This window comes from Triticum aestivum, chromosome 5A (assembly GCF_018294505.1).
Source record: "Triticum aestivum cultivar Chinese Spring chromosome 5A, IWGSC CS RefSeq v2.1, whole genome shotgun sequence".
Taxonomy (NCBI): domain Eukaryota; kingdom Viridiplantae; phylum Streptophyta; class Magnoliopsida; order Poales; family Poaceae; genus Triticum; species Triticum aestivum.
In genome coordinates, this window is record NC_057806.1 from 532,798,495 (window position 1) to 532,942,673 (window position 144,179).

General features: G+C 48.4%; 1 protein-coding gene across 1 annotated transcript; it reads left to right on the forward strand.

Moving 5' to 3' along the window:
* The first annotated feature begins 68,598 nt into the window (after window positions 1-68,598).
* LOC123107505 (glycine-rich cell wall structural protein 1-like) lies at window positions 68,599-70,716 on the forward strand. Its single transcript, XM_044529491.1, has 8 exons — window positions 68,599-68,766; window positions 68,857-68,964; window positions 69,116-69,175; window positions 69,279-69,344; window positions 69,452-69,523; window positions 69,662-69,803; window positions 69,916-70,085; window positions 70,372-70,716. The coding sequence occupies exons 1-6, from the start codon at window positions 68,702-68,704 to the stop codon at window positions 69,789-69,791; spliced, it is 501 nt and encodes a 166-aa protein (XP_044385426.1). The 5' UTR covers window positions 68,599-68,701; the 3' UTR covers window positions 69,792-69,803; window positions 69,916-70,085; window positions 70,372-70,716.
* The last annotated feature ends 73,463 nt before the right edge of the window (window positions 70,717-144,179 follow it).

Below are 144,179 nucleotides of genomic sequence, written 5' to 3' on the forward strand. Positions count from 1 at the left end.
TACACTCCTTTCTCTATAATTCCCTTCAATAAGCTATTTTCTTGCTCAAGTGTAACTTGGCTAAGAGAATCATTAGTGGAATCAAGAGAACTACTAGAAGCAACAATATTGGATTTAGCATGATCATAGTTACTACTAGAGGAAGAATCTTTCTTGTTCTTGTTACTAGGCTTGACTTGAGGCATGTAAGTTGATAAGAGTAAACGCTTGGCAATGTAATAAGAACTTTTCTTGCGGAGATCATCATTGATTGCTTTTAAAAACTCATGCTCTTGCTCAAGATTGAGCTTTTCAAAGCGTAACTTCTCATGAGCTCTTAAAAGTTCTCGATGATCTTCGAAGATAGTTTCATGAGCTAACTTAAGAGTGTTTATTTCTTTAGTTAGAGCCTCAATCTTCTCGTTATCATTGTCATTTGTTTTATCTTGATTAGCATGATTAATTAACGTTTCATCATAGTATTCATCACTAGAGTTGTCAACAAGCAAACCATCATCACCTAACAAGTCATCTTCATCACTATTAAAATCAACATACTCGGGGTGTGTTACCTTAGGACCTTTGGCCATGAAGCATCTTCCAATTCCTTCATTTGGTGAGTCAAATATGTCGTAGGAGTTGGTTGACACAAGTGCTAGACCGGCAACACCTTCATCTTGAGTATATTTGGAATCGGAGTGATAACTTCTCTCGGAGTGGCTGTCGGAGTTGGAGCCGGATACCCATTCACCAACATGAGCTTGATGTCTTCATTTTGTGTAGCTCCTTGCTTTCTGAATCCTTGCTTCTCCATGAGTATCTTCATTCATAACGATCATCTCTACTCCTTCTCTCTCTTGGTGGTGATTCTTTGCTTCTTCTTTTTGGAGAGTCTTCTCTTCTCTTGTGGGGAGCCATACACTCATTGGAATAGTGTCCGGGTCTTCCACAATTGTAGCAGTTTCGCTCTCGACTAGAAGATCTTTTGTCATTGTAGGACCTTGACTTGAAGCTTCTATCTTTGCTTCTACTCTTGCAGAACTTGTTGAAGTTCTTCACCATTAAGCTCAATTCTTCATTGAAGTTTTGTTTCTCACTTGATGATGTAGGGGCTTCACATGAGGCTTTGTAGGCACCACTTGATTTGTTGTGAAGTTCCTCTTTATCCTTAAGTGACATCTCATGAGCAACAATTCTTCCAATTATCTCCGTTGGCTTGAGATCTTTGTAATTGGGCATCATTTGGATCAATGTGCACACGGTATCATATTTTCCATCCAAGGCTCTTAGAATCTTCTTGATGATGAATCTATCGGTCATCTCTTTACTTCCTAAGCCGGCAATCTCATTTGTGATGAGAGCTAGCGTAGAGTACATTTCAGCGACACCTTCACCATCCTTCATTTTGAACTTGTCAAGTTGACTTTGAAGCACATCCAACTTGGATTCCTTGACGGAGTCGGTACCTTCGTGCATATCAATCAAAGTGTCCCAAATTCCCTTTGCATTCTCAAGACGGCTGATTTTGTTGAATTCTTCGGGGCACAATCCGTTGAAGAGAATATCACAAGCTTGAGCATTGTATTGCAACATCTTCAACTCATCCACGGTAGCTTCACGGTTTGGTTCTCTCCCATCAAAGAAGTCACCTTGCAAACCAACACACACAATAGCCCAAACGGCGGAGTTATGTCCAAGAATATGCATTTTCATTTTATGCTTCCAACTAGCAAAGTTAGTACCATCAAAGTAAGGACCTCTACGGTGATAATTTCCCTCGCTAGACGCCATACTCTCCTAGGTTGTGAAACCAAGGCTATGACCACCAAAAGCTATGGAGATCAAAGCAAATGGAGACCAAAGCTCTGATAACACTTGTAGGATCGGAAGTATGTCTAGTGGGGGGGTGATTAGACTACTTGACCAAATAAAAACTTAACCTTTTCCCAATTTTAGTTCTTGGCAGATTTTAGCTATTTTAGGACAAGTCAAGCAATCATCACACAATTCAAGCAAGCATGCAAAGAGTATATTAGCAGCGGAAAGTAAAGCATGCAACTTGCAAGAATGTAAAGGGAAGGGTTTGGAGAATTCAAACACAATTGGAGACACGGATGTTTTTCCCGTGGTTCGGATAGGTAGTGCTATCCTACATCCACGTTGATGGACACTTCAACCCACGAAGGGTAACGGTTGCGCGAGTCCACGGACGGCTCCACCCACGAAGGGTCCACGAAGTAGCAACCTTGTCTATCCCACCATGGCCATCGCCCACGAAGGACTTGCCTCACTAGCGGTAGATCTTCACGAAGTAGGCGATCTCCTTGCCCTTACAAACTCCTTGGTTCAACTCCACAATCTTGTCGGAGGCTCCCAAGTGACACCTAGCCAATCTAGGAGACACCACTCTCCAAGAAGTAACAAATGGTGTGTTGATGATGAACTCCTTGCTCTTGTGATTCAAATGATAGTCTCCCCAACACTCAACTCTCTCTCATAGGATTTGGATCTGGTGGAAAGAAGGTTTGAGTGGAAAGCAACTTGGGGAAGGCTAGAGATCAAGATTCATATGGTAGGAATGGAATATCTTGGTCTCAACACATGAGTAGGTGGTTCTCTCTCAGAACATATGAGTTGGAAGTGTAGATGTGTTCTGATGGCTCTCTCCATGAATGAAGAGGAGGTGGAGGGGTATATATAGCCTCCACACAAAATCCAACCGTTACATACAATTTACCAATCTCGGTGGGACCGAATCAACAAACTCGGTCGGACCGTAAAGGTAAACCTAGTGACCGTTAGAGATTTTCGATGGGACTGACATGCAACTCGGTAGGACCAATATGGTTAGGGTTTGGGCATAACGTAATTTCGGTGAGACCGATTACACAAACTCGGTGAGACCGATTTTGGTAATTAGCTAACCAGAGAGTTGGTCAGGCAAACTTGGTGGAACCGATTTGCTCTTTCGGTGAGACCGAAAAGTTACAAAAAGGAAATAGAGAGTTTACATTGCAATCTCGGTGGGACCGGTCCACTCTTTCGGTGAGACCGAGAAGTTACGAAAGGGAAACAGAGAGTTTGCAATCCAATCTCGGTGAGACCGAGATCCTTATCGGTAGAACCGAATTGCTAGGGTTTGGCAGTGGCTTATGACATGTGAAACTCGGTGGCGCCGGATAGAGAGAATCGGTAGGACCGAGTTTGGCTTAGGGTTTAGGTCATTTGTGGATATGGGAAAGTAGTTGAGGGTTTTGGAGCATATCACTAAGCACATGAAGCAAGAGGCTCATTAAGCAACACCTCATCCCTCCTTGATAGTATTGGCTTTTCCTAAAGACTCAATGTGATCTTGGATCACTAAAATATAAAATGAAGAGTCTTGAGCTTTTGAGCTTGAGCCAATCCTTTGTCCTTAGCATTTTGAGGGTTCTACTTTCACATCCATGCCATGCAAATCATTGAGCTTTCCTGAAATAATCATCTTGGAATAGCATTAGCTCAATGAGCTATATGTTGTTATGAATTACCAAAACCACCTAGGGATAGTTGCACTTTCAATCTCCCCCTTTTTGGTAATTGATGACAACATATAGATCAAAGCTTCGACAAATGATAATAAGCATGAAATATATCGTCGCTTTGAGAATTATGTGATAAGTAAGAGCTCCCCCTAAATTTGTGCATATTTATTATTTGCTTTGGACTGCAAATGCACAAAGAGTTAGATTCATGGGTTACTCTTCCATGTCACATACATCTTGGTGGAGCGCTTAAAATGATAAGAATGAAATACATGCACTCATCACCAAGAATAGTGAATGATCACATAAGATAGATAGGACAATAATATTAAGCAAGCATTAAGTGTAGCTTATGATCAAACACATGATCATCAATGTCTCACAGATAATGACATAGTATCTCACACAAAAGCAAACAAAGTTCGAAAAACACCAAATAAAACAAGAGAGAAAAGCAACACTCTCTCTCAAAGCCTATGATCTATACATTTTCTCCCCCTTTGGCAACAAGTTACCAAAAAGTTCCTAGAAAATGCATAGTGCTAAATCGACAATCAGGCTTGATCTTCAGGTGGTGGTGGAGTCTGGATCACTCCAAGGACGAAGGCTTCCGTAGACGCTGAAGTAGACGCTGGAGTTGGAGCTGAAGTAGACGCTGGAGCTGGTGGAACTGAGGCTGTAGCTGGTGCAGAAGTGGTGGCTCTGGTGTCAGCAACTGGCACTGCAGACGACCTCGGACCTCGTGGCACTCTGGAAAAGCCATCAGTTGTAGTCTTTCCTCTCCTCTCCTGCGTGTCATCTTGGAGCTGCTCCACTGCAGTCTGAATCTCTGTCACCTTGATATCTAAGTCATAGAACTTTTGTTCTACCATTCTCTCTAGGCTTGCCTGGTTCTGAGTTAGGGTGGCTAATCCTTTCTCAATCCGCAGGGTGGATGCAATCAGGTAACCAAGCTGCTCTTGTTTGGTCTTCAAGAAGTACGCAGATGCCTCCTCTTGAGTTAGCATCTTGGCAGCTTTCTCCTTCCTTGCCTTCTCCTTCTTGGCTTGTGCTTGTGCAGACGATGGTTCATTCTCAGTCATAACAACTTGATTATCTTCAAAGTCTGGACGGATGGGCAGGTGTTCCTTGTCCAACAAGTATATGCCTGTGCCCATCTTGGAGTTAATAAGCTCCTGAATTTGTGGGGCATACCCACAGCTCCTCTTCTGGTCTGCTGCAGTCCTCTTGATGGTCTCTACCATGAGGCTCATCACCTTGAACTTCTGTGGCACATCAAAGATATGTAGCAAATTGATCGCGTGGCCTCTGATCATCTTGTGATCTCCAGACTTGGGCAATAAGGTGTGCCTAAGAATCCAGTTGAAAGTTGGCAGCCCTGACAGAAGATAATGTACTGAGCCAAACTTGAACGTATCAAGTGCTTCATTTGGAATCTCCTTGTACATGTTTGACATTGAGTTGTGGTCCATCTTCTTCTTGGCATAAATGTCCAAGTCATCCTCATGCTCTTCTGGGGCGTTGATCAGCTGAGCCCATTCAGCAACTGTAGATTGGTACCTCGTACCTTCTGACATCCAAATTATCCTACCATCTGGATAAAAATGTGTTGTGGAGTAGAACTGCATGATAAGCTCCTCGTTCCACTTTGTCAGCTTCTGCCCAACAAAGTCCTCTACTCCACATGCCTTGAAGCTGTCCTGCACTCCAGGGTAGTACTCTTCGTTGTCCTTGATGTATTCCCAGTCGACCCATCTCATATCACAGACAATGGGCTTCTTATCAAGCAGCACTATCTCATAGAAGTCCTGCTGTTCCTTAGTGTGGAACCTGTAGTCAACAGCAGTCCTTCTTCTTGAAGCATACGGGTCTACTTCTCTCCACTTCCTGAGCCCTGAATCTCTCCTAAGCTTCATGTCCTCAGCCACAGGATGAGCATCATTGTGGTCTGGAATCTTGGGCTTGAGCTTTCTAAGAACTTGCTCTTCATCATCTTCTGCAGTGTCAGGCACTGGGGCCTTGTTCTTCTCAGCAGCTGGGATTCTTCTTGTATTTCTCTTTGGCTTTGGCTTTGGAGCTGGCTTGGCCTTGGAAGCAGCTGCTCCTGACCTTATAGCATCACCCATCAGCTTGGGTGCCTTAGGTGCTGGTGCAGCAACCTCTTCTTCTTCATCCTCATCTTCCATGATGGAAGCCTTTCCAAGCACTCTGGCTACGGTCTTCTTGACCCTTTCCTTTCTTTTCTTGCCTTCAGCAGCAACTGGCTCTATGGGAGTGGGCTTCTCAGTTGAAGCTCTGGCGTTTGACATAGGCTGCCTGCGTGCTAGTCTTTTGATCTTCATCCCTGGCTTTATGCTCTGTGCTGGCTCAACTCTCTTGGAAGTTGCTTCCTCTTCTGCCACATAATCCTCATCCTCTGATTCTGAGGTTCTCTTCTTTCTCTGTCTGGTGGCAGCTTTAGGCAGATTGCTAGGAGTACTTCTGCTGCCATCATCTGAAGAACTTGAGGGACTAGTGCCCTCACTCATCTGCACTTGCTGTTCTGACATGTTCTGGCTATCACTTTGATCAGACATGTTGCAAACTCTGACTGCTGACCCTGTGAATAGGTTATAGATGAGATAGAGTGGATGAGCATCACAAAATGCAGAGATTTTTGCAAAAGAATGATTCCAAAACTTAGTTTTAGTTTCCCACTGAAATCATCTCGGATCTACCGATTTTTAAACTCGGTGATACCGAAGCAGTTTTGGAACCTAAACTAGTGAACTCGGTCAGACCGAGTCACAGTTCGGTGGCACCGAGACTGCTAGGGTTTCACAGAGTTCCAAAATCGGTCACACTGATTAGTAATACTCGGTCAGACCGAGTCTCACTTGTGCAATGGCATCAGCCAAATCGGTGGGACCGAGTTTTTCAACTCGGTGGGTCCGAGATGGTTTCGGCGGAAACCTAACCCTAAAATTTTCGAATCAAACCTAATCTATGAGTTCATTGACTGGATAGAAGTGTTTCAAACGTGGCAAGAATCATTATGATCACAATGTGCTAAGAATCGGATTGGGGAATAGCACAAAGATCGAGTCCATACCCTAGTTCGACAGAGACTCGCTACGGCGGCAACGGCGGGGTAGAATTCCCGTTGACGGTGAGACCAGTGACTAGAGGCGGCTGGCAGCGAGGAGACGATTCGGAGACCACGTTGGCAGAGCAGGCTATCGCGCGGGCGAAGGGGTTCGGAGAAATTTCCAAATTTTTGCCCGTGACTATATATAGCCCGACCCTATCGGTGTGACCGAGTGGAACAACTTGGTGGCACCGAGATGCAAAACAGTATATAGTTGTTGCAACTCGGTGTGACCGAATGGTTCAAATCGGTTGCACCGAGATCGAAAACCTAGATCAACTTAATGATCTCGGTAGGACCGAAAGTAGGGTATCGGTCAGACCGAGAATCACATAGAGGTTTTGGAAGTTTAAGTCTATGACCAATCGGGGACTCCGAGCGCTCCTCACACAGAGTGGTTCGAATCTGACTTGATCAAATTTTTTGATGTAGCATGAATAGAGTTTGAGACGAGAAAAGCATAGATAGCTAGAGGAGGTTCTTAGGCATTCTTGTCCATCCACTTGGCAAAAGGAAATAAAACCAAACAATCAAAACAACAAGTGGATGTCCTCGAATGAGTAAAATATGCAACCAACATGCTCACACCATAAGATGGCAAATGAAATATGTGACAAAGCATGCACAACCAATTCTAGCATCTATCAAGCAATTTGCGATGACTAGGTCATCTATATATTAGTATATTGACTTAGGAGTCAAGTGAGAACACTTGATCATAGGTCATACTCATCGTTTAAGCTCAAGTGGGGTTACCACTTTTACATAAAGCATTGTTGTGTTCACATCTTTAGAGTTGCTTTAGCTCAAGTCTTAGAGTAAAGCTCCCCCTAGATGTGATATCCCCCTTAAGAGGGATGAACTAACCTTGGGTTTTGTCGATGATGACTTCATGTAGATGTTGAAGATGTGGATGCTCAATGTTGATGTAGATCACTTGGAGCTATCCATTTGAGTGAATTGCACTTTCAATACCTACATGGGTTAGTCCCACAAGGAACAAACAAGGATATCCATAGACATAGAGTGATGCACACACAAGATGATGTCCATGAAAACTTTTAGGTTACCTTGTCCCTTGTCTTACCAACAAGAGGGTTTGTGACTCCTTGAACTAGTGCGAGATGTGGAAGTTGATTGCACTTGTTCTTGCCAAAATGATAAGAGTGAAGTATGTTGGCGGAGTCACCCTCAAGAACTCTCTAGTTCTTCTTCTTTTGGATCCACATCATTTTGATGGGAATCCTTTGAGTTGTAGTCGTACTTGATGAAGTGGAACTTGAAGTGGTCTTGGGAATCCACTTGACTAAGGTCTTAGCAGCTTCTTCAAATGCATCAATTTCCTCTTGAAGCTTGTCCTTGCCTTTTTGCTTGTAGTCTTGTGGTGGAAGATCATCTTGAGCTTGTGTCCCCTTGAAGGAAGTATCATACTTCTCTTGTTGAGGAACAAACTTTGTCTTGGGGTATTGATCTTCTTCCCACTCAACTCCATTGGCATTGAACTTTCGTTCAAAACCAACACCTTGATTCTTCCGGTGCATTCCTTGCTTGCGCACAATTTCCTCGAATTGCTTACTCCCGGCAAGGCTTTCGTACACTCCTTTCTCTATAATTCCCTTCAATAAGCTATTTTCTTGCTCAAGTGTAACTTGGCTAAGAGAATCATTAGTGGAATCAAGAGAACTACTAGAAGCAACAATATTGGATTTAGCATGATCATAGTTACTACTAGAGGAAGAATCTTTCTTGTTCTTGTTACTAGGCTTGACTTGAGGCATGTAAGTTGATAAGAGTAAACGCTTGGCAATGTAATAAGAACTTTTCTTGCTGAGATCATCATTGATTGCTTTTAAAAACTCATGCTCTTGCTCAAGATTGAGCTTTTCAAAGCGTAACTTCTCATGATCTCTTAAAAGTTCTCGATGATCTTCGAAGATAGTTTCATGAGCTAATTTAAGAGTGTTTAGTTCTTTAGTTAGAGCCTCAATCTTCTCCTTATCATTGTCATTCGTTTTATCTTGATTAGCATGATTAATTAACGTATCATCATAGTATTCATCACTAGAGTTGTCAACAAGCAAATCATCATCACCTAACAAGTCATCTTCATCACTATTAAAATCAACATACTCGGGGTGTGTTACCTTAGGACCTTTGGCCATGAAGCATCTTCCAATTCCTTCATTTGGTGAGTCAAATATGTCGTAGGAGTTGGTTGACACAAGTGCTAGACCGGCAACACCTTCATCTTGAGTATATTCGGAATCGGAGTGATAACTTCTCTCGGAGTGGCTGTCGGAGTCGGAGCCGGATACCCATTCACCAACATGAGCTTGATGTCTTCGTTTTGTGTAGCTCCTTGATGATTTTTCCTTCCTTTCTGAATCCTTGCTTCTCCGTGAGTATCTTTGTTCATAACGATCATCTCTACTCCTTCTCTCTCTTGGGGGTGATTCTTTGCTTCTTCTTTTTGGTGAGTCTTCTCTTCTCTTGTGGGGAGCCGTACACTCATTGGAAAAGTGTCCGGGTCTTCCACAATTGTAGCAGTTTCGCTCTCGACTAGAAGATCTTTTGTCATTGTAGGACCTTGACTTGAAGCTTCTATCTTTGCTTCTACTCTTGCAGAACTTGTTGAAGTTCTTCACCATTAAGCTCAATTCTTCATTGAAGTTTTGTTTCTCACTTGATGATGTAGGGGCTTCACATGAGGCTTTGTAGGCACCACTTGATTTGTTGTGAAGTTCCTCTTTATCCTTAAGTGACATCTCATGAGCAACAATTCTTCCAATTATCTCCGTTGGCTTGAGATCTTTGTAATTGGGCATCATTTGGATCAATGTGCACATGGTATCATATTTTCCATCCAAGGCTCTTAGAATCTTCTTGATGATAAATCTATCGGTCATCTCTTCACTTCCTAAGCCGGCAATCTCATTTGTGATGAGAGCAAGCCTAGAGTACATTTCAGCGACACCTTCACCATCCTTCATTTTGAACTTGTCAAGTTGACTTTGAAGCACATCCAACTTGGATTCCTTGACGGAGTCGGTACCTTCGTGCATATCAATCAAAGTGTCCCAAATTTCCTTTGCATTCTCAAGATGGCTAATTTTGTTGAATTCTTCGGGGCACAATCCGATGAAGAGAATATCACAAGCTTGAGCATTGTATTGCAACATCTTCAACTCATCCGCGGTAGCTTCACGGTTTGGTTCTCTCCCATCAAAGAAGTCACCTTCAAAACCAACACACACAATAGCCCAAACGGCGGGGTTATGTCCAAGAATATGCATTTTCATTTTATGCTTCCAACTAGCAAAGTTAGTACCATCAAAGTAAGGACCTCTACGGTGATAATTTCCCTTGCTAGACGCCATACTCTCCTAGGTTGTGAAACCAAGGCTATGACCACCAAAAGCTATGGAGATCAAAGCAAATGGAGACCAAAGCTCTGATAACACTTGTAGGATCGGAAGTATGTCTAGAGGGGGGGGTGATTAGACTACTTGACCAAATAAAAACTTAACCTTTCCCAATTTTAGTTCTTGGCAGATTTTAGCTATTTTAGGACAAGTCAAGCAATCATCACACAATTCAAGCAAGCATGCAAAGAGTATATTAGCAGCGGAAAGTAAAGCATGCAACTTGCAAGAATGTAAAGGGAAGGGTTTGGAGAATTCAAACGCAATTGGAGACACAGATGTTTTTCCCGTGGTTCGATAGGTGGTGCTATCCTACATCCACGTTGATGGAGACTTCAACCCACGAAGGGTAACGGTTGCGCGAGTCCACGGAGGGCTCCACCCATGAAGGGTCCACGAAGTAGCAACCTTGTCTATCCCACCATGGCCATCACCCACGAAGGACTTGCCTCAGTAGCGGTAGGTCTTCACGAAGTAGGCGATCTGCTTGCCCTTACAAACTCCTTGGTTCAACTCCACAATCTTGTCGGAGGCTCCCAAGTGACACCTAGCCAATCTAGGAGACACCACTCTCCAAGAAGTAACAAATGGTGTGTTGATGATGAACTCCTTGCTCTTGTGCTTCAAATGATAGTCTCCCCAACACTCAACTCTCTCTCTCATAGGATTTGGATCTGGTGGAAAGAAGGTTTGAGTGGAAAGCAACTTGGGGAAGGCTAGAGATCAAGATTCATATGGTAGGAATGGAATATCTTGGTCTCAACACATGAGTAGGTGGTTCTCTCTCAGAACATATGAGTTGGAAGTGTAGATGTGTTCTGATGGCTCTATCCACGAATGAAGAGGAGGTGGAGGGGTATATATAGCCTCCACACAAAATCCAACCATTACATACAATTTACCAATCTCGGTGGGACCGAATCAACAAACTCGGTCGGACCGAAAAGGTAAACCTAGTGACCATTAGAGATTTTCGGTGGGACTGACATGCAACTCGGTAGGACCGATATGGTTAGGGTTTGGGCATAATGTAATCTCGATGAGACCGATTACACAAACTCGGTGAGACCGATTTTGTAATTAGCTAACCAGAGAGTTGGTCAGGCAAACTCGGTGGAACCGATTTGCTCTTTCGGTGAGACCGAAAAGTTACAAAAAGGAAACAGAGAGTTTACATTGCAATCTCGGTGGGACTGATGCGCTCTTTCGGTGAGACCGAGAAGTTACGAAAGGGAAACAGAGAGTTTGCAATCCCATCTCGGTGAGACCGAGATACTTATTGGTAGAACCGAATTGTTAGGTTTGGCAGTGGCTTATGACATGTGAAACTCGGTGGCGCCGGATAGAGAGAATCGGTAGGACCGAGTTTGGCTTAGGTTTTAGGACATTTGTGGATATGGGAAAGTATATGAGGGTTTTGGAGCATATCACTAAGCACATGAAGCAAGAGGCTCATTAAGCAACACCTCATCCCTCCTTGATAGTATTGGCTTTTCCTAAAGACTCAATGTGATCTTGGATCACTAAAATATATAATGAAGAGTCTTGAGCTTTTGAGCTTGAGCCAATCCTTTGTCCTTAGCATTTTGAGGGTTCCACTTTCACATCCATGCCATGCCAATCATTGAGCTTTCCTGAAATAATCATCTTGGAATAGCATTAGCTCAATGAGCTATATGTTGTTATGAATTACCAAAACCACCTAGGGATAGTTGCACTTTCAGCTTGCCCCTCTTAATAGGGGGCCGCCTGACAGAGCCCAGGACCACTGGTGGTTCCGGTGCGGTGTTCGGCTAAGGGCCGAACTTGGAGCCCGTGGGAGTCTTTCTCCCTCTGCGCCCAGGGTCCGGAAGATCGCCTTGAGGCGCCTCCAGGACTACCTCCCCTCGGCTTGGTGCCCTTTGAGACAATACCTTGACGTTGTCCATAGGGCGAGGGGAGGAGGCGGTCGGAAGTGAATCACTATTCATATCTGACGGGTCCAAAGAACCGTCCGATGAAGATACGTCGATATGGGCTCGGAACGGACTGCATAATCATGTTCGATGTAAGGAGAAGCAATGCGATAAAAGCATACCATGAATTACTCTGGTATCCGAATACTTATGACTTCGCCAGGGGCTTGTCCCTGGGCAACCACTCGTCTTCGCTATGAGCGGCAGTCGTGGAACAGTCCGGAAGAAGAGTCCTTCCCTTCTTGGACCCTTCGGTCTCCCCGGTTGGGGCGGCCCTCCTTTTCCTGTCTCCCCCGGGTGGAGGGGGAGAACCTTCATCTTCCTCCTCCTCGTCTTCACAGGAGGAGTGCGTCTCGGAGTTATCGGACGATGAGTCCGATATCACCTAATGCCGGGAACTCTTTCAGGTCCTCGTGGCCTTCTTCTTGGTATTCTTCTCCGGCACCTCATAAGGTGCTAGAGTCAGCATCTTCGTCAGGAGAGCACTGGCTGGATCTTCAGGCAGGGGGGCCCGGGCAGTCGATCTGCTCCAATGTCTCCACCCAGTCCTGTTAAGGGCATGAGAGATCAGATCCCGCACTTGATTAAACCGGGGAAGGTAAATACCCTACAAGGTGTATAGAACTTACCAGATTCCCAGGGCGCTTCACGCTAAGTCCGCGGTCCTCGATAAGGGAGGGGGGACCTCGGCGCCCTTGAACAGCACCCTCCAGACGTCTTTGTGCGTCGCGTCAAAGAGCTCGCGTAGAGTCTGGTGCTGGGCTGGGTCGAACTCCCATAAATTAAACGCCCGTTGTTGACACGGGAGGATCCGGCGGAAGATCATGTACCGGATACACTTCTGGAGTCCGGCCAGCTCCATTGATGAACCCCAGGACAAGCCCTTCTCTTTCTAGGAGGTAAGCCGCATGGGGATTCCTGATCGAAACTCGGGGGCCGCCACCCAGTCGGTGTCGCGCGGCTCGGTTATGTAGAACCACCCCAACTGCCACCCCTTTATGGTCTCCACGTAGCAGCCCTCGAGCCATGTGACATTGGGCATTTTGCCCACCATGGCGCCTCCGCATTCCGCTTGCTGGCCACCTACAACCTTCGGCTTGACATTGAAGGTCTTCAGCCACAGGCCGAAGTGGGGCTGGACGCGGAGGAAGGCCTCGCACACGATGATAAACGCCGAGATGTTGAGGATAAAGTTCGGGGCTAGATCATGGAAGTCCAGACCGTATTAGAACATGAGGCCGCGGACGAACAGGTGAAGGGGAAACCCCATTCCGCGGACGAAGTGGGTGAGGAAAACTACCCTCTCGTAAGGTTTCGGGGTAGGGACGATCTGCCCCTCGTCGGGCAGCTGGTGCGCGATAACCGCGACCAACTATCCGGCTCCCCACAGCTTTTTGATGTCCTCCTCTGTGACGGAGGATTTCATCCACTTGCCTCCCGCTCCGGACATGGTTGGGGCGGTGTGAGGAGAAAGGTGCGAACTTGGGTGTTGGAGCTCGAGTGCGCGAGAATGGATGAGCAAGGAGGAAGAAGGCGTGGGTGAAAAAAGGTGAACCCTTATCCCTTTATAAAGGTGGACGAAACTATACGCCCCAGTAGCCTGGTAAACTCGCTTATTCCCCAAGCGCCATAATTGATGGCGCAGTTGGGTTACCCACGTCCGTATTGATGAGAATCCCGTGATAAGGGGCACGATCTCTGCTTCGACAAGACGTGCCAAGGAAACCGCCTCGCGATATGCGCCAAGGCTGGTTGAGAATAACGGTTCGAATAAGGACCGGACCATGGTATGTGTCATGATATCGAGTGTGTCAGCAGATTAGATTTATGAAAATATTATTCTCTCTACGGTGGTATGTGGAACTTGTTTTGCAGTGCCGGACACTATCCTTGTGTTCAAGATCTTCTATGGAGTACTCGGAGGAGGAACCCACCTTGCAATGCCGAAGACAATCTGCGCGCCGGACTCATCGTCATTGAAGCCTGGTTCAGGGGCTACTGAGGGAGTCCAGGATTAGGGGGTATCCGGACAGCCGGACTATATCCTTTGGCCAAACTGTTGGACTATGAAGATACAATATTGAAGACTTCATCTCGTGTCCGGATGGGACTCTCCTTGGCGTGGAAGGCAAGCTTGGCGATACGGATATAAAGATCTCCTCCCTTGTAACTGACTCTGTGTAACTCTAGCCCCCTAGGACAACAACAATCATACCCTAGGCTAGCTTCTAGGGTTTAGCCTCTACGATCTCGTGGTAGATCAACTCTTGTACTACTCATATCATCAAGATAAATCAAGCAGGAAGTAAGGTATTACCTCCATCGAGAGGGCCTGAACCTGGGTAAACATCGTGTCCCCTGCCTCCTGTTACCATCCTCCTTTGACGCACAGTTCGGGATCCCCTACCCGAGATCCGCCAGTTTTGACACCGACATCAAGTCTTTTATATAAAGAGAAAGGCATAACACTAACACCAGCTCCTAAATCACACAAAGCAGTTTTCACATAATTCTTTTTGATAGAGCAAGGTATAGTTGGTATTCCCGGATCTCCATGTTTTTTAGGTACTCCATCTTTAAAAGTATAATTAGCAAGCATAGTGGAGATTTCAGCTTCTGGTATTTTTCTTTTATTAGTGATGATGTCTTTCATATACTTTGCATAAGGAGGCATTTTCAAGATATCAGTCAAGCGAGTACGTAAAAAAGACTAGCCTCAGCATTTCAGCAAAGCGTTCAAATTCTTCATCATCTTTATTTTTACTTGACTTGGGTGGAAAAGGCATAGGTTTTTGAACCCACGGTTCTCTTTCTTTACCGTGTCTTCTAGCAATGAAGTCTCTTTTGTCATACCTTTTATTCTTAGGTTGTGGGTTATCAAGATCAACTAGTGGTTCTATCTCAACATCATTATCTGGTTCTTTTTCATTTGGTTGAGAGTCTTCATGGACCTCATCATTATCTTTTCATTATCACTTACCAGATTGAGTTTCAACATCAGAGATAGAAGTTTAATTATCATTATCAGGAGTTTTTTCTATTTCAGGTTCACTAGAAGTATGCAAAGTCCTATCATTTTTCTTCTTCTTTTTCTTTCTAGAAGGACTAGGTGCATCTGTGTTAACTCTTTGTGAATCTTGTTCAATTATTTTTGGGCGTCCCTCAGGATAAAGTGGTCCTGAGTCATTTTACCTCCTCTAGTTGCAAATCTAATAGCAAAGTCATGCATATTATTATTCAATTCATCAAGCAATTCTCTTTGAGATTTAGTAACTTGTTTTAACTGAGTTTGAACCATAGAAGCATGCTTTCCAACACCTCTAACATCATTTGAGATTCTAAATAACAAGTCACTCATGCGAGTAATCATATCAGAATTATATTTCAATTGTTTCATAACATTTGCATTGAAGTGATCTTTTTTTCTAATATAGTTTTCAAACTCATAAAGGCATTGACTAGGATGCATATTGTGAGGATTGTCATTATCATTGAACTTCATTAGAGAACTTACCTCTACCACCTTAGCCAGTGGTGGTGTATTAAGCCCATGTATTTCTTCAATAGGAGGTACAATTTTAACATCCTCAGCTTTAATACCTTTTTCCTTCATAGATTTCTTCACCTCTTGCATATCTTTAGGACTGAGATATAATATACCCCTCTTCTTCGGAGTGGGTTTAGGCGGTGGTTCAGGAATAGTCCAATCATCATAATTTTTCAATATGTTATTCAATAATTCTTCAGCTTGTCCAATAGTTCGTTCCGTGAAAACACAACCAGCACAACTATCTAGGAAGTCCCTAGAGGCATCGGTTAGTCCACTATAGAAGATATCAAGTATTTCATTTTTCTTAAGAGGATGATCAGGCAAAGCATTAAGTAATTGGCAAATGCCCCCCCCCCCAAGCTTGTGGGAGACTCTCTTCCTTAGTTTGAACAAAGTTAAATATTTCCTATAAGGCAGCTTGTTTCTTATGAGCAGGAAAATATTATTAAGAGAAGTAATAAATCATATCCTGGGGACTACGCACACAACTAGGAGCAAGAGTATTGTACCAAGCTTTAGCATCACCCTTTAATGAGAATGGAAATAATACGAGAATAAAGTAATAGCGGGTTTTCTCATCATGAGTAAAAAGGGTGGCTATGTTATTCACTTAGTAAGAAGTGCCACAACAGTTTTAGTTTCATAACCAAGGAAAGGATCAGATTCAACCAAAGTAATTAACTCTGGGTCGATAGAGAATTCATAATCCTTATCATCAATAAAGATAGGTCAAGTAGCAAACTTAGGATCACATTTCATTCTAGCATTTAGAGTTTTTTCTTTATACTTGCATAATAATTTCTCTAGATCATCCCTATGCTTACAAGAAAGAATATCTCTAGTTGCTTCTTCACTCATAACATAACCTTCCGGTACCTTAGGCAATTCATATCTAGGAAGGCTAGTTCTAGCAGGTGTTTCAGGAGTTTCAGTTTCAAGCTCATCATGAGATTCAGCAACATCATGTTGTATTACTCTAGCAATTTGTTCATCAAGAAATTCACCAAGTGGCACATCATCATTATCAAGCAAGGTACTAGCATCATCATAAACATTATCCGTAGCAGAAGTAGCACCATCAATAACTTGCGACATATCAGAATTGATAGCATGTGGTGGTGTTGCAAGTTTACTCATAACAGAAGGTGACTCTAAAGTAGAACTGGATGGCAGTTCCTTACCTACCCTCGTCCTTGAGGGAAATATCTTAGTCTTAGGATCCTTCAGATTCTTCATAGTGATAATTTGATAATAATCCCAAGTGACTCAACAAATATAGCTATGCTCCCTGGCAACGGCGCCAGAAAAAGCTCTTGATAACCCACAAGTATAGGGGATCGCAACGGTTTTCGAGGGTAGAGTATTCAACCCAAATTTATAGATTCGACACAAGGGGAGCCAAAGAATATTTAAGGTATTAGCAGCTGAGTTGTAAATTCAACCACACATGGAGATTAATTATCTGCAGCAAAGTGATCAGTAGCATAGTAATATGATAGTTTTGATAGTAGTAACAGTAGAAACAGTAACAGTAACAGTAACAGTGATAGCTGTATTTTTGTAGCAAGTGTAACAGCGATGATAGCAGTAGTAACTTAGCAGAAACAATATAGGATAAATTCATAGGCATTGGATCGGTAAATTGTTAGATGATATTCATCATGAGACCGTTATAACCTAGGGTGATACAACACTAGCTCCAGTTCGTCAATATAATGTAGGCATGTATTTTGTATATAGTCATACGTGCTTATGAAAGAACTTGCATGACATCTTTTGTCCTACCCTCCCGTGGCAGCGGGGTCCATATTGGAAACTAAGGGATATTAAGAACTCCTCAAGCTACGGTAATCACCGGAAGAAGTCCCGGTTACTGTCACTCCAGGGTTACCGGATAATAACACGTAGTAGGTGACTACAACTTGGAAGATCGGATCTAGAACATGGATATAATGATGATAACATAAACGGTTCAGATCGAGTTCATGGCACCCAGGAAAAAAGTGACAAGAATTAAGCATGGCAAGTCATAGCAACATCAATCTTAGAACATAGTGGATACTAGGGATCAATCCCTAACAAAACTAACTCGATTACATGATGAATCTCATCCAGCTCCTCATCGACCAGCGAGCCTATGAAGGAATTACTCACTCCTGGGGGTAGCATCATGGAGTTGGCGACGGACAAGGGTTGGTGATGACGAAGAACGAAGATCCCCCTCTCCGGATCCCCAAACGGACTCCCGATCTGCCCTCCCGAGGAAGAACAGGGCTTGGCGGCGGTTCCGCCTTGTGGATCGCGGTAATTCTTTCTCCCTCATTTTTTTCTAGAAAAATAGGATTTTATAGCATTGGTTTTAGGGTGTGCGGGGCCACCAGGTGGGGACAAGCCACCTGGGCACGCCAGGTGAGGGGGCGCGCCCTGGTGGGTTGTGCCCACCCAGGTGCCCCCCTTTGGTAGGTCTTGGCTCCAGAAATTCTCTTATTTGATATAGAAAAATCCTCTCAATGTTTCGTTCCATTCTGAGAACTTTTATTTCTGCACAAAAACAACACCATGGTAGTTCTGCTGAAAATAGCGTCAGTCCGTGGTTAGTTTCATTCAAATCATACAAATTAGAGTCCAAAACAAGAGGAAAAGCGTTAGGAAAAGTAGATACGTTGGAGACGTATCAATTTTTCCCACCTGGGTGGCCTCCCGCACCGCCTCTTTGCTCTGTAAATACCAAAATATTCCAAAAACCCCAAGCGCGCCCAGGTGGGTTGTGCCCACCTCGGTGGCCTCCCGCACCGCCTCTTTGCTTTATAAGTACCCAGATATTCTAAAAACCCTAGGGAAGTCGACAAAAAATAATTCCAGCCGCCGCAAGTTCCAGAACCACCAGATCCAATCTAGACACCATCATGGAGGGGTTCATCATCCTCATTGGTGCCTCTCCGATGGTGCGTGAGTAGTTCATTGTACACCTTCGGGTCCGTAGTTAGTAGCTAGATGGCTTCCTCTCTCTCATATGATTCTCAATACAATGGTCTCTTGGAGATCTATTTGATGTAACTCTTTTTGTGTTGTGTTTGTTGGGATCTGATGAACTTTGAGTTTATGATCAGATCTCTCGGCGTTCTGGGAACGGGGGTCCCCAGACTTGCCTGCCTGCAGCCTGCGGCGTGGCTCAAGTGGGGGCCCAACATGGCCCATCTTCATCAGCACAAGACTCAAGACCCTCGCGAGGGGCCAAGCCTCGCGAGGCGGACGACATGGCACACCCTCAGGCGAAGCCTCATCAGGTAGGCTCGCGAGGAGGCGGAGACATCAAGGCGGGGTACCTCGCGAGGTGCCCATGACGTAAGCCATGACGACTCAGGGTGCTAGGCGGGTGCCAGCGCGCGCAGCGTCCTTCTTTCCTCTTTGGTGCAAAGGGGACAAGCGCAGCCGCGGGGTATCGAGGCATCGGGCAAAGGTTGCCACTTCGGTGCAACGAGACCAAGGCCAGCGGACTACGAGACGGAGGTCACCATGGAGCCCAGCGCGGCGTCATCACCCGAACCTTTGGCAGGCGAAGACTGCTTTTGTCAGGATAGATGTACTAGCTGCCCCCCTTCAAATTAGCCCGCCATTGTTGGATCCCTTCCCGCTCAATATTTGGGAAGAGGACCAGGGCCACTATAAATAGGACTAGCCACCCACAAGGCAAGGGGTTCGGCTCTTGGCCATCAACAAGAGAGAGAGAGAGAGAGCAAGGTGGTGGAACTCCCCCCGGCAGTTCACCACCCAGCCAAGAACTGACCCTCGCGAGGCTGTTCTTCCTTGTATTGTTCATCCTCACCAACCCCAAGAGGCAATCCACCAACCACACACTGGAGTATGGTATTACACCACAACGGTGGCCCGAACTAGTATAAATCTTGTGTCTCTTGTGCATTTCTTTCAGTAGCTTAGATCCTTGTGAGACGGAGAGGTTGGAGGCGTAATCTTCGCGCGCACCCCAGTGTTTGAACCTTAAGGGTCTGCCGGAACACGAAATCCGACATTTGGCGCGCCAGGTAGGGGTGCGCCGGAATTTGTCTTCCACCACTCCGCTCTTCTCAGACCGTCGCTGTCACATCCCTAGTCTGGTATGACCTAGACTAGCTACTCATTTGTGCATCATGTTTAAATTCCATTTAATTTTGAAATGAAGATTTGTGTAACCCTCAGAATCATCTCTGAAAATGACCCAAATAAAAATTGTTCCAAAAAGGTGCAAGGAAATGTTCATGTTGCTCTCTGAAAATATTGTTCAGAGGTAAAATTCAAACAAATATTTTAGGAGCTCATGGATATTTAATTTTGGCCATTTGGATTAATCCGATAATTATTTGCCTTGGATATATATTGTTATATATATAAAATATGGTCCAAAAACTATGCCATTTATTAAGGAGCTCTGGAATAATATAGTTAGCTCCTGCAAAAATTGGCATAAGGTAATAAAATGATTTAGTATTTTAATTAAATCAAAACATATGTCAGAAAAATAGAAAAAGAAATAAAAAGGGATACTTACCTGGCGCTTAGCTCCTGTGCTGGCCCAGCACTGTGCGGCCTGGCCGGCCCAGCTGGCCAGCCCAGCCCACCTAGCCCCCTCCTCTGTCGTCTTCCTCCCCGACAGGAGGACGGGCGCGTGCCCGACGCGCGCGCGCTCCGCCGCGCCACGCCACCTTCCTCTCTGCCTGCCTGCCCTCTCCTCTCCTCGTCTGGATGCCCCGGAGATGCCACGCAGCTACCCCGACCTCTCTCGCACTCTCCTCGCCCTCGTCCTCTCCTCTGTCACCCTCTCTCGCACGCACCGAACGCTGTCATCACCGCCGTTGCCGCGGCCACCGCCTCCCCCTCGTCCCTCCGTCGTGTCCACGCGCTCCACCACTGTGGGCTACGCCTCCTCGACGAGACGCACGGTGCCGAACACCCTGGAAAGCCGCCATCGCCATCGTCTTCACCTCCGGCCGCCGCAGATCGCCATCGCCGCCTCGTCGTCTCCAGCGCGTCCCCGGCCACAACGAGCAGCCTGCAAGTCCTCTGTGAGCCCTACTTCTTCTCCCCTCTCTTCCCTGGTCGCGCTCGCCCTCTGGCTGTCGTTCCCACCATGGCCGAACCTTCGCCGCCGCCGAGCTCGCCGTCGACGCAGCTCCGGTGACCATTTGGTCACCCCGACGAGTCCAACAAGCTCGTGGGGCCACGTAGAGCATCCCTAGTGCTTTGCTTCTCCCGTTTTCGTGCTCCAAACGCGCTCTCGTGCACGACCGAACTCCGGCAGCCGCAGCCGAGCTCGCCGCCGTCGACTCCGGCCACCCCAGGCCAGGCCACGGCCACCGCCCGACGCGCCATCGAGCTGGCTCTCCAACGCGCCTAGCCGCGCGCCATTTGGAGCACCACAGAGGAAACCCGGGGCACAAGTACGCCGCGGATCTCGTCGGCGACTAACCGCCGGCGGGTTTGACTTGTTTGACCTGGGGTTTGACCCCCCAGGATCGCTGACTAGTGGGGCCAGGCCCTGCTAATTTTAGTTAAATATTAACTAAAACTAATTAGCCACTAACACTGACTAGTGGGCCCCGACCCCCCCTAATCCTTTAATTAAGCAAATAACCCCCTGTTAACTAACTATGACACTGACGTGTGGACCCCACACGTCAGGTTTGACCCAATCAGCCGTAGTTGACTTGCTGACGTCATGCTTACTCAATGCTGACGCAATTATTTATTTTCTGGAATTATTTTAATTCAGGAAATTCCAGAAAATAATTTAAACTTCAAAAATTCATAGAAATTCAACCATAGCTCAGATTGAAATAATTTATATATGAAAAATTATCAGAAAAATGCAACCTTTCCATCTGTACTAGTTTCATGCATGACAAACCAACTTATACATGCTGAATATGAGTAAACACATTATGGCATTTTAAGAGACTTAATTTAGAATTGCATTTGAGCTTATGGTTCAAATGGACTTCAAACCAAATGAGTACTAGTTGCATTAGCTCAAACAGCATCACATCTTCATGCCATGTTCATGCATCATATTGTTGCATATGTTTGTGTATTGATTGCCGACACCGTTCCTTCTCGATAGGTCCTGCTCCGGAGTCCGTTCCAGAGTGCCTGTCTATGAAGCAGTGCCTCCCTTGTTGATCTACCAGGCAAGCAAACCCCCTTGTTCATTCCGATAAAATCCTACTCTCTTGCCCCTGCTCTCAGTTATTGCATTAGGACAAGAACGTTTCATCTGCTACTTTGTGCTACGGTAGTTGAACCCATTCCTCTGCATGACCTGTCATTGCCACAGTAAATAGTTGAAACCCACTAGCATGTGTAGGAGCTGATTGAGCCATGTTGTGTTCCTACCATGCTATGCCTGCTATTGCTTAGAGTTGTGTCAGGTCTGATTCATTGGGAATGAATTGGAGTGTTATGATATGTTCCGATGTTGAGAGTGAAGTGTGTGAACACGATTTGGTAAAGGTAGCGGTGAGAGGCCATGTAGGAGTACATGGTGGGTTGTCTCACTAGAACCGTCCTTAAGCACTGAGTTCTATGTATGTTGTCCAATGACTCGATACTACCACACATTGGGTTCCGGTAACTCGACCCTTCTCGACTTATTAACCAACTTGATCTCTGTCCAGGAGTCGCAACTAGTTTCTGGTGTTTGTAGGTAGTGCTATTTTTCTACCAAGTGGCACCCGGCAGGGTGGGCTTGGGACAGACTAGGCACAGGTGGCACGGTGTACCAAGTGGCACCCGGATGGTGGGCTTGGGAACCCTGCTCACATCGTTTGGGGCCGTGAGCGACACCCCGGCCGGATCTCCTTACGGATGGAACCCGAATAGGCGATAAACCTGGACTAGAGTCTTGTGTGGTTAGTCAGGTCGTGGCCGACACCCTCGCCAGGCTTCCGCTTGAAGGTTGCCGAGATACATGACGTGTACATGGCGGTAAGTGGCGAGAGCGTGTGTGAAGAAGTACACCCCTGCAGGGTTAACATGATCTATTCGAATAGCCGGGTCCGCGGTTATGGACTTCTTGGATGCTTACATGGTACATAGACAACTTGAAGTGGATACTATAAAATGCTCAAGACAAGTGTGAGTGCTATGGATGGCCTTCTCGTAGGGAGACGGGGATGAATCCATAGTAGTGTATTGTGTGGTGATTAGTGGACTCGTGTGCGCCATATCACCTCAAAGAAGTTCTGGTAGTCGTAGAACAGGTTAGCCACAGAGTCAAAGCTGGCTTGCTGCAACTAAACTCCACATTACTCTCTTGATACAAATGCATGTATGATAGGATCTGATGTAAGTCTTGCTGAGTACCTTTGTACTCATGTTGCTTTATTTATGTTTTTGCAGCGGAGACTTCGGTCTTACTAGTGTTCTCATGGACTTCGACAAGTAGCTTGTACCTCAGCTACGATCTTGATCGGACGTTGTAGATAGTCAGGCTTTCAGCCTTTTTCATTTATAGATGTCTGTACTCAGACATGTAATGCTTCCGTTTGTTGCTTGATTGCTCTGAATGTTGGGTCATGTGACCCCTGTTTGTAATAAATGCTATGATGGCTCTTCTGAGCCTTTATCTATATGAGTTGTTGAGTTATGCTGTGATGCCATGTTGTACAGCACATACTTGCATGTTATGCGTACGTGTAATGTGTATTGCTATGTGTGGGATCTGACTATCTAGTTGTTTATCCTTAGTAGTCTCTCTTACCGGGAAATGTCTCCTAGTGCTTCCACTGAGCCCTGGTAGCTTGCTACTGCTCCGGAACACTTAGGCTGGCCGGCATGTGTCCTTCTTCGTTCCTGTGTCTGTCCCTTCGGGGAAATGTCACGCGATGAATACCGGAGTCCTGTTAGCCCGCTACAGCCCGGTTCACCGGAGTCCTGTTAGCCCAGTGCTACAGCCTGGATTCACTCGCTGATGACCGACACGTTCGATGCTGGGTCATGGATGCCTGTCCCTGTAAGTTAGTGCCACTTTGGGTTTACGACTAGCCATGTCAGCCCGGGCTCCTTATCATATGGATGCTAGCGACACTGTCATATACGTGTGCCAAAAGGCGCAAACGGTCCCGGGCAAAGGTAAGGCGACACCCGTGGGGATACCGTGCGTGAGGCCGCAAAGTGATATGAGGTGTTACATGCTAGATCGATGTGGCATTGAGTCGGGGTCCTGACAGCCTTGGTATCAGAGCCTGACTGCCTGTAGGATTACCAAGCCAAACTGGTCGAAGTTGAGTCTAGAAATTCTTTAGTTATGTAAGGGAATTGATTGTGGGAAGGAACGTAAGGCTCCTTTTACTCCTTTACCTCATGGCCTTCTGATCTGAGTCGTCCTATCTTTCCTACGGGGTTAAGGAACTAGGCTTTCTCTTCCGTCTATCAGGATCACGTGTTACTACTCCGTAGTCCCATAGGATTGGTTGATCAGAGTCATACCCCAGTTTTGAGTATTTCCGGTGTAGTCTGTTTAGTATGATCTCAGAACCTTGAGTAATGCTGATGAGTATGTTACCACCCCATTTTTAGTAGGATGTCTCATTCTGAGCATTTTACTGCCGTTATGCTGCCGGAATTTCCCTAGGAGTTCGAGAGATACTAATTCCTTGTCCTACATTCTACAGTCTATAGTTGATGCTGACTCCGTCCCTGGTTTCGTTTCTCAGGATGTCATCAAGTTCTATTGTTCGTAGCCAGAACCATGGAGATGGTAGGGATGAGGATCCTCCCGACCCGCCTTCGTTGACAGAGTTCATGTTAGAAATGGAGAGGAACAAGCGTGAGTCTAACCGTTTGTTGGCACGTATCGAGGAGAACACCGCACATCAGTCCAATAAGTCTGCGACCATTCATGACTTCATTCGCTTGCACCCACCTACCTTTCATCATTCCATCGAGCCACTCGATGCAGATGACTGGCTCCGTAGCATCACTCATAAGCTGCGTTCCGCGAGCGTAGCTGAAGATGACAAGGTCACTTATGCCACATACCACCTGGAAGGTCCTGCTAGTCTTTGGTGGCAGAACTATGAGGCTATGCTTCCAGCTGGCCAGAATCCTACCTGGAGAGATTTCACTGAGGCTTTTCGCGAGCATCACATTCCTGAAGCCCTCATCGATCGCAAGAGAGAAGAGTTCTGTAGTTTCACCCAGAGTAAGATGGCTGTTGATGCTTATAGTAGAGAGTTTGAGAACCTCGCTCGCTATGCCACAGAAGAAGTGTCCACGGACGCCAAGAAGCAGGCTAGGTTCCGGAAGGGTCTCAACCCCAAGTTGCGTCGTGATCTCCACCTGCATCATTGTGATACATTCCAAGCCCTTGTGAACAAGGCCATCAATGCAGAGACAGCTCAGCTCACTTACGAGGAGTCTCGTAAGCACGCCCGTGATTTGGGATCTTCTTCCGGTTCTAGTTCTCAGAAGCGCCGGATTTGGGTTCCAAACTCTGCTCTTCCTTCCGGATATGCACCGAAGCCATCCTATGTGGTGCCTCCCCCAGCTCAGTCATATGTTCCACCCAGGCCTATTGGTAGACCGCTTGTCAGTGCGGGTCCACGTCCAACCTCAGGGACTTGCTTCACATGCGGGAAGCCAGGACACTATGCACGTGACTGCTCTCAGACTAGTTATGCTCCACCCCAGCCCGAGAAGACCGTTGGTTGTGTTAAGCCATCACGCAAGATGATCAGTGTCAAGTAAGCCCCCACTGAACATGGACGTGTGCATCACGTCTCAGCTAAAGACGCTCATGATGATCCGGATGTCATTCTTGGTACACTTCTTGTCAATTGTCACCCAGCATCAGTTCTATTCGATACTGGAGCATCTCACTCCTTCATTTCTGAAGGCTATGCTCGTTTGCACGACATGTCATTTTGTGATATGCCAACTCCGCTTGAAATCCAAACCCCAGGGTCTAGATGGCAGACCACCAGAATTAGCCATGGTAATGAAATCCTTGTTGACAGACTTGTATTCCTTGCATCACTTGTAGCCCTCAAGTCCTCAGATATTAATATCATCTTGGGTATGGACTGGATGACAGCTCATCATGCCAAGATTGATTGTTACACAAGATCTGTTCAGCTTACACACCCATCTGGCAAGATAGTCACTGTCTCCACTAGAGTTGCAAAGCGTCAGCTCTATTCTCTTAATGCCAGCCCTCTTCCAGACCTTGAAGATATCCCGGTAGTCCGTGACTTTCCGGATGTCTTTCCAGAGGAACTGCCAGGTGTTCCACCTGACAGAGATGTAGAGTTCGTCATAGATCTTATCCCAGGAACAGCTCCAATCTCTAGGAGACCTTACAAGATGGCACCCTTAGAACTAGCCGAGCTTAAGAAACAACTTGATGAGTCCTTGCAAAAGGGTTTCATCCGTCCTAGTTCTTCTCCTTGGGCTTGCCCCGTCCTCTTCGTCAAGAAGAAGGATGGTACGGACCGGATGGTTGTAGATTATCGTCCCGTTAATTTGGTCACGATAAAGAACAAATATCCGCTCCCCAGGATCAACGACCTGTATGATCAGCTCGCTGGATCCTCAGTCTTCTCCAAGATGGATTTGAGGTTAGGCTACCACCAAATCAAGATCAGAAACGGGGACATTCCCAAGACAGCTTTTGTCACTCGTTATGGCCAGTACGAGTACACCGTCATGTCCTTTGGCCTAACCAACGCCCCAGCCACATTCTCCCGCTTGATGAACTCGATCTTCATGGAGTACTTAGATAAGTTCATCGTGGTTTACCTCGATGATATTCTTATTTACTCGAAGAACGAGGAAGAGCATGCCGAACATCTTAGACTTGTGTTAGAAAAACTCAGAGAGCACCGCCTTTATGCCAAGTTCTCCAAGTGTGAATTTTGGTTGCCAGAAGTGACCTACCTAGGCCACGTAATTTCTGGTAAGGGCATTGCTGTCAATCCCGAGAGAGTCAAGGCCGTTCTCGATTGGACTCCACCTGAGACCGTTAAACAAGTTAGGAGTTTCCTTGGTCTAGCCAGCTATTGTCGCCGCTTTGTTGAAAATTTCTCCAAAGTAGCCAAACCCCTCACGGAACTTCTCAAGAAAGATAAAAAGTTTGAGTGGTCCCCACAGTGTGAGTACAGTTTTCAGGAACTGAAAAGACGCCTGACTTCTGCTCCCATACTTGTGCCACCGGATTTCACAAAGGACTTTGTTATCTATTGTGACGCCTCACGACAGGGACTAGGTTGCATTCTTATGCAGGATCGTCATGTGATTGCCTATGCATCTCGACAGTTGCATCCACATGAGGATAATTATCCTACACATGATCTAGAGCTTGCAGCCGTAGTCTATGCACTCAAGACCTGGCGACATTACCTCCTTGGTAAACGTTGCGAGATCTACACCGATCACCAGAGTCTCAAGTATATCTTCACCCAACCGGATCTGAACCTTAGGCAAAGACGTTGGTTGGAGTTAATCACAGATTATGATCTAGGGATTACCTACACCCCAGGCAAAGCCAATGTCATGGCTGATGTGCTAAGCCGTAAATCCTATTGCAACAATCTCATGTTGCAGCAAGGCCAACCACTTCTCCATGAGGAATTCTGTAAGCTTAACCTTCACATTGCTCCTCACGGATTCCTTTCTACCTTGGTGGCGAAACCTACCCTTGTGGATCTTATCATAGAAGCCCAGAAGCATGATACGGGGATTACCCGGATCAAGAGAAACATTGCCAAAGGTGTTGCTGGTAGTTTCTCTATAGATGATCGAGGTGTTGTTTTCTTCGGGAACCGCCTGGTGGTCCCCAAGAAGCAACATCTGCGACAATTGATTCTTAAGGAGGCGCATGAATCTCCTCTCACGATTCATCCCGGTAGTACTAAGATGTATCAGGACCTACGCCAGAGGTTCTGGTGGACTAGGATGAAGAGAGAAATCGCTGAGTTCATTGCTAAATGTGACGTTTGTCGTCGCGTTAAGGCAGAGCATCAAAGACCTGCTGGCACCCTTCAGCCTTTAGCTATTCCTGAATGGAAATGGGATAAAGTTGGTATGGACTTCATCACCGGCTTTCCCAGGACCAAGAGAGGGAATAATGCTATCTTCGTAGTCATTGATCGTCTTCCAAAGTGGCTCACTTCCTACCTGTTCGAGAGAGTATCACTGCTAGTCAGCTCGCTGACTTATATATTTCTCGAATAGTGTCACTTCATGGTGTTCCACTAGAGATCAATTCAGACCGTGGCAGTCTTTTCACTTCTCATTTCTGGGAGAGTTTCCAAACTGCCATGGGAACCCATCTTTCCTTCAGTACCGCTTTCCACCCTCAGTCGAGTGGTCAGGTGGAACGGGTCAACCAAATTCTCGAAGACATGCTTAGAGCTTGCGTTATCTCATTCGGTATGGATTGGGAGAAATGTCTTCCTTTTGCCGAGTTTGCTTATAACAATAGCTATCAATCCAGTCTCAAGAAAGCTCCTTTTGAGTTCTCTATGGACGAAGATGTCGAACACCTTTGAACTGGTCAGAAACCGGTGAAAGACAATTCTTTGGACCGGACATGATCCAGGAGGCAGAAGAGCAAGTTCGCATCATTCGTGAGAATTTGAAAACAGCCCAGTCTCGTCAAAAGAGCCAGTATGATCGTCATCATAAGGATATGACTTATGAAGTTGGCGACAAAGCTTACCTTCGGGTTACTCCCTTGAAGGGTACCCATCGTTTCGGTATCAAGGGCAAGTTGGCTCCTCGTTACATTGGTCCCTTTCGCATTCTCGCTAAACGAGGAGAGGTTGCCTACCAGTTGGAACTACCCCCACATCTTTCTCGAGTTCATGATGTCTTCCACGTCTCTCAACTCAGGCGTTGCTTCTCGGATCCCATCCGCGGAGTGGACCACGAAACGCTTGATCTCCAAGATAACCTCACATACCGAGAGTACCCGGTTCGCATTCTTGATCAAGCAGAGCGTGTCACTCGACGTCAGAACATCAAGTTTCTCAAAGTTCAGTGGTCTCATCATTCCGAGAGAGAAGCTACTTGGGAGCGAGAAGATCGTCTTCGACTGGAGTACCCCGCTTTCTTTCCGTCGACCCCTGAATCTCGGGACGAGATTCTTTCAAGTGGGGGCGAGTTGTCACATCCCTAGTCTGGTATGACCTAGACTAGCTAGTCATTTGTGCATCATGTTTAAATTCCATTTAATTTTGAAATGAGGATTTGTGAAACCCTCAGAATCATCTCTGAAAATGACCCAAATAAAAATTGTTCCAAAAAGGTCCAAGGAAATGTTCATGTTGCTCTCTGAAAATATTGGTCAGAGGTAAAATTCAAACAAATATTTTAGGAGCTCATGGATATTTAATTTTGGCCATTTGGATTAATCCGATAATTATTTGCCTTGGATATATATTGTTATATATATAAAATATGGTCCAAAAACTATGCCATTTATTAAGGAGCTCTGGAATAATATAGTTAGCTCCTGCAAAAATTGGCATAAGGTAATAAAATGATTTAGTATTTTAATTAAATCAAAACATATGTCAGAAAAATAGAAAAAGAAATAAAAAGGGATACTTACCTGGCGCTTAGCTCCTGTGCTGGCCCAGCACTGTGCGGCCTGGCCGGCCCAGCTGGCCAGCCCAGCCCACCTGGCCCCCTCCTCTGTCGTCTTCCTCCCCGACAGGAGGACGGGCGCGTGCCCGACGCGCGCGCGCTCCGCCGCGCCACGCCACCTCCCTCTCTGCCTGCCTGCCCTCTCCCCTCCTCGTCTGGATGCCCCGGAGACGCCACGCAGCTACCCCGACCTCTCTCGCACTCTCCCTCGCCCTCGTCCTCTCCTCTGTCACCCTCTCTCGCACGCACCGAACGCTGTCATCGCCGCCGTTCGCCGTTGCCGCGGCCACCGCCTCCCCCTCGTCCCTCCGTCGTGTCCACGCGCTCCGCCACTGTGGGCTACGCCTCCTCGACGAGACGCACGGCGCCGGACGCCCTGGAACGCCGCCATCGCCATCGTCTTCACCTCCGGCCGCCGCAGATCGCCATCGCCGCCTCGTCGTCTCCAGCGCGTCCCCGGCCACAACGAGCAGCCTGCAAGTCCTCTGTGAGCCCTGCTTCTTCTCCCCTCTCTTCCCTGGTCGCGCTCGCCCTCTGGCTGTCGTTCCCACCATGGCCGAACCTTCGCCGCCGCCGAGCTCGCCGTCGACGCAGCTCCGGTGACCATTTGGTCACCCCGGCGAGTCCAACAAGCTCGTAGGGCCACGTAGAGCATCCCTAGTGCTTTGCTTCTCCCGTTTTCGCGCTCCAAACGCGCTCTCGTGCACGACCGAACTCCGGCAGCCGCAGCCGAGCTCGCCGCCGTCGACTCCGGCCACCCCAGGCCCAGCCACGGCCACCGCCCGACGCGCCATCGAGCTGGCTCTCCAACGCGCCTAGCCGCGCGCCATTTGGAGCACCACAGAGGAAACCCGGGGCACAAGTACGCCGCGGATCTCGCCGGCGACTAACCGCCGGCGGGTTTGACTTGTTTGACCTGGGGTTTGACCCCCCAGGGTCGCTGACTAGTGGGGCCAGGCCCTGCTAATTTTAGTTAAATATTAACTAAACCTAATTAGCCACTAACACTGACCAGTGGGCCCCGACCCCCCCTAATCCTTTAATTAAGCAAATAACCCCCTGTTAACTAACTATGACACTGACGTGTGGACCCCACACGTCAGGTTTGACCCAGTCAGCCGCAGTTGACTTGCTGACGTCATGCTTACTCAATGCTGACGCAATTATTTATTTTCTGGAATTATTTTAATTCAGGAAATTCCAGAAAATAATTTAAACTTCAAAAATTCATAGAAATTCAACCGTAGCTCAGATTGAAATAATTTATATATGAAAAATTATCAGAAAAATGCAACCTTTCCATCTGTACTAGTTTCATGCATGACAAACCAACTTATACATGCTGAATATGAGTAAACACATTATGGCATATTAAGAGACTTAATTTAGAATTGCATTTGAGCTTATGGTTCAAATGGACTTCAAACCAAATGAGTACTAGTTGCATTAGCTCAAACAGCATCACATCTTCATGCCATGTTCATGCATCATATTGTTGCATATGTTTGTGTATTGATTGCCGACACCGTTCCTTCTCGATAGGTCCTGCTCCGGAGTCCGTTCCAGAGTGCCTGTCTATGAAGCAGTGCCTCCCTTGTTGATCTACCAGGCAAGCAAACCCCCTTGTTCATTCCGATAAAATCCTACTCTCTCGCCCTGCTCTCAGTTATTGCATTAGGACAACAACGATTCATCTGCTACTTTGTGCTGCGGTAGTTGAACCCATTCCTCTGCATGACCTGTCATTGCCACAGTAAATAGTTGAAACCCACTAGCATGTGTAGGAGTTGATTGAGCCATGTTGTGTTCCTACCATGCTATGCCTGCTATTGCTTAGAGTTGTGTCAGGTCTGATTCATTGGGAATGAATTGGAGTGTTATGATATGTTCCGATGCTGAGAGTGAAGTGTGTGAACACGATTTGGTAAAGGTAGCGGTGAGAGGCCATGTAGGAGTACATGGTGGGTTGTCTCACTGGAACCGTCCTTAAGCACTGAGTTCTATGTATGTTGTCCAATGACTCGATACTACCACACATTGGGTTCCGGTAACTCGACCCTCTCGACTTATTAACCAACTTGGTCTCTGTCCAGGAGTCGCAACTAGTTTCTGGTGTTTGTAGGTAGTGCTATTTTTCTACCAAGTGGCACCCGGCAGGGTGGGCTTGGGACAGACTAGGCACAGGTGGCACGGTGTACCAAGTGGCACCCGGATGGTGGGCTTGGGAACCCTGCTCACATCGTTTGGGGCCGTGAGCGACACCCCGGCCGGATCTCCTTGCGGATGGAACCCGAATAGGCGATAAACCTGGACTAGAGTCTTGTGTGGTTAGTCAGGTCGTGGCCGACACCCTCGCCAGGCTTCCGCTTGAAGGTTGCCGAGATACATGACGTGTACATGGCGGTAAGTGGCGAGAGCGTGTGTGAAGAAGTACACCCCTGCAGGGTTAACATGATCTATTCGAATAGCCGGGTCCGCGGTTATGGACTTCTTGGATGCTTACATGGTACATAGACAACTTGAAGTGGATACTATAAAATGCTCAAGACAAGTGTGAGTGCTATGGATGGCCTTCTCGTAGGGAGACGGGGATGAATCCATAGTAGTGTATTGTGTGGTGATTAGTGGACTCGTGTGCGCCATATCACCTCAAAGAAGTTCTGGTAGTCGTAGAACAGGTTAGCCACAGAGTCAAAGCTGGCTTGCTGCAACTAAACTCCACATTACTCTCTTGATACAAGTGCATGTATGATAGGATCTGATGTAAGTCTTGCTGAGTACCTTTGTACTCATGTTGCTTTATTTATGTTTTTGCAGCGGAGACTTCGGTCTTAATAGTGTTCTCGTGGACTTCGACGAGTAGTTTGTACCTCAGCTACGATCTTGATCGGACGTTGTAGATAGTCAGGCTCTTCAGCCTTTTTCATTTATAGATGTCTGTACTCAGACATGTAATGCTTCCGCTTGTTGCTTGATTGCTCTGAATGTTGGGTCATGTGACCCCTGTTTGTAATAAATGCTATGATGGCTCTTCTGAGCCTTTATCTATATGAGTTGTTGAGTTATGCTGTGATGCCATGTTGTACAACACATACTTGCATGTTATGCGTACGTGTAATGTGTATTGCTATGTGTGGGATCTGACTATCTAGTTGTTTATCCTTAGTAGTCTCTCTTACCGGGAAATGTCTCCTAGTGCTTCCACTGAGCCCTGGTAGCTTGCTACTGCTCCGGAACACTTAGGCTGGCCGGCATGTGTCCTTCTTCGTTCCTGTGTCTGTCCCTTCGGGGAAATGTCACGCGATGAATACCGGAGTCCTGTTAGCCCGCTACAGCCCGGTTCACCGGAGTCCTGTTAGCCCAGTGCTACAGCCTGGATTCACTCGCTGATGACCGACACGTTCGATGCTGGGTCATGGATGCCTGTCCCTGTAAGTTAGTGCCACTTTGGGTTTACGACTAGCCATGTCAGCCCGGGCTCCTTATCATATGGATGCTAGCGTCACTGTCATATACGTGTGCCAAAAGGCGCAAACGGTCCCGGGCAAAGGTAAGGCGACACCCGTGGGGATACCGTGCGTGAGGCCGCAAAGTGATATGAGGTGCTACATGCTAGATCGATGTGGCATTGAGTCGGGGTCCTGACAGTCGCGACCATGTCTGACGCTTGACGGGCCCGCGCCAGCGCCGGGCCGCCATCGCTTCTCGCGTCGCCCAGACGGCCCCCGTCGGTGGGCGTCCTCGTCGTTCCCCGTCGCCCGCCGTCAACACCGCCACCGGCCCGGCGGGGGGCGAACAGCAAGCATCATGTCAGCACCCGTCCGTGTGGCAAGACGGTCGCACCGCTTCTCCGTCGCTCGCGTCGGCCGGCTCTTCGTCCCGCACGCTCTGCGCACCCTTGGAGGCTCGAGCTGCGCTCATCGTGGCAAATGAGCTCCTGCGCTACCAACCCGTCGATGACGTCTACGAGGAGTGGCTCGACCGCATTGCCGAGCTCGTCCGCGGCGCAGGGGGCTCTCCAGCGCTGTCCGCTCTGCTGCGCCGCACTCCGCCCCGCGTGGGCAACGAAGCTCCGGGGGCGAGCCAGCAGCCTCCTCTCCAAGAAGACCGCATGGCTCCAAGGCGCATGGCCCCTGGGCAGAACCCGCTCCGCCAGGTGCCAGCGCAGTAAGAACGAAGCTGCCAAGAAATCCCTCGCCCGCAAGGGGCTGCCCGGGCGCTCCCAGCTCCCGCTCCAGCACGCCAAGACCCCGCCCTGCTCCAAGCTGCAGCGCGTGGAGACCCTCAAGACCTAGCTCTTCACCAACCAAGGCCTTTCGTGGCCACCGCGGGCTGCCTCGCCTACACCCCTGAGCTGCGCAGCATCGCGTGGCCCGGCAAGTTCAAGCCTGACCTGCCTCCGCGCTACGACGGCACAACTGATCCTGCAGAGTTCCTCCAGCTCTATGAGCTGGGCATCGAGGCTACCGGAGGGGACGAGAAGGTCATGGCGAACTGGTTCCCTATGGCGCTGAAGGAAGGAGCTCGCACCTGGCTCCTGAATCTGGCTCCAGGAACGATCTCCTCCTACGACCAGATGCGCACCCGCTTCGTCGCCAACTTCCAAGGTACTCGTGACCGGCCACCCACCGTGAGCAATATGCGCCGCATCAAGCAACAACCTGGAGAGACCCTGCAGAAGTACATCCAGCGCTTCAACAGCGCGCGCCTCAAGATCCCCAAGGTGTCCGAGGAGGCCATCATCTCAGCCTTCTCCGATGGCGTGCGCGACGTCAAGATGAAGGAGGAGCTGGCGATGCATGAGGACCTCTGCACCTCCCTGGAGCTGTTCAACTTGGCAAACAGATGCGCCAGGGCTGAGGAGGGGCGCCTCTCCCTCCTCGAGCTGCCTACTGCGGACCCAGAAGAGAAGAAGCCCAAGGCCAAGGACGTGAAGCGCAAGGGGGCCACAGTGCTCGTAGCCGAACCGGACACCAAGCGTGGCAGAGATCCATCTGACTCCTCTAGAGGCAGCCGGTACTACGTATACCACGACCTCCACACCCACAACACCAACGAATGTCAAGAGCTCCACGCCATGCGAGAAGGAAGGATCGGCCGTCGCCCTGACCGCGCCGACTGGGGCTACGACCGAGGAGGAGGAAGAAACCCGGGGTGCTGGGAAGACCGCGGCCCGCGCCAGGGGTGGCGCGACCAACCTCACGAGGACCGCTGGCGAGACCTGCCTCGCGAGGGGGACTGGAGGGATCAGCCTCGTGAGGATCGCCCTCACGGCAACGCAGGCCTGCCTCCTCTGCCACCTCCACCGAGAAGGAACGAAGACCGCCATCAGGACGAGGGGGCTGGGGGCTTCCAGGAGCCACGCGCAATCGCTTGCATCCTGGGCGGAGCTCAAGCCCCAGCCTCCCAACGCATCTTCAAGCAGTTCGCCCGCGAGGTGAATGCAGTTCTCCCCAAGCTCGAAGCAACGCGCCCCCTCAGGTGGTCGGCGTGTGCCATCACGTTCAGCTCAGCGGATCAGCTCAAGTGCTCGGCCACAGCCGGAGTCCTCCCGATGCTTTGCTCCCCAGTCATCAGCAATGTGCTTGTCACCAAGACTCTCATCGACGGAGGGGCAGGGCTCAACGTCCTGTCCGTGGAAACCTTCAACAACCTCCAAGTGCCCTACGACCAGCTCCAGCCAACCAGGCCTTTCTCCGGAATCACCGACGGTTCCACGATCCTGATCGGGCAGGTCCGCCTCCCTGTCACCTTCAGGGCCCTCGGTAACTACCGCACCGAGCTCATCGACTTCGACGTCGCCGACATCCGCCTGCCGTACAACGCCATCCTCGGGTACCCAGCACTGGCCAAGTTCATGGCCATGACCCACCATGGCTACGACGTCCTCAAGATGCCCGGGAGTGGCGGCGTCATCACCGTGCCCTGTGAAGAGAGAGATGTAGTGTGTTCCCTGGAGCGAGCCTTTCAGGCCGCGTCACTTGAAGACCCAGATCGCGGAAGCAGGAGGCTTTCGGAGACCACCTCCAAGAAGAAGAAGATGTCGCCAGGCTCAGCCCCTCAGGCGGCAGGCACCTCAGGGCCCGTGTCTGCTCGGGAGGACCCTCCCTCCATCGCATAGGAAAGCGCGCCCGGCGCCCTCCTCAGGCAGGGCTCGGGGGCTCTCACCTGGAGGGCTACCGACCTAGCCAGGGTCACGAGGGAGGCGCTTGGGCACCATGTGGAGGCGTGCTTCAAAGCACGTCTCCCTCAAGGAGGAGCCAGGCGAGGAAGACCAGACCAGCAAGAGTTCGTCAGCGAGGCCGTTCAAGAGCTACAGGAGGCAAGGATCATGAGAGGTTGCCGTCGCCCACCAGCTGTGGCCCCACATCCAGGCGAGGATGGTGGGCTGCGCGTCTGCGTCGACATACCAGGGCTTAATCAGATCGCCACAACAGAGCGCCTCTGGCCCTCACGAGTGGGGCGCTGCGGAGGACCACCCCACAGCCGTGTTCGCATGTCTCACGGCCTGCCGAGCGTGGCTGCGGCGTGCCAGCGCCTCACGAGGGGCATCACGGAGGCTCAGGAAGACAGGCGCTCCGCAGCACTGATGGAGATAAAGGCAGCACGCGAGGAGCCACTAGTGCCTCCGGAGCCTCCCGAGGCCCCGGGGCCTGGGGGCTCGTGAGGATCAGCTTCCGCAGCCCACTGAGCCTACTGCACCAACACCACTTCGCCAACGACATCCTCAGGTGACATCTTCCAAGTTCCATTCCCAGCTGGGAGCGCCCTCCTAGGGTTGCATCACTCCCAGGCCGCGTGGGTCCGTCCCTGCGGCGTGTATCTGCTTTTACCTTCCGATCGATTAGTTTGCTTTGATTGGGGGCGCCCCTCGGGCTGCATCATCCCCAAGCCGCTGGGGCTAGGCCTAGCGGCGTGTATCTCCATAGCGTTTATTTCCAGCTATGCATTCGCCTATCATGCATGATTACTTGATGCCCGTTCGCGGCATCCCATCTTCTCCATGTCGACTACTTGCACGTTAAAGGGGGGGTGCCTGAGCATCGCGACTCAGGGCTCTTACTGGCTCTCCAGCCCTCACCCTATGGCCTTGCCCACGGCATCGCGACCTGGCATACCAGCGACGGCTGAGATAAGCTCGAGGGCCGGGACCCGAGGACGTAGAGTACCAGCATCTAACCAAATTTTGCAGGGACACATTTCAAGATACGGCCCAGTGCCGGGCGCAACCCGCCCAGGGGTAGGGCCTCGTGAGTCCCGCGCTGGCTCACGGGTGCCTAGATACACCTCACCTACTTCAACCAGCAAGCTCTTGAGTGACTAACGATCGACTAATGGCCTTCATGGCAGCACCACCTCCTTTCTGTGATGACTCCGCAGGATCCTTGGAGGGAACTGCGCTGGCCAAGGCCCTCGCGAGGTTCCCTTCACCCTCGCCCGCGCGAACCGCTTGCACGTTAAAGGGGGGCGCCTGAGCATCGCGACTCAGGGCTCTTACTGGCTCTCCAGCCCTCACCCTCTGGCCTTGTCCACGGCATCGTGACCTGTCATACCAGCGACGGCTGAGACAAGCTCGAGGGCCGGGACCCGAGGACGTAGAGCAGAAAGGGGAGCAGAGGCGAGGGAGAAGGGGGCTCGCGAGGACCTTGCCGAGCGGTTCCACACCTCCTACACACGGACCAGAAGGCGCACCAGGAACGATCCCTGATTCCTAAGATAAGTCACTGCTCAAAGCACTGGTTGTTGTGGCACTACCCCGCACTTAAAGCAATTCCGTACTAGCAACGTTGCATCCCTTTCTCACCGAGCGATGGCTGCTTGGGAGCCAAAGGGGACCTCCTGAGCATCGCGACTCAGAGGCTCTTACCGGACCCCAGGTCGCTCACCTCCTGGCCTTGACCACGACATCGCGACCTGGCATACCAGCGATGGCTGACGCCGCCTTGGGACTAGGTCCTGTCGATGCAGAGCACCAAAGCCCTCGCGAGGTGCGAAAGGGAGGACCGAACTATGACGGAGTTAGCGACTCGCACAGATCCATGGCAAAGAGTCATGTATATTAGCAAAAGGGATTACAAACACCTTACAAGCCCCCGCGGGGCACATTCTGATTCCTCGTAGGGAACGGATCCTAGGGGACGCTAACTGCACGAGCTACAGCAGGAGACGCCATCATCAACAGTGGGCCGTCAGGCACCGGCGCCAACTCCATCCAGATCAGGGTCGGCGGCGGCCTAACGGGCCCGCCCTGCTCCGGGAGAGACGCCGACTAGGGGGCTCGTAGCTGTCGTCACTCGTCTCTGGCGTCACGAAGCCTTCGCTGGAGTCACTGGACCCTCCGGCACCTCTGCCAAGGGGGCGGTCGACGGGCCTGGCCCTCGCGAGGGTAAGGCCCTGGCTACCTCTCCCGCGGCAGCACTCCAGCCGGCGCCCGAGCGCGTCGAAGGCCTTGAAGGACATCACCCCCGCGCCGTCGTGCTCCAGGTGGACCGCGAAGACGCCCCTCTCCCTGCAGACCCGAGCGATCACCCTCCAGCCGCGGGACATGAAGACCTCGCCCGGGGCGGTGACCATGATCTCCGCCTCGGTCGCGAGCGCGCTGCAGTCGGCGTGCTGCAGCCAGAGCTCCAGGGGCCCTCCTGGAGGAACGATGGAGGCGAAGAAGGAAGGAAGTCGGATCCAGGACTGAAGAGGAAGGGCAATGTGGAGCACGCCCTCCTGGGAGGAGCCCTCGGTGTGGACTCCGGGAGGAACCACCCACGCCTTCGTGACCTGACGGCGCCGGCGCCGGTGCTGGCCGCGGGTATCAGCATCAAAACCACCGGGGTCCTTGACGTAGGCGTACAAGGGGAGCGGGAACCCTGGCGGAGCCCGCTCGCCCCAGGGCCTCGCCGCCGCCTGATGATCCTCTTCGTCACGGCTGCACAGGGCGAGTCGCTTCTTCGGCGGGAGGGGGTCTGGATCCTCTCGAGGAGCCTTTCCCTTCTCCGCCGCAGAGAACCAGCGAATGGGAGCCATCACGCCAAGACGGAGCAAGAACTGAGGCAAAGGAGAGAGCAAGGAGTGACGGACTGGAAGGGCACGCGCGGTGCCGTACTTGTAGCCGGCGGAGGCCAACCGCCGGCCACCACGATCACAGGTAATCATGACACGATCTACGTGCAGGGACTTGTCCAACTCGCACGATCACCAAGGCGTCGTGGGAAGTGGAGACGCCTCGTCCAATCAACCGCCACGCGGCGCCCAAGGCCGCAGGCTGTTAGGGCCCGCGGCGCTTCGCCCTTGCCCTTTCGCCTCTCGGCACGGCCAAGTCCAGGCGCGCCTTGGGCCGGGGGCTACTGTCGGTGTTCTGGGAACGGGGGTCCCCAGACTTGCCTACCTGTGGCCTGCGGCGTGGCTCAAGTGGGGGCCCAACATGGCCCATCTTCATCAGCACAAGACTCAAGACCCTCGCGAGGGGCCAAGCCTCGCGAGGCGGACGACATGGCACACCCTCAGGCGAAGCCTCATCAGGTAGGCTCGCGAGGAGGCGGAGACATCAAGGCGGGGTACCTCGCGAGGTGCCCATGACGTAAGCCATGACGACTCAAGGCGCCAAGCGGGTGCCAGCGCGCGCAGCGTCCTTCTTTCCTCTTTGGTGCAAAGGGGACAAGCGCAGCCGCGGGGTACCGAGGCATCGGGCAAAGGTTTCCACTTCGGTGCAACGAGACCAAGGCCAGCGGACTACAAGATGAAGGTCACCATGGAGCCCAGCGCGGCGTCATCACCCGAACCTTTGGCAGGCGAAGACTGCTTTTGTCAGGATAGATGTACTAGCTGTCCCCCTTCAAATTAGCCCGCCATTGTTGGATCCCTTCCCGCTCAATATTTGGGAAGAGGACCGGGGCCACTATAAATAGGACTAGCCACCCACAAGGCAAGGGGTTCGGCTCTTGGCCATCAACAAGAGAGAGAGAGAGCAAGGTGGTGGAACTCCCCCCGGTAGTTCACCACCCAGCCAAGAACTGACCCTCCCAAGGCTGTTCTTCCTTGTATTGTTCATCCTCACCAGCCCCAAGAGGCAATCCACCAACCACACACTGGAGTAGGGTATTACACCACAACGGTGGCCCGAACCAGTATAAATCTTGTGTCTCTTGTGCATTTCTTTTAGTAGCTTAGATCCTTGTGAGAAGGAGAGGTTGGAGGCGTAATCTCCGCGCGCACCCCAGTGTTCGAACCTTAAGGGTCTGCCGGAACCCGAAATCCGACAAGATCTATGTTTTTATCCATGAAATTTATTTGAGTTTTTTTATCTCTTATATGCATGATTACTTATACCCTCGTATTTCTTCTTCGAATCTTTGGTTTAGTTAGGCCGACTAGATCGATTTTTCTTGCCATGGGAAGAGGTGCTTTGTGATGGGTTCGATCTTGCAGTGCTCAATCCCAGTGACAGAAAGGGACATGACACGTATGTATCGTTGCTATTAAGGATAACAAGATGGGGTCTATTCCTACATGAATAGATCTTGTCTACATCATGTCATCGCTCTTATTGCATTACTCTATTTCTCCATGAACTTAATACACTAGATGCATGCTGGACAACGGTCGATGTGTGGAGTAATTGTAGTAGATGCAGGCAGGAGTCGGTCTACTAATCTTGGACGTGATGTCTATGTAATGATCATTGCCCGGATATCGTCATAATTATTTGAAGTTCTATCAATTTTCCAACAGTAATTTGTTACCCACCGTATTTTATTTTTCTCGTGAGAAGCCACTGGTGAAATCTACGGCCCCCGGGTCTCTTCTTTATCATATTTGCCTTCGAGATCTATTTTTATTTGCATTTATTTTCATATCTATTAATCCAAAAACCCAAAAATACCTTCCAGCACTATTTTGTTATTTATATCGCGTTTCCACGAGATCTATTTATCCAATCTACTACATTTTACCTATCTTTTTACCCGGGAGGGATTGACAACCCCTCTTGCACGTCGGGTTGCAAGTATTTGTTCTTTCTGTGCAGGTACCGTTTACATAGTGGTGCGTGATTCTCCTACTGGTTCAATAACCTTGTTCTCATCACTGAGTGAAATACCTACCATAGCTGTGCTGCATCATCCCTTCCTCTTTGGGGAAATACCGACGTAGTTCGAGCCGCATCAAATGGAATTTCTGGCGCCGTTGCCCGGGAAGATTAGTCTCCCATCAACTTGGCATGTACATACATGGTCTCAGAACAGTAGAGACCGAAAGGTCGAATGTGAGTCATATAGTAGATATGATCAACATAGGTACGTTCACCATTGATGACTACCCCATCTCGCGTGATGATCGGATATGGATTAGTTGATTTGGATAATGTATCACTTAGATAACTTGAGGGATGTTTATTTAAGTGGGAGTTCATTAGTAATTTGATTAATTTAACTTAATTTACCATGAACTTAGTCCTGATAGTATTCGCATATCTATGTTGTAGATCAATGGCCCGTGCTACCGTTCCCCTAAATTTTAATGCATTCCTAGAGAAAGCTAAGTTCAAAGATGATGGTAGAAACTATACAGACTGGGTCCATAACTTGAGAATTATCCTCATTTCTACACAGAAGAATTATGTTCTTGATATACCGCTAGGTGATAGGCATGCTACAGGAGCAGATGCACATGTTATGAACGTCTAGCAACCTCGATCTGATGACTACTCTATAGTTCAATGTGCCATGCTTTACGGCTTAGAACCCAGATTTCAAAGAAGTTTTGAACGTCATGGAGCATATGAGATGTTCCAGGAATTTAAGTTAATATTTCAAGCAAATACCCAGGTTGAGAGATATGAAGTCTCCAACAAGTTCTATAGCTGCAAAATGGAGGAAAATAGTTTTGTCAGTGAACACATACTCAAAATGTGTTATTATCATCACTTAACTCAGCTGGGAGTTGTCTTCCAGTTGATTGTGTTATTGACAGAGTTCTTCAATCACTGCCACCAAGCTATAAAGGCTTCATGATGAACTATAATATACATGGGATGAACAAAACAATTCTTGAGCTCTTCGCAATGCTTAAGGCCGCGGAGGTAGAAATCAAGAAGGAGCATCAAGTGTTGATGGTGAACAAGACCACTAGTTTCAAGAAAAAGGGCAAGGGAAAGAAAGGGAACTTCAGGAAGAATGGCAAGCAAGTTGCCACTCCCGGGAAGAAGCCCAAAGCTAGACCCAAGCCTGAAACTAACTGCTTCTACTACAAAGGGAGTGGTCACTGGAAGCGGAACTGCCCCAAGTATTTGGCAAATAAGAAGGATGGCAAAGTGAACAAAGGTATATTTGATATACCTTTGTAGGTCGACCAGAGCACGATCCGCACCAGAGTGGTGCGGTAATGTTGTCCTAGAAGTCATGTTACTAGACCAAGACGAACCTACGAACTATGAAGAAGCTATGATGAGCCCAGATTCCTAGATGGATTAAGTCCATGCAATCTGAGATAGGATCCATGTATGAGAACAAAGTGTGGACCTTGGTGGACTTACCCGATGATCGGCGAGTGAGGGAGTCCTGGATTAGGGGGTGTCTGGATGGCCGGACTATAACCTTTGGCCGGACTCCTGGACTATGAAGATACAAGATTGAAGACTTCGTCCCGTGTCCGGATGGGACTTTCCTTGGCGTGGAAGGCAAGCTTGGCGATACGGATATGTAGATCTCCTCCCATTGTAACCGACTCTGTGTAACCCTAACCCTCTCTGGTGTCTATATAAACCGGAGGGTTTTAGTCCGTAGGACGAACAACAATCATACCATAGGCTAGTTTCTAGGGATTAGCCTCTCTGATCTCGTGGTAGATCTACTCTTATAGTACCCATATCATCAATATTAATCAAGCAGGAGTAGGGTTTTACCTCAATCGAGAGGGCCCGAACCTGGGTAAAAACATCGTGTCCCTTGTCTCCTGTTACCATCCGCCTAGACGCACAGTTCGAGACCCCCTACCCGAGATCCGCCGGTTTTGACATCGACATTGGTGCTTTCATTGAGAGTTCCTCTGTGTCGTCACTTTTAGGCCCGATGGCTCCTCCGATCATCAACAGCGATGCGGTCCAGGGTGAGACTTTTCTCCCCGGACAGATCTTCGTATTCGGCGGCCTTGCACTGCGGGCCAATTCGCTTGGCCATCTGGAGCAGATCGAAATCTACGCCCCTGGCCATCAGGTCAGATTCGGAAGTTTAAACTACACGGCTGATATCCGTGGGGACTTGATCTTTAACGGATTCGAGCCACAGCCGAGCACGCCGCACTGTCACGATGAGCATGATCTAGCTCTGCCGCCGAATAGTGCCCTGGAGGCCGCACCCGTATCAGCTCCGACCCTTAGCTCGGAGCCGACTGCGCCAACCGAGGATGTGTGGTTAGACACCGCCTCGGGGGCTGCAATCTCCACGGAGATCGAGCCGAACACCATCCCTATTCTCTAAGAAGCCCGTGGCTCCAAGGTGCCGGACTCCTCTCCGGACTCCAAACCCTCCGCGCCCCTGCCAATGGAATCCGATTGGGCGCCGATTATGGAGTTCACCGCCGCGGACATCTTTCAGCACTCGCCCTTTGGCGACATTCTGAACTCACTAAAGTCTCTCTCTTTATCAGGAGAGTCCTGGCCGGACTATGGTCAACAAGGTCGGGATGTGGATGACGAAGAAATTCAAAGCCCACCCACCACCCACTTCGTAGCCACTGTCGATGATTTAACCGACATGCTCGACTTCGTCTCTGAAGACATCGACGGTATGGACGACGATGTAGGAGACGAACAGGAACCAGCGCCTATAGGGCACTGGAAGACCACCTCGTCGTATGACATATACATGGTGGACACCCCAAAAGAAGGCAATGGCGATGGAACAGCGGAGGATGACCCCTCCAAGAAGTAGCCTAAGCGCCAGCGTCAGTGGCGCCGCTCTAAATCCCGCCAAAGAAAAAACGGTGATTCCGGCACGGGAGATAATAACACCCCGGACAGTGCCGAAGACAACCCCCTCCAGCAGGATTCAGCACAGGAGGATGGAGAAGCCAACCCTCATGAGAGAGCGGCAGACAGACAGGTAGAGGATGCAGGCTGCTACCCTGATTAGAGGAGGAAGCACCTAAACCTACATCACCAGCGCATGACGTGGCCGATCAGCCACCTCGTGGCCGCGACAGAGAGGCCTCTCGGCCCTCCACTCAAGCCGCACCCCGGCATCGCTCAAAAAATACCAAGGCACGGGGAAATGCGCCAGACCTGCGAGATATATTGGAGGACAAGGCAAGGCAAACAAGATCGATCTACGGATCGCGTGGGCGCCCCACGACACGAGACGATAACCGTCACACCGGATACAGTAAATCCGGCCGGGCCGAACACAGTAGACAAAGCTCATTTGAGCTACGTCGTGATATAGCCCAGTACAGAGGCGCCGCACACCCACTATGCTTCACAGATGAAGTGATGGATCATCAAATCCCCGCGGGTTTGAAACCCGTAAACATCGAATCATACGATGGCACAACAGATCCTGCGGTATGGATCGAGGATTATCTCCTTCATATCCACATGGCCCGTGGCGATGATCTACACGCCATCAAATACCTCCCACTCAAGCTTAAAGGACCAGCTCTGCATTGGCTTAACATCTTGCCAGCAGAATCAATTGGTTGTTGGGAGGACCTGGAAGCCGCATTCATCGACAATTTCCAGGGCACCTATGTGCGACCACCAGACGCCAATGACCTAAGGCACATAATTCAGCAGCCAGAGGAATCGGCCAGACAATTCTGGACACGGTTCCTAACCAAGAAAAATCAAATCGTCGACTGTCCGAACGCAGAGGCCCTCGCAGCCTTGAAACATAACATTTGTGATGAGTGGCTTGCCCGGCACCTAGGACGGGAAAAGCCAAAATCCATGGCAGCCCTCACGACACTCATGACCCGCTTTTGCGCGGGAGAAGACAGCTGGCTAGCTCGTAGCAATAACATGACCAAGAGCCCTGGTAATTCGGATACCAAGGACAGCAATGACAGGTCACGTCGCAACAAGCACAAACGCCGCATTAACGGCGACAATGATGAGGATACGGCAGTTAATGCCGGATTCAAAGGCTCTAAACACAGTCAGCGGAAGAAGCCATTCAAAAGAAATACTCCGGGCTCCTCCAGTTTGGACCGAATACTCGATCGCTCGTGCCAGATACACGGCACCCCCGAAAAACCAGCCAACCACACCAACAGGGATTGTTGGGTGTTCAAGCAGGCAGGCAAGTTAAACAGAGACAAGGGGCTGCATAGCGATGACAAGGAGGAGCCCCGGCCGCCGAACAATAGTGGACAGAAGGGCTTCCCCCCACAAGTGCGGATGGCGAACATGATATACGCAACCCACATCCCCAAAAGGGAGCGGAAGCGTGCACTCAGGGACGTATATGCGTTGGAGCCAGTCGCCCCTAAGTTCAACCCATGGTCCTCCTGCCCGATCACTTTTGATCGACGGGACCACCCCACTAGCATCCACCATGCCGGATTTGCCGCATTGGTACTAGACCGGAGGCACCGGATAATTTGCTGGAGGTGCTTAACGGCGCCTCCATCGACGAGGAGCACCGCACTATTATGAGTGCGGTGATCCAGAAGGTTCAGTCCGCTAAAAGCGGGCTGACTGAAGCTTGTGCCAGCCTGCTAACAGGCTTTGAGGTATGTAAAAAATATGTGAAAATATTACCGCATAGACAGTAGCCCCTGATGCTTTGTTTGGCGTTCGGAAAGAAAAGCCGAATAGAGGATCTAATAACATTCGCAGGAGTCTAACAAAAGTAAGTCAATATGCATATGCAGGCTTCGCTGCTGGCGTCCGCTGCACTGACTGCGGAGGTGGACACGCTGAAGCAAAACCTCGAGCGGTCCGAGCAAGAGCTCGGCCTTGCCAAGAAGCAGCTCAAGGACAACGAAGGTAAGAGATACCTTATTTAAATATATAAAAGGTGCAATTGCAAAAAATGACAGTATCAACGTGGCTATTGTAGGGGCCACAACTGAGGTGGCGACCCTTAAGCAAGCGTTGTCCGAGGCCGAAAAGAGGGCGGCCACGGAGCGCCACGAGAGGGAGAAGCATGAGGCGCAGGTTGGCGAGGTGCGGCAAGAGCTCGAGGCTCTCATGAAAAAACATGAGAGTTTGGAGCTTGACTCGAAGACGCGAGAGTCCGAGCTTGCAGCGGCCATTGAAAATGCCAAGTCTGCCAAGGCCGAAGCCCAGAAGGCCCTCCAGGAAGTGGAGGCGATGAAGAAGATAGCGGCGGGTAAGGCATTTTTTATGCAAAGCAAGCACGTGAAGGTGAATTACTTGTTACTTACCCGAGTCCGAAGCTCTCCAGGAGCATTCGCAGATTTGCCCCATAGCGTGTCAGATGCCGCCGCCTTCTACCGGGCCGAGGAGGGTAGCTCGACAGAGAAGGTGTTCTGGTCTCAGTATGCTGAGGCCGGACACCCGGTGCCCTTGAGTGACCAGCTGAAGCAACTGGTCGAGCTCCACAAGGTGGCCGAACAGGCCATGAAGGGCCTCATAGTTCGGCTGTGGCCTGGCGAGGCTCTGCCTGGGAGCTACTTTAGGCTGGTGAGGCGGCTGGTGGACGCCTGTCCATGGCTTGAAGTCGTCAAGCGCTCCGTTTGCATCGAAGGTGCCCGTAGGGCGCTTGCCCGTGCTAAGGTGAACTGGGGCAAAATGGATGCGGAGAAGCTTGTGAAGGACGGGCCACCACCGGGCAAGGAGCATCGCCACCCCGAGATGTATTATGAGGGCATCCTGAAGGGCGCCCGCCTTGTGGCGGACGAATGTACTAAAGATTTAATATTTGAGTAAACTCGCTCGTGTTATCCTGTGCGCTAAAAACTTGTTCATATGCACTACGCAATGCTTGTTTTTAATTTAAAATATTACCTTCTATGCGGTCGTTTATAAAATCTGAGAGATGGCGAGTCATCGGCTTCTGCGCCCATGCCACGAGTGCTGGGGTGTTCGGGATAAACCTGAGCACTCTTTTTCCCATTTTTGGGTCCTTCGAGGGAGGTGCTCAGCACAATGAACAAGGCAATCGGACTATAATGCGTTATCACTCTCACTTAGCCATAGAATTCAATAATTTTAAATTTTGGCGATGCCCCTAGTGTTTGGAAGGCCGAATTCGGGGCGCTATACACGCCTAGGCCGGACAAAGCCGACTCCTCGCTCTAAGCGGCATAAGTCTTTAGGGACTCGAAACCTTCTCGAACAGCGACCAACTCTCGCCCTATCATGACAGTCAGTATTAGCTTTCTCTACTGAGGTGCTTAGCCCAGCTCAACTGGGGCACAATCTTAGTAGTTCTCCCAGCGCTACCTTAGCCGATATAGCGGAACGTAAGGTACCAAAACATGGGAGCCGGGCAAACCCAACTATTGACCAAAGACATGATTCGAAGCTGATGCATATAATGCTATAAGTTCGGAGGGCCGCACTTGGGAAAGTGTTCGGACTTCTCACGCCGTATTATGGGGTGCTTGAGCCCCTGGCGTATTGGCCGTACCAGAGTGTACGGGTGCAGAATGTCATGACTGAACATATATATTGACAAAGGAATAAATAGAGAATGCAATAATAAGCTGAAGCTAATAGCATTGTTTATTTTAAACGGCTGCTGCAAAAGCAGAATGATACAAATAGTGCGGTAAGCATAAGAGGGACTATTTAACATGTCCCCTCCAGGGGCAAGCTGCGGAATGGTATGTGAAACAGCTATACTGCTTGTTATAGAGACCACCTAGGAGTTCCATATTGCGGCGTAGCTTTCTGCCTCCCTGGCTGTTGCATCGTGTGTTCGGCTGTTGTACTGCCGGACAGGCCTACCGGAGAGTGAAGTCCTGAAAGTAAGAAAAGAAAAATGACAAAATCGGAAGCCCCTAGTGCGGTTGAGCCGTTTTATGGGCATGTCGTGGTCGTGCCCCTCCCCTACGCCCATGGTATTTTCAGAACATAATTATGTACGCGTAGTACTGGTTTCGCGATTCCGCGAGGGCTGGGGTTGGGGCCGCATTGCTACGCTTGCTTGGAACGTGCAAGACAGTCTTGCTGTAGGTTACTCCGGGCGCGCTTGACGGTGTCCGGACCTTTGTTAGCCGGACTGGAGAATTGCCTTAAGAGGCTACTTTGTACCTCCGCCACGAGGGCCGCTGTGTGCTCCTCCGTTCGGAGAGAGTGTTTGGTGTTTCCATTGACCGTAATTACTCCTCGAGGGCCTGGCATCTTGAGCTTGAGGTATGCGTAGTGCGGCACCACATTAAACTTTGCAAATGCAGTTCGTCCGAGCAGTGCGTGATAGCCACTACAGAACGGGACTATGTCGAAGATTAACTCCTCGCTTCGGAAGTTATCCGGGGATCCGAAGACCACCTCAAGTGTAACTGAGCTTGTACAGTTGGCCTCTACACCTGGTATGACACCTTTAAAGGTCGTCTTTGTGGGTTTAATCCTTGAGGGATCTATGCCCATTTTTCGCATTGTATCTTGATAAAGCAGGTTCAGGCTACTGCCGCCGTCCATAAGGACTCTAGTGAGGTGAAATCCGTCGATAATTGGGTCTAGTACCAATGCGGCAAATCCGCCATGGCGGATGCTAGTGGGGTGGTCCCGTCGATCAAAAGTGATCGGGCAGGAGGACCATGGGTTGAACTTAGGGGCGACTGGCTCCAACGCATATACGTCCCCGAGTGCATGCTTCCGCTCCCTTTTTGGGATGTGGGTTGCGTATATCATGTTCACCGTCCGCACTTGTGGGGGGAAGCCCTTCTGTCCACTATTGTTCGGCGGCCGGGGCTCCTCCTTGTCATCGCTATGCAGCCCCTTGTCTCTGTTTAACTTGCCTGCCTGCTTGAACACCCAACAATCCCTGTTGGTGTGATTGGCTGGTTTTTCGGGGGTGCCGTGTATCTGGCATAAGCGATCGAGTATTCGGTCCAAACTAGACGGGCCTGGAGTATTTCTTTTGAATTGCTTTTTCCGCTGACCGGGTTTAGAGCCTCTGAATCCGGCATTAACTACCGTATCCTCAGCATTGTCGCTGTTAATGCGGCGTTTGTGCTTGTTGCGACGCGACCTGCCATTGTTGTCCTTGGTATCCGAATTACCAGGGCTCTTGGTCATGTTATTGCTACGAGCTAGCTAGCTGTCTTCTCCCGCGCAAAAGCGGGTCATGAGTGTCGTGAGGGCTGTCATGGATTTCGTCTTTTCCTGTCCTAGGTGCCGGGCAAGCCACTCGTCAGGGATGTTATGTTTGAAGGCTGGGAGGGCCTCTGCGTCCGGACAGTCGACGATTTGATTTTTCTTGGTTAGGAACCGTGTCTAGAATTGTCTGGCTGATTCCTCTGGCTGCTGAATTATGTGGCTTAGGTCATCGGCGTCTGGTGGTCGCACATAGGTGCCCTGGAAATTGTCGAGGAATGTGGCTTCCAGGTCCTCCCAACAACCAATTGATTCTGCTGGCAAGCTGTTAAGCCAATGCCGAGCTGGTCCTTTAAGCTTGAGTGGGAGGTATTTGATGGCGTGTAGATCATCGCCATGGGCCATGTGGATATGAAGGAGATAATCCTCGATCCATACCGCAGGATCTGTTGTGTCATCGTATGATTCGATGTTTACGGGTTTGAAACCCTCGGGGATTTGATGATCCATCACTTCATCTGTGAAGCATAGTGGGTGTGCGGCGCCTCTGTACTGGGCTATATCACGACGTAGCTCAAATGAGCTTTGTCTGCTGTGTTCGGCTCGACCGGATTTACTGTATCCGGCGTGACGGTTATCTTCTCGTGTCGTGGGGCGCCCACGCGATCCATAGATCGATCTTGTTTGCCTTGCCTTGTCCTCCAATATATCTCGCAGGTCTGGCGCATTTCCCCGTGCCTTGGTATTTTTTGAGCGACGCCGGGGTGCGGCTTGAGTGGAGGGCCGAGAGGCCTCTCTGTCGCGGCCACGAGGTGGTCGATCGGCCGCGTCATGTGCTGGTGATGTAGGTTTAGGTGCTTCCTCCTCAAATCGGGGTAGCAGTCTACATTTTGGGTAGCTCCTGGAGGGGCGTTCGAGTTCATACTCTTCGGCCGCAAGGACTTCAGTCCATCTGTCGGGTAGCAAGTCTTGGTTAGCTCTAAGCTGTTGCTATTTTTTCTTGAGGTTGCTCGCCGTGGCCATAAGCCTGCGTTTGAAACGCTCTTGTTCGACGGGATCCTCTGGCACGACAAATTCATTGTCGTTGAGGCTTGCCTCATCTTTGGAGGGAGGCATGTAATTATCATCCTCTACCTCTCTGTCTGCCGCTCTCTCATGAGGGCTGGCTTCTCCATCCTCCTGTGTTGAATCCTGCTGGAGGGGGTTGTCTTCGGCACTGTCCGGGGTGTTATTATCTCCCGTGCCGAAATCACCGTTTTTGCTTTGGCGGGATTTAGAGCGGCGCCGCTGACGCCGGCGCTTAGGCTGCTTCTTGGAGGGGTCATCCTTCGTTGTTCCATCGTCATTGCCTTCTTTTGGGGTGTCCACCATGTATATGTCATACGACGAGGTGGTCTTCCAGTGCCCTATAGGCGCTGGTTCATGTTCGTCTCCTACATCGTCGTCCATACCGTCGATGTCTTCGGAGTCGAAGTCGAGCATGTCGGTTAAATCATCGACAGTGGCTACGAAGTGGGTGGTGGGTGGGCTTTGAATTTCTTCGTCATCCGCATCCCAACCTTGCTGACCATAGTCCGGCCAGGACTCTCCTGATAAAGAGAGAGACTTTAGTGAGTTCAGAATGTCGCCAAAGGGCGAGTGCTGAAAGATGTTCGCGGCGGTGAACTCCATAATCGGCGCCCAATCGGATTCGATTGGCAGGGGTGCGGAGGGTTCGGAGTCCGGAGAGGAGTCCGGCACCTTGGAGCGACGGGCTTCGCAGAGAATAGGGATGGTGTTCGGTTCGATCGCCGTGGAGATTGCAGCCCCCGAGGCGGTGTCCAGCCACCCGTCCTCGATTGGCACAGTCCGCTCCGAGCTAAGGGTCGGAGCTGATACGGGTGCAGCCTCCAGGGCACTGTTCGGCGGTAGAGCTAGATCATGCCCATCGTGATAGTGTGGCGTGCTCGGCTGTGGCTCGAATCCGTCGAAGATCAAGTCCCCGCAGATATCAGCCGTGTAGTTCAAACTTCCGAATCTGACCTGATGGCCAGGCGCGTAGCATTCGATCTGCTCCAGAAGGCCAAGCGAATTGGCCCGCAGTGCAAAGCCGCCGAATATGAAGATCTGTCCGGGGAGAAAAGTCTCACCCTGGACCGCATCGCTGTTGATGATCGGAGGAGCCATCGGGCCCAAAAGTGACGACACAGAGGAACTCTCAATGAAAGCACCAATGTCAGTGTCAAAACCGGCGGATCTCGGGTAGGGGGTCCCGAACTGTGCGTCTAGGCGGATGGTAACAGGAGAAAAGGGACACGATGTTTTTACCCAGGTTCGGGCCCTCTCGATGGAGGTAAAACCCTACTCCTGCTTGATTAATATTGATGATATGGGTAGTACAAGAGTAGATCTACCACGAGATCAGAGAGGCTAAACCCTAGAAGCTAGCCTATGGTATGATTGTTGTTCGTCCTGCGGACTAAAACCCTCCGGTTTATATAGACACCGGAGAGGGTTAGGGTTACACAGAGTCGGTTACAATGGGAGGGATCTACATATCCGTATCACCAAGCTTGCCTTCCACGCCAAGAAAATTCCCAATCGGACACGGGACGAAGTCTTCAATCTTGTATCTTCATAGTCCAGGAGTCCGGCCAAAGGTTATAGTCCGGCCATCCGGACACCCCCTAATCCAGGCTCCCTCAAAGTTCAAAATGGATCAGTCAAAGAAAGGGTTCTTACCTGTGTTACAAGGTGTGAAGTTGAGTCAGACTCAATGCCCGACCACTGCAGAAGATAGAGAGAAAATGAAAGTCATTCCCTATGCCTCAGCCATAGGTTCTATCATGTATGCAATGTTGTGTACAAGACCTGATGTGTGCCTTGCTATAAGTTTAGCAGGGAGGTACCAAGGTAATCCAGGAGTGGATCACTGGACAGCGGTCAAGAACATCTTGAAATACCTAAAAAAGGACTAAGGATATGTTTCTCATTTATGGAGGTGATGAAGAGCCCGTCGTACATGGTTACATCGATGCTAGCTTTGACACTGATCCGGATGACTCTAAGTCACAAACCGTATACATATTTATATTGAATGGTGGAGCTGTCAGTTGGTGCAGTTCCAAGAAAAGCATCATGGCGGGATCTACGTGTGAAGCGGAGTACATAGCCGCTTCGGAAGAAATAAATGAAGAAGTCTGGATGAAGGAGTTCATGTCCGATCTGGGTATAATACCTAGTGCATCGGGTTCAATGAAAATCTTGTGTGACAACACTAGAGCAATTACCTTGGCGAAGGAATCCTGGTTTCGCAAGAGAACCAAACACATCAAGAGACGCTTCAACTCCATTCGTGAACAAGTCAAGGATGGAGACATAGAAATTTGCAAGATACATACGTATGTGAATGTAGCAGACCCGTTGACTAAGCCTCTTCCGCGAGCAAAACATGATCAGCACCAAGACTCCATGGGTGTTAGATTCATTACTATGTAATCTAGGTTATTGATTGTAGTGCAAGTGGGATACTAAAGGAAATATGCCCTAGAGGCAATAATAAAGTTGTTATTTTATATTTCCTTATTCATGATAAAGGTTTATTATTAATGTTATAATTGTATTGATCGAAAACATAAATACATGTGTGAATACATAAATAAATACCGAGTCCCTAGTAAGCCTCTACTAGACTAGCTCGTTGATCAAAGAGTTAAGGTTTCCTAACCATAGACATGTGTTGTCATTTGATAACGAGATCACATCATTAGGAGAATGATGTGATGGAAAAGACCCATCCATTAGCTTAACATAATGATCGTTAAGTTTTATTGCTATTGCTTTCTTCATGTCAAATACATATTCCTTCGACTATGAGATTATGCAACTCCCAAATACCGGAGGAATATCTTGTGTGCTATCAAACATCAGAACATAACAGGGTGATGATAAAGATGCTCTACAGGTATCTCCAAAGGTGTTTGTTGAGTTGGCATAGATCGAGACTAGGATTTGTCACTCCAAGTATGGGAGAGGTATCTCTGGGCCCTCACGGGAATACAAATCATAAGCTTGCAAGCAAACGACTAAGGAGTTAGTCGCGAGGTGATGTATTATGGAACGAGTACAGAGACTTGCCGATAACGAGATTGAACTAGGTATGAAGATACCAACGATCGAATATCGGGCAAGTAACATACCGGTTCGAACGATAACAACGGGAATTACGTATATTGTCATAACGGTTCGAACGATAAAGATCTTCGTAGAATATGTAGGAGCCAATATAGGCGTCCAGGTTCCGCTATTAGTTATTGACCGGAGAGGTGTCTCTGTTCATGTCTACACAGTTCTCGAACCCGTAGGGTCCGCACGCTTAACGTTCGATGACGATATAGTATTATATGAGTTCTGTGGTTTGGTGACCGAATGTTGTTCAGATTCCCGGATGAGATCACGGACATGATGAGGAGTCTCTAAACGGTCAAGAGGTAAATATTGATATATAGGACGATGGTATTCACACACCGGAAGTGTTTCGAAGGGTATCGGATACTTCTCGGGTAACCGGAAGGAGTTTCGGGCATCCCGGCGAAGATATGGGCCAAGTGAGGGAACACATCAGCCCACAATGGTCTGGTGCGCCCCCTATAGGGCCATCAGAAGGGGAGGGAAAGGAAAAGGGGAGGAGGAAAGGAAAGAGTGGAGTTGGATTCCCACTTCCTTCCCTCTCCCCCCCCCCTCTTTCCTTTCCCGGACCCCTTGTCCATACAAGGAAGGGGGGCGCAGGAGGGCAGTGTTGAGAAACGTTGAATGGAAAACAAATTTCTTTTCTATGCACACGCAATAATCTATCCATGGAAATGCACGAGGGGGAGAGTGTGTCTACATACCCTCGTAGACCGTAATAGGAAGTGTTTAGTAACGCAGTTGATGTAGTCGAACTTCTTCGCGCTCCAACCGATCAAGTACCGAACGTACGACACCTCTGAGTTCTGCACACGTTCAGCTCGACAACATCCTCGCCTTCTTGATCCAACAAGACGGGCGAAGTAGTAGATGAGTTCTGGCAGCACGACGGCGTGATGACGGTGATGGTGAAGTTATCTCTACAGGGCTTCGCCTAAGCACTACAAAAATATGGCCGAGGGAGTAAACGGTGGACCGGGGCACTGCACACGGCTAAGAAAATGTTGTGTGCTTGTGTTGCGCCCCCTCCCCACATATATGTAGGTGGTAGTGAGGAGGAGGCAGCCAAAGGGGGCGCCCAACTAGGAGGAATCCTACTTGGGGTCTCTCCCAAGCCGTGCCCGCCCCTTGCCTTGCATAAGTGCGGGGAAAAGGAAGGAGAGCGTGGCATACCCGCCCTTTCCTTTCCCACTTGAGGAGGGAAAGGAAGGAGGGGCCTCCCCTCCCCTTTCCTTCCCCTAGAGCCTGCTATCCAAGGAAGGGGCACACCAGGGGCTGATCTGTCCCGCCCCCCCTTTGGCCCATTAGGCCCATACACTTACTGGGGGTGTCCGAAACCCCTTCCGGTGACCCGATGACTACCCGGTGCACTCTGAAACTCTTCTAGTGTCCGAATACCATCGTCCTATATATATATATCAATCTTTACCTCCCAACAATTTCGAGACTCCTCGTCATGTCTGTGGTCTCATCCGTGACTCCGTACAACATTCGATCACCAAATCATATAACTCATATAACACTATATCATCAATGGACGTTAAGCGTGCGGACCCTGCGGGTTCAAGAACTATGTAGACATCACCGAGACACCTCTCCGATCAATAACCAATAGCAGAACCTGTATGCCCATATTGGCTCCTACATATTCTACGAAGATCTTTATCGGTCGAACCGTTATGACAACATACGCAATTCCCTTTGTCTATCGGTATGTTACTTGCCTGAGATTCGATCGTCGGTATCTTCATACCTAGTTAAATCTCGTTACTGGCAACTATCTTTACTTGTTCCGTAATACATCACCTCGTGACTAAACTCCTTAGTCATTTGCTTGCAAGCTTATGATGTGTATTACCGAGAGGGCCCATTGATACCTCTCCGGTACTCGGAGTGACAAATCCCAATCTTGATCCATACTAACTCAACAAACACATTCAGAGATACCTGTAGAGCATCTTTATGATCACAGATTACGTTGTGACATTTGATAGCACACAAGGTATTCCTCTGATATCCGGGAGATGCATGATCTCATGGTCTAAGGAACATGTATTTCAAGACAAGAAAACAGTAGCAAAAACTAAACAATCATATGCTAAGCTAACAGATGGGTCTTGTCCATCACATCATTCTCCTAATGATGTGATCCCGTTATCAAATGACAACTCATTTCTATGGTTAGGAAACCTTAACCATCTTTGATCAACGAGCTAGTTTAGTAGAGGCTCACTAGGGACACGATACTTGTTTATGTATTCACACATGTATTGTTCCGGTCAATACAATTCTAGCATGAATAATAAACCTTTATCATGATTAAGGAAATATAATAATAACCATTTTATTATTGCCTCTAGGGCATATTTCCATTAGTATCCCACTTGCACTAGAGTCAATAATGTAGTTCACATCACCATGTGATTAACACCCATAGTTCACATCGCCATGTGATTAATACCCAAAGAGTTTACTAGAGTCAATAATCTAGTTCACATCGTCATGTGATTAATACCCAAAGAGTTTACTAGAGTCAATAATCTAGTTCACATCGCCATGTGATTAACACTCAAATAGTTCTATGGAATGATCATGTTTCGCTTGTGAGAGATGTTTTTAGTCAACGGGTCTGCAACATTCAGATCCGTGTGTACTTTGCAAATTTCTATGTCTGCAATACTCTGCATAAATCTACTCTAGCTAATTTCTCCTATGTTCAATACACATCCAGATTGATACTCAGACTCATCCGGATTAGTGTCAAAGCTTGAATCGGCGTAACCTTTTACTATGAACTCTTTATCACCTCCATAACCGAGAAACATTTCCTTATTCCTCTAAGGATAATTTTGATCGATGTTCAGTGATTCACTCCTGGATCACTCTTGTACCCCCTTGCCAGACATGTGGCAAGGAACACATTAGATCTGCTACATAGCATGACATGCTTTATAGAACCTATGGTTGAGGCATAGGTAATGACTTTCATTCTCTCTCTATTTTTCTGTCGTGGCCGGGTTTTGAGTCTTTACTCAACTTCACACCTTGCAACACAGGCAAGAACTCCTTCTTTGACTGGTCCATTTTGAACTCCTTCAAAATCTTGTCAAGGTATGTGCTCATTGAAAGTCATATCAAGCATCTTGATCTATCTCTATAGATCTTGAAGCCCAATATGTAAGCAGCTTCACCGAGGTCTTTCATTGAAAAACACTTTTCAAGTATCCTTTTATGCTATCCAAAAATTCTATATCATTTTCCAATCAATAATATTTCATCCACATATAATATCAGAAATGCAATAGAGCTCCCACTCACTTTCATGTAAACCGTACGTCTGTATAACACTGTATGCTTTGATCACTTCATCAAAGCGTATATTCCAACTCCAAGATGCTTGCACCAGTCCATAGATGGATCACCGGAGCTTGCAAACTTTGTTAGCACCTTTAGGATCGACAAAACCTTCTGGTTGCATCATATACAACTCTTCTTTAAGATATCCATTAAGGAATGCAGTTTTGACATCCATGCCAGATTTCATAATCATAAAATACGACAATTGCAAACATGATTCGAACAGACATAAGCATCGCTACGGGTAAAAAAAGTCTCATCGTAGTCAACTCCTTGAACTTATTGAAAACCTTTCACGACAAGTCAAGCTTTGTAGATAGTTATATTACCATCACCGTCAGTCTTCTTGTTGAAGATCCATTTATTCTCTATGGCTTGCCGATCATCGGGAAAGTCCACCACAGTCCACACTTTGTTCTCATACATGGATCCTATCTCAGATTTCTTGGCCTCAAGCCATCTGTCAGAATCTGGGCTCATCATAGCTTCTTCATAGTTCGTAGGTTCGCCTTGGTCTTGTAAACTGACTTCCAAGATAGGATTATCGTACCACTCTGGTGCGGATCGTGATCTAGTTGACTTACGAAGTTTAGTAGTAACATGATCTGAAGTTTCATGATCATCATCATTAGAACAGTTTTCTCTGATGTGCTACCTTCCAATTCAAGAGAAGGTACAAATACCTCATCAAGTTCTACTTTCCTCCCACTCACTTCTTTCGAGATAAACTCCTTCTCTAGAAAGGACCCATTCTTAGCAACAAAGATCTTGCCTTCAGATCTGTGGTAGAAGGTGTACCCAATAGTTCCTTAGGGTAACCTATGAAGACACACTTCTCCGATTTGGGTTAGAGCTTATTAGGCTGAAACCTTTTGCCATAAGCGTTGCATCCCCAAACTTTAAGAAACAATAGCTTAGGTTTCTTGCCAAACCAAAGTTTATATGGTGTCGTCTCAATGGATTTAGATGGTGCCCTATTTAACGTGAATGCAGCTGTCTCCAATGCATAACCCCAAAACGATAGTGGTAAATCAGTAAGAGACATCATAGAATGCACCATATCTAATAAAGTACGGTTACGATGTTCGGACACACCATATGCTGTGGTGTTCCAGGTGGCGTGAGTTGTTAAACAATTCCACATTTTTTTAAATGAAGGCTAAACTCGTAACTCAAATATTTGCCTTCGTGGTTAGACTGTAGAAACTTTATTTTCTTGTTACGATGATTCTCCACTTCACTCTGAAATTCTTTGAACTTTTCAAATGTTTCATACTTGTGTTTTTAACAAGTAGATATACCCATATTTACTCAAATCATTGGTGAAGGTCAGAAAATAACGATACCCGCCGCGTGCTTCAACACCCATCGGACCGCATACATCGGTATGTATTATTTCCAATAAGTCATTAGCTCGCCCCATTGTTCCGGAGAACGGAGTTTTAGTCATATTGCCCATAAGGCATAGTTCGCAAGTATGAAATGACTCATAATCAAGTTATTCCAAAAGTCCATCCGCATGGAGTTTCTTCATACGCTTTTACACCAATATGACTTAAATGGCAGTGCCACAAATATGTTGCACTATCATTATCAACTTTGCATGTTTTGGCATCAATATTATGAATATGTGTATCACTATGATCGAGATTCAATAAACCATTCACATTGGGTGTATCCGTGTATGACCATAAAAGGTTTTATTCATGGAAAGAGAACAACTATTATGCTCTGACTTAGATGAATAATCGTATTGCAATAAACACGATCTAATCATGTTCATGCTCAATGCAAACACCAAATAACATTTATTTAGGCTCAACACTAATCTCGAAGGTAGAGGGAGTGTGCGATAGTGATCATATCAATCTTGGAAACAATTCCAACACATATCATCACCTCGTTCTTAACTAGTCTCCGTCTATTCCGCAACTCCTGTTTCGAGTTACAATTCTTAGCAACTTAAACAGTATCAAATACCTAGGGGCTACTACGAATGCTAGTAAGGTACATATCAATAACTTTTATACCAAATATACTTTTGTTCACTTTGCCATCCTTCTGATCCACCAAGTATTTGGGACAATTTCGCTTCTAGTGACCATTCCCTTTGCAGTAGAAGCACCCAGTTTCAGGCTTAGGTCCAGCCTTGGGCTTCTTCATGGGAGTGGAAACTTGCTTGCCATTATTCTTGAAGTTCCCTTTCTTTCCCTTGCCATTTTTCTTGAAACTAGTGGTATTGTTAACCATCAACACTTGATGCTCTTTCTTGATTTCTACCTTCGCAGATTTCAGCATTACGAAGAGCCCGAGAATCATTTTCGTCATCCCTTGCATATTATAGTTCATCACGAAGTTCTATTAGCTTGTTGATAGTGACTAGAGAACTCTGTCAATCACTATCTTATCTGGAAGATTAACCCCCACTTGATTCAAGTGATTGTAGTACCGAGACATTCTGAGCACATGCTCACTTGCTGAGCTATTCCCCTCCATCTTATAGGCAAAGTACTTGTCAAAGGTCTCATACCTCTCAGCGCGGGCATGAGTCTGAAATACCAATTTAATCTCTTGGAACATTTCATATCCTCCATGGCGTTCAAAATGTTTTTGAAGTCCCTTCTAAGTCGTAAAGCATGGCGCACTAAACTATTAAGTAGTCATCATATCAAGCTTGCCAAACGTTCATAATGTCCGCATCTGCTCCTGCAATAGGTCTGTCACCTAGCGATGCATCAAGGACATAATTCTTCTGTGCAGCAATGAGGATAATCCTGAGATGATGGACTCAGTCTGCATCATTGCTACTATCATCTTTCAACTTATTTTTCTCTAGGAACATATAAAAAATAAACGGGGAGCTACATCGCGAGCTGTTGATCTACAACATAATTTGTAAATACTATCAGGACTAAGTTCATAAAATAAGTTCAATTAATTAAATTACTAATGAACTCCCACTTAAATTAACATCCCTGAAGTTATCTAAGTGATACATGATCCAAATCAACTAACCCAGGTCCGATCATCACGTGAGATGGGGTAGTCATCAATGGTGAATATCTCTATGTTGAACATATGTACTATATGACTCACATTCAACCTTTCGGTGTCCAGTGTTCCGAGACCACGTCTGCACATGCTAGTCTCGTCAAGTTTAACCCAAGTATTCTGCATGTGCAAAATTGTCTTACACCCATTGTATGTGAACATAGAGTCTATCACACCTGATTATCACGTGGTGCTTCGAAACTACTAACTTTAGCAACGGTGCATACTTGGGGAGAACACTTTTATCTTGAAATTTAGTGCAGGGACCATCTTATAATGCTACCGTCATTCTAAGCAAAATAAGATGCATAAAGGATAAACATCACATGCAATCAAAATATGTGGCATGATATGGCCATCAACATCTTGTTCTTTTGATCTCCATCTCCAAAGCAATGTCATGATCTCCACTGTCACCGGCTCAACACCTTGATCTCCATCGTTGCGTCGTGGTCATCTCGCCAACTATAGCTTCTACAAATATTGCTAATGCATAGCGATAAATTAAAGCAATTACATGTCATTTGCATTTCATACAATAAAGAGACAACCATAAGGCTCCTTCCGGTTGCAGATAACTTACAAAACATGATCATATCATACAACAACGTATATCATATCATGTATTGACCATATCACATCACAACATGCCCTGCAAAAACAAGTTAGACATCATCTACTTTGTTGTTGCAAGTTTTACGTGGCTGCTACAGGCTTCTAGCAAGAACCGTTCTTACCTACAGCAAAAACCACAACGGTGATTTATCAAGTTGTTGTTTTAACCTTCGTTAAGGACCGGTCGCAGTCAAATTTGATTCAACTAAATTAGGAGAAACAGACACCCGCCAGCCACCTTTATGCAAAACTAGTTGCATGTCTGTCGGTGGAACCGATCTCATGTACGTGGACACGTAAGGTTGGTCCGGGCCGCTTCATCTTACAATACCGCCGAATCAAAACAAGACGTTGGTGGTAAGCAGTATGACCATCACCGCCCACAAATCTTTGTGTTCTACTTGTGCATATCATCTACGCATAGACCTGGCTCGGATGCCACTGTTGGGAAACATTGCATGGAAAACAAATTTTTATCTATGCACACGCAATGGTCTATCCATGGAGATGCATATCAATGAGGGGGAGAGTGTGTCTACATACCCTCGTAGACCGTAAACGGAAGCGTTTAGTAACAGGGTTGATGTAGTCAAACTTCTTCGCGCTCTAACTAATCCAGTACCGAACGTACGACACCTCCGAGTTATGCACACGTTCAGCTCGGTAAGGTCCTCGCCTTCTTGATCCAGCAAGACGAGCGAAGTAGTAGATGAGTTCCGGGAACACGACGGTGTGATGACGGTGATGGTGAAGTTATCTCCGTAGGGCTTGGCCTAAGCACTACGAAAATATGGCCGAGGGAGTAACGGTAGACGGGGGCTCCGCACACGGTTAAGAATATGTTGTGTGCTTGTGTTACGCCCCCTCCCCACATATATATAGGTGGGAGTGGGGAGGAGGCAGCCAACGGGGGCGCCCTAGTAGGAGGAATCCTACTTGGGGCTCTCCCTGAAGGAAATATGCCCTAGAGGCAATAATAAAGTTATTATTTATTTCCTCATATCATGATAAATGTTTATTATTCATGCTAGAATTGTATTAACCGGAAACATAATACATGTGTGAATACATAGACAAACATAGTATCACTAGTTTGCCTCTACTTGACTAGCTCGTTAATCAAAGATGATTGAGTTTCCTAGCCATGGACATGAGTTGTCATTTGATTAACGGGATGATTGACTTGACCCATTCCGTTAGCTTAGCACTTGATCGTTTAGTATGTTGCTATTGCTTTCTTCATGACTTATACATGTTCCTATGACTATGAGAATATGCAACTCCCGTTTACCTCAGGAACACTTTGTGTGCTACCTAACGTCACAACGTAAATGGGTGATTATAAAGATGCTCTACATGTGTCTCCGAAGGTACTTGTTGAGTTGGCGTATATCGAGATTAGGATTTGTCACTCCGATTGTCGGAGAGGTATCTCTGGGCCCACTCGGTAATACACATCACTATAAGCCTTGCAAGCATTGTAACTAATGAGTTAGTTGCGGGATGATGTATTATGGAACAAGTAAAGAGACTTGCCGGTAACGAGATTGAACTAGGTATTGAGATACCGACGATCGAATCTCGGGCAAGTAACATACCGATGATAAAGGGAACAACGTATGTTGTTATGCGGTTTGACCGATAAAGATCTTCGTAGAATATGTGGGAGCCAATATGAGCATCCAGGTTCCACTGTTGGTTATTGACCGAAGACATGTCTCGGTCATGTCTACATAGTTCTCGAACCCGTAGGGTCCGCATGCTTAAAGTTCGGTGACGATCGGTGTTGTGAGTTTTTGTGTTTTGATGTACCGAAGGTAGTTCGGAGTCCTGGATATGATCACAGACATGACGAGGAGTCTCGAAATTGTCGAGACCTAAAGATCGATATATGGGATAACTATATTCTGACACCGGAAGTGTTCCGGGTGGTTTCGGAGAAAACAGGAGTGCCTGAAGGTTACCGGAACCCCCCCCCCCCTGGAGAAATAATGGGCCTTATGGGCCTTAGTGGAGAGAGAGAGAGAGAGAGCTGGCCTAGGGCAGGCCGCGCGCCCCTCCCCCTCTGGTCTGAATTTGACTAGGAGAGGGGGGCAGCGCCCCCCTTTCCTTCTCCCTCTCCCCCTTCCTTTCCCCCTCCTAGTAGGAGTAGGACAGAGGGGAGTCCTACTCCTACTAGGAGGAGGACTCCTCCTCCTGGCGCGCCATAGAGGGCCGGCCGGACTCCCCCCTTTGCTCCTTTATATACGGGGGCAGGGGGCACCTCTAAACACACAAGTTGATCTGTTGATCTCTCCCAGCCATGTGCGGTGCCCCCCTCCACCATAATCCACCTTGATCATATCGTAGCGGTGCTTAGGTGAAGCCCTGCGTCGGTAGCATCATCATCACCGTCAGCACGCCGTCGTGCTGACGAAACTCTCCGGTGAAGCTCTGCTGGATCGGAGCACGCGGGACGTCATCGAGTTGAACGTGTGCTGAACTCGGAGGTGTCGTGCGTTCGGTACTTGGATCGGTCGGATCGTGAAGATGTACGACTACATCAACCGTGTTGTGCTAACGCTTCAACTTTCGGTCTACGAGGGTACGTGGACACACTCTCCCCTCTCGTTGCTATGCATCACCATGATCTTGTGTGTGCGTACGAATTTTTTTGAAATTACTACGTTCCCCAACACTCCCAAGCCGCACCCTCCCCCTGCCTTGTATAAGTGCGGGGAAAAGGCAGGGGAGGGTGGCGCCCCCCCCCCTTTCCTTTCCCACTTGAGGAGGAAAAGGAAGGAGGGGCCTCCCCTCCCCTTTCCTTCCGCAAGTGCCTGCTGTCCAAGGAAGGGCGTACCAGGGGATGATCTGTCCCCCCCCTTTGGCCCATTAAGCCCATGCACTTACCGCGGATGTCCTAAACCCCTTCCGGTGACCCGATGACTACCGGGTGCACTCGGAAACTCTTTCGGTGTCCGAATACCATCGTCCTATATATCAATCTTTACCTCTTGACCATTTCGAGACTCCTCGTCATGTCCATGATCTTATCCGTGACTCCGAACAACCTTCGGTCACCAAATCATATAACTCATATACCACTATATTGTCAACGAACGTTAAGCGTGCGGACCTTACGGGTTCGACAACTATGTAGACATGACCGAGACACCTCTCCGGTTAATAACCAATAGCGGAACCTGGATGCCCATATTGGCTCATGCATATTCTACGAAGATCTTTATCGGTCAAACCGTTATGACAACATACGCAATTCCCTTTCTCTATCGGTATATTACTTGCCCCAGATTCGATCGTTGGCATGTTCATACCTAGTTCAATCTCGTTACCGGCAAGTCTCTTTACTCGTTCCATAATACATCACTGATGACTAAACTCCTTAGTCATTTGCTTGCAAGCTTATGATGTGTTTTAGCGAGAGGGCCCAGAGATACCTCCCCGATACACGGAGTGACAAATCCCAATCTTGATCCATGCTAACTCAACAAACACCTTCGGAGATACCTGTAGGGCATCTTTATGATTACCCAGTTACATTGTGATGTTTGATAGAACACAAGGTATTCCTCTGGTATCTGGGAGTTACATGATCTCATGGTCTAAGGAACATGTATTTGACATACAAGAAAACAGTAGCAAAAACTGAACGATCATATGCTAAGCAAATAGATGGATCGTGTCCATCACATCATTCTCCTAATGATGTGATCACTTTATCAAATGACAACTCATGTCAATGGTTAGGAAACCTTAACCATCTTTGATCAACGAGCTAGTCTAGTAGAGGCTCCCTGGGGACACAGTATTTGTTTATGTGTTCACACATGCATTTAAGTTTACGGTCAATACAATCCTAGCATGAATAATAAACCTTTATCATGATTAAGGAAATATAATAATAACCATTTTATTATTGCCTCTAGGGCATATTTCCATCAGGCAGGAGCCCTAGGGCCAGTGGCCAGCCCCTAGGGGCGCGCCCTGGCAGCCCCCTCTCCCCTCCCACCTATATATACATGGGGAGGGGGTGCCACACAAGGATACAACATTGTCTTAGCCGTGTGCGGCGCCCCCGTCTACTGTTTACTCCATCGCTTATATTTTCATAATGCTTAGGTGAAGCCCTGCGGACATCACATCACCATCATCATCACCACGCCATCGTGCTGCCGGAACTCATCTACTACCTCGCCTTTTGTTGGATCAAGAAGGCGGAGGACGTCACCGAGCTAAACGTGTGCAGAACGTGGAGGTGCTGTGTGTTCGGTACTAGATCGGTTGGAGCGCGAAGAAAGTTCGACTACATCAACCGCGTTGTGAAACGCTTCCGCTTACGGTCTACGAGGGTATGTAGACACACTCTCCCCTCTCATCACTATGCATCTCCATGGATAGATCTTGCGTGTGTGTACAATTTTTTTGTTTTCCATGCAACGTTTCCCAACAGTAATCTCTACTTGAACATACTGCTTTATGCTATATATTATTATCCATTGATGTGTAGACATCCTATGATGTTTGAGTAAATTCCTTTTGTCCTACGGGTTAATTGTGGCATGGTGTGATTGATAAGAGTTGAATGTCAATAGGGTAATGTCCTATGGTGCTCTTCGTGCCGAGCACACGCGTGAGAATTCCCGTTGTAGGGTATTGCAATACGTTAATGATTCACTTACAGTGGGTTGCGAGAGTGATAGAAGCTTAAACACGAGTAAGGGGGTTGTTGCATATGGGAGCAAACATGACTTTATACTTAATGCTATGGTTGGGTTTTACCTTAATAATCTTTAGTAGTTGCGGATGCTTACTAGAGTTCCAATCATAAGAACATGTGATCCAAATACGGAAAGTATGTTAGTGTATGACTCTCCCTCATAGCATATAACAAGTATCATGCGTGTCATGTTCAACTACCTATGGACTATCTTTCTCATTGTTCTACGAAATCTCTCTACTAAACTAAATAACTTTTATTATCTCGTAAAGTAGTTCTAGTTTTATTCTCGCAAAGTAGTTTATTACTTATTCTACGTAAAGAAAACGTTGGTGTGCATAGAGTTGTATCGGTGGTTGATAGAACTTGAGAGAATATTAATTCTACCTTTAGCTCCTCGTTGGGTTCGACACTCTTACTAATAAAAAAAAGACTACGGACGATCACCTATACTTGTGGGTTAGTCTGCAAAGTGCATAGTCATCAACACCAAAACCACTTAGAGAGAGACATGCCCTAAAAATTGCCTTCACTGGACCTCAGTTTTCTAGAATTGCCATCAAGCCCGTCTCGATCTTCTTCAACAGAGATTGATTAGGAGATGACACTGGTTCTAGTGGGGTAGCAGGGTTGAGAGTGGATATTTTCCCCTTCCAGCGAAGCATCCCAGTATCCTTTGTTGATGGAGCAATGGGCAGTGGAGTATTTTCAAACATTGCACCTGAAAAATAGATATTTTGGCCAACAACGAATGATCCATGACACCCTCAATGTCGGTTCCTGCACCAGTCACCCCACCAATATAGGATGAGGAGCCATGATAAGCATAAAAATAATTTTTCGTAAATGCTTCCACCCTCTCTTTCACATGATCCTTGTAGAGGATGCTCCATTATTTCAAAGTCACACCCTCGAGTGGCAGCATCTACTCTCCGATGCGTCTTAGCCACCGCCAGGAGCCATACGTTGCTCTCGCGATCATGCAAATCTGGGAACCCCATCTAGTCTCTCCTTTTTTTGTCCTCCCCATCTTTTATGGTGCCGCTTCTGGATGACGAGGCATGTGTTCCATCGTATTCAGGAGGGAGTGGTAGAATATGATGATTACTTTGAGCGCAAGGAGGATACCGTTGGAGGTTGGCTTCTCCTCTTATCAGAAGTGCACTACGGATATTCGTATGCTTGCACGGAATTCCCGATGATCTTGTGGGTGAGTACGTATGCATGAGTGAGTCCACATGTCTCGCAACAATGTACATGTTCTGCAAGGCTGTGGTGGCAGTGTTTGGCACTGAGTACCTAAGAGAGCCAACTACTGCAGATACAACCCGGTTGTTTGCGATCAATGCAGATAGAGGCTTTCTAGGAATGTTTGGTAGCGTAGATTGTATGCACTGAAAGTGGAAGAATTTCCCATTTTCTTGGCAGGGGCAGTACAAGGGGCATGTGAAAGATTGCATTGTCATACTAGAAGCAGTGGCTTCACAAAATCTTTGGATTTGATACTCTTTTTTCGGCATGGCTGATTTTCACAATGACATCAACATGCTCCAACGGTCTCCAGTATTCGCCAGGCTTGCAGAAGGCCACTTCCCAGAGGTCAACTTTGAGATCAATGGCCACCAGTACAATAAGGGATGCTACCTAGCTGATGATATTTATCCTCAGTGGTCAGTTCTTGAGAAGACAATATCCAATCCGGAAGGTGAGAAGAGACAAAGATTTTCTAAGCACAAGAGAGTGCTAGGAAGGATGTGGAGCGTCCTTCAATCTCTGCACAAGAGAGTGCCCGGAAGGATGTGGAGCGCCCTTCAATCTCGATGGGCTATCGTTCAACACTCTGCAATGACATGGAGCACCGAGAAGCTTTGGGAGATGATGACCGCTCGTGTGATTATGCACAACATGATCGTGGAGGATGAGCATTTTTTTCGAGAGTACGCAAAATGCGTACCATAGCTTTATAGAAGAGAGAATTTCAAATACATGGCAACTACAACTCGCTATGAACAACGAGCGTAGCAATAGCTCCACTCCACCCACAGCAAAACAACTACAACGCAAAAGCGCCTGCCCAAACCAAAAAACCTAGCCGCGTCTCGACCGATGCCGGTCACCACCGAAGAAACATCAACTCTCACCGAGCTTCCCTTGTCGATGCACCGTCCACTCTTTATGCCTAAAGGAGGTGGCAAGTGAATGACGGGACTCGATCAGACCCGAAAAAGCCACCGCTTGGAATCACTAGCGATGGTCATACATTGCGCCGCGCTAGACCAATCATGAACAACAGCGAACACCGGAGGAGCGCAGCGAAGGACCTCCAAACCGTGCCTCCAGGCACGATGCTCCCAACAGAGAAACGATGTCGGGGTGTCGCCATCATGCCGATCTTGCAAACCAAGGCTTTCCCCCGGAGACAACTTCCAATGCTGCACGCCTCGGCGACGCCTCCAAGAAGGGAAGAGACACCCGCGGGTGCCCTCGCCGCCGGCTCGACAAACACCAGGAAAGACTTTCGTCTGTATCGCCGCACATCTCCACACCTCCAAGGATTGGGGCAGCAACGTCCTTGTAGCCTCACACCGCCGCCACCGCAGCACCCCGCCATTGAAGCCGCACAACCATGGTACACCGATAACACGCACAGCAGCGAGAAACGCGGCCCAAATCTCCACCACCAACCCCGGCCAGCAGCCTCCCATCACCATGGGGAAGGACACGACACGTCGCGATGGTTGTCACCCGCTTCAGGGGACATCCACGCAACGCAACGGCCCCCTCCCGCAAGCTCAGCTCGAACATGAGCAGGTCACAGATCTGACCCGCCCCTCTGCACTCCCTTCCGACGGCAGCACCACCGGGAAGACACCACCGCGCGCCCCGAACGCAGAGGAAGACGACCGCCCGCTGCACGCCAGGAGCTCCTTCCTGGCAGAGCCTCCACAACGCCACCACCTGTACGGTCAGGAACTTGCGCGCCGCCTCCAGGTCGCGCCTCCGCGCCGCCCAACTCCACCGCTGCTACTGCCTCGCCACCAAAGTTCGCCGCTCCACCACAATCCGCGCCGTGCGCCGGCGCAGCCCGCCGCTGCCTCGCGCCACCGGCCATCCACCACCAGCCCCTCCCCTGGGACGGCCCGCCTCCGCGCGAAGGGAGCCAGTCAGGGAGGGCCTCCACCACCGCCGCCTTCGACGGCCGGGCGTGGCCGCCACCGCTGGCGCCTGCGACGGCAGCGGCTGGAGCAGGTGGATCTGGCTGCCTCCTCTGCTAGGGTTAGGGGGCCCTCCGGAGCTGCTCGTGCGAGCGACCCGGGAGGGGAGGGGATGGGAAAACACCGTGCATCCAAAAACGTGGAGGATGAGCGTGATGACTACATATACGGCCAAGGGTTCCAATTTCAGGGTCAAAATGTTGTGCCTGACCACCAAAGACCAACAATGTTAGAACAGTTTACCCCATTTCATACGCAACTCCAAAATGACTTGGTTGAGCATATGTGGACTCACCTTGGCAAGTAGTAGATGTATTAGTTCATTTTCTTTCGATGTATTCATGACGATTTAAATTTGGTTGTAAAGTTTGTAAGTTTTATTCGGTTGCGAAACTATTTACTATTATGGTACTATATGATTTATTTGATTTTAAGCAATGTTTCTTTTTAGTTAAAAGATGTCTACATTTAGCTGCCAGCCAGCCGACCGGACGGACCAAATGTGTCGACCGCGTTAGGCACACTGCAACGCAACCACAAAAAAGACCGACCGTCACCCCTTCTCCCGATTCAAACAAACATAATCCGGATAAGTTGGACGTCCGTTTGTAGTCGTGCGTTTGAGTAGGACACGCATTCAAACAAACACTTGGTTGAGCATATGCTGTTCTATCTATAATCTATCTAAGAAAATACTAAAAATAAGTGCACTGGACGATCATTGGAACGGGTAGGACACGCATCACACGTACCACAACCACATTCTATCGGAATTTCACTCGGAGCTGTGGCGGGACAAATTCTCAAAAGGAAAAAGGGTTTATGGCGGGATTTCAAATTTTAAGGCGCGACGAAGAAGCGACCGGTCTTTGGGTCCGTTGCAAAGTGTCAGAGAGATCAGCGAAGAGATAGAAAAGCATGCCGCCTTTGTTTCATCAGTTCATAAAGCCATAGTTCTTGTTTACCTAATATAACTTGGAAAGAGATTCCGTCCACGGGTTCAATTTTCCTTTGGAAAAAAAGCTCTATTTGGAGGCCGCGCGGAGACGGAGAGGCACACGGGCTATAAGACAAGAGCCTCCGTCCCTCCACAGACCACACCACCTCCTCCTTTCTTCCTCCCTCTCCGCGCCGCCACCCTCCTCCCTTCTTCAGCGGCGAGAACGAGATGGCCGTCCTCCTCCGCGCCCGCTCCCACCTCCTCTCCGGCGCCATCCGCCGCGGCTTGCTCGGGTAATCACCAACCTGTCCTCCTCCTCCTCCCGTCGCTTCTTCCCTTCCCGTGCCCTTTTCTCACTCCTCCGTCTTGTGCTTCTGTTCCAGGGAGCGCGGGCGCGCGCGAAGGTTCTCGGCGGACCCAACCACCGTCAGCGAGGCTTCGGCCACCGGCCGCGGTGCGACGACCGGCGGGGCCGCCGCAAACTCCAGTAGGTAAGATCTCCTCTTCCTCCTTCTTCTTCTTCTTCCTGTTCTTCTTCGCGATGCAACTTTTCGATGGCGTGGCTTTTCCTTGATCCCGTCGATTCTCGTCGATCCCCCGGCCCTATGGTGAAAGTTCTGATATTTATCTCCATGCATGCAGGGGTCCGACGAAGACGAACGGCGGCGGGCCAGCGAATGGACGAGGGGCGGCGAACGGCGGGTTAGATCCGGCCCTCGTCCTCCATGTTTTTCTTTTCTTTTCTTCTTCTTGATGCAACTTTTGGCGCAAAGACTGACTCTTTTGTCGCGACCGACCATTGCAGGGGTGGAGCGAGCGGAGACGGTGCTCCGGCCAACGGCGGCGGAAGGACGGCGGCGAACTCCGGCGGGTAAGATCTTCTTCTTCTCTTCTTCTTGTTCTTTTTCTTCTCGATATGCAACTTCTCGATGATTTCACAGAAAGACTGACCCCTTGTCGTGCGATGGACCGTTGCAGGGGGCAAGCGACCGGAGGCGGGGCTCCAGCCAACGGAGGCGGCGGCGGCGCGGTCACCGGCTCTGGCAACGGGTAAGAACTAAGAGCCCATGCATCTTTCGTCTTTTCGTGCTTCCTCGTCGCCGAGCGCGCTACCGTACGGGCCGGCCTCTGCGCTCGCGTGTTTTTGCATCCCCTTACCTTACGATCGACGATGATATATGATTGCAGCCATGGTGGTGGATGCGGCGGAGTGTCCCAGCTGCGTAAGGACGCTTTTGGGGCAACCCGCGGTATATGGGACGAGTACAACGTTCGCGCCGCCAAGGACCGCGGGATCTTTCAGGAGATAAGGATTTAAGAAGGAAATCGGGTAATTTTCCATGCCATTTTCCTATGCCTCTTGCGCTCTCTCACTAAGCTCAAGTGTTAGATTAGATGGTTAGTTTTCTCGTGCTTGACGGCTCGTTGATGTTATTTTGCAGTACCAACTATGTTGATACCAAAGTTCATCTGGTCACGAGCACGCACCGCATGGTGATGGCGGTCGGGATGCTCATGCTTGGGTGCGCTATCGGCGTGGCTCCACGCATCAAGCAGTCCGTCATCGGTGCCACGGCCGTGGAGGTGGCAGAGGACCTCAAGGCCGACCAAGGTGCGTCCCAACCTTCGTCTTTCTCTCTCTCTCTGTACTGTTTGTGTGGAGCCCTCTCTCGAGTAGCTAGTAATAATACTACTAGTAGTTGACTTGAATGCATATGGATATAGAGTACTAGCCTGGTAGTATGCCTCTGTTGGTTTAGTTTGGATCAGGCTTTGCATGCATGCCCATGCCCTCTCTTTGTCTTGTACGAGTAGGACTAGAATTTAGATTCGATTTGCCTCGTGTGAATTGATGCAGCATGTGCTAAAAAAAGTTTTCGTGCTCCCATTTAATGCAGCCGCAGAAGGCAAGGCGGAGTGATCTACAACAAGAAGAAGAAAAGGAAGAAGAAGAGGATGCATCTCTTTAATTTGTGGCCTCACTGCCCTCGTGTCCAAGAGGCCTCTGTTTTTTCTTTTCCTCCAAATACATGTTTGCTTGCTCTATTGCATTCGAATTCGTAGAAATTCGTGGCTAGCATATGTGTGCTATAATGCCCCCCCTGGTATCTTTCATTTTCAAGCATGAGCTACTCGAGTGCTAAACTATGATGGTCAAATATTGATTTCTTAGGCATTGCTTTTCTGTCTATTATCTTGGTCAATGAGTTAAATCTGCATTATCTTAGTCAATAAATTTACAAGAGTTTATGAATGAATTCATTTTTCTTTCCTCATATCAATAATTTTACATCTTGCCCGATAAAGAATCACACTGACATATTCTCTTCCTTACAACCTAGCCTAGCCTCTATCCTAGCCTAGCCTAGGCTAGCAGGTAGTAAAATATCATTCACCCTCTACTCCCATCTCGTGGCAACTACTACTAGAGACTACTCGAGGCACAGGCAGAGGAAACAGAAAAATTAAAATGGCCAAACCTAGGCAGAGTATGCAGTGATGCCATAGCAAACAACTGAGTGATGCAAGTGAGGTCAAGAGCCTGCACAAAAACATCAAACATCATGTACTAGCACGACTGCATGAAGAGGATAACTCTACATGCAACTGAAAATGCCTCACTTCACTGGTACAAACAAGCTCAAACACCAATGCTCCAAATCGTACTGTAGATATTCACAATTTGATGATCCCTATCTCTAGCGAGGAACCACATCAGAAGGAGATGTACTCCTCGTCCTCAGAGTTCATCTGAAGGAACCACACAATGGCCAGCCCAAAGACGGCGAAGGAGGACAGCTCCATCGTCAGCAAGCCCTACCCGATGACCGCGGCGTGCTTCAGGATTGATGGGATAGGCGCGATGCTACCCACGATCGATGCGCCCGTCAGGAACTTGGTGAACCTCACCCACCTGCAGTGGCGAAATTATGTACAGCATTATTTTTGACATGTAAGAAGAAGAATTTAAGGGAAGCAATAAGGTATGAGATTTTGTTCATCACAGATGTTCTACAATATTTAGCCATCATTTAAAATCCAAATATCTTGTCATTTTTTTCCGAGAAAACATTACAAGTGCTATCTTTGCCACTAGGATGAGGCATGTCTTTTGGAGTAAAAATTGTTCTGTAATATTAGTTTTTGACAAGTGTGATTCATAGTGAAGCAACAGTAGTGGCTACCAGTTGCGGCGTGGAAGGATCATTCACTTGGCTAAACATAAACACGTCAGTGATTGTGTGCGTGAGCATGGGTTGAATTTCGTGGAAATTTCCGAGGCAGATAAATGTGACTTCCATGCACATGTCTTTGACCATTGTCTGGTGGTTCCGACTACACATGGCACTATTTACCTCCATATGGACGGTCCTGAGGAATCTTACTTGGGATACAGACCACAACCATGGACTTGTTAGCTTTTCAGGTTGGCGAATTTCACATCAAATTCCATCTTCGAAACAGAGCTGATAATTTTACATGGAGTCTAGTTGTGGTCTATGGGGCTGCCCAAGATGATAATAAATCTGTTTTCCTTCGGGAATTGGTAAACCTGGCTAAGGATAACCCGCACACAATGCTTATTGGAGGTGACATCAATATCCTTGGGTACGAGGAAGAGAATAATAATGACCGTTTCGACAATCACTGGCCTTTGTTATTCAATGTTGTGATTGATAATTTGAATCAACGGGAAGCCAGTATGTCGGGGCGAATGTTCACTTGGGCCAACAATCGTTTGGTGCCGACATACGAGAAACTCGATCGGGTACTCATGGATACCGAATGGGAATTAAAATTTCCTCTGATAACAGTGCGTGCCCTAGAGCGTATTGAGACACTTTCAAACCATGCACCCATCATCTTGAGTCTAATTCTGCTAGCCCTCCCGCAGCTCGCCGCCCATTAAAATTTGAATTGGGATGGTTACCAACATGATGGCCTTGCGGATATAGTTAAGAATGTATGGGAGAGGCCCACCATTGGTCAGACACCAATCCAGAGATGGAACTTCTTTGAGCCACTAGGTAGATCCTAACTGGATGGGCGAAACATACGAGTGATATGTATAAAAAAGAAAAGCAATGTTTTTCAACTATTATTGATGACCTCGATAAAATTGCGGAGACTCGCACTTTGTCTCAACATGAGATTGAAATGAAAAATCAATCCAATAAGCAGATGACACGTCTATTGCGAGAAGAGGAACTCAAGTGGTACCAAAGATCCTGTGCCCAATTCATTTTGGAGGGAGATAGTAGTACACGCTATTTCCAATTGGTCGCCAATGGGCGGCACGGAAGAAGTGTATTTTTAGTCTCTAACAAGATGAGGGATGCTACATCTTGGGCTTGCATTGGTTTTTCCCTTGAAGAGAAAAGGGTGATGCAGCAAAACAGAGATAAGTATTTTCCTCAGTTAAGAACCAAGGTATCAATCCAGTAGGAGATACAAGGAAGTCTCCAATCTATGCACCTACACAAACAATCAAACACTTGCACCCAACGTGATAAAGGGACGCCAATCCCTTCAGGGTCACTTGCAAAGGTGAGATCTGATAGAGATAGATATAAAAGATTACGAAAACGTAAAACAAAGTCAAAGTAAATAAATTGCAGTGAGGTACTTTTAGGTTTTTGGGTTTATAGATCTGAAAAAATGATGGAAAATAGACCCGGGGGCCATAGGTTTCACTAGAGGCTTCTCTCTTGAAGGAAAATAATACGGTGGGTGAACAAATTACTGTCGAGCAATTGATAGAAAAATCGCAAAGTTATGACGATATCCAAGTCAATGATTATGAATATAGGCATCACGTCCATGTCAAGTAGACCGAAATGATTCTGCATCTACTACTATTACTCCACACATCGACCACTATCGAGCATGCATCTAGAGTATTAAGTTCATAAGAACGAAGTAACGCCTTAAGTAAATTGACATGATGTAGAGGGGATGAACTTAAACAATATGATGAAAACTCCATCTTTTTACCCTTGATGGCAACAATACAAATACGTGCCTCACTACCCCTACTTTGTCACTAGGTGAGGACATCGCAAGATTGAACCCCAAAACTAAGCACCTCTCCCATTACAAGAAAAACCATTCTAGTTGGCCAAACCAAACCGATAATTCGAAGAGAAATGCAAAGATATCAAATTATGCATATAAGAATTCAGAGAAGATTCAAATAATATTCATACATAATCCGATCATAAATCCACAATTCATCGGATCTCGACAAACACACCGCAAAAGAATATTACATCGGATAGATCTCAAGAACATCGAGGAAAACATGGTATTGAGAATCAAAGGGAGAGAAGAAGCCATCTAGCTACTAGCTATGGACCTGTAGGTCTATGGTAAACTACTCACGCTTCATCGGAAGGGCAATAGGGTTGATGTAGAAGCCCTCCGTAATCGAATCCCCCTCCGGCAGGGTGCCGAAAAAGGTCCTTAGATGGGATCTCACAGGTATAGAAGGTTACGGCGGCGGAAAAGTATTTTGGTGGACGCTTCTAGTCGTTTGGGAATATTTCTGACTTTATAGGCCAAGAATTAGGGTTCGAGGAGTCCCGTGGGGCCCACAAGCCAGGGGGTGCCCCCCTAGGGCGCGCCCTGAGGGCTTGTGGAGTCCTCGGGACCCTTCTACCTTCCTTTCCAAGTCCCACGTGTGTCTTCTGGTCCAAGAAAAATCATCACGAAAGTTTTATTCCGTTTGGACTTAAGTTTGATATTCTTTTTCTGTAGAACTCAAAAACAAGGTGATATGTCTTCAACGTATCTATAATTTTTGATTGGTTCACGCTGTTATATTATCATTCTTGGATGTTTTACAATCATTTTATAGAAACTTTATATCATTTTTTTGGGACTAACCTATTGACATAGTGCCCAGTGCCAGTTGCTGTTTTTTGCTAGTTTTTTACTTCGCAGGAACCAATACCAAACGGAGTCCAAACGCAACGAAATTTTTTGGTGATTTTTTTCTGGATCAAAAGACACAAGATGGACCAAGGAAGTACCTGAGGGGGTCTCTGAGGGGAGCACAACAATAGGCGTGGCCAGGTGGGTTGTGCCCACCTCGGTGGCCTCCCGCACTGCCTCTTTGCTCTATAAATGCCCCAATATTCCAGAAACCCTAGGGGAGTCGACGAAAATTAATTCCAGCAGCCGCAAGTTCCAGAACCACCAGATCCAATCTAGACAACATCACAGAGGGGTTCATTATCCTCATTGGTGCCTCTCCGATGATGCATGAGTAGTTCATTGTAGACCTACGAGTCCGTAGTTAGTAGCTAAATGGCTTCCTCTCTCTCTTTTGATTATCAATACAATGGTCTCTTGGCGATCTATTTGATGTAACTCTTTTGCGATTTGTTTTTTGAGATCCGATGAACTTTGAGTTTATGATCAGATCTATGTTTTTATCGATGAAAGTTATTTGAGTCTTTTGATCTCTTATATGCATGATTACTTATAGCCTCATATTTCTTCTTCGAATCTTTGGTTTAGTTAGGCCAACTAGATCGATTTTTCTTGCCATGGGAAGAGGTGCTTTGTGATGGGTTCGATCTTACAGTGCTTGATCCCAGTGACAGAAGGGGAACCGACACGTATGTATCATTGCTATAAAGGATAACAAGATGGGGTCTATTTCTACATAAATAGATCTTGTCTACATCATGTCATCGTTCTTATTGCATTACTCCGTTTCTCCATGAACTTAATACACTAGATGCATGCTGTATAGCAGTCGATGTGTGGAGTAATAGTAGTAGATGCAGGCAGGAGTCGGTCTACTAATATTGGACGTGATGCCTGTACAATGATCATTGCCTGGATATCGTCATGATTATTTTAAGTTCTATCAATTGCCCAACAGTAATTTTTTTACCCACCATATGCTATTTTTCTCGTGAGAAGCCACTAGTGAAATCTACGGCTCCCAGGTCTCTTCCTTATTATATTTGCCTTTGTGATCTATTTTTATTTGCTTTTATTTTCAGATCTATTAATACAAAAACACAAAAATACCTTGCTGCAATTTATTATTATTTATTTTATCTCGCGTTCCCATGAGATCTATTTAGCCAATCTACTACAATTTTACCTATATTTTTACCCGCGACGGATTGACAACCCTTCACTTACGTCGGGTTGCAAGTATTTGTTCTTTGTGTGCAGGAGCTGTTTACGTGGTGTTGTGTGGTTCTCCTACTGGTTTGATAATCTTCCTCTCATCGCTAAGGGAAAAACCAACGTAGTTCAAGCCGCATCAAAAGGAATTTTTTGTGCCGTTGCCGGAGAGATATCATCAACATCTACCAGGTTCCTTATCAAAAATATCATCTTCTTGCAGTTTACATTGTTTTCCATTTGCCTCTCATTTTCCTATCCTCATCTTCACAAAAATTTGTCATTTTATTCGCTCTCCTTCTCGTTCGCGTTTCTCGTAGGATTTTTGTTTGTTAGATTTGCCACCATGAGTGACTTTGGTATGGCAAAAACAGATGATGGCCTAATACCTAAAATTGGACGATATGGCAATCTGGATGCTAAAACTTCTGTTTTGGGGCAAGGGAATGTTATAGGAGAAGAACGTATCCAAGAATTTTTCAATTGTGTTGGAAATTAAAGTCTTGAAGATGTTCCTATACTTAAGAGGACTAAATCTTATGCGGAAGCTATTTCAGCACTAGTTCTGAAACTTGAAAATAAATTTATTCGTATTCATCCTACCTTGCAAATATTGTTTTTCGAGTTACCCTTATAAAGAATCCTAAAGCTAAAAAGTTGGCCACGCTTGTTCTTATGAATGAATTTGATTACATAGTATGGGAAGCAAGGGAAATTTTTGATTTCTATGGTATGAATCGTGAAAAACCGGTGTTAGATGAAATTCTTTATAATAGTGATTATGTGCTAAGACATTTTCTTGGGGATAATCGTATCTTTGAAGAGAATCTTAAGAAGGAAGTCCTTGTTCTAGATATAATCCAACAAGTTTTCAATGATGTTAATCAACACTATTCTTGGATTGTTGCTGGGATTCAAAGGGGTTATGATGATAAGCAACTTGGTAGTACTAAAGTCTCTATGGTAAGGTGTTTTATGTTGTTTTTGAAAAACCTCCTATCAAGGACACCTCTAAGGAAAATAAACATAAAGATGACAATACTTAGATCCTTGCATTATGCCTAGCTAGGGGCGTAAAGCGATAGCGCTTATTGCGAGGCAACCCAATGAATAAAATTTATTTTTGTCCTTTTCTTCCTGTTCTCGAGTGTTTGCACAATTATGCTACTATTATGATTGTGTTTTTCATGTTTTAATTAGTGTTTGTGCCAAGCAAAGCCTTTGGGATCATGTTGGGTGCAAGTTTTTAAATCTAGGCCGATACGACCGATATATAGGCCGATATATCACTTTTGGGGCCCTACCGATATAAACATAACATATCATCTGGTAAATATCATTTTCCAACATATCATCCGATATGGACCGAAATATCAACCGATATGGCCGAAAGCTAGCCCGATATGTCCACCAATATAGAACGATACATAGATGACAACAATTCTTGATTAGAAAAAATGAAATAAGGTTATGCATTTACAACCTGATTATATATTATCAAAGTCATGCAAAATGTTTTGTACAAATGCATATATATCATATTGTTCTAATCATAGAGTAAGGATTTTGTGAATCTTACATTAATAATTTCTTAAACAACAAGTTAATGAACTAGGAATCTAAAAGTGTTATGTTAAAGCATTGACATCATGCATTTTATTTTACTAAAAATAAATGTTTTGAACAAGAATAATGAAAAAAAACTAGACATGTTTTCTCCGATATATCTACATATCGCCCGATATATCACCCATATCTGACATCCAATATGTCAAAGCCAAACCGATACAAACCCGATATCTGATATTTTAAAGCTTGGTTGGGTGATAGTTGATTTGATCTTGCTGAAAAACAGACACTTTTGCGCTCACGAAAATAAATTTCATTTTAACAGAAGCGCGATAAAATACTGATTCTTTTTGCAGAAGATTAATATACAAATTGCCCACGTTGTCCTAAGTTTTCAGAATTTTTGGAGTTAAAGAAGTATTCGAAATATTTAGATTGCTACAGACTATTCTGTTTTTGACAGATTCTATTTTCTTTGCGATGTGTGCTTATTTTGATTGATCTATGGACTCCTTTGGGAGGTTTGAGCCATAGCACAGTTGGAATAGAGTTTTGGGTGATATTACGATGGGCGAAGGAATAAGGAATAAGAAGAGCCTAAGCTTGGGGATGCCCATGGTATCCCAAGCTATTATCTAAAGAGAAGCAAGCAACTAAGCTTGGGGATGCCCGAGTGGCATCCCCTCTTTCTTCTAAGGACCATCGGTATTTTACTTGGAGGTATATTTGTATTCGTCACATATCATGAGTTTTGCTTGGAGCGTCTTGTATGATATGAGTTTTGCTTGTTTTGTATTTTACTTTTAGTCATCTATCCTTGCTGGACACAACTATTTGAGAGAGCCAAAATTATGCTATGACTTGTTAGAATTTCTCTCTATGCTTCACTTAAATCTTTATGAGCTATGGAATTGCTCTAGTTCTTCACTTATATCTTTTTGAGCATGGTGTGCTTTAGTATTTTGAAGAAATGCTCGCTTACTTCACTTAAATTATTTTGAGGGAAGAAAATGTTTATGCTCATGTTCTTCACTTAAGATTTGTTTGAGCTATCAAAAGCAACATATGAAATTAGTCCCAAAGTGATAGATATTCAAGAGGGATATAATAAAAACTTTCATGAAGATCATTGGACAAAATAAACTTGATTCCTTGTAATAGTTTTGCGATATGATGATATAATTTGTGAGTCATGTTGATAAGAAATTATGCTTTCATAAAAATATTGGTGTTAAGGTTTGTGATTCCCTATGCCAGCACGAAAGTCAATAGTTATGCAATGAAATTACATCCTACTTGTGGTGCATTATTCAGTGTTAGTTATGCTTAATGCTCGCTTATGAGATTTTTCGTTTCTTGGTTGGATGCTTCTCAAATCTTTTGCTAGCCTTCATTTGCACTAAGTATGATCACTACTTGTGCATCCAAAATCCTTTAAACCAGTTTTGCCATATGAGTCCACTATCTATACCTACTAATAAAAAAATAGTTATTCTTAGTCCGTCATGCTATTTATAAAAAAAACCTTAGGTTTCTGACATTAAACCCGCAGTACATATCAAATGTTTTTTAAAATACTCATATCTTCTAAAACGTAACTCCAAATTTAACATGTTATATATGGAATTTGATTACAAAAATATATAGAATCTGAATATGATGTTATTTTACCCGTTAACCATTAAAGAAAACTATCTTGGGTGCAATCTTAATCAACAATGCATTATCTGTTTTTCTATTATATTCGTACTGATCCGGATTGTGGATGAACATCTCAGCAAAATCAGGATTGGAGACGAAATTGAGGATACACTTGTCTGTTTCTTTGTACATATTAAATCTACATGCAAGCCATGTCTAAATAGAAGACATGTAGAATCTTGGACTTGCGCTTTTGTCGGCAAAGACCATCTTTGTTTGTGTGGTAGCTAAAATACTCAGATTATAGACCATTTTTATAAATTAAGAGCGTGTGGTATTCTTTTCTCCCATTGCAACGCACGGGCCCTTTTGCTAGTACATACCTATATGCGATATTATTTTGCCGTTCTAAGCAAATTTGTACGTGTCATCTCTAATTTTCAAAATAAACTTCTTTTTGTGTGCTTGTACCACTCATGAAACGGTAGGGGGTTGCTGATATATTTCCATGCTAGATGGGTTATTCTCAAGATGAGTGTTTATTCACTTGTAATTGCACGAGAGTACGACAAAGGTATTAGGGATGCCTAGTCCCGAAATGAAAAATGAATTTACTTTACGTTGTCAAGTAATAAATTCCTTCGGAAGTGTTGGTATGGATGGCACCCGTGGATTCGGTTAGCCGTGGAATGTGAAAGTATAGTGGAAAAAGGAATAAACTTTATTTTCTGTTTGGGAACCGCCTATGATATATCTAGCATGGAAAGTATTGGGAACTACTCGATTGTTTTCGTTGACAGGAAAAGCATGCCATCCAAAATGTTTTATCTCTATCTTTTTCGCTTTGAGCTCTGGCACCTCCACAAATCCCTACTTGCCTCCGCGAAGGGCCTTTCTATTCACTTTATGCAATTTTTATTTTTACTTGAGTGTCCAAATTCTCTTATAAAGCACCAACTAAGGGGCACTATGATCGTACTTGAGCATTGGGTGTAGCTAATATGCGACTGTGTTTCATGAATGGATCAATGATTGAGCATAATGGGCTAGGGATAACTTGCTTTAGTGTTGATATTTTGAATCATATAAAAGTCCAAATGTCCACGTTACAAAGAAAAGAATATGTGATGAACATGTTATGCATCATTCCACATCAAAAATTCTGTTTATATCATTTACCTACTCGAGGACGAGTAGGAATTAAGCTTGGGGATGCTGATACGTCTCCAACGTATCTATAATTTTTTATTGTTCCATGCTGTTATATTATCATTCTTGGATGTTTTACAATCATTTTATAGCAACTTTATACAATATTTTGGGACTAACCTATTGACATAGTGCCCAGTGCCAGTTGCTATTTTTTGCTTGTTTTTTACTTCGCATGAAATCAATACCAAACGGAGTACATACACAGCGAAACTTTTTGGTGATTTTTTCTGGACCAGAAGACACAAGATGGGCCAAGAAAGTACCTGAGGGGGGTTCAGAGGGGAGCACAACCCACCAGGGCGCCCTAGGGGAGTCGACGAAATCAATTCCAGCCGCCGCAAGTTACAGAACCACCAGATCCAACCTAGACACCATCACAGAGGGGTTCATCATCCTCATTGGTGCCTCTCTGATGATGCATGATTAGTTCATTGCAGACTTACAGGTCTGTAGTTAGTAGCTAGATGGCTTCCTCTCTTTCTTTTGATTCTCAATAAAATGGTGTCTTGGATATCTATTTGATGTAACTCTTTTTGCGTTGTGTTTGTTGGGATCCGATGAACTTTGAGTTTATGATCAGATATGCTTTTTTATCCATGAAAGTTATTTGAGTATGTTGATCTCTTATATGCATGATTACTTATAGCCTCGTATTTCTTCTTCAAATCTTTGGTTTAGTTAGGCCAACTAGATCAATTTTTCTTGCCATGGGAAGAGGTGCTTTGTGATGGGTTCGATCTTACGGTGCTTGATCCCATTTACACAAGGGGAACCAACACGTATGTATCGTTGCTATTAAGGATAACAAGATGGGGTCTATTTCTACATAAATAGATCTTGTCTACATTATGTCATCGCTCTTATTGCATTACTCCATTTCTCCATGAACTTAATATACTAGATGCATGCTGGATAGCGGTCGATGTGTGGAGTAATAGTAGTAGATGCAGGCAAGAGTCGGTCTACTAATCTTGGACGTGATGCCTATATAATGATCATTGCCTGGATATCGTCATGATTATTTGAAGTTCTATCAATTGCCCAACATTAATTTGTTTACCCATCGTATGCTATTTTTCTCGAGAGAAGTGATGACCCACAAGTGTAGAGGATCTATCATAGTCCTTTAGATAAGTAAGAGTGTCGAACCCAACGAGGAGCAGAAGGAAATGACAAGCAGTTTTCAGTAAGGTATTCTCTGCAAGCACTGAAATTATCGGTAATAGATAGTTTGGTGATAAGGTAATTTGTAACGGGTAACAAGTAATGAAAGTAAACAAGGTGCAGCAAGATGGCCCAATCCTTTTTGTTGAAAAGGACAAGCCTGGACAAACTCTTATATAGAGAAAAGTGCTCCCGAGGACACATGGGAAGTATCGTCAAGCTAGTTTTCATCACGCTCATATGATTCGCGTTCGTTACTTTGATAATTTGATATGTGGGTGGACTGGTGCCTGGGTGTTGCTATTGGCTATGTTATTTTGATAAGACATAATTTGCTTGGTTAGCATGCTTGAAGTATTATTGTTTTTATGTCAACATTAAACTTTTATCTTGAATCATATCAAATCTGAACATTCGTGCCACAATAAGAAGAATTACATTGAAATTATGCTAAGTAGCATTCCACATCAAAAATTCTATTTTTATCATTTACCTACTCAAGGACGAGCAGGAATTAAGCTTGGGGATGCTTGATATGTCTCCAATGTATCTATAATTTTTGATTATTCCATGTTATATTATATTCTGTTTTGGACAATAATGGGCTTTATTATACACTTTCATATTATTTTTTGGGACTAACCTATTAACCGAAGGCCCAGCCCAGAATTGCTGTTTTTTGCCTATTTAGAGTTTCACAGAAAAAGAATATCAAACGGAGTTCAAACAGAATGAAACCTTCGGGAACGTGATTTTCGGAACGAACGTGATCCAGAGGACTTGGACCCTATGTCAAGAAAGCAACCAAGAAGGCACGAGGTAGGGGGGCGCGCCCTCCACCCTCGTGGGCCCATGTTGCTCCACCGACGTACTTCTTCCTCCTATATATACCTATGTACCCCCAAAGTACCAGATACGGAGACAAAAACCTAATTCCACCGCCGCAACCTTCTATACCCGTGAGATCGCATCTTGGGGCCTTTTCTGGAGCTCCGCCGGAGGGGGCATTGATCACGGAGGGCTTCTACATCAACACCATAGCCTCTCCGATGATGTGTGAGTAGTTTACCTCAGACCTTCGGGTCCATAGTTATTAGCTAGATGGCTTCTTCTCTCTCTTTGGATCTCAATACAAAGTTCTCCACGATTCTCGTGGAGATCTATTCGATGTAATCTTCTTTTTCGGTGTGTTTGTTGAGACTGATGAATTGTGGGTTTATGATCAAGTTTATCTATGAGCAATATTTGAATCTTCTCTGAATTCTTTTATGTATGATTGGTTATCTTTGCAAGTCTCTTCGAATTATCACTTTGGTTTGGCCTACTAGATTGATCTTTCTTGCAATGTGAGAAGTGCTTAGCTTTGGGTTCAATCTTGCGGTGTCCTTTCCCAGTGACAGTAGGGGCAGCAAGGCACATATTGTATTGTTGCCATCGAGGATAACAAGATGGAATTTATATCATATTGCATGAGTTTATCCCTCTACATCATGTCATCTTACTTAAAGCGTTACTCTGTTCCTTTGAACTTAATACTCTAGATGCATGCTAGATAGCGGTCGATCTGTGGAGTAATACTAGTAGATGCAGGCAGGAGTCGGTCTACTTGTCTCGGACGTGATGCCTATATACATGATCATACCTAGATATTCTCATAACTATCCTCAATTCTGTCAATTGCTCAACAGTAATTTGTTTACCCACCGTAATACTTATGCTCTCGAGAGAAGCCACTAGTGAAACTTATGGCCCTCGGGTCTATTTTCCATCATATTAATCTTCCAACACTTAGCTATTTTTATTGCCTTTTATTTTACTTTGCATCTTTATCATAAAAATATCAAAAATATTATCTTATCATATCTATCAGATCTCACTTTCGTAAGTGACCGTGAAGGTATGGACAACCCCTTTATTGCGTTGGTTGCGAGGATTTTATCTGTTTGTGTAGGTGCGAGGGACTCGTGCGTGGCCTCCTACTGGATTGATACCTTGGTTCTCAAAAACTGAGGGAAATACTTACGCTGCTTTACTGCATCACCCTTTCCTCTTCAAGGGAAAACCAACGCAGTGCTCAAGAGGTAGCAGTGGCTATGTGGGCAGAAACAAGTTCGCTCACACAGTGCATCTGGCAAACAGTGTGGCGCGGGGTGTGTTGGCAAACTCTCCAACGCCCACACACCAGCCCCATCCTACGTGGCACACCAAATCCACCTTTTCATGTCAAGATTCGTGCAAAAGACAATCAACGACCATCCAGGCGTGTGGGCGAGTTGGAGAACGCCCACACGTGTGGGCGTTAGTGTTTCCGTATTTTAATGAGTGCTCACAGTCATAAAAGTTGTCCAAGATAGTATATTTATATGTGAAAACCTCTCTTTCATTATTACTTCCTATTAATTGCAGCGATGACCAAAACTATGTTTGTCAACTCTCAACTACTTTTACTCATCATACTCTTTATGTGAAGTCATTACTCTTCATAAGATCAATATGATCTCTTTATTTCCTTTTATTCTTTCTCTTTTCTTTTATTTTTATTCCCTCAAGATCATAGTAAGATAACCAAGCCCTTGACTCAAAACTAATCTTTATTATATATATAGCTCACGGGCTCGATTACATAGAAGGATCATAAAGCAAAACTCAAAAACTAAATCATACTAAAACTTTATTCTACTAGATCAAGATATTACCAAAAGGATCGAACTAAGAAAACAGTAAAGATAGGAGTGTGATGGTGATACGATACCGGGGCACCTCCCCCAAGCTTGGCAGTTGCCAAGGGGAGTGCCCATACCCATGTACTCAGTTCTCCTTTGCTGGTGAACAAGATGGTGGTGATGATGGATAGTCGCACATCAAGCGTAGGAGATCCTCCAGTTTACGGATAATGCCCTTGAGTGCGGTGATATACTCCTTCAACAAAATATTTTCACGTGTGAGATACTTATTTTGTATGCGAGCTAACTCAATCATCTTGAAAGCTTCAATCTCTGCTAGGGTAAGAATATTGTCATGAGGTTGGAGGATGTCTTCGTCTTCTGGTGCAGGAGCTTGATCCTCCATGGCCTTCTTGATCCCATCATCCTTGTTGATCTCCTTGGGTTCTTCTCTCTTCAGCTCTATCTTCATTAGCCAAGCATCGTTGCCCTCATTGTTGGAGGAGGGGGACGACATGATGCCTGGCCTTTTACAATTCTGGCGGAAAACAGCTCAGAACAAAAACAGAGGATATTTGCATGGTACAGCGGTCAAAACCTTCGGGAGATTATATAATGAATTTTTACTGACCAAAAGAAGTATCGTGCAAGGAAACGGAGTACGGATGACACACGAGGTTCCCATGAGGCAGGGGGGCGCGCCCAGGGGGGTAGGGCGCACCCTCCACCCTCGTGGCTGCCTCGTGTCCCTTTCAGACTACTTATTATTTTCCTATTTTCTTAAATATTCCAAAACGGAGAAAAATTGCCATTAGAACTGTTTTGGAGTCGGTTTACTTACCGTACCACATACCTATTCCTTTTTGGAGTCTGAAATGTTCTGGAAGGTGTCCCTTATGTACTCCTCCGGGGTCACGATGTCAATAACATTAGTTTCAACATTTATAGGATTACCTGAGATATGATGTTTGATTCTTTGACCGTTCACCACCTTCAGATTTGTGCCTTCAAAGTTGTTGATTTTTATGGCACCGGAACGATAGACCTCCTCGATAACGTAAGGCCCTTCCCATTTAGAGAGAAGTTTTCGTGCAAAAAATCTTAAACGAGAGTTGAATAGCAACAAATAGTCACCTACATTAAACTCACGCTTTTGTATCCTTTAGTCATGCCATCTTTTAACTTTTTCTTTAAACAGTTCGGCATTCTCATAGGCTTGAGTTCTCCATTCATCAAGTGAGCTAAAGTCAAATAACCTCTTCTCATCAGCAAGTCTGAAATCATAATTGAGCTCTTTAATGGCCCAATATGCCTTATGTTCTAGTTCGAGAGGTAAGTGACATGCTTTTCCATAAACCATTTTATACGGAGACATACCCATAGGATTTTTGTATGCAGTTCTATAGGCCCATAAGGCATCATCAAGTTTCTTGGACCAATTCTTTCTAGATCTGTTAACAGTCTTTTGCAAAATTAATTTAAGCTCTCTATTACTCAGTTCTAGTTGACCACTAGACTGTGGGTGGTATGGAAATGCAATTCTATGATTAACATCATACTTAGCAAGCATTTTACGAAAAGCACCATGAATAAAATGTGAACCACCATCAGTCATTAAGTATCTAGGGACTCCAAACCTCGGAAAAATAACTTCTTTAAGCATCTTAATAGAGGTGTTATGATCAGCACTACTAGTTGGAATAGCTTCTTCCCACTTAGTAACATAATCAACAGCAACTAAGATATGTGTATAGCCATTAGAGGAAGGAAACGGTCCCATATAATCAAAGCCCCAAACATCAAATGGTTCAATTACAACTGAATAGTTCATAGGCATTTCTTGACGTCTACTAATATTACCAATTCTTTGACATTCATCACAAGATGAGACAAACTTACGGACATCCTTGAAGAGAGTAGGCCAATAAAAACCGGATGGCAATACCTTATGTGCAGTTCTATCTCCAGCGTGGTGTCCTCCATAAGCCTCGGAGTGACACTTGCGTAGGATATGTTCCTGTTCATGCTCAAGTACACAACGTCTAATAACACCATCTACTCCTTCTTTATAAAGGTATGGGTCATCCCAGAAGTAATGTCTTAAATCATAGAACAACTTTTTCTTTGCTGGTATGTGAAACTAGGTGGTATAAATTTAGCAACAATGTAATTAACATAATCAACATACCATGGAGCAGTACTAGAAGCATTTATGGCAGTTAATTGTTCATCAGGAAAGCTATCATCAATAGGTAGTGGGTCATCAAGAACATTCTCTAACCTAGACAAGTTATCTGCAACGGGGTTCTCAGCTCCCTTTCTATTAATAATATGCAAATCAAACTCTTGTAGCAAGAGAACCAATCTAATAAGTCTAGGTTTAGCATCTTTCTTTTCCATAAGATATTTAATAGCAGCATGATCTGTGTGAACAGTTACTTTAGAATCAACAATATAAGGTCTGAACTTATCACAAGCAAATACAACTGCTAAAAATTCTTTTTCAGTAGTAGCATAATTTCTCTGGGCATTGTCTAGAGTTTTACTAGCATATTGGATAACATTTAATTTCTTATCAACTCTTTGTCCTAGAACAGCACCTACAACATAATCACTAGCATCACACATAATTTTGAAGGGTAAATTCCAATTAGGCGGTTGAACAATAGGTGCAGAAATCAAAGCTTTCTTAAGTATTTCAAATGCCTCTACACAATCATCATCAAAGACAAAAGGAACATCTTTTTGTAACAGATTAGTCAGAGGCCTATAAATTTTAGAGAAGTCCTTAATGAACCTGCTATAAAAATCGGCATGACCAAGAAAACTTCTTATACCTTTAATGTCCTTGGGACACGACATATCTTTTCAATAGCATCAACTTTAGCTTTATCAACTTCAATACCTCTTTCAGAAATTTTATGTCCCAAGACAATACCTTCATTAACCATAAAATGGCACTTCTCCCAATTCAAGACGAGATTAGTTTCTTCACATCTCTGCAAAACTCGATCAAGGTTGCTCAAGCAATCATCAAAAGAAGTTCCATATACGGAGAAATCATCCATGAAAACCTCAACAATCTTTTCACAAAAATCAGAGAATATAGCCATTATGCATCTTTGAAAGGTAGCAGGTGCATTGCATAAACCAAAGGGCATACGTCTATAAGCAAACGTACCGAAAGGACAAGTAAAAGTGGTCTTTTCTTGATCCTCTTTTGACATAGGTATTTGAGAGAAACCAGAATAACCATCTAGAAAGCAAAAATGTGTGTGTTTGGATAATCTTTCTAGCATTTGATCGATGAAAGGTAAAGGGTAATGATCCTTTTTAGTAGCTTTATTTAGTTTACGAAAATCAATTACCATCCTATAACCTGTAACAATTCTTTGTGGGATCAATTCATATTTATCATTAGGAACAACAATAATATCTCCATTCTTAGGGACACAATGGACAGGACTTACCCACTGACTATCAGCAACGGGATAAATTATACCTGCCTCCAGAAGCTTTAGTATTTATTTTCTTACCACTTCTTTCATCTTAGGATTTAACCATCATTGGTGATCAACAACCGGTTTAGCATCTTTCTCCAATTTTATTTTGTGCTGGCATAGAGTGGGACTAATGGCCTTAAGATCATCAAGAGTATATCCAATAGCAGCACGGTGCTTCTTTAGAGTTTTCAATAATCTCTTTTCTTCATGCTATGAAAGTTTAGCACTAATAATAACAGGATATATCTTCTTTTCATCAAGATAAGCATATTTAAGAGTATCAGGTAATGGTTTAAGCTCATACACGGGATCACCCTTGGGTGGAGGAGGATCCCCTAGGATTTCAACAGACAAGTTGTGTTTCAAAATAGGTCCATGTTTAAAGAATACTTCATCTATTTCCATTCTTTCATTCGTAAACATATCATTTTCATGGTCGAGCAAATATTGTTCTAAAGGATCATTAGGAGGCACGACAATAGAAGCAAGACCAATAATTTTTATCTTTAATAGGCAATTCTTTATCATGGGGTTGTCTACAAAATTTAGCAAAATTAAACTCATGAGACATATCCCCCAAACCAATAGTAACAACATCCTTTTTGCAGTCTATCCTAGCATTAACAGTATTCAAGAAGGGTCTACCAAATATAATGGGACAAAAGTTATCTTGTGGGGAACCAAGAACAAGGAAATCAACAGGATATTTAACTTTCCTACACAAGACTTCAACATCCCTAACAATCCCAACTGGTGAAATAGTGTCTCTATTGGCAAGCTTAATTGTAACATCAATTTCCTCTATCTCAGCAGGTGCAATATCATGCATAATTTCTTTGTCTAAGGAATGAGGTATTGCAATTGCACTAGCACCCATATCACATAAGCCATGATAGCAATGATCTCCTATTTTAACAGAAATAACAGGCATGCCTACAACAGGTCTATATTTATTTCTATTATCAGGTCTAGCAATTCTAGCAGCTTCATCACAGAAGTAAATAACATGCCCATCAATATTATCGGCCAAGAGATCTTTGACCATAGCAATACTAGTTAAACTTTAATTTTCTCAGGGGGTGTAGGTGTTCTAGTATTACTCTTACGAACCACAGTTGAAGCTTTAGCATGATCCTTTATTTTAACAGGGAAAAGTGGCTTCTCAATATAAGCAGTAGGAACAACAGGATCAACATTATAAGTGATAGTATTTTCCTCAACTTTAATAGGTGCAACTACTTTTACTTCAATGGGAGGATTATATTTAAACCACTTCTACTTAGGGAGATCAACATGAGTAGCAAAGGATTCACAGAAAGAAGCTACTATCTCAGAGTCAAGTCCATATTTAGTGCTAAATTCACGGAAAACATCGGTGTCCATAAAACATTTAACACAATCAAACTTATACCTGACTCCTTACCTTCGTCGAGATCCCAATCTTCAGAGTTGCGTTTAATTCTTTCCAATAAATCCCATTTGAATTCAACAGTCTTCATCATAAAAGAACCAGTACAAGAAGTATCGAGCATGGAGCAATTATTGAGAGAAAGCCGAGCATAAAATTTTTGAATAATAATTTCTCTTGAGAGCTCATGATTGGGGCATGAATATAACATTCAATTAAGCCTCCCTGAAGCTTGAGCGATGCTTTCTCCTTCACGAGGCCAAAAATTATATATATAATTACGATCACGATGAACAAGATGCATAGGATAAAACTTCTGATGAAATTCCAATTTCAATCGGTTGTAGTTCCATGATCCCATATCATCACATAGCCTAAACCATGTAAATGCCTTTCCCTTCAAAGATAAAGGGAAGACCTTCTTCTTGATAACACCCTCGGGCATACCAACAAGCTTAAATAATCCACAAACTTCATCCACATAGATTAGGTGCAAATCAGGATGTAATGTTTCATCACCTGTGAAAGGATTAGCTAGCTGTTTCTCTATCATACCGGAAGGAATTTCAAAGTAAACATTTTCAGTAGGTTCAGTAGGTTGAGGAGCAACTCTTTGCTCTACTGGTCAGGGTGAAGATACCCCGAACAAGCCCCTCAAAGGATTACTTTCCATAGTAACAAGTGATAGTAAATTTCAGCACATTATATAAATTTTTCCTTACCAAATTCCACTTACCAAAGGTGCTTCACTCCCCGGCAACGATGCCAGAAAAGAGTCTTGATGACCCACAAGTGTAGGGGATCTATCGTAGTCCTTTTGATAAGTAAGAGTGTCAAACCCAACGAGGAGCAGAAGGAAATGACAAGCGGTTTTCAGTAAGGAATTCTCTGCAAGCACTGAAATTATCGGTAACAGATAGTTTTGTGATAAGGTAATTTGTAACGGGTAACAAGTAATGAAAGTAAACAAGGTGCAGCAAGATGTCCCAATCCTTTTTGTAGCAAAGTACAAGCCTGGACAAACTCTTATATAGAGAAAAGCGCTCCCGAGGACACATGGGAATTATCGTCAAGCTAGTTTTCATCACGCTCATATGATTCATGTTCGTTACTTTGATAATTTGATATGTGGGTGGACCGGTGCTTGGGTGTTGCCCTTCCTTGGACAAGCATCCCACTTATTATTAACCCCTATTGCAAGCATCTGCAACTACAAAAGAAGTATTAAGGTAAACCTAACCACATCATGAAACATATGGATCCAAATCAGCCCCTTACGAAGCAACGCATATACTAGGGTTTAAGCTTCTGTCACTCGAGCAACCCATCATATACTTATTACTTCCCAATGCCTTCCTCTAGGACCAAACAATGGTGAAGTGTCATGTAGTCGACGTTCACATAACACCGCTAGAGGAAAGACAACATACATCTCATCAAAATATCGAACGAATACCAAATTCACATGACTACTTATAGCAAGACTTCTCTCATGTCCTCAGGAACACACGTAACTACTCACAAATCATATGCATGTTCATAATCAGAGGGGTATTAATATGCATTAAGGATCTGAACATATGATCTTCCACCAAATAAACCAACTAGCATCAACTACAAGGAGTAATCAACACTACTAGCAACCCATAGGTACCAATATGAGGTTTTGGGACAAAGATTGGATACAAGAGACAATACAAAAAATACACTTCCGTGATGATACGTGTTTGTCACAGTAGGTCACGTTTTCTGTCATGCATGTACATCCGTGACAAATTTATGACAGAATCAAGATAGTCATACCTGTGCTGTCGTAGAAGTGTTCCATGACTTTACCAAAATTATCATCACGGAAGTGTCCACTTCCATGATGATAAATCGCGCGTCACAGAAGTGCTTTCGTCAAGGTTGACCGACACGTGGCATCCACCATAATGGAACGTCGTTAAGCTATCAGGTCCGGTTTTGGATCCGATAACCCGTTAACAGCCCCGACCAATGGGGATTTTCCATGTGTAAAATTATCACTGGCTGGAGGAAACACGTGTCGGCTCACCGTTGGGATAGATGTCATACACTCATTGGACCCAAAGCGCCTATGATACGTCGACACGTGGCATGGCCCAACAAAGGCCCATTCCTGTGAAAAGGCCGTCCTGTTTGACTTGGTCAAAAGGTGGCGGGCCGTGCCACGACAAGCCTGTGAACTGCATGTTCGCATATAGCCCATTTACAGCCCGCAAACCCAGGGCCCGTTTACGGCCTATCCGAATTAGGCCTAGTAGCGTCATCTAGGCCGTCCAATATAATTCCAGCCCGTTTTAACTTCCGGCCCATTTATGGCCCATGAAGTCTTTCGGCCCATATGAGGCCCTTATTACTCTCAGCCCATTAACGACCCATGGTAAAACTGGCCCATAATGAACAGTGTATCACTTTATACCCATTAACGGTACATGGTGAAACTGGGCCGTAATGAACAGTGTATCACTTTATACCCATTAACGGCCCATTATTCCGTTGGGCCGTTTCCAGCCCATGTTATCTTTCGGCCTTCTCGGGGCCCATTTATTCTTGGGCTCATTTCCACATTCGTTTACTTACGACCCGTTACTGTCATTTTCTGCTTGTGGGCCAAATTCAACCCGTGGTTACAGTCGGCCCGTTTGTGGCCCGTTAATACGTTGGGCCGTTTTCATAGCGTCATCAAAATACGGCTGATTAACGATGGCCCGTTATGGTCAGCCCATGAACGGACGATTTCAACTCTAGCCCATTTACGGCCATAATGTGGTCTATTATTGGCCCATGTTTGGCCAACCGATCATACGACCCGTAGAAGGCCCATTGATGATACAACCCATAGAAGGCCCATTGTGTCTACGGCCCGTATAAGGCCCATTGTTTCTACGCCACGTAGAAGGCCCATTGTTTCTACGGACCTTAGAAGGCCCATTGTTTCTATGGCCCATAGGAGGCCCATGTTAACTATAGCCAGTGGGCATCAAAGTTCGCCACCAGTGCAAATTTAGGGAACACCCTACACTATACAAAAATGGCTTGCTGTTTTCTTCGGCCGGTGGCTGCATGTTAACAACAAATTTTGTATCGCACCAAAACAAATTACAACTATAAACAAAAGGAAGGTTGGCATAAAAGTTAACAGTCTAGCAGATAAATGCACCACCAGAAGTTCAGAAGCACAGTTCATTTGACCTGACTGTTACGTTTTCATGCTGTATTGTCCGATGGAGCACCATAACCTTCGCCTTCAGTTCTCCTAGGCTCCTGAACAACATAGCAAATGTCTGATAGTCTGGTTTTAAAACCATGCATATCTTGACAACATCAAACATTGTCTCTCCTTATTTCGGGTCTCTGTTAGGGAATGGACTTGTGTCTGGAGCGTAGATACAACATTGTTTTGAGCTTGCATATCTTGATCATGAGGCAGTTTGGACGAGATTGCCTTAACAACCAAGCCAGTATTATGCAGGAACGTGATTTTGGCACTGTTAGTGGACAGGTACTGACCCACTGCAGCAAGAGCTGACATTGCGGTTATAGTTGCCTCGCCACCTTCAGAAGGTGGCGGTTCCACCATTTTTTGCATAGCTCGCTGAAAAGTTGAGGTTTTACATTATTAGTACCAGAACAGAAGATATTAAGGAGGCAGCAAAACCAAACAAAATAGCTTTGGTCTATATACAGAATTTATTCTGGTGAACCCATGTAAAATAATAGTTGTATTTTATTGCAAAGTACATAATAAAACCAGGTTCCAAACATATGACCATGTACCATCGCTAATGTGTTGTCTATTTCTTCACATTGTATTGAGGGATAAGGATAAAGAGACGAAGTTTATAATACGGTAAGCATAGTATGACATCATTCATATCACAAAACAATTGAGAACAGACAAACAGGCAACTGTAAGATTGTGTGGGCAAGTCCAGCACGGAACTAGATTACAGGTCAAGATCAAAGGAACATCACTCCTCTCTTTCAAACCTTGTAAGGTGCTGTCGGTGTCCAAACTGGCGGATCTCGGGTAGGGTGTCCCGAACTGTGCATCTAGGCGGATGGTAACGGGAGACAAGGGACACGATGTTTTTACCCAGGTTCGGGCCCTCTCGATGGAGGTAAAACCCTACTCCTGCTTGATTAATATTGATGATATGGGTAGTACAAGAGTAGATCTACCAGGAGATCAAGGAGGCTAAACCCTAGAAGCTAGCCTATGGTATGATTGTTGTTCTATCCTACGTACTAAAACCCTCCGGTTTATATAGACACCGGAGAGGGCTAGGGTTACACAGAGTCAGTTACAATGGTAGGAGATCTACATATCCGTATCGCCAAGCTTGCCCTCCATGCCAAGGAAAGTCCCATCTGGACACGGGACGAAGTCTTCAATCTTGTATCTTCATAGTCCAAGAGTCCGGCCAAAGGTATAGTCCGGCTATCCGGACACCCCCTAATCCAGGACTCCCTCAGTAGCCCCTGAACCAGGCTTCAATGACGACGAGTCCGGCGCGCATATTGTCTTCGGCATTGCAAGGCGGGTTCCTCCTCCAAGTACTTCATAGAAGATTTTGAACACAAAGGTCATGTCCGGCTCAGCAAAATAAGTTCCACATATTGCCATAGAGAGAATAGTATTTACACAAATCCAATCTGCTGACGTATTCCATAGGCGTGACATCACACCACGGCCAAGCCTTTATTTGAATCATTTTATTGTCCCACCTCAGTGCGTTTAGTGAGGCGGTTTCCTTGGCACGTCTTGTCGAAGCAGAGATCGTGTCCCCTTATTCCGAGATTCTCATCAATACGGGCGTGGGTAACCCAACCGCGCCATTGATTACGGCGCTTGGGAGATAAGCGAGTTTTACCAGGCTGGTGGGGACGCATAGTTGCATCCGCCCATATAAGGGGATAAGGATCCACCTTTTTCATCCACGCCTTCTTCCTCCTTTGCTCATCCATTTCCGTGCACTCGAGCTCCAGCGCCCAAGTCTGCATTCCCCACCTCAACCTTTCTCCAGCCATGTCCGGAGCGGGAGGTAGGTGGATTGTCTCCTCCGTCACGGAGGGACACATCAAAAAGCTGAGGAAAGTCGGATACTTGTCCAACGACATCACGCATCGCTCCCTGATGAGGGGAAGCTCATCCCCACCCCCAGGCCCCATGAGAGGGTGGTGTTCCTCCCCCATTTCCTCCGCGGACTGGGCTTCCCTCTTCACCCATTTGTCTGGGGGCTCATGTTCTACTACAGCCTGGATTTCCACGATCTAGCCCCGAACTTCGTCCTCAACATCTCGGCGTTTATCGTCGTGTGCGAGGCCTTCCTTTGCATCCGTCCCCACTTCGTCCTATGGCTCTAGACTTTCAATGTCAAGCCAAAGGTGGTGCGCGGCAACCAGGCGGAGTGCGGAGGCGCCATGGTGGGCACGATGCCCAACGTCCTATGGCTCGAGGGCTCCTTCGTGGAGACCCTGAAGGGGTGTCAATCGGGGCGGTTCTACATCACCGAGCCGCGTGACCTTGAATGGGTCGCAGCCCCCGAGTTCCGATCTGGAAACCCTACGCGGCTCACCTCCTGGAAGGAGACGGGCCTATCGTGGGGTGAAAAAGGAGAGGTGACCGGACTGCAAACATGCATCCAAAACCTGGTGAGCAAGAAGCTCAAACTTGTCTAGGTCATGCTCATCCGCCGGATCCTCCTGTGCCAACAACGGGCCTTCAGGTTGTGGGAGTTCGACCCGGTGCAGCACCTAACTCTAAGCAGGCTCTTCGGCACGACGTACAAAGATGCCTAGAAGGTGCTATTCAAGGGCGCCGAGGCTCCCACATCCGCTACAGAGGATCGCGGATTCAGCGCACAGCGTCAAACCGGCGCGGTAAGCTGTTTTACCTTTTACAGGATATTTGTCTTTCATAGTTTAACTCTATGCGGGATCTAAACTCCCATGCCTTTGACAGGAATGGTTGAAGAAGGCCAAACAGATTATCTGTCCGCCCCCTCTACCCGAAGACCCAGCCGATGCTCGCTTGGCGAAGCTGCTGGCTCCGGCGCCTTATGTGGTGCCGGACAAGAAGGTCAAGAAGAAGACCTCGGGAACTTGAAAGAGTTCCTGGCGCCCGGTGGTGTCGGACTCATCATCCGACGACTCCGAGACGCATTCCTCCCGTGAAGAAGAGGAGGATCAAGAAGAAGCCTCTCCCCCTCCAGCGGGGGGAGGAAAGAAAAGGAAGGCCGCCCCAACTGGGGAGGCCGAAGGGTCCAAGAAGGGGAAGACCCTTCCTCCGGACTACTCCACCAACAACGACGACAACGAAGAGGAGTGGCCGCACAGGGCCAAGCCCCTGGCGAAATCGTAAGTATTCGGACACTAGAGTGATTCATAGTGTTCCTTTCTTGCGTAGCTCCTCCTTATGCCGAACATGACTATGCAGTCCACCCAAGGCCGGGCTCGACGAGTCGTCGAGTGGTTCCCTGGACTCGTCGGACGTGAATTCGCTTCCGACTACTACCTCTCCCTGCCCTACGGACGATGACGATGTGTTGTCCTAGGAGGTGTCCCAGGAGGTTCCAAGCTAGGAGGAGGTGGTCCTGGAGGCGCCGCAAGGCGACCTCCCGGACTCCAGGTGCCCAGGGGACAAAGCCCCCGAGGGCTCCAAGTCCGACGCTAGGCCGGACACCGCACCGGAACCTTCAATGGTTCCAGAATCCGGCAGGCGGCCCCCAAGTAAGAAGGGAAAGCCTACGATGCCGGTGACCTCCGCCCAACCGGAGGCACCAGATAACTTGCTAGAGGTGCTCGATGACGCCTCCATCGACGAGGGGCACCGTATTGTAATGAGTATGGTGATCCAGAAGGTTCAGTCCGCCAAGAGCGGACTGACTGAAGCCTGTGCCATCCTTTTAACAGGCTTTGAGGTAAGTAAAGAATATGTAAAAATATTACCGCATAGACTGTAGCCCCTCATGCTCTGTTTGGCGTTCGGAAAGAAAAGCCGAATAGAGGATCTAATAACATTCGCAGGAGTCTAACAAAAGTAAGTCAATATGCGTATGCAGGCTTCGCTGCTGGCGTCCGCCGCACTGACTGCGGAGGTGGGCACGCTGAAGCAGAACCTCGAGCGGTCCGAACAAGAGCTCGGCCCTGCCAAGAGGCAGCTCGACTATAAGGAAGGTAAGAGATACCTTATTTAAATATATAAAAGGTGCAATTGCAAAAAATTACATGATTAACGTGGCTATTGTAGGGGCCACAACTGAGGTGGCGACCCTTAAGCAAGTGCTGTCCGAGGCCGAGAAGAGGGCGGCCACGGAGCGCAACGAGCGGGAGAAGCATGAGGCGCAGGTTGGCGAGGTGCAGCAAGAGCTCTAGGCTCTCATGATAAAACATGAGAGTTTGGAGCTTGACTCGAAGACGCGAGAGTCCGAGCTCGCGGCGGCCATTGAAGATGCCAAGTCTGCCAAGGCCGAAGCCCAGAAGGCCCTCCAGGAGGTGGAGGCAATGAAAAAGATAGCGGCGGGTAAGGCATTCATTATGCAAAGCAAGCACGTGAAAGTGAATTACTTGTTACTTACCCGAACCCGGAGCTCTCCAGGAGCATTCGCAGATTTGCCTCATAGCGTGTCAGATGCCGCCGCCTTCTACCGAGCCGAGGAGGGGAGCTCGACGGAGAAGGTGTTCTGGTCTCAGTATGATGAGGCCGGACACCCGGTGCCCTTGAGCGACCAGCTGAAACAACTCGTCAAGCTCCATAAGGTGGCCGAACAGGCCATGAAGGGCCTCATAGTCCGGCTGTGGCCTGAGGAGGCCATGCCTGGGAGCTACTTCGGGCTGGTGAGGCGGCTGGTGGAGGCCTGCCCAAGGCTCGAAGTCATCAAGCGCTCCGTATGCATCGAGGGTGCCCGTAGGGCGCTTGCCCGTGCAAAAGTGCACTGGGGCAAGCTGGATGCTGAGAAGCTTGTGAAGGACGGGCCACCGCCGGGCAAGGAGCATCGCAAGCCCGAGATGTATTATGAGGGCGTTCCGAAGGGTGCCCGCCTTATGGCGGATGAATGTTCCAGGGATGTAATTTTTGAGTAAACTCGCTCGTTTTGTCCTATGCGCTAAAAACTTGTTCATGTGCACTAAGCAATGCCTTTTGAATTTAAAATATTACCTTCTGTGCGGCCGTTTATCAAATTTGAGAGATGGCGAGTCGTCGGCTTCTAGGGTGTTCGGGATAAACTTGAGCTCTCTTTTTCCCATTCTTGGGTCCTTCGAGGGAGGCGCTCAACACAACGAACAAGGCAATCAGACTATAATGCATTATCACTCTCCTTAGCCATAGAATTCTATAATTTTAAATTTAAGCGAAGCCCCTAGTATTCGGAAAACCGAGTTCGGGGCGCTATCCACGCCTAGGCCGGACAAAGCCGACTCCTCGCTCTAAGCGGCATAAGTCTTTAGGGACTCGAAAACGTCTCAAACAACGACCGGCTCTCGCCTCATCATGACGGTCAGTTTTAGCTTTCTCTACTGAGGTGCTTAGCCCAGCTCAACTGGGGCACAATCGCAGTAGTTCTCCTAGCGCTACCTTAGCCGATATAGCGGAACATAAGGTACCAAAACATAGGAGCTGGGCAAACCCAACTATTGACCCAAGACATGATTCAGAGCCGATGCATATAATGCTATAAGTTCGGGGTGCTGCACTTGTGAAAGTGTTCGGACTTCTCACACCATATTGTGGGGTACTTAAGCCCCTGGCGTATTGGCCGTACAAAAGTGTACGGGTGCAACATGTCATTAATGAACATATATGTAAAAAAGAGTAATGCAATAATAGACAAAAGCTATGCATTGTTTATTTGAAAAAGCTGCATTGAAAGCAGAACGACACAAATAGTGCGATAAGAAAAAGGTGGGACTATTTAACATGTCCTTTCCACGGGCAGGCTGCGGAATGGTATGCAAAACAGGTATACTGCTCGTTATAGAGACCACCTGGGAGTTCCATAGTGCGCTTCGAATTCGTCCTCGACTAGGCTTCGCCCAGAAGCCAACTCCGCGCGCGCCTTGGGCCCGGGGGCTACTATCGGCATACTGGGAACCAGGGTACCCAGACTTGCCTGCCTGCGGCCCATGTCGCGTTCCTGGTACGGCCCGGTAGAGCCCAGCTGATCGACCAGCTGCTCAAGACCCTCGCGAGGGGGCCAGCCCTCGCGAGGAGAACGACCAAGACCTCCTCAGGGAGCGGCCTCACCTAGGCTGCTCCGGAGAGGCAACCAAGACCTCTCCCAAGAGTGGCCTCGACTAGGCTGCTTCGCGAGGGCAGAGATCTCAAGGCAAGGGCTGCCTCGGGAGGAGGCAGTGATGCAAGCCATGACGAACCGTGCCAGCGGGCGCCAGCGTGTGCCAGCGGGTGCAGTTTCCATATCGGTGCAAAGGAGAACGCACAGGCGCAGGTTCCCGAGGGGCCAGGCAAAGGTTTCCCCTTTAGTGCAACAAGACCGAAGACCGCAAGGACGGCAGGAAGGATGTCATCGCCGAGCCCGTCACCGCGTCACCGCCTGCCCTCTTTGCAGGCGAAGACCACCTTTTGTCAGGATAGGAGTGTCCTTGTGTTCCTGCTCAAATGGCCGTTGTGGGATTCCCTTCCCGCCTAAACATATCAGGGGAAGAGGACCCTGGTCGTCTATATAAGTAGCTAGGGTTCCTAGCATAGAAGGCGAGGATCGACCAACCCATTGGGACTTAGCATAGCAAAGGAGCAAGAACATCCGATTCCTCACCCATCTTGAGCTCGCCTCCTGAGCTCAGGAAACCACTGTACTTGTTCATACTCGAGCCCTCGCGATGCCAATCCACTAAAGCAGGACGGAGGGTTTTACACCGCAAGGTGGCCTGAACCTGGGTAAACTCTTGTGTGCTCTACTTGTTTGCTTGCTTGCATTCCATTCCCACCACATGGAGAGGAGCGAGGCGCTAGGTAGACATGTAGTGGGAGAGATCTTTGTCACCCTGTGTTCGAATCTTAAGGGCTTTGCAGAGCCCGAAATCCGACAATGATGTATAAACTAAGGAGAATGCATTTCAACAAGTTAGAAGCAATGAAAGCTAGACACCATATGAAAGATGCAACGAATATCACTCTACCAAGTTAAAACTGTCTCATCATAAGTGCCATTTCAACAAATTTGTAGTACAAGCTAGAAAAGAATGCGAGATGTAACCTATATCACACTCCGAAGTCAAACGTGTCTTATGATAAGTGATTGTTGCAGGTTACACAACAGTAGTAATTTGATGTAAGAACATGGTGTGATAGACAGATATTGTATGTTCTAGAAACAGGAACACATGTCTTATTCAAGTATAATGTGTAAAGTAAGCAGATGGAATTCAACAAAATTAGAAGCAATACAAGCTAGACATCACACATAACATGCAATCATATATAACAGTGCCAAGTTAGAGGGAGCACCGGTGATGGTGCACTAGGCAAGACGTGCTCATCATAAACACAGCTACATTGAGTGTCTATGCATGTGTTGTCTTGGAAATCATCTTGGGGGGATGGAGGAGTAGAAACTGTAGAGGCCCTCCGTTTGGAAGGAGCACCTTTATCTGCTGCCTTGCTAACTTCCTTCCGCCTTATTGATTTTGAATTGTCAAGTAAAACCGACAAGAAAAAGCAATAAAATTCTCTCTTCAGAACTCATTCATGCATGATACTGATAATCACTACTTTGATGTAAGGGAAACACATGATACAAGGATGGAATATGTACGAAAAACAGGACGACATGGCATGTTCACAACTGTTTGTGTAAACTAAGCAGAAACCATTCCAACAAATAAGAAGCAATGTAAGCTAGACACCACATGAAAGATGCAACCAATATGAGTCTACCAAGTTAAAAGCGTCCCATCATAAATGGAATTTCAACAAATTATAAGCAGCGCATGCTATAAATCATATGAAAGTGCAACTAATATCGCACTGCATATACTAAAGGTGTCTCATCATATTGATTGATGCGGGATACAAAAAACAATAGTTTTATGTAAGGACATGCTTAATAGACAAATGTATTATGTACTAAATACAGGAAGGCATGTCACATTAACAGGTATAATGTATAAGCTAAGCAGAATAGCACATGCAGTTTAACCAGATTGGAAGAATTACAATCTAGACACCATATGCAACATGCAACCACATATCACGTTGCCAAGTTAGAGCAAGCACCTGCGATGCTAGTGTAGGGGAAATGTGGCAATCAACTACAGAGCTATGTTCACTATCTTCATCTAGCCTTGCTGTTTCTTGAGAATCATGTCGGGAGGCTGACGCTGCATTCTTTAAATGAGGAGTAATCCACTTGCCTGACTGCCTCATCATAAGTGACTGATGAGGGATACACAAGAACATTACTTTGATGTAAGAACATGGTTAATACAAAGATGTACTTGTATGTACCAAAAATAGAAAGGCATGTCATATTCAAAGGTATAATGTGTAAGCTAAGCAGATGCAATTTACCCAAATTGGAAGAAATACAAGCTAGACATCCGGCTGGAGTGGTGAGCATGATCATCTAGGACCTGAGAGCCTGGTGGGAGGCGGGCTGCTTCGCCACCATCGCGGCTTTTTAGTTGGCTTCCAGGTGATGCCTCTCTTTGCTGGGCTTGTCACTAGCTCGGCCAGTGCCCTGACTAGCGATTTGTCTTCTGGTGCTCACGGGATAGTGGTTCATGTAAACAATATCTTTCCTTATCTTAATAAAGACCGACTTTGGCCTTTTAATACAAGGTAGACACCATATGGAACATGCAACCACATACGACACCGCGAAGTTAAAGCAAGCACCTGGGATGGTGGTTCATTGCGAGCGAGGTCATCAACTCCAGAGCTACGTTTACCGTCTCCATCTGCTGACACTGCACCTATTATAAGGCTGAAACATGTTTGGCCTATCCGCGTACGACGCTGGAGCGACTTCTCTCTTTTCTTTTTTGCTTCTCTCATAGCAGCAGAGTATGAAATAACCTTGCATAAAAACACAATTGTGAGAGTATGGGTGACGTGTGTGCAGAACTAGTGCACTGTAAAAGTAGCACATAGCAGGTGGCTGAAAAATAAAGGACAGGAGACATATGATAGCTCTACAACATTGCATGGCAAACAAAATTAGATTCTACTCCGTATGATTTTGTAATATATGAGCACAGGAAATGCAGGTACTCCTCCAGCACACCACCACATGTGGGCATATCAAGATAACAGTCGACTGAAAATAAATAGGTCAGTCGATTTTTTTAATGAACCATCCGATCTATAAGGAACGGGCAGATGGCCTTCGTCTACCTCCTGCCAGTCACTGTTGACGATCTTTCTCGAACCGCCAGCGACCACTGGCCCAGACCCCTGCCTCCGCCGCCCCGCCCTCCCCTCGACCTCACACCACTGCCGTGCTTGGCAGCGCCCCCAGGCCATCCCTTTAATCCCGTCTGACCTCCAGATCAGGCGCCAGTAGCTCTAGGCCCCACACACCCCTAAGATAAACTCCGAGGCGCTGCTTCCCCAGTGTAATAGGCGGACTAGCGCCTGTTACGCCGGGGAATGCTTCCGTTAATTGGGAATCAACGGACCAGGAATTAAAATTCAGGGGGCAATGGACCTCTAGCTAAGGTGAAATAGTATATGAGGAGAAACCTTGTGCATCGTGAGTTACTAGGAACATCTAGTATCAAGAAGGAGGAGTCAACTAGTGTCTTCTATGGGATGAATACCGTGCAAGCAGACACGTAAGATTTGCACGAATAAGGGAAGAGGAGTACCATTTTCGGTTGCCGGTGTGGTCGCCTCCACATGTCGCGCCGATCTTATTCTTTTTGCCGGGGAAACCGATGTTTTGGAGGAGGGTGCAGGCTTGGATGAACCCATGGCCAAATTGTTGACTGTGTTGCCATGGTCCTATGTCAGCGGAGGGGAAGCAGATCCGAGGTGGCGAAGGACAGCGTTGTAGGAATAGCTCCGGTGCGGTGGAGGGTGGCGAAGTTGGAGCGGCAACGGTGAGGCGCAGGAAGGTGTGGTTGAACTGGCTCGGGTACGGATGGCTCGACCTCGACTTCAACTACTAGCCATGGAGGGTGTTGCGATTGAGGTTGCGGTGGACGACGACGTCGGGGTATCGGCTCTGGCGTGATGAAGGAGGGCAGTGGTTGACGGGTGGAATGGGGTGGCGAACGGAGGACGTCAGGGTTTCGCGGCTGGTGGAGAGGTAGTTTTTGCGCCCACGGAGTACGAATGGGGAATCGGACGGGTGGGCGGGGGGAAGGGGGGAGAACCATGTTTCGGTCTCGGACGCGCTTGTTTTTGGCTTTTTTGAACAGAAGATGGGAAGCGCTTGTTTGAAATTTGGGGAAAGTACAAACTTTGCCCCCCTCTTAAATTTCGGACCTACTGCGGGTCGGGGGTAGGATGGTAATCCAACGTGTCCCAAATAGTGGGCGGGAGCGATTTCGGCCGCGCGCATGTGTGCTTAGGCGGCCATTGTGTGTGAATGTCTTTCGAAGGCGGTTGCGTGGCGTCTAGATGAAGCTACAAACCTACCCCGGTTTAGACCTTTGGACGTCGGGCCGGTAGGTTTACGGGTTGGAGTTTCTAGAAAAGTAATTTCCTTGTACTACCAAACATTGGTCTCACGCGGTTTCGAGCGAGTAGAGGCTCTTTTGGCGCTTCGTTCGAAATTTTGAAACACAAGCATTCACGTTTAGAGTACTCTTGAACTTTGAGGATTGACCTAAATAGACAACGTTAAATTTGACCTTGTATGTTTGAAAACCTCATTAAATTGTATGCTTCTTTTTGAAATTTTGACACATGAAAATCCTATAACTACGATTAGTTTGGAATGGAGGAGCTAAATTTGATTCTATTTTGTACACGACTACATATGCTATTATGTACAAAATCAGAGCAAACATTGGTGCCCCCATAATTTTGGTATGGTTTTACAAATGCCATGATATCAAATTCAAATAATTGAATGGACTTCATGTTGAATTTGATTTTTTTAAACCACCTTAAGCTGAATTCAAATGTATGCTAGTTCATAGGTAGCTATTTATAATGTTCATGTAAGTGCATCTAGTGCCCCTTAGTGATTTTGATGTATTGAAGACTTATAGGTTAAGGGAGTAATGTGTTTATGAGTCTACACAGGTCTATAAGTCTATGAGGAGTTTGATATTTATAGAGAAAGTTGACCCCTAAAAATGAAGTTCTTCGACTGAAGACTTTCTGAAGACTTTGAAAGTGAAGAAATTGGTGTCACCTTGAAGACTTGGTATTCATTTGAGGAACATGAAGCGTGAAGACTTTTGTTTTTGTAGTTTCATTTTCTCTTTCTTGAGTCATAGGAAACACCGTACTGTTAAAGGGGGTCAAGGAAATACTAAGGAAAAATTTCCATGTGATGCTCAACTCAAAATCCTACACCTACCAATCACTTCGAGTGAAGCCATTGGAAATCTCATACAGTTCAGTCAATTTCTTCAGTGACAGAGACAAAGTTCTTCTGGTCGCTGAGGAATTTGTTATGACTGAGGAGTTAGGAATTTGCCAGTGCGGATTGCCTACACAGTGAGGAACATGATAGCCCTGAGGAATTTGATACTCAAATTTCCGACCATTGCTGTGCTACGCGCCAGCTGTCCCAAAATATCTTATCCACCTAACGGTCATATTATTGAAGGGCATTTATGTCTTATCATGTCGGGCTGCTCCCTAGGCTATAAATAGCCACCCCCTACAACCGCTAGCTGGTTGGCTGCTCCGAGAGAAAATGACACTTGTCATTTGAGAGCATCCCATCCTCCGAGGACTTTGAGCGAAAATCATCGAGTGAGGAAAACCCAAACCCAAACACCTACAAACCCAAAGTGATTGAGCATCACTGAAGAGATTGATCCTGCGTGGATCTGACGCTTCTTACCTTTGAAGATTGTGCTTCTTCTAGACGGTTAGGCGTCATGGTGTAGTGCATCCAAGAGGAATTGTGGATCGCCGAGTGACCGAGTTTGTGAAGGTTCGGAAGTCACCTGAAGACTTACCACGAGTGATTGGGCGAGGTCTATGTGACCTTAGCTCAAGGAGAATACGGTGAGGACTGTATGTCTGGGACTGTGTGTCCTCAGGTTTAAATACGTAGCCGCTCCAACCAGATGTGCAACTGAGACAGCAGTTGGAACTGGTCTACCAAATCATTGTCTTCACCAAGCCAACTGGTTCTATTTCCTCAACTCTTTCATTTCCTCATTACTGTGTTGTGTGCTTGTCATATCTGTGTTTGAAGACTTTGACTGAAGACTTTCTCAATTTCCCAGTTCAATTTCTTCAGTCTGTTTGTCTTCGTCCTGAGTTATCCCGTGTTTACGCTTTTAGTACTCCGTGCTTGTTTTCATTTCATCATGATGACCATGCTTGTGTTCTCTTATGTTTACTTCTGAGTACTTATTCCGCTGCAAGTAGTTCTTCCCTAAGGAATTTCCTCACCCACAAATTCCTCAGTGAAGAATTCATAAAAATCGCCTATTCACCCCCTCTAGTCGATATAACGCACTTTCAATTGGTATCAGAGCAAGGTACTCCCTTGTTCTGTGTGATTTTGGTTTAACCGCCTCGAGTTTTAGTTATGTCGAACGCAGGTATGATCAAGGTCTCTGCTGGGTGTCCTACCTTTGATGGGACAGACTACCCCTACTGGAAGAATAAGATGCGAATGCATCTTGAGGCAATTGATAATGATCTCTGGTATGTTGTGGAAAATGGTGTTCCCTCGGTCACACCTTCTCTGAATGCTGCTGATGTGAAGAGATTCAAGCAACTCGATTCTCAAGCGAAGAATATCATATGTGGCCATCTGAGCAAAGGACAGTATGGAAGAGTGAGTGCTTTGGAAACTGCTAAGCTTATCAGGGATAGGCTGTCCAAGGTGAATGAAGGAGTCTCAACACAGCGTGACTCTCGAGTTGATGTTCTTCGCAATCTCTTCAACCGCTTCAAAAGATTCAACAAGGAAAATGTTCAACAAACCTTCGATTGCCTCACTGACATCTCAAATGAGCTTCAAGCACTTGGTGCCACTGACATCACCGACCATGAGGTGGTGAAGAAATTGCTGAGATCACTTGATTCCTTAGTTGATACACTAGCATTGATGATACAAGAATGTGCTGATTACAAGTCACTTGATCCCGCTGATATCCTCGAGAGGCTAAATACTCATGAGTTCCAGCTTGCTAAAAAGAGAGACCTCTATGGTTCGAGCTATGGCAGATCACCTGCACTGATGGCCAAGGCAGTATCTGAGTCCGAAGATGAAGACTCTGGTAGCAGCCTTCGTGATCCTGAAGAACTAAGCCATGAGCTAGCACTGCTCGTGAAGAAATTCCATAAGTTCTCAAGACGTGGTCGCTTTGGAAGACCCTCAAGGAGCAATGATTCCTCATCCAGTGACTACAAGAAGAGGCTTTGTCACAAGTGCAAGAAACCTGGACACTACATTCAAGATTGTCCTCACTGGGAAAAGGAATCAAAGAAGAAGATATACAAGGATTACAGTTCTAATGATGCGAAGAAAAAGAAGAAATCCTCAATATCTTCATCATCAAAATCCTCGAAGTCTTCATCTCACAAGAAGAGGAGCTCCAAGAAGGCTCGGGCATTCATTGGCAAGTAAATGGACTCTGAGGCTGAATCTGAAGAAAATGAGGAAGAGGAGGCTTCTGAGGAGTCCGAGTCTAGTGTGGCGAGCCTAGCCCTCGCTACTCCATTCGTCAGCAAGTCTATCTTCAACTCTGAAGAAAATGACCTCACCAACAAGGTTGATGAAGACAATGATGACTACGCTCCCACCTATTGCTTCATGACAAAGGGTGCCAAGGTACTTAAATATACCTCCTCTGAAACAAGTGAGGATGAATCTGATGAAAACCTCAAGCCCAGCTACTCTAAACTTGCTAAGATTGCTGTGAAACAACAAAAGGCTTTTGAAAAGGTTCAAAACATGCTAGACAAAAGTGATGATATGTTGGGTGAAGAAATGGATCGCACTAAAGCTTTGACTGAAAATCTCCAGAGACTTCAGTCTAGGTTTGACAACCTTCAAGGTCATCATAACACTCTCCTATCTGATCATGAGAAGCTTTCTTATGAATTTCTTCAAAGGAAGCAAGATCTTGAGAAGCTAAGAGTGAGTTATGAAGATATTCAGAAGGAGCGTGATTCATTGCTAGCTCAACAAATCAGTGCTGCTCAGGAAGAATTTGTTCCTCCATGTTTGAAATGCATTGAATGTGAATCTGCTAATTCTTCACCTGAATGTTCAAATGCTTCTAATGCTACAAATTCTTCACCTGCCTCTGCTATCACTAATTCCTCATCTGAGGACATTGCTAGTATCACTGACGATGCAGGGCCGAAGGAATTGTACATGACAGGCATGTAGAAAAGCCTCAAAGGGCATCAGACTCTTTGTGATGTGCTTAAAAAACAGATCCTCAAAAGGAACCCTAGGAAAGAGGGTATTGCCTTTGAGAGGAAACTCAACGCTGATGGTACATATTGGAAGCCTGAGCAGTACCCCAAAACCTCATGGGTTGCTGCAAAGGGACCTCCAGTTGATCCATCTAATTTATCTGGCTTTACATGTGAATCTTCTCATTCTTCTGATGAGTCATTTGACTCGAACTATAAACTGTTCAAAAATCAGAATGGTGAAGTATTTGCAAGATATGTTGGCACTAACTGCAGGAACGGTTCCCCTATGAAGAAAATCTGGGTTCCCAAAAGGTACCTTCAAAGTCTTCAGGTGAATGTCCTCATGACACCACCTGAGAAGATTAGGAACCCCAGAGAAAATTCTTCATATGAATCCAAGTCCTCATACGGACCAAATTCCTCAGGTGGATCATATTCCTCGAAAGATCAAAGTCCTCATATGATTATCATCGTGCTAACAACTCTGTCTCGCAGGGAAGAGCTAAGGGCTATGAATATGAGCACTATTCTTTTTTTTGACTGTGAATGAGCACTATTCTTCTAACCATTATGTTCATAAGTCCTCGAAGAATTTCACTGCTTATTCATATGCTTACCCTAACTCCTCTTATGTGAAATGAAATGGATTGGCTTCTATGCCACCTTTCTCATATGGAGCTCGCAGAGTGATGAACTCTTTGCCACCCCTTTAGATGTGGGTGGTGAAGAAAAAGAACTAATCACTTCTGCAGGGTCAGGTCTCCAAACGTGCGTGAACGTCTGAAGAATTTGCTGGAGACCTGAAAGTTGCGTGATAGGACGCAGGCTAATCATGAAGAAATGAGCTTTCATTTCTCACGTCCTCATACTGCTATATCTGTCTTACTACTTGATGAAATTGATCTGATGAATTTGATGTCATATTCTTCACTAATGAAGTATATGAGTTCGTAAGCTGCACAAATTCATCTACAGGATGATCAACCCAAAGCCACTGAGTGGGTCCTCGATAGTGGATGTACAAATCACATGACTGGTGACAAGAACCTATTGATGGATGCCCCCTTATCACCATCTCATCTGAAGCATATCATCTTCGCTGACAAAGGCAAAAGCCAGGTATTGGGTCTAGGTAAGGTCGCGATCACAAAGGATCGACACATGGACAAAGTCATGCTTGTCGAGTCCTTAGGATACAACCTCATGTCTGTCTCAATGCTTTGCGATCTCGATATGGTTGTTGTCTTTGGCAAGTATCGTTGTGTTGTGGTTATGGAGGCTGACAACTCCAAAGTCTTCGAAGGCTTTAGGAGAGGAGACTTGTATATTGTTGATTTCTCTACAGGACTACAACCAGCAGTGTGCCAACTTGCAAAAGCTTCAGAAGGCTGGCTATGGCATCGACGACTTGGTCATGTAGGCATGAGGAATTTGCACATGCTTGCGAAGAAGAAGCATGTCATTGGCATTGAGAATGTCAAATTCCTCAAGGATCACTTATGCGGAGAATGTGAAGCTAGAAAGATGACCAAGGCCAAGCATCCAGCAAAGACTATCATGACCACAACTTGTCCATTTGAATTGCTTCATATGGATCTCTTCGGTCCTAATCATTATTCTGCAGTTTCAAATGATGCATCTCAATATGGCTTTGTTATTGTTGATGATTACTCTCGATACACATGGGTACACATTTTTACTTATAAACATGAAGTGCAGGAAGTCTTCAAACGATTTTCCTCGAGGGCTTCAACCAACTTTGGTGTGAAGATCAAGCACATCAAAAGTGACAATGGTACCGAGTTCAAGAATTCTGGTCTTGATGACTATGTTGATGAACTTGGTATTACTCATGCGTTATCTGCTCCTTATACTCCTCAGCAGAATGCCGTCGTGGAGCGCAAGAACAGGACTCTTGCTAAGATGGCTCGCACTATGCTTGATGAAAACAAAATACCTCGTCGTTTCTGGATTGATGCAATTGATACTACGTGCCACACCATCAACAGAGTATATCTTCACAAATTCTTCAAGAAGACTGCCTATGAACTCCTCACTAACAAGAAACCCAATGTGAGTTATTTCAAAGTCTTCGGTGCTAAATGCTGGATTAGAGATCGTCATCGCAACTCAAAATTTGCATCGAAAGCACATGAAGGTTTTATGCTTGGCCACGGAAAGGACTCGCACACCTATAGAGTCTTCAAAACGTTCTTCACAAGGTTGTTGAAACTGTAGATGTGCGGTTTGATGAAACTAATGGCTCGCAAAGAGAGCACCTACCTTCTGTGATAGATGAACCAGCACCTGAGGAAACTATCAAGTTTAATGCTACTGAGGATGTCATTCCTACTGAAGAATCTGCTGAAGAATTCATTCCAGAGCATGAAGAACGTCGAGCTAATGCACCTGAAGAAAATGCTGAAGAAAATGGTGCTGAAGAAAATGCTGATCAAATTCCTCAACGACAACCAGCTCATCCTCGCGTTGCAAAAGAAGTGCAAGTTGAAAAGATCATCGATGACATCAAAGCACCATGTCCTCTCACACGCTCAAAAGCTTCACATTTATCTAACTTTTGTGGGCACTATGCATTTGTCTCTATCACAGAGCCCACTAAGGTAGATGAAGCATTTCTGGAGCCTGAGTGGATTCAGGCCATGCAAGAAGAATTACATCAGTTCGAGCTCAACAACGTCTGGGAACTGGTCAAACATCCAGATCCTCGCAAGCATAATATCATTGGCACAAAATGGATCTACCACAACAAGCAAGATGAAAATGGCCTTGTGGTGAGGAATAAGGCACGGCTTGTAGCTCAAGGCTACACACAGGTTGAAGGAATTGATTTTGAGGAAACTTTTGCACCTGTTGCTAGACTTGAGGCTATCCGCATATTACTTGCTTATGCTAACCATCATGATATCACTTTATATCAAATGGATGTGAAAAGTGCATTCCTCAATGGTAAGCTTGAGGAAGAAGTATATGTTGCTCAACCCCCGGGTTTTGAAGATCCAAAGAATCCTGACAAAGTCTTCAGACTCAATAAGGCCCTCTATGGCCTCAAGCAGGCCCCTCGGGCGTGGTATGATACTTTGAAGGAATTCCTCATGAAGAAAGGCTTCAAACCCGGTTCACTCGACCCTACTCTTTTCACAAAATCTTATGATGGTGAACTATTTGTGTGCCAAATATATGTTGATGATATTATCTTTGGTTGTACTGACCAACGTTATAGTGATGAATTTGCCTATATGATGAGTGAAGAATATCAAATGTCTATGATGAGAGAATTGAAATTCTTTTTAGGTCTTCAAATTCATCAACAACGCAATGTCATATTCATATCTCAGGAGAAATACCTCAAGGATGTACTGAGGAAATTCGACATGCAAGATTGCAAAGGCGTCAAAATTCCTATGCCCACAAATGGCCATCTGTGCACTGATGAAAATGGTATTGACTTCGACCATAAGGTATACCGCTCCATGATTGGTTCTTTATTGTACTTATGTGCATCTAGGCCAGATATAATGCTTAGTGTTTGCATGTCTGCCTGATTTCAAGCTACACCGGAGGAATCACACCATAAGGCTGTGAAGCATATTCTTCGATATCTAGCTCACACACCAACACTTGGATTATGGTACCCCAAGGGCTCGGCTTTTGATCTCATTGGATATTCTGACTCTGACTATGCTGGTGATCATGTGGACTGCAAGTCAACATCTGGTACACGTCATTTCCTCGGACGATCTTTGGTCTATTGGTCCTCGAAGAAACACAACTGCGTATCACTGTCTACTGCTGAAGCTGAGTACATCGCTGCTGGTTCTTGCTGTGCTCAACTGCTATGGATGAAGCAAACTCTCAAGGACTACGGAGTCAACGTGAAGAATGTGCCTCTCCTCTGTGACATTGAGAGTGCCATCAAGATTGCTCACAACCCGGTTCAGCACTGCAAGAGAAAGCACATTCAGATTCATCATCATTTTCTTCGTGATCATGTGTTGAAGGGCGACATTTCTATTGAGCATGTGAAGACTGAAGAACAGCTAGCCGATATCTTCACAAAGCCCTTGGATGAGAAGAGATTTAGCAAGTTGCGGTGTGAGCTAAATATCTTAGAATCTTCGAATGTTCTTTGAAAAGGACACTCATCCTAACACTTAAGCAAAATTGATGACTTAGATGTGCAACACATGAAGAAACGTTTTTCTTCAATCAATGAAGAATAACACTCTAAGTGTGAAGAAATTAATGAAGAATTTGATTCTCAGAACCCTACGACAATTGTACGCGGTGTCTGAAATCATCATTCTTATGTGGTGGGTCACGCCACCACCAAAAGTTGAAAATCTTCAATTTGAGTTTTTCCTCAATTTTGAAATTCCTCAGTTGTTCATTTTCTTCTACCTTGCATTGTCTTCACTGCTTCCGTCGTTTTTCTTCATTGGCTATACATATGAGTTTATGTCCTCTACAACATTCACTTATTGCTATTTCTTCAACTTGCTATTTCTGCTAAGTGAATATGATCGGACCCTTCCCCCTCTATGCTATACTCAACCCAATCTATTCACAAATTCTTCATGTGCGTTCTATTTGAAACTCGTTCAAAATCTTCACCGTGTCCTTGTCAGCTGAAGAATTTGCGAACGGAATGTTAAAACCGATCTTATCCAAATTTTTGGCTTTGCCGCTCAAACCGTTCCGCATCCCATGATATACTTATCTATTCACCCACGATCTAACACGATCTCCACTTCTGAGTACGTGGGTGACACATGTCATGCGAATGAGAAGGGTCAGGGGCACGTTCGTCCAATTTCTTCGGGCAAACAGTTTTTCACCATGGCTATAAATACCCCCTCTCCCCTTCCTCACTTCCTTTACTCCGCTCGACCTCCTTCTCCAGCTCGAGCTTCTCAAACCCTAGCGCCGCCGCTACTTCATCGTCGCCGGTGAGGAAGAGCTTCGCTGCCTCGACCTCGTCGCCGTCGTACTCGCACCGGTCGCGGAAATCTTCACTCCGCCGCCGCCGTAGCTGTCTTCCTCCACCGAGTTAGGGCGTGGAAGATCTACACAGACGAGCTTCACCTCTCCATCTCACAGTTCGTCGTGTTCTTCGTTCAGGGTAATTAAAAGTTACTTTTACTACCCTCTTTGATTTGAATGGTTTCTACAAAATCTTCAAAGGTGTTTTTTTAATCCTCACACACTAAACACCTCACATGTCATCTGTTCTTGATTCATTTCTCTAAGCCGCAATTTCTCTTCAAGATTCCTCAATTGTGCGGATTTCTGATCTGTACAACTCTGGAACCTAAGACTAAGAACGCTCAGTGAAATTCTTCAAGACTCGTCTGGTCAAATTCCTCAAACTTGTTCTTTTTGAAAAACCTTCTGAGAACGCATATGACCTCTCCAAATTCCTCGCAACTATACTTTATTCACAGGTACTCATGTCCACTGCTGAATCACTAGGTTCTCATCAACTTAACTCATTTGTAGCGTTCCTCGAAGAAAAGTTGCATACTTCTTCAGAGAATTCGATTATTCAAATTCCTCAACTGAAGAAAATGGCTGATGAAAAGAGGACACAAAAAGGAGGAAAGAAGCCAGAGGTCAACACAGCGTTTGAAATCCCTGATGACATCTATGCTGGCTACTGCACACCTCCTGAGGAACATAAAAATCAGCGCAAGGTGCGCATTTAGAAGATAGAAAGGAGATGGGAAAGAGAGTGGAGGGAGTACAGGTATGTAACTCCAAAGTACATGAAGAAATTCGCTCTAAATCCTCCATGCCCAAGACCTCTGTTGGTACCTGGCCAAGAAGCAGATCCCACCAGCCTCAAGCGTGGTGAGGACTATCTAGATGAATGGGCCAAGCGCCAGGCCAAGCTGGCCAAACATGCAAAAGAAGCAGTGAGGAAATTCAATGAAGACTCTGCTGCTGCTGCCACTGAGGCCTCTGTCAAGCCGAAGAAATCTATGGCAAAGAAGTCTATGCGTAAGCCAAGTGCTTCACCTTCAGTGCCCTCAAGGCCAAGTTCCTCAGCAATGCCCTCACGCCCAGAATCTTCAAAGCCCTCAAGGCCAATTCCTCACTCTGCTCCTGCTCCTTCAAAATCCTCAGCTCCTCCAAAGTCCTCAGCTGCTCCAACAAAGTCCTCAGCACCTGTGCATCTTGCCACGTGCCAAAGGACTACAGTCATCTCTATCGCCTCAGGAGCTTCAGCTAGTTCCTCAGCTGCATCCAATTTTTCAACGTGACCTTCTCTGTCGAAGACAAAGGCCACTGCTGGACGAGGTCCTCGCCCTAGTCCTCAGAAGAAGCAGGTCGCCTTCCAAGTGCCGTCTGAAGAAGACGAAGCTGATGATGAAGAACTTGCTGAGATCATTAGAGACAGGCAAGTCAGGGTCGCTAGAGCCAAAGGCACAAATGTGCCACTGCTTTTGGATCCAAGGTTGATCCTCGACTACATTGATCTCTGGCACAAGGACCCAAACACTCCTATGCCTGATTTCAAGCTGACTCGTGGTCAAAATCACATGCTGACTCATTTCATTCAAGAAGAAAGATGGAAATATGAGAAGGCCGGGCAGATCAAGAAAGCGCAATATAAGAAGGAGAAATTTCTGAAGAACAATGTTGTCTCTATGACAACTGATGAACTTATAAAGATCAAGTCTGAAATCAAACCCTCAGCAATGATTTCAATGCTTACTATGCTGATTGGCAAGGAGCCAAGGTCAGGTTTGTTAAACTGATTGAGAAGTTCACCTCCATTGTTGCAGCTCCATCGCAACAGGAAATTCCTCAGGCTAAAGCATCTGCTCAGCCAACTGAAGAACATGCCAGCACCACTGATGACTTTTAGGCTGCTGGAGAAAATGTGACTTCCAGGGATGATGACTCCATTCCAGCTGCTGAAAAAATTGCCAGGGCATCCACTAGTGGTGCGCCTGAAGAAAATGAAGAGGTCAGGACAACTGCATCAGTTTTGCCTGAAGAAAACCAACCAGATTCCTCTGCTCCTCCTGCGCCTACCCCAACTCCAATCCTTCCATCTGCATCAGATGTGAAGAAAACCAAGGTTGTAGAGCATGCAACTGTGAAGAAAAGGAAAGCATCAGCTACTTCAGATTCTTCAGCTCCGAAGAAGATGAAGGCCTATGACAAGTTCATTTGCAAATCCTATTGATGTTGTTCCGATCTCAACCATGCCATCAAAGGACCTTGTTCCTTTTGGTGAAGAATATGTGATCCCTAGCGGATTTGATGAAGAAAATCCTTCTGCTGCTTCGTCAGAGCAGATGGATGAAGAAATTGAAGCGGATCAAATCCCTTCAACACCAGTTGTTTCCTTGCCTATGCCTCAGTTCACAGCTGAAGAGGTTGGCGTTGAAGAAATGGAAGATGAAGATGTGGACATTGGCTGCACCACACCAGTGATGAATGATGACTTTTGGGAAAGTCAGCACCCCAACTCTCCACTCTTCACACCATTGCAGCAAATACGTCAGTCCCTTGCACAAACTGTTCAAATGGGCTCTGAAGAAACTCACCCCACTTCATCTGTACGTGAAGAAATTCAAGCCACTAGTGCTGAAGAAACTGCTGCTGCTGAACATCTGAAGACACAGACTGCCACTGAAGAGGAACCAGAAATTCCTCAGCCTGAAGAACCTGAGATTGCGATTCCTGAGGTGGTGATGCAACTCACTGACACTCCTCTGCCCAAGCCAAAGGATCCATTCTCTAGGAAGCAAAAATTCAAGGCTGAAGATTTCTTCGGCGAGAATGTATTCTTCACTGACTACAACCCCTATGACTCTGCTTACATAAGGAAGAGGCGTTTCTGGACGGCCAACCAGGCTAATTTCTATTCCTCAATGTTGTTCAACAAACACAAAGTCTTCGATCATGAGCACATTCCTCACGTGGATATGGAATCTCTACCGTGCTTCGTGCCAGTCCTCAGTGTTCTTCACGATGCTGGACTGTTAAATTTCTGCACTGACATCTAAGATTGGAATGAAGAACTCATTCTTCAATTCTATGTCATGCTGCACATCACAGGAGATTCTAAAGATGTGAATTCATGGGTGTTGGACTGGACGTCTGAAAACACTCACTACACGGCACCAGCTACTGAATTGCTTCGTGCTTTACCACTCGGTCCTCCCCTTGAAGCTGCTCGTTGCGTGTATAGTGAACCTAAGCTTACAAATCACTACATGCAAGTTCTGATGAAGCCTTTGAAGCCAGGTCAGGCCCCACGAACCAAATTCCTCGTGAAGGAATTATTATATGTGCCTCGGACTGTCTATCACATTCTGACGAAGACATTGAGTCCTATCAAGGGCCACGACTCGAATGATGAAGAAGTCATTGGCATCATGAAGAATCTGCTCTTCAATATCATTCATGGCGTTCCCGTCAACTTCCATGATTTCTTCATAAGGACTCTGGCCAATGTCGCTATGTCACCATTTGAGCTGAAGCCTTATGCACCTTGGATTATGAGATTCATCAGAACAAGGTCTTCACTCAACTATAAAGCTGATACACTGAACCATTGCAGCTACTTGCCCCCAATTGAAGTCCTCAAGTGGACCTATTCCTCAGCTGATGAAAAGGGCTAGGCACCAGCTATTATAGATGAAGGCATTCATCCATTGGATGGTCAATTTCGCAAGGCTGCATCCTACTCCACCAATGACGACACTGCCACCCATGACTCTGCTGCCAACACAACCAAGCAAAATCCTCAAGGCACAGCACCCAGGGTGATGACTGATCGTGAGCTTCTCCTCAGTCTTCATCAGAAGGTTGATCGCAACCATAAATGGGTCAAGCGTCAGTTTGGTTCTATTCTTCACAACATGACCTCTACCCACAATGCAGTGAAGAAAAACCAATACTACCTCCATGAAACCTTCAACCGTACCTAGGTTGTTCTGTCTCATGTCTACAGCGAAGAAGATCTGAAGAAAATGGGTATCAAGGAAGACTTTGACTGGTCTGCACCTCCACCAAGAAATACAAGAAGGTCAAGGTTCCTTCCTTGGTGGCCAGCTCCTATTCTTCATCGTGCGACACCGACGAACATGAAGACTTGGACGACACTGCGGCATGCCCAACTATGACAAACAACCCCAACAATGCTGGCACTCCTTCATCAACTTGATATTCTTCAGGGGTGTTAGTCCTCAGTTTCAATCCTTTTGGTCATTCGATGACAAAGGGGGAGAAATTTGAGTTAGTCTTCAAGCGGGTCTATTATATGGGTGTTTTTTGCTAAGTTACAACTCTCGTTCTTCTGAAGACTTTGCTGGATCGAGTTGTAAACTTAAACTCTATGGTGGCCTGATACTTTTGCTGTGATTTTCTGCATGGTTATTCCTCGTTAATGTTAATGCACGCATGCTGAATAACATCAGTCACCATATTTCATCATGCATTTCAAATTCTTCATATTATATGTCAAATGCATGTATGAATTACAAGATATAGGGGGAGATCTCCATGATTCAACTCTTCAAGTGTGCATTGCTTCAAAAGCAAATTCCTCACTATGCATATCTTCAGGGGGAGTTCTTCTATATCTTGCAATCAAATTCCTCAATATCAGTATTTACACTTCATATGTTTATCCCTGTTGAAAACTTAACCTATATTGTCATCAATCACAAAAAAGGGGGAGATTGTAAGTGCATCTAGTGCCCCTTAGTGATTTTGGTGTATTGAAGACTTATAGATTAAGGGACTAATGTGTTTATGAGTGTACACATGTCTATAAGTCTATGAGGAGTTTGATATTTACAGATAAAGTCGACCCCTAAAAATGAAGTTCTTCGACTGAAGACTTTGGATTTCTGAAGACTTTCTAAAGACTTTGAAAGTGAAGAAATTGGTGTGACCTTGAAGACTTGGTATTCATTTGAGGAACATGAAGAGTGAAGACTTTTGTTTTCGTAGTTTCATTTTCTCTTTCTTGAGTCATAGGAAACACCGTACTGTTAAAGGGGGTCGAGGAAATACTAAGGAAAAATTTCCATGTGATGCTCAACTCTAAATCCTACACCTACCAATCCCTACGAGTGAAGCCAGTGGAAATCTCATACAGTTCAGTAAATTTCTTCAGTGACAGAGACGAAGTTCTTCTGGTCGCTGAGGAATTTGTTCTGACTGAGGAGTTAGGAATTCGCCAGTGCGGATTGCCTACACAATGAGGAACATGATAGCCCTGAGGAATTTGATACTCAAATTTCCGACCGTTGCTGTGCTATGCGCCAGCTTTCCCAAAATATCTTATCCACCTAACGGTCATATCATTGAAGGGCATTTATGTCTTATCATGTCGGGCTGCTCCCTAGGCTATAAATAGCCGCCCCCTACAACCACTAGCTGGTTGGCTACTCCGAGAGGAACTGACACTTGTCATTTGAGAGCATCCCATTCTCCGAGGACTTTGAGCGAAAATCATCGAGTGAGGAAAACCCAAACCCAAACACCTACAAACCCAAAGTAATTGAGCATCACTAAAGAGATTGATCCTGCGTGGATCTGACGCTTGTTACCTTTGAAGACTATGCTTCTTCCAGATGGTTAGGCGTCATGGTCTAGAGCATCCAAAAGGAATTGTGGATCGCCGAGTGACCGAGTTTGTGAAGGTTCGGAAGTCACCTGAAGACTTACCACGAGTGATTGGGCGAGGTCTGTGTGACCTTAGCTCAAGGAGAATACGGTGAGGACTGTGTGTCTAGGACTGTGTGTCCTCGGGTTTAAATACCTAGCCGCTCCAACCAGATGTACAACTGAGGCAGCAGTTGGAACTGGTCTAACAAATCATTGTCTTCACCAAGCCAACTAGTTCTATTTCCTCAACTCTTTCATTTCCTCATCACTGTGTTGTGTGCTTGTCATATCTGTGTTTCAAGACTTTGACTGAAGACTTTCTCAATTTCCTCAGTTCAATTTATTCAGTCTGTTTGTCTTCGTCTTCAGTTATCATGTGTTTACGCTTTTCGTACTCTGTGCTTGTTTTCATTTCATCATGATGACCATGCTTGTGTTCTGTTATGTTTACTTCTGAGTACTTATTCCGCTGCAAGTAGTTCTTCACTAAGGAATTTCCTCACCCACAAATTCCTCAGTGAAGAATTCATAAAAATCTCCTATTCACCCCCCTCTAGTCGATATAACGCACTTTCAGTTCATTGTGTAACTTTCGTATGTATTATGTGCTTTACACACACAACATGAACTATACTCACGTTTATATTCGATTGCTAAAGCGATGCATTGTCTGGAGTTTAAAATACTAACTATGTGGATCAATTGTGTCGAATAATAACATAGACATGCTCAAATTCGATAGAATCTAGATGTCTGATGGATCAATGACCGTTCCTTAGGCGAATCGAAAATATCATGATCCGATCCTAATATTATGATACAATTTATATCTTTAATCAATGTGCACAGCAGTCTTGTACGTGTAGTTTCAGTCTCCATCGGTGGTCTCTCACACATGCTCACACACTCTCTCCCGAGGTGTCTTTCTCGCACACATGCTCTCGATATAACCCTCCCTCCCTCTCGTAACCATTTACGACTGTTTTCACTAACCTTTATCACAAGCACTCTTGCTCTCACAAGCATACACATGCACAATCCCCATCGACCCTTTCTATATACATAGACCTACCTACATGTCTCCTATACGCACATTATCGTTATGCCTGTCTCTCACGCATTGTCTCACACCTCTCTTCCTAATCGACGAGTATGATTCTAGCAGAGCATTCTGTACGATGCCCCTTAAAGTTAGGTTGGATGAATAGTAATATCAGAGATAAAGGGGTTACCGAACCGATCGAAGGGCCTCACCTCGACCCACCGGGCAGACCAATGTGGCGCAGGACGGAACCGAACGACGGGCCTCACCTCGACCCACCGGACCTCACGCGGTGACACACCCTCTGCCCCACGTCTCGTTATCTTCTCACACCCACACATACCAACACGGACACCAGCCACAAAAAATATATTCTCCTGGTGCCTCTATCCACTCCCCCCTTGCATATACACACTCAAGGGAATCTCTCGCCGTGACGTCATATTCGTCTCTCTCTCTAGACCACTCTCATTTCTCGTGCTATGTCTCCCATGCCCCCACCGGCCCATCTATCCATGCCTCTCTCGAATACGTAATACACACACATACCTCTCTAGGCCCTGCTAAATGCATCAACTACACATTCACACATGTTACATCATGTACCCCATTGATCTAAAAAGCCCTCTCTTCACGTTTATTTCGCATACAACATTCCTTTTGAATAAAGTGTGGCCAAAAAAATATTTTAGAATTTCTACATATATACAACATTACAAAGTTATATGGAGGAGTATGAACGCTTGCATTGCATGGTGCCCACAATGATATTTATTCCTCACTATGAATTTGTATATTTTTATACTATATATAAAGTTAGTCATAATAAAGAGAAACGAAGAGCATCTCTCTCTCCATCGCATACCCCCCCCTCTACGCCCCTTTCACGTACGCACACAAACTATCTCCAGGTCCTCTAAAAGTAAGCCCCCAGCACATTCACGCATGTTTCATCTCTCTCTCACGATATATACAGTGAGGATCATTGTATTTGAAGCGAAAGCATGATACGTGCATTGGACTTCAGAATCAACTCATTACGGTCACCATTTATGTTTTGTGGTTATTATACAGTCATGGGATCACCGTACAACTCTGTATTTTCTCAAGACACGACTAGTTGACCAGTTAAACGCTCCACGTGGCACCTCTAGTGTTGCATCACATTATCTCACTACCATCGGGCCCACCTGTTGGCTTGTATCTACTCTACATCTACACTCTTATAAAATACTAGCAAGATGGCCATGCATTGCACGGAACATCAAGATGCATTTGTATGAGTAGTTTATCTTGTGGGAGAAAAGGATGACAAGGGAAGGCCTTATTTGCAAGTGTGGAGAGGGGTGTGGGTATCTTTTTGCAAAATTGCCATAGTTTCCTTCCTATCCGTCAGATATAGATTGGACGGCCTATATTGCAGGATGCAGGCACACGATCATCACCGACTATGCTTTTTATAAGAGTAGGGATAAAATACACTCTTATAAAAAACAGAGTTGGTGATGATGGTGTGCCTGCCATCCTGCAATATAGGCTGTCCGATTTATATCTGACGGATAGGAAAGAAACTATGACAATTTTGCAAAAAAGGTACCCACACACCTCTCCATATTTGCAAATAGGGCCTTCCCTCGTTCATCCTTTTCTCTCACAAGATAAACTAGTCATACAAATGCATCTTGATGTTACGTGCAACGCACGAGCATCTTGCTAGTAAGAATGAAAACAAACAACAATAATATATTGGATGGTGGTTCGAAGTCATGACCGCGGGCACAACGGACAAGGTGGCCTTGTATTGGTATGTTGAGCCGTCTGTTTTAACACACAGGAGCTGGTGTGGTGATTATACACACACGCACGCATGCACATGAACTGCATGCACGCAACACTCACACGAACACATGCACCCATGCACGCACGCAACACTCACACGTACACACACAGCCACGCACGCACGGAACACTTACACGCACAAACGCACGCATGCATGCACACACCAGTACACCACACGACCAACACACACTCTCACGCTCAAGTGCTGAACCTACACGTGCATGCGCAGACATCAGGCCCTGACAGACACATACACAACCAGGTGATTCCCGCGCACGGGGTGGAGGCTTGTTGCGGCTGCATAAATTTGTGTTTATCTGACCTTTTCCCTATGAGAACTGACAGGTGGGACCCACAAGGAACGTTGTCAATTTAACTAGTCAACATGGTGCCACGCAGACTATTTGGCCGGTCAACAGAGTGCAATCCAATGCTGAACCGTGAGCAAGTGACCGTATAATCACCGCAAAACGTATATAGTGACCGTAATCAGCTTATTCTGAAGTTCAGTGAACGTATTACGCTTTTATCTCTGTAGGCCCTCCAAAACTACATCTCTACACGTTCTCGCATGTTACATCTAACAACTATGCAATACAACACTACTACTACACCCTAACATAATAAATCATATGTGTTTTTAGTTTTACTAGATATCATATTGTTACTTAATTATTCAGTTTGCATACATTAAAATTTCCTTTGAAATGTATGGCCAGTATCATATACTGCGCGGGAAAAATCCCGCCCTTTCCTATTTAATCGGGTTTGTATCGATGGATCGTGCGAAACAGCAAAACTATAGTACTATATACAGTACAAGTGACAGTTCACTGGGCCGTTGTGTCGTGTACTCCTCCGTCGTAAGAGTGGAGCGCTCGCTTTCATAAATCTTCAAGTCCCTTTCGCCGACATGTGGGACATCAAGCTACCGGGTCCACTTGCCATACCGGAATACAGTGCAAAGCAGCCGGGGTGAAGCACCCAGTCATGGCGCCGGCATAGTAATGAGCAATGAGGCGTCAAATCACAAAGTTGCACCTTTCCCGCAGTTAAGTTGGAGGGACGAAGTAATAATGCTAAAAATAAGAAGTTGGAGGGACGAAGCAAATATCATTGCACTCATTGCTGAATCTGCTTCTCTCTCATCTTCTTCATGTTAACCACGTGTTGCTTCTGCCATTGTTCTGCCTCATGTGGGAAGCGGATCGGCTTGGTAAAGCACTAACATGTGGGACCGCATGTTAGCAAACCGCCAGGACAACGTCCTCTAAAAATAAGAAACCTCCCCCGCCATCCGCATGGCAAAATCACCTCCTTTTTACTAATCTTGATTCTATAATTTTTTAGATCAATATAATTGAGATTTGTATAGATAGCACACAGGAGCAAAACCAAGTGGTACGGTTAAGGGCATCCAAAATGTGTAGCCAAATGTGAAAATAGCTTTTGGCATCGTGGGAACCATTGTGGATGGTGTTGCCAAAGCCAAAAGGATGGAACCGAAGCTCCCTGATTGATTGATTGAAGGAATAGAAAAATGCTACGTCTCTCCTCTTTCTCCCGTGCTTGGATGCATGTAAAGTATAGAGGATAGAGTCTACTCCCCTATCCCTTCTATCACAAATCACAAAGCAGTGAGGCATCAAATCACAAAGCACGGACGAAGCAACCATCATTTCACTCTTCGCTGACTCCGCTTCTCCATCGTCTTCTTCGAGAAACCATCTCACCGCACTAAGCTGGACGGACGACGCTATTGTGTACGAGTAGTACTAGTACATTTACGCGTCCTTTGGTTCAAGGGACTTCCTAGATGCAAATAAGGCGGTTGTCTCGGCTTGCAGGCGGCACATGCGAACGACTTACCGTGGTCTCCCTCAATGGTGTTCTGCATCGAACGCACTTCACCAAACCACAATGTTTGAGATATCATCGACGTCACCGCAATGGGGAAGGAAGTCAAATATAGGTACTACCTCCATTTTTTTGTTCACAAGGCCAGTATATCAAAATTACAATTTGCAAAAGGCCACTAACACTAATTGAGGAAAAATTGATGGGGTTTGCCTCGTACTAGCAACCAAGGACATTAATATCCCCTGGGTTGGGGATATAACTATTTATGTAAACCGCCCAGGAGGGGCCGAGTTACGCAAAGATGATTCATCATATGAAGCCCAAGATCAAGCTTGAATATGGCGGTTCAAGTAAGGGCCTGAAGCCCATAGGCGACTTAAGGCTCGTAGTGATAAATCGCCATAATGGCATGACTTGTGTTGTAAGGCAAGATTACCTAGTCACCGAGCCGGATATTGTTTATAAGCCGGCTGGGACTCTATAGACCACAGGGCGTCAACCCGTGTATATAAGAGGACGACCCGTCGGCGGCTTAGGGCAAGTAACATCCAATCGAGAGCCGGGCATAGCATATCTTGCTCCCCGGTTTTCGAAACCCTAGCAATACCAACCCAACTAGACGTAGTCTTTTACCTTCATTGCAAGGGGACGAACTAGTATAAAACTCCTGTGTCCTTTGTCCCACTTTAACCCCTTTATGCTTCCTTGTTGCGATGGCTCCACAACTAAGTCCTTTCACGAGGACATCTGTCGTGACAATTCCACGAGAGTTGGCGCCCACAATGGGGCCAGTCCATGGTGGATTTGAGTTCTTGAAGGGCAACTTCGAAGGGCTCAAGGGATACGCTGTGGGCCGGATGACCAAGAGTCATCGCGGCAAGCTCTACATCGACGATGCTGGCTGGGGCCTCGACATCGGCTCAATTGAGTACGGGTACCGGGCCCCCTTCAGCGGAATCCACGTCTTCATCGGCCGGATCGGCTAGCCGAGCCCTGAGCCGGACATCTGCACCGACATCGTCGAGACGGCTCAGCGTGTGAGACCCGCCCGGGCTCAGCCCGCCATGAAGCGTGCCTTCGTGGGTTGCAGCCATGGAGGAGAACTTTCTAAAGGATCTGCGGATGGAGGTGAGACGGCCGTCTATTCTGACGGTGAATCGTCCACTAGTGAGACGGATTCATTATACCAATTGCAAGATGGCAGGCTTGGGGGCTGTTCGGAAGGCAGCAGTATTCCAGACCCCTTTGAGCCGGCAAGCAGAGTAGGGGTCTTCATGGCTGGCACTCGACCCGGCCAAAACTCTACGGCTGCGGCAGCAATAATGTCCGGGTCAGGAGCGGCCGGGGCAGGAGGCCCTGTGCGTCCGCCGGCTCAGGTGCTGATTGATCTGATGGACAAGTTGACGGCCCTGTTGTCAGAGTAAATAGCCATGGGTAGCCTAGCCGGCTTCCCCTGGCCCTTCTGAAAAAAATTACGAGCCCGTCCGGCTCTCGAAGAGCCCAAGACACGGGGCCGCCTTCCCCATGCCGGCTGTCACCTAAGATGGCCTTCAGAAGGAGGCCCGACTTTAACCCTCAAGAAGAAGGCCATGGGAGGGCCGACTTCACGAAGAAGGCCATGGGAGGGCTGACTTCACGAAGCCGGCCGAGAGAAGGCTGACTCCAAGAAGCCGGCTCCCACAAAGAGATCAAGACCGTACCCTCAAAGTTAGCATCTACCTAAGCGGCGATGAGACGGGGCGTGGCTACAGTGAAGCCTGCCACCCCCGAATCTTGGAGCACGACCGGCACAGTGCGCCGTACGGGTGACCATGACCCGCCCGGCGCGGCACTGTTGCCATGTCGACCCTGACGCCATCCACGACGGACTGCCAGCGCAGCCCACGGGCGGTGGGACCCTTCGGGCAGAGAGACACCCGAAGGCGGCCACACTTCCGCCAGTCGGCCCAAGAGAAAGCCGGCTCCCCACAGCCGGCTTGCCATCTACCTCGAAGGAGACGCCCCATTAAGGAGACAAGACGAGGTAAGGCTACAGCAACCGCCCGCCAGGCGGCGGCACTGTAGCCACGCTTACCATGACGAAGCCCACATCATCAGAATAGAGCAACAGTAACCAACCGCCGACCAGGCCCTGACCAATGGGGCCTGCCTGTCGACCAGGAGCCGGCAGCTGGCGGGACCCACCAGTCGGCGGGCCCCAGACACCGGCGCAGAAGCCGGCGAGCACGGTCACAGACAGCTGGGCCCCACGCCCAGTCGGATTACCATTGTACCCCCGGGGGGTAGGCCTATATAAACCCCCCGGTGCACCCATGCAAAGGGTTCAACCCCTAGCTAGTTTTAGACACCATAGGAGGAGAGGAAGCAAGCTAGTCGTGCCCTTCTTCCTCCTCCCACCGAGCAGCTCAAGGAGCATCGTGTAACCACTTGTCCATTGAGTGATCATGCGGAGACCCCGCAGAGCAGCAGTAGGGGTGTTATCTCCATGGAGAGCCCCGAAGCTGGGTAAGATCCGCCGGCATGCATGTCTTTGCCTCATCCCGTTTCCAGGCACCGGCGATGTCTTACTGGCTCCCACAATGATAAGCCACCCGTTGGCATATGTCGCACCCACCACCCGACATTTGGCGCCCACCGTGGGGCCAGGTGCACCGTCGTCCGGAGACCTGTTCTGGACGGGAACCCTCTTCCTCCCTCGCGAGCGTAGCCAGCCCGGCACGCCCGATGGCGCTTGCCATGACGCGCTGCAAGGCGTCACCAGCATCTGCGCGGCGAGCAGCCTCGCCGATCTCCTCGACAAAACCCGCATCTCAGACGAGCTCGCCTCCGATGCGGGCACCGACCACCTCGCCAGCCTCCTCGGCCGGCTCCATGTCTCCAGCGAGCCCGCTGCGGATCTGGAGTCGGTTGGCTCCATCGACCCGATGCCTGTCGACTCCGACACGGCCTCCTACGACACCTTCCCCACCAGCGTTGCGATCTACAACGACCCGCTCCCTCAGATCGGCGGCCGCGATACTATCACCACCGAGGTGATGGTCATCGGCGACGGCGGCTCGGCCGATGAGAGCGCCCACGACGCCCCGCACGCGGTGGCCCACGATTTGTCCGTCCCCTCCCGGCCGATGCCGACAATGAAGCACTGGAGGCACGCCGCCTTGCCCTCCTCGCGGAGGGCCATAGGCTGGCTTCCGTGAGACGCCTCACCGAGGCTTACCAGCGCGAAGCTGACTGCGCCGCCTTCGGCACGCTGGCCCCGGCTGGGCCCAGCCGGGCCGTCATCGTCAAGCAACGCGGCGCCGTCATCGCCGACACGCTGGGAGTCGACCGCCCAGTCTACGCCACTCCGCTCGAGAACCTGCGCGCCGTCCAGGCGGCCGTGGACGAGTTGGGCGGCTTGGAGGCCGAAGAACTCCCCCACATGACCCGGCGCATCCAGCAGCTGATCGACGCGGCTGCGCAGCGACATGAGGCCGACGCCTGTGCGGGAAGCCCTCCCCCGCGCCGAGATCACGGCGCGACGTCCCGGACTCCAACTTCGAGCCACACCCGCGCGCGGCGCGAGAAAGAACCGGCGGCCAGCCGAAGCCGGACCCGAATCTCCATCGAGCGAGACGCGGACGGCCACCCCCGAGCCATGGAGTGGCGAGGCAACCCGCCTCTGCCTCGACCTCGTGGAGAGAGATATCCCACCCTGCCGTCGGTGGCGCACCCGACTCTCAGCGGCCGACTAGGTTGCGGCGAAGGAGTCGGCGAAAACGACGCGCGCCATCGGATCGACCGCCTAGCGTGATCCCTGGCGCTAGAAGAGGAAGACAATGTAGGCCCGCCTTGTTTCGGCCCCCGCATCCATGACGAGCCTTTCCCCAAAGGGTTCTCGCTCCCAAGAGACACGCCCAAGTACAACGGCTCCGTGAAGCCGGAAGATTGACTGATCGACTGCTCTACGGCAGTCAGCATAGCCAATGGCAACCGGCGCGTTGCCGTGAAGTATGTGCCCCTCATGCTGCAGGGCACGGTGCGGACCTGGCTCAATAGCCTCAAGCCTCTCAGCATCAACAACTGGCTAGATTTCACCGAAGCCTTCGTTCGCAACTTCACCAGCACCTACAAGCGGGCTCCCAAGCCCAGGCAGCTCTCCCTGTGCGTACAGGGCCCAGCCGAGTCCACTCGCGATTACCTCACGCGTTGGGCCGAGGTCCGCAACTCTTGCGAACGGGTGCACGAGGTGCAAGCCATCGAATACTTCACTGCCGGCTGCCGAGAAGGCACCCTCCTCAAGCACAAGCTCCTCTGCGACGAGCCGACTACCCTCGACGAGCTTCTAGACATAGCCGACAAATACGCCACCGCCGACTCTTCGATGAAGATCGAGCTCCGGGTAGATGCTTCCGGAAAAGTGCTCAACCCGGTGCCCAAGACGCTGGTGGGGATTCCGGACGACGCCCACACCCGAATGATCACAAGCGCAAGGGCCCTGCGCCGCCTCCCGCCAGTCGGCAGGTGGCCACGGTCGAAGACACGCCGCCTGAAGGGCGGCCCGCACCCAAGAAGCCCAAGGGCGGCCAGCCGGCTTGGCAGCCGGCTTTCTCCTACGAGCAAACTCTTGATGCCCCGTGCAAGTTCCATAGCGGCGCGAAGCCGTCCAACCACACAACCCGGAAGTGCCATTGGCTCACCCGAATCTCCAAGGGCGAAGGGCTTGTGCCACCTCCGCCTGGCGGCCCGCCGCCTCCGGCTCCGCCACCCCCGGCCGCTCGGCCCGCAGTCGGAGCCGTGCATGACGAGTTCACCGACGAGCAAGCAACCTACATCGTCTTTACAAGCCAGCTCGAAGACCGGCGCGGCAAACACCAAGAGCACCAGGAAGTCAGCGTGGTCGCTGCCAACCCCGCCGAACACATGCATTGGTCGGAGAAACCCATCAGCTGGAGCCGGGCCGACCACACAGAGGTGATGCCGTCTCCCGGCTCTTATGCTTTGGTCCTAGAGGCCACCCTCGCGACGGATAGACGCGCCGCGCGCTTCTCCCGCGTCCTGATAGATGGCGGGAGCAGCATCAACATCTTGTACCGCGGTACCCTGGAGAAGCTAAATGTCAAGACAAAGCAGCTCGTGCCAACCCGGACAGTGTTCCATGGCATCGTTCCCGGCTTGTCCTGCGCCCCCATTGGCAAGATCAAGATTGATGTACTCTTTGGGGGCAAGGAGCATTTCCACCGGGAGGCGATTTGGTTCGAAGTGGTGGACCTAGAGAGCCCCTACCATGCATTACTTGGCCGACCTGCCTTGGCCAAGTTCATGGCGGTTCCCCACTATGCTTACCTCAAGATGAAGATACCGAGTTCCAAGGGCGTCATCACCATAGCCGGCGATTACAAGAAATCTTCCGAGTGCGCCGCTGCCAGCAGCCGGCTGGCCGAGTCCCTTGTGATCGCCGAAGAGAAGAAGGTGTTGGACCGGGTCGTGGCCATGGCCAGCAAGCAGCCGAACCAGTCCCCCGACTCCAAGGAGTACGATGCCCAAGGATCTTTCCAGCCGGCCAAGGAAACCAAGAAGATACCCCTTGACCCCGAGCACCCCGAGAGGTTTGCCGTCATCGGGGAAAGCTTGAACAGCAAATAGGAAGGCGAGCTCGCCGATTTCCTCCGTGAGAATCGGGACATCTTTGCATGGTCCCCCAAGGACATGCCGGGTGTTCCGAAGGATTTCGCCGAGCACAAACTGCACGTCCGAGAGGACGCGAAGCCGGTCAAGCAGCCGCTCCGCCGACTATCAGAGGAAAAGAGAAGGATTGTAGGGGAGGAGATAGCCCGACTTCTAGCAGCCGGCTTCATTATGGAAGTTTTCTTTCCAGAATGGCTTGCCAACCCGGTCCTCGTGCTAAAGAAGAATACCAAGTGGCGCATGTGTATAGACTACACAAGCCTCAACGAAGCCTGCCCCAAAGATCCCTTCGCTCTGCCAAGGATTGACCAAGTGATAGACTCCACAGCCAGATGCGAGCTGTTGAGTTTTTTGGATGCTTACTCAGGATATCACCAGATAAAGCTAGACCCGGCCGATCGCCTGAAGGCCGCCTTCATCACGCCATTCGGAGCCTTCTGCTACCTGACTATGACATTCGGCTTGAGAAATGCCGGTGCCACTTTTCAGCGTTGCATGCAAAAGTGCCTCTTCAAGCAACTCGGCAGAAATGCCCACGTCTATGTGGATGATATTGTGGTGAAGACGGAGAGGCGCGACACCTTGCTGAAAGACCTCAAAGAAACGTTTGAAAACCTGCACCGTTTTCAAATCAAGCTCAACCCCGAGAAATATGTGTTCGGAGTGCCAGTCGGCTAGCTCCTAGGTTTCCTGGTCTCCGAACGCGGCATCGAATGCAACCCAGTAAAGATCAAGGCCATCGAGAGAATGGCGGTCCCCACCAAGCTGCGAGAAATCCAGAAGTTCACCGGATGCTTGGCCTCCTTGAACCGCTTCATCAGCTGGCTTGGAGAGAAAGCTCTTCCCCTCTACCGCCTCATGAAGAAGAGCACTCACTTCGAGTGGAACGACCAGGCCGACCAAGGTTTTCACGAGCTGAAGAAGATGCTGGCCATGCCGCCTGTCCTGGCGGCGCCGACTGAGAAAGAGCCCATGCTCATTTACATTGCCGCAACCAGTCGGGTGGTCAGCACCGTCATCGTAGTCCAACACTCGGAAGAAGGTCGGGCCCAGCCGGTCCAGAGGCCGGTGTATTATTTGAGCGAGGTGCTGTCCGCCTCAAAACAGAACTACCCGCACTACCAAAAGATGTGCTACAGCGTGTACTTTACCGCCAAGAAGCTGAAGCCCTACTTTCAAGAGCATCCCATCACGGTCGTATGCACCGCCCCGCTGGCCGAGATCTTAGTCAGCCCGGATGCATCCGGCCAGGTAGCGAAATGGGCCATCGAGCTGACCCCTTACACGATCTTCTACCAGCCCCACACCGCCATCAAGTCCCAAGCACTGGCCGACTTCCTCGTTGACTGGGCCGAGACCCAGTACCTGCCGCCGGCTCCCGACTCCACCCATTGGCGCATGCACTTTGACGGGTCCAAGATGCGCACCAGCTTGGGAGCCGGTGTCGTTCTTACCTCTCCCAAGGGCGACAAGCTCAGATACACGCTGCAGATCCACTTCGCCGCCTCCAACAATGTAGCCGAGTACGAGGCACTTATACATGGGCTCCGGCTTGCCAAGGAACTTGGCATCCGCCGGATCCTATGTTATGGTGACTCGGACTTGGTGGTTCAGCAATCATCTGGCGACTGGGATGCCAAGGACGCAAATATGGCGAGCTACCGCTTCCTGGTTCAGCAACTCAGCGGATACTTTGAAGGATGCGAGTTCCTCCACGTACCACGAGCCGACAACGAGCCAGCCGATGCCCTGGCTCGAATAGGCTCCAGTCGGCAAGCAATACCAACCGGCGTCGCTCTACAGCGCCTCCTCAAGCCGTCCGTCAAGCTGTCTCTAGAATCCGACTCCATCTTCGTGCCGCCTGACCCCGACGCGGTTGGGTCCGGCTCGAAGAACCAAGCAGGCGTCCCCGGGACTTCAGTAGTCGGCCCGGGGACTTCGGCAGTCGGCCCGAGGACTTCGGCAACCGGCTCGGAGACTGTCGTGCCCGGCTCGGGGACTACGGTAGCCGGCCCGGGGACTGCACCAACACAACAGCCGGCGGCCAACTCCAGTGCTTCATCACCCAGCCCGCCCACCCTGGTGGCAGTAGCCACATTGGCAGTAGGAGAAGTCGCGGCTCCGTCATGGGCTCAGACCATCCTCAGCTTCCTAGTAAACCAAGATCTGCCGGCTGACGAAACAGAGGCGAGACAAGTCCAACGTCGAGCCGGAGCATACACGATCGTCAACAGAGAGCTCGTCAAGCGCAGTGTCACTGGAGTCCTCCAGCGGTGCGTCGAGCAAGAGAAGGGCATTGCAATCCTCAGAGATATTCACCAAGGAGAATGTGGCCACCATGCGGCTTCAAGATCACTCGTCGCCAAAGCTTTCCGCCATGGTTTCTTCTGGCCGACTGCTTTGCATGACGCCAAAGAATTAGTTAAATATTGCAAAGGTTGCCAACTTTTTAGCTCCAAGCAACACATGCCGGCTTCAGCACTCAAGACCATTCCCCTCACATGGCCCTTCGCCGTGTGAGGACTGGATATGGTGGGCCCATTCAAGACGGTGCATGGCGGCATGACACATTTGCTTGTTGCCGTGGACAAATTCACCAAGTGGATCGAGGCAAAGCCGATCAAGAAGCTGAATGGGCCGACTGCGGTGACATTCATCGCAGACATAACAACTCGGTACGGCATGCCACACAGCATCATCACCGACAACGGCACGAATTTTGCCAAGGGAGCCTTGGCACGATTCTGCCCAGCGCACGTATCCGGCTGGATCTAGCATCCGTCGCCCACCCACAGTCAAATGGCCAGGTCGAGCGAGCCAACGGCCTCATCCTCTCCGGCATCAAACCCCGCCTGGTCATAGCACTAAAGCGTTCAGCCGGCTGTTGGCTCGACGAGCTGCCGGCTGTCCTCTGGATCCTACGTACTACCCCAAACAAGTCAACTGGCTTCACCCCTTTTTTCCTCGTGTACGGCGCTGAAGCGGTCATCCCAACCAACATCGAGTTCGACTCGCCCCGGGCAACCATGTACACGGAGGCGGAGGCCAAGGAAGCACGAGAAGACGACGTTGACCTGCTGGAAGAAGGCCGGCTGTTAGCCCTCAGCCGGTCCGCCATCTACCAGCAGGGTTTGCGCCGCTACCACAGTCGGAAGGTCAGGCCAAGATCTTTCCAAGAGGGCGACCTTGTGCTCCGACTGATCCAGCGAACAGCCGGTCAGTACAAGCTCTCGGCCCCTTGGGAGGGCCCCTTCGTCATTAGTAGAGATCTAGGCAACGACTCCTACTACCTCATCAACGCGCAGAAGCCCAAGGCACGCAAGAGAGACGACTCCGACAAGGAGTCGGAACGACCATGGAACACCAACCTCCTTCGAATATTTTACAGTTGAAATGCAGTATGTATCGCGCTAACTTTTGTACTAAGTATGAGACAATAGGCCCCCCGAGGACAGCTCCGGGACCGCCATCTTTTATCTATGAATGAAAAGTATCATGCGTATGACCTTGTCTTTTCGTTTATTCATTCCGTCCGGCACCGGGTTCGACTAGTCGGCCCGGGGACTGGCCGACTGGAGTTATATTAGGAGTCCTACCCGCGGTCAGGCAAGTAGTGTGCCGGCACCCAGGCTTAGCTCTTGCCAAAGTCGCAGTTCGAAGAATCGGCTGTTCGGCTGGCAAGAGTCAAGAGCCGGAAAGGATGCGCACACGAAAAATGGCTAGGGACCAACGGACTAATATAACAAAAGCCGGTTTGCCGCCTACCGCCGATCGACTACCAGAGTAGCCGGCCGGCCAATTTTCATTCACTTCACTTCAATCCAAGAAAGCTCGAGTACTTGCCTCCCCAGAAAGGGAAGGCGGCAAAGGAAAAAAGCCCAAGGATAAAAAGTGTACTCGAATGGAATCCAAACATGCACATAATAATATTAACATAAAGGACCTCTAAGAGGGCAGCATCCAACATGGTTGGATACACCCCCAGTGGGTGGAACTGCGAAAGCTTAAAGATTGTTCAAAAGACAATGAGCAGGGAAAATAAGGACGGCAGGTCAAGCTGGCGGAGCGGCTGACGAGCTGGGCTGGTCGGTGGAGACGGTTACGCCAGCTGAAGGAGCAGCCGGCTGGCGAACTTCGGCTTGATCACCGCCTCCTGCAGGGGGCGCGCTTCCGCGCGCCTCTTTGCTGGAGGCACGGTCAGCCTGAGGCCGGCTGGTTGTTCCGCTAGCCGGCTTGACGTCTTCACCGCCCTCTTCCTCGTCATCCTCGCCCTCGTCGCTGGAGGCGATCTCCTCGGCCGAGTCCTCACCCACCGCCGGGTTCAGACCAAACCACTCCTCCGGCTGGGCGACGCCATCATCATTGATTTTGGGTGCGAAGACACTGATGTCGGTGCACTCGGCGATCATCGAGGCACGCTGGGCGATGGCCGGCCGCAATTCCTCCAGCTCCGCGTCGGCCTCCAGCCGCCAAGTGCGCAGTTGGTCCAGGCTCAGCCCTGGGTACCAAGCGCGAACAAACTCCAACGCCCTCCCGGCTCCAAGACGGGCCGCCGACGCCTTCCAAGCTTCGAAACGGCCGACTGCGACCTCCAACCAGTCGGCGGTCCTGCTTGGGGTGAGGGGGATCGTTTCGCCGGGCCAGAGGGCGGCCAACACCTGCACCCCGCCACGTTGAAGCCGGCGAAGCATCCGGTGAGCCGGCTGTAGCCGCGCTTGGACGGCCAGGAGCTGCTCCTCCGGTGTCCAATTTGCGTCCGGCACGATGTTGACTCCCGCCTGACGGCGCACCTCACGATGAGCCTCGATGGCTTGGGTGGCGAGGGTGGAGTGGCAGGGAAAGTAGTCTGCACAAGGCAACGGGCAGCGGCACAAGTCAGAACAAAGCCCCAGGCGGCCAGGGGCAGGAGAAGGGCGACGAAAGTGGCTTACCATCGATCAAGTCTTTGATGCGGCCGAAGCCTTCATCTAGTGCCTGACGCGTCTCAGCCCAGCTCGCCGCCTCGGTCTCAAACTCTGCCTTCAGGACAGCCTCGCTGTCCTGCGCCTTCTGCAGGGCCGCTTTGTGGCTCTCCTCCTGGTCGGCCAGCTTCTTGACCAGGCAGTCGCGCTCCTGGACCAAGGCGGCGTACTCCTCGTCCCTGGTGCGAAGGGCGGTCTGCACCACGCCGAGCTCCCTCCTCAAGTCGGCGTTGGCCCCTGCAAGAACAAAAGACAAAGAGAAAAAACCAATAAGGGAAAGGTCGTCAAGGAAGATCCGACCCGACTGCTCAGCAGTCGGCCCGAACCTCGGGGACTACACCCAGTGGATGCGCTGACGCGCCCCCACAGGAAACAGATAAGAGCAAGTACTTACTTCGGCTGTTGGCCAGGTCATCGGCCTTCCGGCCCAGCTCCTGAGCCTGGGAGTTGAAGGCGGCAGCGCGAGAGTTATGATATTCCTGAAGTTCAGACAGAAAACAGAGTTAAGGTGGTCGTCAAGAAAGATCCGACCCGACTGCTCTACGGTCGGCCCGGACCTCGGGGACTACACCCAGTGGGTGCGCTGACGCGCCCCCATGGAAGGAATCAGAAGACCAGAGTGGTCAAAGAACAAAAAACTTACCGGGATGGCGGCCCGCGTCGACAGGAATTCCTGGGTATATTGATGCAGAAGGGTGGCCTGAGCCTGCAGCCGGCTCCGGACCTCTTGGGCCGCCACATTCAGCTCGCCAGTCCCTCCGCTGAGAGTCCACCCGGACGTGGCAGAGCTGGCCGCCTCCAAGGCTTCCGCCGACTGGCCGGCGCCCGCAGCTCGGTGCGATTCCGGCGGAACGACGTTTCCTCCTGCGCGCTGGCGCTTCGCCGATTGTATCTCGAGGCCAGCTCCGGCCTCTTGTGCGCCCCTGACCGGCTCCTCTGGAGCCACCGACGACTGGCCGCCTTGGCCCTCTCCAGCTAGCGCAGCCAGCGGCGTCCTTCCCGTGAAGACCTCAAAGAGCACCTCCCTTTGCACCGACGGCTGGTCTTGGATGATCTCTTCCGCCAGGGGCAGCGGGGTGTCCGGGGCCACGGTTCGTAGGGGGATGGCGAGCAACGGAGGCTGGCTGCGCGTGCGGCCCGCTCCTTCGCCACCGGAGAGGCCTCCTGCTCCGCCGCCTCCCTCTCTTCCCGCGCCTCGCGAGCATTCCGCTCTGTGGCTTCCATGAGGTCGGCACGGGGATCCACGCGGCGGGGACCTGAAGACCCTCCAACCGGCCCAACCATAGAGCCGCCCGGGCCCCGCTCAAGGGAAAGCGGCGCCCTGCTCAGGAAGTGGAGAAGGGTCAGAACAGAAGAAGACAACAAAAAGCATGCACACGAGTAATCGAAGACTTACGATGAGACCGCCTGAGGCTGCTTCACCGCTTTCCGGAAGTGGGCCGCCTTCGCGGCCGCCTCGTCCCGTTTCGTTGCTACGGCGGAGGCCTTGGACTTCTTCGGCCAACTGCTGAAGAGGATTGACGCGGCCCGGCGCTTCTGTACACCACGGCCGGCAGCCGGCGCGGCGGACGAGCCCGCGCTGTGACAGTCGGCTGCCGGCTGGCGACGTGGGACTTCTTCGGCTTCGGCGTCATCTAGCCAGTCCTCGAAGTTGGCGGAGAGCCCTGTGCCTCCGGGTTCGGCGGTGTCCCCCACGACGGCGTCTTCCATGGCGGCCGCCCCCAAGTCCGGGTCGTCAACGTCGTCCACCATGCGGTCGGGGGCGAACTGACGTTTAATCCCTGCCGCCCCGGCTGGCGGTGGATGAAGGGGGTTCTGCTAAAAAGAGTCGTCTGGTCAGAAGCCGACCGTCATAAAGCCGGCTGACGACAGAGAGGAAAACTTACCACGGGCGGAGGATTGGCGCGAGAATATGGCGCCTTGCCGTATTGCCAGTCCCCGGTGAGCTTGCAGTTGGCGATGTAGTTAACCATGAGTGCCACCTCCGCAGGGGGCATTTCCCATGTGCTCAGTCGGCTTGGGTCGAAGCGGCCGCTCATCTGGCACATCATATGAGGCCGGCTTTGTAGGGGAAGAATCCGGCGCTCCACGAAGGCGGCCACCAAGTCGGCTCCGCGCTGACCTTCCGACTGAATCATCACCTGAAGCCGGGCGATGGCGGCATTCCCAGCCGGAGACAGGGACCTGGACCGGAAGCTCCACGACGGCTGCCTCCCAGCCGGCGGGCCGGCTACGTAAGCCGGCAGGTTGACATGGTCTCCTTGCGAGGCGACGTTCTTCACGTAGAAGTATGATTTTTGCTAGATCTTCACCGACTGAATCAGGGGGATGGGCGGGAACGGATTGTTCTCGCCTGACCTCCTCATGGCGATGAAGGCCCCGCAGGGGGCGGGCACGCCGGCGACGATGGTGCCGAGCTTGCTCTTGAAGAACTCTCCCCAGAGCTCCAGCGTGGGTAGCACTCCCAAGAAGCCTTCGCAGAGGGAGACGAAGGCCGACAGCAGCATCACCGCGTTGGGCGTGAGGTGATGCGGCTGGAGGTTGTAGAATTCAAGGAAGGAGCGCAGAAACCCACTCGCCGGAAGGCCGAAGCCGCGCAGATGATGCGAGCGGAAGATGACCCGCTCGCCTTCCTCCGGTGCTAGCGAGATCTCCTTCTCCGGCGCCAGACGGACCTGCACGAGGCTGGCGTCGGGCAGACGCCGGGTCCGGCGGAGGAACTCCACATGGTCGATGTGGACGTTGGAGCCGTCCCACGAGCTTGACAGCGCCATGGTGCAGGACGGTGTGGGGGTGCTGCGAGGGGAAGCTGCGACGACAGCAAGAGGAAGAAGAAGAAGGAAGACGAGGAGGGCCGGGGAGTGGGGGAGTGAGCGAACCTCTACCTCTCCCCCTCCCCCCTCTACTTGTAGGCTCTCGTGGCGGAGCCGAGGAGGTGCGGCGTGGGGGAACGTGGGGATCGATCGTGCCCACTACCCCACGCCCCGCGTTTATTATGCCCTAATGGCGAATTGGAGTTGTCACAGGAAGGCGAGCCGTCCCCCTGGGCCGCAGAAGATCAGTGCTCGGGCCGAGGCCAGGGACTGGCGGGCCCGGGCCTGCGGTGGCGTCCCGTCGCGCGCGTGCGTTGGCAGGTTTCCGTCGCCACATGGCCCATCGAAGGGCCCGCAGTCAGCACGCGGGTCAACCACCATCCCGTCTACGAGACAAAGGAGCTCTCTGAAATCGGCCTACACCAGCAATGCCGGCTCCTCAGGGTAAGAAGCTGACCAAGCTTCTCGTCCCTCTGTCCGCCTCGAAGCTCGCTCAGCTTCAAGGACTACTATCGGAGTAAATAGCCATGGGTAGCCTAGCCGGCTTCCCCTGGCCCTTCTAAAAAAATTACGAGCCCGTCCGGCTCTCTAAGAGCCCAAGACACGGGGCCGCCTTCCCCATGCCGGCTGTCACCTAAGCCGGCCTTCGGAAGGAGGCCCGACTTTAACCCTCAAGAAGAAGGCCATGGGAGGGCCGACTTCACGAAGAAGGCCATGGGAGGGCCGACTTCACGAAGCCGGCCGAGAGAAGGCAGACTCCAAGAAGCCGGCTCCCATAAAGAGATCAAGACCGTACCCTCAAAGTTCAGATCTACCTAAGCGGCGATGAGACAGGGCGTGGCTACAGTGAAGCCTGCCACCCCCAAATCTCGGAGCACGACCGGCACAGTGCGCCGTACGGGTGACCATGACCCACTCGGCGCGGCACTGTTGCCATGTCAACCCTGACGCCATCCACGACGGACTGCCAGTGCAGCTCACGGGCGGTGGGACCCTTCGGGCAGAGAGACACCCGAAGGCGGCCACACTTCCGCCAGTCAGCTCAAGAGAAAGCCAGCTCCCCACAGCCGGCTTGCCATCTACCTCGAAGGAGACGCCCCATTAAGGAGACAAGACGAGGTAAGGCTACAACAACCGCCCGCCAGGCGGCGGCACTGTAGCCACGCTTACCATGACGAAGCCCACATCATCAGAATAGAGCAACAGTAACCAGCCGCCGACCAGGCCGTGACCAATGGGGCCTGCCCGTTTACCAGGAGCCGGCAGCCGGCGGGACCCACCAGTCGGCGGGCCCCAGACACCGGCGCAGAAGCCGGCGAGCACAGTCACAGACAGCTGGGCCCCACGCCCAGTCGGATTACCATTGTACCCCCGGGGGGTAGGCCTATATAAACCCCCCGGTGCACCCATGCAAAGGGTTCAGCCCCTAGCTAGTTTTAGACACCATAGGAGGAGAGGAAGCAAGCTAGCCGTGCCCTTCTTCCTCCTCCCACCCGAGCAGCTCAAGGAGCATCGTGTAACCACTTGTCCATTGAGTGATCATGCGGAGACCCTGCAGAGCAGCAGTAGGGGTGTTATCTCCACGGAGAGCCCCGAAGCTGGGTAAGATCCGCCGGCATGCATGTCTTCACGTCTTCCCGTTTCTAGGCACCGGCGATGTCTTACTGGCTCCCACAATGATAAGCCACGTGTTGGCATATGTCGCACCCACCACCCGACACCTGTTAACCGCTACAGTTATTCCTGTGAGTCAAGATGAGCACATTGCAGAGGTAGCGCAGGTACGTGAGGAGATAGCCCGTGCCAAGGAGGCCCTAGCGGCCGAGGACACCAGATTAGCCACAGAGCGGGCGGCTTTGGATGCACGGGCCCAACAGCTACAGTCAGAGGCTTTTCAGCTTACGATGAGCCTGAACGCATCTAACGAGGTGATGAGAAGGAGACACCAGAAAACTCAATCCCGTTTGCCTCCGGTTTATGATCCTCAGAACCTGTTTTCCACGCCTGGAGCCGGCCCTAGCAACCCACCAGAGGAAAATCAATTCGTAACATCCGGAGCGGGGGCACCGGTTTAGCCTCGGGTGATGGCACCTCCTCACGTGAATATTGCCCCGCCCTGCTACGTACCAACACCACCGGGTCACTTTTCTAACCCCATGGAGAACCTGATCGCAGCATCGGCGCGGTTGGCGGCTCTCCCAGTGGATGGCGATTCTCTAAGAGCGGTGGAGACGCGAAGGATCAGAGAACTTGTCCAGACGGCTCTGGCTCAGCAGGAGGCTTATTCCTATTGTCAAGACAGGATTCATTCGACTCCTCGCCCAAGCCAGAGCCCGAGTTACATCAGGCACATGGAGTCGGAGGCCTTGTCAAGCAATTCCCAGCGCCGTAACCAGCCCGGTGGATACAATCCGGTGCAGGACAGGATACATCAAGAGGACGAGCGGGCGGCTCAGCAGGCGGCTCATCAAACCTTCCCGGATTATCCGACGACTTCTGTCGAGGTAGGAGTGGCCACCAGAACCGACGGTGTTCCTTGTTTAGTACCGGCTTTGCGTAATGTGTGCCTGCCCAAGGATTTCAAGGGACCTTGTCAGATCACGGGTTCCGGCAGACCCTTAAGGTTCAAACACTGGGGTGCACGCGGAGATCATGCCTTCTACCTTCCCATCTCGCAAAGATCTAGACTACCAAAAGAACTGCACAAGGGACACAAGATTTATGCTGGTTCGGGCCACCATTGCAGTGTAATACCCTACTCCAGTGTGTGGTGGGTGGATTGCCTCCCGGGGCTGATGATGATGAACAATACAAGGAAGAACAGCCTCGCGAGGGTCTGTCCTTGGCTGGGGTGATGAACTGCTAGGAGGAGTTCAGTCACCTCTCTCTCTCTCACTTACTCTGTCTCTTTTGTCGTCCGTCTGGAGCCCCTTGCTATGTGGGTGGCTGGTCCTATTTATAGAGGCCCTGGTCCTCTTCCCAAATATTGAGCGGGAAGGGAGCCAACAATGGCGGGCTAATTTGAAGGGGGACAGCGAGTACACTTATCCTGACTAAAGTTGGTCTCCGCCTACCAAATTCTCTATGGTGATGCCGTGCTGGGCTCCATGGTGACCGACGTCTCGTAGTCCTCCTGGTCTTGGTCTCGTTGCACCGAAATGGCAACCTTTGCCTGATGCCTCGGTACTCCACGGCTGCGCTTGCCCCCTTTGCACCAAAGGGGAAAGAAGGACGCTCCACGCGCTGACGCCCGCCTGGCACCCTCGATCGTCATGGCTTGCGTCATGGGCACCTCGCGAGGTACCCTGCCTTGATCTCTCCGCCTCCTCGCGAGCCAGCCTGATGAGGCTGCGCCTGAGGATGCACCGTGTCGCCCGCCCCACGAGGCTTGGCCCCTCGCGAGGGTCTTGAGTCTTGTGTTGATGAAGATGGGTCGCGCTGGGCCCCCTTTGCGCCACGCCGCAGGCCGCAGGCAGGCAAGTCTGGGGACCCCCGTTCCCAGAACACCGACAGTAGCCCCCGGGCCCAAGGCGCGCCCGGACTTGGCCATGCCGAGAGGCGAAAGGGCAAGGGCGAAGTGCCGCGGGCCCTAACAGCCTGCGGCCTTGGGCGCCGCGTGGCGGTTAATGGGACGTGGGCATCTCCACTTCCCCACGACGCCTCGGTGATCGCGCGAGTTGGACAAGTCCCTGCATGCAGATCGCGTCATGATTACCTGTGATCGTGGAGGCCGGCGGTTGGCCTTCGCCGGCTATAAGTACGGCACGGCGCGTGCCCTTCCAGTCCATCTCTTCTTGTTTTCTCCTTTGCCTCAATTCTTGCTCCGCCTTGGCATGATGGCTCCATCGAGGAGGTACTCGGCTGCGGAGAAGGGGAAGGCCCTCCAGGTCGATCCTGCCTCTCCCCCGCCCAAGCGCGGTCGTGGGCGCCCTCGAAAGCATCCGGTGGCCGCCCTGGTAGCGTTTGGTGGTCATGGGGGCGGCTCCCAGCGCGGCGGCGGGCGAGCCGCCGTGCCCGAGGGATGCGCATGGGTTGCGCGTTCCCCCAGGCCGCGCTTTCGCACCGCGCAGGTGCTGCCGGAGTTCGTCGTCTGGTCGGCGGAGCCGACTAGCGCCTGGCTCCAACTCCCTCGCTTCCTCCTTGGTGAACTCCCAGCCGGTGCTCCTGGTGGCCTCTGGCTCCAGGCGGAGGGCTGCTGCAGCAGGTCCTCATGGGTCGCGCTGGAGGTCTCCGCCAACAGGGACTTGGCCTTAACTCATGGCTGGCAGGCGTTCGCCCGCGCTCGCGACCTGGGGCGCCGGTGCACCCTGCACTTCAGGTTTGACGGCGATGCCACCCTCTATGTGAGGGTGTTTGGGGAAGATGGTCGCCGCGCGGGGTGTTGCCCTGAGGACGACGACCGCGGCCGGGGGCCCCGCTCCGACGGTGATGGAGGAGATAGCGCCCGCGCGGATGGCGGCGTCCGAGACTCCCCAAGCTTCATCAACTCTTCCTCAAGCGACTCCTCCAGCGGTGGCCGCAGTCAACCCCCGCGCCGTCGAGCTTGCTTGGGAGGTGGTGGTTCGTCTGCCCGCCGTCGTGCCCCGATGAAGCACGAGAGGGAGTCTGCTTGAGACCCGGTGGCAGCCCGGTCGCCTCCGCGGGCCGGTGTGAGGAGGGCTGCGCCGGGCTCATCCTTTCCTTTTCCTTTTGTTTCCTGTGTAAGACAAAACAGCTGCATGGAGCCCTGCTGGGGCGTGTTGGGAATTATTGCCATTTTAGCCATTACCTTGATCTTATTTTTGCGCCTCTTAACTATGCGCCTGTGCGTAGATAGTTTTTGACCCCTGCCGGGGGGGCGACCGACCCAGGCCCTGTGTGCGCGTCGCGGTGCCCGAGGGGCACGGACTAGAGGGCTGCTCCTGTAACGGGCCCGGGCCATGAAACCTTCCAGCGGCTAGAGCAGAAACACTCACGAGGGCGTTTGAGTACCATCCCTCGCGAGGTCATTTATGAGGGAAACCAAAGCGAGGAGCGAAAATCAATGAATCACAAATCAGCAACAGCGATAACTCCAATAAGACTTCAAATGCAAGTAAAACACGTCAACTGCGGAAAGCAAATGAAAAAGCCGCGTCCGGCACCTAATCTAGTCTTCGACGTCTTCTCACCAGTGCAGAGCTAAGTGCTGCCATTAGGCGTGGGAGAGAGCCCCAGGGCCTGAGGCCGGCGCTCCTGAGACTCCGGGGCGTGTACAACCCCACTCATTATTACGTGAGAGTGTCACGGGGCGGCGAGCTTCACAGGCATTGGCCTTGCTTCACAGGCTCCGGGCCTTTTCCAAAAAGCGATAGCTTCATAGGCACTCACCTTGCTTCACAGGCTCTGGGCCTTTCCCAAAATGCAATAGCTTCACAGGCACTCGCCTTGCTTCACAGGCTCGGGGCTTTCCCAAAATGCGATAGCTTCACAGGCACTCGCCTTGCTTCACAGGCTCCGGGCCTTTTCCAAAAAGCGATAGCTCCACAGGCACTCGCCTTGCTTCACAGGCTCCGGCCCTTTTCTAAAAAGCGATAGCTTCACAGGCACTCGCCTTGCTTCACAGGCTCCGGGCCTTTTTCAAAAAGCGATAGCTACACAGGCACTCCACTTGCTTCACAGGCTCCGGGCCTTTTCCAAAAAGCGATAGCTTCACAGGCACTCGCCTTGCTTCACAGGCTCTGGGCCTTTTAGGGGTAGAACCTCCGGAGGTGCTGGATGTTCCACGCGTTCTGGACCGGCTCCCCCTCTTGAGTCTCCAAGCGCATGGAGCCTGGCCTGGAAACATGAACAACCTTGAACGGGCCCTCCCGCATGGGAGAGAGCTTGTGCAGCCCCTCCCTGGAGAGAACCCGCCTGAGTACGAGGTCTCCCACCTCGAGGGTCCTGGGGCGGATGTTGCGGCAGTGATATCGTCGTAGCGCCTATTGGTACCTTGCCGCTCGCAGCGCGGCTTCCCGGTGGCGCTCCTCCCCCTGTACGAGGTCCATTCCCCGCACGGCGTCCTGCTGCGCCTTGTCGAATGCCAGGACCCGTGCGAAGCGACGTCTGACCTCGTGAGGAAGGACTGCCTCGGCTCCATAGACCAGGAAGAATGGGTTCTCCCCAGTTGGTTTGGTCGCGGTTGTGCGGATGGACCACAACACGGACTGGAGCTCGTCGTACCAACCTCTGCCGCAGGCCTCCAGCTTCTTCTTGAATGTCCTGGTCTTGAGGCCTCTCAGGACCTCCGCGTTGGCTCGTTCGGCCTGCCCATTGCTTCGCGGGTGTGCCACCGAAGCGTAGCATATCTGCGTCCCAAGGTTAGCACAGTATGTTTTAAAGAGATTACTGGTGAACTGCGAACCGTTGTCTGTGATGATGCGATTCGGCACCCCGAACCGGCTCACGATACCCCTGATGAACTTGACCGCGGAGCCAGCGGGGATGGTATGGACAACCTCCACTTCTGCCCACTTGGTGAACTTGTCAATGGCGACGTAGAGGTAACGGTAGCCGCCTGGCGCCCGAGGGAACGAGCCCAGAATATCCAACCCCCAAACGGCGAATGGCCACAAGAGGGGTATAGTCTGCAGGCCCCCCGCCGGTTGATGGATCTGCTTGGAATGGAACTGGCAGGCCTCACAAGCCTTTACCAATTCGATTGCGTCGTTGAGCGCGGTGGGCCAATAGAACCCACTACGGAATGCCTTGCCAACGAGGGTCCGTGACGATGAGTGGTGCCCGCAGTCTCCGTCGTGTATATCCTCCAGTAGTTCCTTTCCTTGCTCCCTGGAGATGCAGTGCAGAGATACATCGTTTGGCCGCTTCCGGTAAAGTTCTCCATCTCTGATGCAGTATGCCGTGGCCTACCGCGCCACACGCTCCGCTTCCTCTTCCCTTTTCGGTAGGGCCCCTTGTGTTAAATAACTCCGGAGTTCTACGATCCAGCACTCCTCCTGAGGTTCCATCGTCAGGAGCAGGCATGCTCCTGAGGTCGGCCCACAGATCGGGGCTCCCAAGGCTGGCGGCTGGGGGAGCTCCTCTCGAGGATGAGCGGTGTTTGATAACGTCGGCTGCGCTGAAGGTTTGAAGAGCCGCTCTTTGAAGACGCCGGGTTCCTGCGGCAACCGCCTGGATGCCCGTCCGGCTATGTCGTCGGCTTCCTGATTGGTGCCACGGGGCACGTGCTTCAGCTCCAGCCCCCAGAACTGCTTTTCCATCCTGCGGACCTCCGCTAGGTAGGCCTCCATATGCTCGTCTTTCGGCTCGTACACCTTGTTGGAGAAGTTGACTAGGAGCTGCGAGTCGCCCTTGACGGTGAGGCGTTTCACTCCCAGGGCTACTGCGGCCTTCAACCCGGCTATCAGTCCCTCATATTCTGCTATGTTGTTGGAGATCTTTTCACCTTGCTGGAAACAGAGCTATATGGCATAGTAGAGCTTATCCTGAGTGGGTGATATCAGCACCGCACCAGCCCCCGCGCCGTGCCTGGAGAACGACCCATTGAAGTACATGACCCAGCCTTCCGGCGCCTCACTCCCCGGAGAGAGGGACCAATCCTCGTTGTCCCTGAGGCCTGGTGCCTCCGCCCATTCCGCCACGAAATCCGCCAACGCTGCTCCTTTGATGACCCTGGTTGTGCTGAACTCGAGCTGAAACGCCTGCAACTCTATGTTCGACTCGGCGACCCTTTCGGCTGAGCTAGGGCTCCTGAGCACTCTCTCCAGGGGGTATGATGAGTCGACTTTGATGGGGTGAGCCTGGAAGTAGTGATGCAGCTTGCACGAGGCTACCAGTAGCGTGAGGAGGAGCTTCTGAGGCATTGGGTACCGTGCCCTCGCGTCCCGTAGCACCATGCTAACAATGTAAACTGGGTGTTCAACAAGGCTGAGAGCATCTGAAGTTGCTGCGCCCTCGGGAGGTAAGGGCGCCTCACGAGGCGACGCGGCCTCAGGAGGTGGACCATCCGGTCGTGCGGCCTCTCCTGCCTCCGGTGCATTCTTCGGCAGCTGACCCTCCTCAACTGCGGTTGTGGCTTCTGTAGGCTTTCCTTGTTCCCGTTTTATCTTGCCTCGGGCTGCCACTGCGGTCTTGACTTGGCGCTCCTCCCTAACCGCCACCAGGGGCTCTTGAGGGCGCGGAACCACCATGACTGGGGGACTAGTCAGGTACCTCTTGAGATCTTGAAACGCCTTATCTACCTCTTCAGTCCATTCAAAGGGCCCCTTTTCTTCATCAGCTGAAAGAAAGGCAGCGCTCGCTCCCCCAATTTGGAGATGAAGCGCCCTAGCGTGGCCACGCGCCCAGTGAGCTTCTGCATTTCTCTGAGGGTCTTTGGTGGACTCATGTCCTCGACCGCCTTGACCTTCTCGGGGTTGCCCTCGATTCCACGATGGGACACGAGGAATCCCAAAAGCTTGCCCGAGGGGACGCCAAACACACATTTCTCCGGGTTGAGCCGCAGGTTTACTGCGTCGAGGCTCGCGAAGGTCTCCTTCAGGTCTTGTATCAGGGTCTTGGCCTCCCGAGATTTTACTACAATGTCATCAACGTAGGCTTCGACATTCTTTCCGAGTTGCAGGCCCAAGGTGATGTGCATCAGCCGCTGAAAGGTTGCCCCTGCGTTGCGCAGTCCGAACGGCATGCATGTATAGCAGTATACCCCGCACGGGGTCAAGAAAGCGGTCTTCTCAACGTCTTCCACCGCCATCTTGATCTGGTGATACCCGGAGAAGGCGTCCAGGAAGCATAGCAGGTTGCACTCCGCAGTGGAATCGACGATCTGGTTGATGCGGGGGAGCGGAAACGGGTCTTGCGGGCATGCCTTGTTGAGGTTGGTGAAGTCGACACACATGCGTTCCTCCCCCCCCCTTCTTGGGCATAACGACAGGGTTGGCCAACCAATCCGGGTATCGGACCTCGCGAATGACCCCGGCGGCCTCTAGCTTGCGGGTCTCTTGGCCAATGAAGGCCTGCTTCTCCGCGGACTGCCGCCTAGCCTTCTGCTT

What these genes read in the sequence shown, in the direction of transcription:
- LOC123107505 (XM_044529491.1), top strand. Translation starts at nt 68,702, where the DNA reads ATGGCCGTCCTCCTCCGCGCCCGCTCCCACCTCCTCTCCGGCGCCATC. An exon ending in ATCCGCCGCGGCTTGCTCGG is followed by an intron (nt 68,767 to 68,856) that starts GTAATCACCAAC and finishes CTTCTGTTCCAG; the next exon opens with GGAGCGCGGGCGCGCGCGAA. An exon ending in CGAGGGGCGGCGAACGGCGG is followed by an intron (nt 69,176 to 69,278) that starts GTTAGATCCGGC and finishes CGACCATTGCAG; the next exon opens with GGGTGGAGCGAGCGGAGACG.